The following is a 111,174-nucleotide window of genomic DNA, read 5'->3' as shown; positions in this document are numbered from 1 at the left end:
ATTAAAATGATGAGACATCTTTTCAATCATCACATTTTATTGATATAAATCAAAACCAAAAAATCCCAGGATTCTTAAGTTGATTGACAGGTCTTTTGATCCGGAGACATGAACTGTGAATTGTTGTTTTCAAAGGCTTGTTCATCTGTAAATTATGTGTGTGTATGTGTGTATACAGTATCATTTTTCTCATTCCTCCTCTCTTCTGCTCTTTTCTTTTCACTTCTCATCTACTTCTCTTCTCTTCATTTTGCTCTTTTCTTCTCATCCCTCATTTTCTCTGATCTCTTTTTCATCTCCTTTCCCCCTTGCCTGTTTTTCTTTCTTTCCTGTTTCTCCCCTTATTTTTCCTTTATCCTGCCTCATGTCTCGTTCTCTTGAGTGTTCTCAATATTCTATTAATGTCCTTCCCCCACCACATTAGCCAACCATTATTTGCTGCCTCCTCTTTTCCGCTCTCACTGTCCTCTTCCTATTTCCGGTCAAGTCTTTCTCCTTTCATCGCTCTCTTCCCTTCACCTTGTCAGCTAATTTCCTCTCCTCTCCTGTGATCTTCACTTTCTCTCTCGTATCCTGTATTCTTTCTCCTCCACTCCTCTCCTCCTCAGACCCCCCGCTGTTTGTTTGGATGGTGGATCAGTTAAGTAGAAGATGCCCCATGTGGTGGGAGACATAGAGGGAGCGCTTACAGCCTTGCAGCTCCCTGACTTGAGTATGCGGTCCGTTCATCAGCCTGCACGCTGTCGGAGGCAAGAACCCCATCATGTCAAATCAAACGATCCAGCCAGCCGCTGAAGATAATTGAGACCCTCTCCTCCATCTTCCCTTTCTTCTTGCCCCTTCATCTGCTCTTCTTCCTCACTTTCTCCTGCTGCTTATGAGCTCCAGATGCAAACAAAATCAGGAATATACCCAAACGGGACAATCAAGTTTTATCCTTTGAATTACGCCATTGGTTTCGAACCACTCCGAATCTGTATATTGTTTAGAGAGCTTAGAGGACTGTGTTGTAATTCCAAATCTATAATTATGTTAAAAGTTATTTGCATTGACTCCCAGGCTCTTGTGACTCTTTTCATTCACATGTATAAATGTCCCTGAAAGGATGTTGGTATACATTTGGTTTGAATCACGTTCTGGGAGATGGATGGGCGTGGATGGACTTCATTGAAGTATCTGTTTTGGGGTAACCTCCATTCTGTAAACACGGTTCTGTGGGTGTTACTATTATAGAAGAAGAGGAAGAAATTCTACCTCAGATCATCAATGCAAACCCATATTATGCGATGAATCACTCCTTTATGTGTTTATTTGTCCATGCATGACTTAAAGCAATAATGGTGAACATTACATTTGTTAGTTGCCTGCACAAGGACACACACACACACAGGTATACTGTATAATCAAATGTCAGTTCCAAACAGTGTCTGCTCAGTTTGCAGGGCGCACACAAACGCACCCATTTCCACATGCTGTCCAGTTAAACATTCACACAGCTGACTGTGTTTACTTTTCCGTGGAATAGACAGGGAGCCGTGTAGGTTGTGTTTTCATACACACTATCAAGCACACACGCGTGCACTGGAGTATCACAGAATGTAATTGCACAGGCTATTGATACAGAATATTATTGAAATAGAACAAAAATAGAGGAGGACCAAACAAGCAGTGGAAAAAATAAAATACTGTTGATCTCTCATGTACGACCTTTCTCTGCGCTAAAAACACATTTAAGTCATTGTCGTGAGTAAACAGTCTGTCAATCAATTCCACTTGATTCTGCATTCCAGGTGGAGTTTGCAGAAGGACCCGCCTGTTAAGTTGTACATTCGTGCACAGATCCTGTCACCGCTTCAGCAGGTTTATCATCAAAGTGATTCGTCTTGGACTTGTGCAGAGGAGAGAGTAACGCTTTGTTTTGGTCAATACACGACGAGGAGCAGCGGGCGCAGGAGCTCGAAACGGACAAAGCAGGTTGTGGCTTGTATTGTGAAGCATTCACAGGAAATGCAATGTGCTTGTCATCGAGGCTATAGCGCTGACTGTCGGTTATCAAAAATGATTGACATGACGGAAAGTATTGCTCCTAACATAGCTGCTCAAGGAGCCATAAATCACATTCCCACAAATCAATGAGGACCAACGTCTTCAGTATGCGTGTCTTGGCCCAACATTTCACCCCCTCAGGTCCACCAAGGCTCAAACCCATCGGACTGGAGCTTCAGTACGCCTACCTGGCTGCAGATATACTGTACATGAGTCATGTCACAGAAGCTTATTACATATTTTATTTACGGTTCTTCACTTTCGTATGCAATTGGAGCAAAACTTTCACAAATTGCCAAACTCTTATTAGGCTTGTAGGTCGTGGAAAAACACATGAAAACACAAGCCCGCATTATAAACACAGGCGGCATGGACACGCTCAACACACACACACACACACACACGTGCACGTGCACATTGTGTTCAGCACAGGTAAACACTATCTATCAAAACAGCAGCCCGGCGGCATCATTTCCTCCAGCTCCCTCTCCTGTTTACAGTCAGAGGGGGGTAAAAACAACAACCAGCGGAAGTCTCCACGTTCGCTTTCCCTCCGTCCCTCTGTCCCTGTGAAAGCATTGGATCATCAGAGACAGATGAAAAATTGCTTTTCGAGTCATAAATCTGTTGTCAACATTGTGTTTCGTTGAGGTGAAGGTTGATGTTGAAGTGTGAAAGGGCTTTGAACATCATGATGGAGGTATATGATGTCATGCCCATGCTCACTTATGTCTCATAAGTTGTTGCGGCAAATTTTGGGTTGACACCATTTGTTACACAGATTTGTAACCGTTTTTTGACCATTCGAAAATGTACACAAATGGTAAAAAATCCCTCAAATTGACCACATTAAGACTGCACTGCTCTCAACAATAAAATGGCTACTCTGAGAACTAACGTCAACACACATGAATACAGGTGGGCACTTTGAATATCACAAGAGTCTGCATGTCCTGCATTTCCTTCAAGCAGTCAAAAAGAACATTGAACACTGCTTTAAAAATCAACCTCATCAATGCCAGAACAAGCTGATTCATCATTATACTGCATCAGTTCAAAACTCATAAAAGGTGGAATTGTCCCTCCGAGCGCTTACAACACATATTTTGGTTTCCCGGGGCTTCAGTCTAATATACTAAATGAAACTATGGGTCATTGGATGTGCCTGAGGTTTGACATTGACCATGAGATTACTTTTGTCTCCAGGGCAGCTTGGCCTACAGAAAAAGACGATATACCAAGGCTTCCCCTCTGTGCTGTAAAAAGGAAATCAGCCCTTCCATTCATGAGCCAAATTTAGCATCATCAATCAATTTCCCTGCTCCTTATCCATCTCTCCATTTACCCTGTTCACAATAATCTATTCATCCATCCACTCATCAACCCATCCAATAATCCACCCATCCGTCCATCTGCAACCAGTTATGAAAACTGATCTGTGCTCCATCTTCTTTCTCGTCTCTTTCCCCCGTACCATTATGAGCCATGTTGGCCAGTTCATTACACAGTGTCAGACCAGTGCAATACGTCTCAATAGGGATGAGTCAAATAACGCAGGACAGGAAATTGATCAGCACAGCAAATGTATCAAGGGAAATAATGGATATCACCCTCTTGTTTATGTCGCTATAAACTGGTGCCGCTGTCGTCAGCTCCACTGAATTAGCACGGATGATGATCCTAAAACGCTTCACTATTTGGTACTGTACAACCCGTCCTCTGATTTGCCACATTGTGTTGTCCCTCCAGCTGTAATTTACACAAAGAGCTCATTTACGCCAATTAACTTACGCAAAGAACACATTGATGCCGACGTACGAGTCACTGTAACTTACAGAAATAATTGCTGACGTAATACTTACAAACAAGATGAACTGATAGTGTGTATGTGTTCGGGGGTTTCTTGTAATCCAGGAGCGTCATTGGGTTACGCATATCGAGCTTATGCTGTGTAGTAACGGACGTTGTTCTTTTAGTACAGGGGGTGGACGCACGTGCCGCAAACTCATCCTCTTTCCAGTTGGCAAGTAAACAAGCAGTCACGCGGTGGCAGCTAAATGCATTTCTTTATCTATTTTTAAGCAGCCCTCCTCTCATAACACCGTAAACAGAGAGCGAATACACAAGGAAGTCAAAGTGACAGGTGCATGGCAACTGCATCAGCAGGACAATAAAGACAAGAAAACAGTCATTTGCATAAGGAAGACATGAAACCATCCATTCAAGTCCAACTCAATAAAGAAGACACTGTCCGAAAGTGTAGGCCACGATCCCCATTTGCACCATTCTTCACATCTTGTCCCTCTTGTAGCGAGAAATGTGGCGGGACAACCTAAGACCTAATTCCACGCATACTGACGCCTTTCTTCATCATCTCTTTCCTTCACCTTCCCTCTCGTTTCTAGAAACCCTTTGCTAATTCATCACACCATTTAACTTCTCCCCCTACAGCTCTCCGAACCTCTTTCCATCTTACCCTCCGTAAGCTGGTCCCCTCTCCTCCCTCCCCCGCCATTAGTGGCAAATGAGGCGAGAAGCCATTGAGCGCTGCATGTAAACAGAGAGAGGCCCCGTCACCGTCGATGGATACAGCTGACGACTGCCGTGTGATTGTCGCAGCAGATTGATGGGGAAATGACAACAATGTAAGATCATTAACGTGATCCCAAAAAAACCAAATGCCTGCAAGCGCCAGTCGTAGGCCGTCGCTGAAAAGGCCATTTCCATCAAACATGAACAGAAAGTCAAAGTAACAGTCTTCTGCATGTTTAAGAAATCATGATTCAACCATTAATGAACTATGAATAGATTTTGGGATGCAGTTATTCTTGCTGCAGTCCTGACGCCCAAAATGACGCCAGCTTCAGTTAACGACAGTCTCACATTGAACATGTTAAACGTGACACCTTGCGGTTACACGATCGAATATATTCCCCCATTAAGACCGAATGTGACAGAAGAGGCTTCAACTTCCTCATCTTCCCCTCGCCACCATGCGTCATCTCTCTGTGGAAGGCTCTCTTCAGTCCGCCCATCGGAGGAGATTAACGTGGTTTTCTAATTTGACCACAGTCATTTTATGCGTCTGTCAACCAGAGGCCTCTGTCGCAGTGACGGAGGCTGCTCGCAAAGAGGCCTCTTATTTTGGCTGCCGGTCTGAGCATGAGTCACAGCAAGCACAGAGCGGCAGCGTTCGATCAGTTGGCCGCTCGGTGTTTGCCGGGGGAGTTAGTGCTCCATCACATTTAGTCAGTGATGGACAAACGCATAACAAAATGAACACATAAAATACCATTTCCCTCATTCCTCTATTACCCTCGCTGACGTTTCCACTCACAATTGAAGCTCTTCCTCCTGCTACCTCCCTCCTCTCTTTTTCTAGCACACGTTACAAAATACACTCACTGGCTTCCATGGACCTGCGAATGAACTAGGTCTAAAGCTACACCCCACACACACACACACACACACACACACACACACACACACACACACACATTGAACTCTTGCCCTGGATCGGGCCACTGTGACATCCACATACAAACATACACTTTGTCTCGATTATGCAAAGACATCACACAAACTGTTTGACATGCAACAACAGTGCTGATCCTCCCCGTGAAATTAGTTGGCATTGATTGGCGTGATTAGTTGCTAAAAGCAAAATGTATGATACCTACCTACGTCAGCAGTTGTTTAGTGAATATGCGTGTCCTGTGCTTATGGTGGGAATGGCAGACACACTTGTTGACCGTGGAGCCACATGTCTGGAGGGAAAAGGAGGTGTGCGGAGCTGCCGGCATGAAGAATGTATCAAGAATTCATTTAATTTACATGCAAATGATTCGATTCGTAGCGAGAGAGTGAGAGCAGAAATGGAGTTCGAAACACACTGAGCCTACTGATGAACAGTTTGAGGCAATTTGCTGGATATTTGGGTACTTTTTTGTTGTTTTTCTCAGTCAAACCACTCCGTCCGGCCACTGCTGGAATTGACTATAACTGATGTTAGAACATTTTATGCAAACTCATATAACTTACTGTATATTTACAACATTTGTATGTATTTTATCAATTTGTCTTCACATATCTTTAAATGTTTTATTGACTTACTTGTTCTTCATTTATTCTCTTTATAATATATTCAGGATGACAAATTACATGTGGCCGTACAAGAACATTTCATGCAAACTCGGTCTGGGGCCGCTAGTATGCTGTGAGATAATCGTTGGGATTTTGTCAGCAGATTCGAACAAAACAGACGTTCATCCTCAATGAAACACATCTCGTCACTGTTTCCTATATTCTTCCTAGACGTGAAGCTTTAGGCAGAGCACAATGGATAAAATGTAAAATAATTTGAGTCTCAGATGAATACAAGAAAACAATTAACAGGAACGAAAGAAAGAAAAACAAGAGAAGCCAAACGGAGGGAAAAATGCTTTTCCATCACCCATCATGTCTTGATTACTTGACAGAGGTCTGAATCACAAGGCGCAGACAAACATGACTGTCAACCTTGAAGAGAAACAGGATGGTACTCTTGCCATCGCCGGTGAGTTCTTGTTGCACAAAGCGGAGGGAATCACAGTGATGAGAACACCCACACCTGCAGGTGGATGCTCCGTCTCTGATGCTCAACAGAGTGCTGCCATTCACTGCAAAGTTCCCAAAGTACACTCAACAAGGCCGTCGCTGTCCTCAAATGCTTCCAAACGTTCATTGTTGACGATAGAGTGACGCTATTTCAATCCGGAGAGACGAGTCAATGAATGAAAGTCAATTATTTATTATATCAGATTATATCAAACTGTAATTTTAACGAAATACTAAGTCGTTAAACACATCACCATCCAGGCTGAAAGCAACACAGTTGCAGCTGCTAAATTAAAGGACAGCTTGCAAATGATTGCAGACCGTGTGAATGATTACTTAATAATAATACTATCACATCCAGGGCACAAGTACATCTGAATATAATTATATTTCTGGAAGGTAATGTGATGCTGAGATGCAATCTTTCATTATAATCGAAGAGAAGACAATTTATTCATCCCCTTGGGTAAATGATGGCGTGTTTGACAATATTTTAGCTTTATACTTTGAGATGCAACCCCGGTGGTGTGAAACACAGGAGACAAGAAATACATGAAAGAATATATTCAAAGCGGGAAGCAGGCATACTTTCACACTCAGGATTGTAGCTGAGAGAACAAGGCTGGAATAAGAATAAGTATAAGATATCCATGAGTTAATTTAACTGAACATACACATGTTATCGTCATATGTATTGAGCACGATGTGGGGCATATTCTAATTGTTCATTTTACACATTCACACAGTCTGTGTTCATGGTATTTTGCGTGAATGTACACTTTTAGTGTGGATCCAACGCACTGTATTATATTTAAGACTGCTCCAGAGCAGGTTTTATTGCAGCATTTATTCCCATAAATACCAATCTAACCCGCTAAGAAGTGAACCCCAGCGTAGGACTGTAAAACCAGGGTTAACCGTAGTGTGAGTTGTATTATTATAGTTCTATAGCCAGGTTAAAAGAGAGCCGCCTTCATAACATCAAAAACTGGCTTCAGGCTCAACACACAGCACTGCTGTTGCTTTCGAGGTGCTGGTAGGCATATTACAGAATGCTACCTCAGTCTTTCTAGGGACTGAGGTAGCATTGGTAAACTATTACTATTGTAAAAAATAAGGAACATTTTGAACACAAACACTGAACAAACAACAGGTCACAATAGGGAATACAACTCATCGCATGCATCAAACTACCACCGTGCGTTCTGCACGGGCTCGGGACGATTTCCCAAACAGATGAATGTTTTTCGGTCTTTCTCGTGTGTTTTTTGCTGCCATCATGAGTCTGACCTTACGATCACAGCAGAAGCGGCGGACATGACACGGCTCATATTTTACGTATGTCAAATGCACTGACTCCACAGTGGAAGTCTGTAGCGCCCATACAAACTATTGTACCATCTGCTTCCCTGCATTCAGTGCTGCATTTGGGCACCAAATGTTCTCATATAAAATCTCCTTATCGCTCTCCATCATTGTGGGGACCTTTGGTGCAATGACAGAACACACAGCGCTTTCAACACCTTCACTGTGTGGGTGTATTTTTGTGAATATTATATTATATGTCTGGTGTACTTTTGTGTGCGGGCAATGCAATAATACTATCTGTGATGATCTGTGTACACGTGTATTTCTATCTCTTGGCAACAGCGAGACTGTGATAGCTTGGTTTCGGACACGTGCTCACTCAGTTTGACGTCTTCGTTTTTGCATTTGAAGAGCCAAAAAAATAGATCTCTTTCTGAGCAACACTCGTCCTTTTCACTGTATAGTTTGCAGTAAATCCTGCGGAAACCCAAATATTCGTGCCTGTCGACCTGGTTATTCGTTCGTTGACCTAACCTTTCAATCACATGTCTTCAATCCATAATCCTGCTTTGTCACAAGAGCTCTTTTGTGGTGATGGCGATCCCCAGAGTGTCGATCTGAACGGACTGAGCCATAACCGGGTGAACTAAAGTACATTAAACCGACAGGAAAAGTCACATGCGTCCAATGAGGAACGGAGAGATGCAGTCAACATATAGCCTTGTCATTCTGGCATTAACGCGGGAACTCATAGCGCATGATTAGACAAGAGAAGCCTCATTTGCATGGAAGTACGTGATTGGAAAAGCATTATTCATGATTTGTCCTTGAGTGGAAAAGACACCATGATCTAGAACTGACAGTCCGGAGAAAGAAATGGTTGAGTGTTTAAAAAAAGAGAGATAATGGGCACAAAGAGAGCGAGAGATTAAGAATCAGCTGCCCTCCATCCTCCCCATCATCACCAGCCATTCTTCCCAGAGTTACAGTGTGCAGTGGAAAGAGTGAGGCAGAAAGAGAAAGTGGTCAGTGTGCACACGTTTAGTCACCACATGAATTGTAAGTCGCTCATGCTCACATTTAGTTGTCATCTTTAATGAGGTCGCACCATGCTGCTTGAACGATATGCACCCCGTTGCCATGGAAGCAATGGCAATGGTGAGGACAGCGGTGTTTGGTTTTGCTGTTTTGTCAGAGAACGCTTTTTTTTTGTTCCAACCAGTGATTGCACGGCAGTGACAGAATGTTCAGTCTGAAATAAAAGCACACATTCAAGTGATTTAATTAAAATCCTGCCTTCTTATTAATAAACAGATTTTTACCGTTCAAATCACAGTTGACAGAAACACAACTGTGTCGATGATTTGCATACACTGCTGAACACTATGTCCCGTTTGTAGAAAAATTAAACAATACAATACAATATCAATGTATTTCACTTCAATGTACCACACAACCTGGGACTTTTGCGGTGCATCCTCGCCTCTTTAGGTGGTTATCATTGGGACCTCGTCCTGACTGCCAAAGTCCGATAGGAAATTCTTTGGACGAAGAACAAACTGCTGAGAGACAAACAAAGAAAGGGCGAAGTCGTTATCATTATTACAATCAATATGCGGTGCCAAAGAGATCAATGCCCTTTACAAAGATTTTGAAAGGGTATTGTGATCAGCTCTTACAAAACTTGAAGCATGCAATTCAAAGTTTGGAGATTCCCTGGAATAAACTTAGAATTCATCATTCATAGCTAATTGGAAAACTTAAATTCTCCCGAAAGGAATCTTACTAAGTCAACTTAAGTTGGAAGTTTATTTTGATACGTTCAAAACTGACGCCAGTGTGTTGAGCGTCATAGTTGGACAAAAACAAACGAGTCCAATATTCACTCTCCTTTTTCCCACCAACCCCTGAGGGAAATATCAGGATTTAGCCGCTTCATGCTACATTATGCTGCGAATTGATATTTTTGTCTGTCTGCTGTTCGATGCTGCACCGGTAGTTTTCTATTGCTGATTTTGCCCAAAACGGGTGCTTCCTGAATGCTAGAAAAGGCATTGATGAGAGCTTGAGAGCAAACCAAAAGTTGCAGATCGTAAAATAAAAACAATGACATGAAAGGTGCCGAAAGGCTTCAACAAACCTCAGTGTTGGATGATAATTCTCTCTCATTGCATAAAGTAATTTCACCCTTTGCACACATGAACAACATTAATAAGAGCAGCTTTAACTTCTGGAAATAAGATCCTTGTGTAGTTGCAAAACAACAGACATAATATTTCATGTTGAAGTGAGAATTATTTTTGTATTTATTATTTATTAGTTTAAGGACAATCCTTTTGTTCCACATTTAAAAAAAATGTAAATCCAGTTCCCCATCAGGTAGACGTTCTTTATCTTCAAAAGTGCAGCAGATGCAGACTGACAGCAGCCAGAAACAGGTGGAGGGAAACGATCGCTTTCTTGTTCGAGTGTTCCGTACTCGGTGATCCCTCGAAACGAGACTCTCCGTCGGAAATATGGGCTGTATATTCAGCGGAGTGATGGATACATCACTGCAGTGTTGTGTTCTTGGTGAACAGGTTTACTGTGTTCTCACAGGGTAATCCCTCGCTGACTCAGCTTACTTAGAACACAGTGACATCCAGACTGTGCGTGAGTGTGTGTGTGGGGTGTGTGCTTTGTGCTCTTATCACATATAGTAAAGGGAAAGTTGGGTTTCAGGTGGGAGTTTTGACGACATAACACAAATTCATGGATGCCTTCTGTGAGTCTCTATATGCCAGACTTTATAACCTCATAACTTCAAAACCTCATAACTTCAAATAAGCATTCCAAAGTGGCATGAAAAGTTGGTATATTCTCAGGAATTCAAACCGGCAACTTTCCAACAAACTTTCAACGAAATCAGACTGGATTTGTGACGCATCTGAGCTTGTGTTGTTCATATTGATGTGGGACAACTTCCCAAAATGCACCTCTGGGAATTCATCGAAAAAGGTCATTGGTGAAATAAAAGGCCCCAGGGGACCTTTGACAAACCCAGGCTGATCTAGTCTGCATGCCGTGCATGTCTACAAACAACTAATTATTCCAGTCTGTGACTCATATTTCAACACAGTCCCGAGGCTGTCCTCATCTAACTTGAGCTGCATTGTGAGTGATGAATGCACCTAACTTGCCTGTGCACGACTGTAAGACCTTGTTCCATACTGGAGTCTTTGTCCTGGGCTAACTTTAGCTGCTTAGTCACGAGGCTGTCGGTGGTGTTTTTTGTTTTTTTTACTTTACTTTTGGAAAGCAGGTAGAGAGGGCTCTGAAGTTGTGCTACTTCCTGTTTGAAAATACTTCAAATACACAATTTGGACTGGATTCATTGAATAAATGAGCAAAACTACAGCGGTAATTATGAGAGCATGTGGTGCCAATTTAGATGCAGATCTTAGTGATTACCATGTTCACTGTCTTTGTTTGGTGTGTTAGCATGCTAACACAAAGAAAATAACACAACAGAGGATGAAAAATAGCTGATCTGGTTCATATTGACAAATGAAACGTACTGAAATGGGCGAAGACAACGAGATCAACTTTGTTCTCACCACAAAGCGATGGGGAAAAAACATGAGCACATCGATTCAGTACCTTTCTAGAGTTACAGTCATCCCAGTAGACACACCAGCAATCACTCCTCCGCCTTCTCCCTCATCAGCTTCGGACAAAGATGCATCATGACGCCACAGTCATCATGGGACCAAATCGACTTACGAATGCAGACAATGTATACGGTCCTCAGCAATCGCAGGGCTGAAAATACTGTCCATCAAAATCATGCCCCATCATCTCCCCACTTACAGAGTGCGCTTTCCCTTTTGAAATGACGGCGGGATTGAGGCCCCACGGTGGCATCATCACAGTCATGCTACCCTCCTTTTAGAGCAGCCAAGTAATTCTTCGGGGTCACTGGATGCTTGCGAACACCAACCTGATTATTTGGGGGGGGGGACTGCAATGAGACAGTTGATGCTATCGCTTGAATAAACTATCCTAACTGGTTCTGACCGGATAGCGGCGAGCTAGCAAGCTAGCTGTCCGATAGTTTCCAAAGCATGTTCCCTTGCTGGTCAGCACATTTACCAGTGTTTGTGTATATAATGTAACGAATGAAAGGTCATCATTTGTGTGCTTTGTGTTATCAGTGGCTCAGTGTCTCGTGGATAGAGGCAGAGGTTGGGAGGGAGGAACACTAACATGTTTTCCTCTTGCCTGCATGTATATCTCTCACCTTGCTCTCCATGCACGCCCTGCCCCCTCCATCGGTCCTTGCGTCCTTGTGCCCGATCCCGACTACTCCACAGGAAAGCAAACAAACCGGGCGGAGCCCGTGTGTGTAATGTGTGCGTCGCGGCGGGAGGCTCTGCTCACTGTTTGTTGACGTTCTTCGGCTGAGTGGCTGAGTGGCTTATCTTAATGGGACTGCATTGCTGGAAGGCCAGTCGTCTCCACAACAGAAATGTGGGAAACCCATGTCATACGCTGTAAAACAATGACAGAGCAAGGACTTATCATGTTCTATCCATTACATTTCACAGATCAAATTGTAACTTAACTGTTATTATATTTGTACAGCTATCTCTGTGATCTGTGTGCCCTTGTTATTCTGCGTTGGACAGTCTGTTTGTTCTCCGAATCCAGTCCACTCAGTTCCCGTCCAGTACAATCCAATCCAATCCATCCCAGACAGGTCAAATCATTTACAGTCCAATCCAGTCTGGCCTAATCCATTCTAGCCCTCTTTAGTCCTCGAATCGAACCAAACCCGATCACAGTCCTGTCAAATGTAATTCACCCAGGTCGAGACCAATCTAGTACAATTCATCCCAATCTAGTCCAAACAGTCCAGTTCAGTCCATTCCACTCGAATACAATCACGCACAGTTCATTTCCAGTGCAATGCAATCCAGCCTAATCTAATCCAGTCTAGTTCAGTGCCTTCAAGTCCAATCCAAGTTATAACATGTGACACGACCCAGTGAGGTTACGAACATGATAGATACAGCAAAAAAAGTGACACCGTAAAAGATTATATATAATGTGGAAATATGACTTAGAAATTCATCTGTAGCGCACACAATTGCATTCTATGCACTACAGACGCCCCCTGGCACATTGTGATAGGACTTAAAAGCACTGTTAGGACAATGTAGAGATAATAACAACATGACAATGAGACGGGATGCAGTGCCTTTCATTAGTTAAACATCAGACGGTAATCACGCTGCTGACTTCACTGTCTGTCATTGCAACACGGCCCAGTGACTCAGGAGGAGACACAGACAGACGTAGACACAGACCACGACAGCAACAACCCCAAAAAGAGAAGAAAAAGACCACCATCCTCCCCATTACTCATTCTCTGTTCACTGTCTCGTCCTATAAATAGCTCAGATCTTTGTCTGGTGGTGTTACATGTCGTGTTACTGCTCCAGGCTACCTCACGCAGTGTGAATTGGGATCTTTTGGGAACAGCACAGCTCGGTTGCTATGCGAGTGAGCACTTAAATGAGCTGTATTTAAGATTCTGAACATTACTATAGCATCAAACAACTTTTGTCTATGTGAAGATATCGGGGAGTAATGTCTACCTGAGCAGAGAATGAACTCTCCATCGATGTGCGCTGTTATCCTTGCTGTGTTGACTTGTAGCCGGGGAGGCCGTGCGTGCATGTTACTGGCCACCACTGGCTAGCTCACGGCCCTGCACTGCTCTCATGCAGCGCGTGACGCTGACAACGCCATCCCGACCGACAGCGTCGTGGCGAAAGCAGAGCCCCCGCCCTCCAGTGCCCCCTCCAGTGAACACTGTTCGCTCTGTCTACACTTTTGGGGTAGTGAGCAACATTTACCCGTGGCTCACCGTCGCCATGTTGAGAGCCGTCGAGAGGCAATCGAGAATGCTCCTAATCTCAGATATTGTACCTTTAAGGATTTTCTAGAAACTTAGAACACTTTTTTTGCCTTTTTAACCTGAAGCCAACAGGTGATGATTTCCTCTTGCTCACCTGTATGACATTTGTTCGTGCCGGACTGTGTTGACCGTGCTCCTCCTCCGAATCAGCATTTCTACTCACACACACACACACACACGGCTTTGTTTGGGGTTCCTGGTCCCTTTAGTGCAATAGAGTGGACTGCTTGGCAACTCATGATGGATGAGACTACAGGAGAGCCATCAGGGTTATGGTGCCCTCAGGTCAGGTTAATGGCACATGTAACAGATGGCCCTAAGTCATATGAGGGCCTCTGTTAGCAACTATGACCGTCTATTATTTACTTATTCACACCATTGCACACATTTACACATATTCGCGCTGCATGGTCACTCCAGGACTCATTCTCTATCTCCTGCCTGCCTCTCTGTTTCTGTGGATGGAAATAAAAAAATAAAAAAGTGGAGCATTTATGTTCTCACGATCAGGCTCCATATACGAATAACTCATTGGCAAGTTAACTTTTAGACAATACAAATGTACAATAAAATCACAGACCCTGAGCAGGAATAGAGCGTGGGATCTGCCGGAGTACTAGATTTGCACTTTTGAACTGAGAGACCAACCCATAGAATGGACCAACAGATATAGTCCTAAACTGGAGTAATGGTACCTGCCCCCAGGCTGCCTTTGTGTCAGTTTGATTGTGATAATGTAATTAATCACAGCATCATCTATGATTATCTATGTGAGCACAATATGAATCAAGGTAATACAACTCTCAAAACTAGATATTATGACAAGATCGGTCCGCAACGATGATCCCCGATCTTTAGGTTGTGACACGAGTCTACACGTGACCCGTCGGCATTACTTCAGCGCGACGTAACACATCAGCTGCTCGATTGTATACATTACGTGGCCACGAGAGTACGAATGGAAGATATTGTATGGTAATGGTGCAAATTATATAACTCATTTGCAATAATTAAAATGGCCGCGGCGCTAATTCTGAGCAAATTGATGTAAAGTTCCAGGCTGGAACGCATGAAAATCACCAGAGACACCAGAGGATGTATCACACTGTCGGACCCATTTAGCTGTTTCAAAAACAGTTCATCTTAAAAATGTAAAGCACAAAGTTTTCTCCTCATTTCTCACATCAGTTCAGTCTTTAGTGAACAACACAGCAGTGAGCAACAGGTGCTGCCTGTGGCCACACAGCAAATCTGTTGGTAAAAGTCTGACCCCTGTTGAGCATAGAAGGCATTGCAGCTTGACCCAGTTTGACTGCAGAGGGCCACTGTTGATCCGATCACAGCGGTGGAAGAAGTATTCTGATCCTTTACGTCAGTTAAAGTACTGATATCACACTGCATCACAATACCAAGTACAAATATTTGAAGTATTAGATGTAAGATTACTCAGTAAACACAGAAAGTGTGACATTTGAGGAGCTGGAAACGGGACATTTTATCACATGAAAGATGACTGCCTCATCATTTAGCTGCACTTGTAGGCCGATGTATTGTTGAGTGTTGTCATTTATAATTATATTTGAGGAACTCTTACATTGCAACTACAGCTGTCAGATACATGTAGTGGTGGTGGAGAAGAAGTACAATATACAGTCTGAAAGTGGCATGAAAAGAGTACCTCAAATGTGTACTTAAGTACAGTAAATGTACTTGGTTACCGACCACCACTGCCTGATCATGAGTGTGAAAACTTCATTTCTGTTTTGCATGATGGAAGATTGATATTTATGTGTGATCGCATGCGATTGTGATTCATTAAGCAACACTAGCGGTATATGTGAGGTTTATAACAGCTTGGGAAACGTGGCTGATGAAATGAATGATCAATCGGTCACACTTTAAATACTTTGTCTAGTTGCAGCGCGGTTGCCAAAGAAGATCAGGTCAGCATGCCTGCCACTCATCTCTAATTAAAGTCAGTGTTCCATGACCCAATGTGTGACAACACTAATTCAGGTCAGGCCCACCTTCTAATGAGTGCCAATGAATGTCGTAGACAGGAGGGAGAGAGGGGGGGGGGGATGTTTGTGGGCGTCATTGTCATACTGTTCCAGGCTGGGACGTTTTAAGGAAATTGGAAAAACTATTAGTCAGAGTCTGAGTGAGAGGCCTGTCGATCGCGTAGGCACGGACAAGGATTTTCCCCTCGCAGCGAGCGACACAGTAACAGAAAGAGAACACGAGATTGAGCCAAAGGACAGGACAGGACAGGACAGGAACGCTATTAAGATTAATTATGTCTTCGTCTTCACCACCAAGTTGTGGGCAAATTGGTCTAAACTGAAAGCCTGAAGAAAACCAACCTCATTCAAATTACTGTGTTAACAGTGTAGAAAACTGAGCTCAAGATAAGACTCCTCATAGTTGGCTAGTGGAGGTTCTTGGGGCATCTCAAAGCATATCGAAGGATCCTAAAATCCTAATCTGTCTTAATGAACATGGAATAAATTTGGACTCATTTGAAATGATGTGATGTTATGGCGTCATTCATCTGAGCCTGCAGATTTCTCCGAAATTAGAACTAAATTGTTCAAAATCCTGCTAAATTCACAAAATCCTGCCAACATGAGCATGAGCTGAACTGAGATTTAAGCACAGAGAAACTCCAGGTGATGTCACAAAGAGCAGGACATGTTTCGGAGTGGAGGGGACTTTTTTATTCTGCAACAAAGTGTTTTCCTAGTCAGTCTGGGCTTTCTAGAAACATATTCAAAAAATGCCAGATGAAAATGCATGTCCTGTATTGCACTACGTCACTAGAGATGATGAATTTGAGTGGCCTGCTTCGTGTATTAGAATTCATTTCTCGTCATGAGGGGGTAGTATTCGATATTATGAGGTCATATTTAGTGGGATTTAAATGAGCCGTGTCTTTAGATTGTTAGCTACAGTCGTCATTTTCTTTATTTTTTTAAATACGTGCAAAAGCTTTGGTGTGTTTTGCACGAATGTCCGAGCTGCCAGCGTGGCTGAAAGCATTGTGTGCTGAGATAGTCATGGTGGGTCTGCAGTCCCCACAGATTAAAGCTTCACGATTATTTTCAGTGCTAAAATGTGCAAAGAAATTAACAAAAAATTAAATTAAATAAAAATTTTAAATAAAAATTGATATAAATGTATCTTCACTTCCTGCAGCGGGTCATGATGTTCTCTTGCTCACCTGTATGACATTTGTTTGTGTCATACTGTGTTGACCTGCTGTTGGTCATCCTCCTCTTCCTCCTCCTCCTCCTCCTCCTCCCCTTTCTTCTGCCCTGTTACAGAACGTCATGGTGGATTAGGTATTGACCGATGAAGAGAGGCTCTCAGGTTAAAATGTTCCTGAACTTGCACTGTGTTATATTTGAGTCGAAAGAAAACGTTTATTTTATTATTTTCTTCTACTCCCAATGCTCCACACCCACACCGCTACACACCTTGCCCCGAGGTTAGTTTGGCCCGGCCTCGCAGTCTCCACGCTCCCTCCCACCTACTTGCATCATGCAGTTTAAGGTATCATAAACATTTCTATGGGCACACAGGATCTTACTGGCTGCTTCGCAGGATGAAGTGACACTTAAATCGCAGAAGACTGAACAGTGAATTACAGGGCACATCAATTACAACATTTCATCTGACACTTCATTCTGTCTCAGCAGCCTTTGAGATGTTTTATTACTGAGGTGAAAACTATCAAATCAATGAAGATATATACAACAGAGCTGCTACTTAAAGGAGTAGTGTGTAGGATTAAAGGGGATCTTCTGGCAGAAAGGGAATATCATTTTTATAACATACAATATAATATTGATTATATTCAGTTGGGTGCAATATGCAACCTCACCACTAGATGCCACTAAATCCTACAAACTCGTCCTTTAAATAAACAGCAAAAAGCCTTGAATGCACTCTGCGTCATTTAACAACGTACGTTTCTATGAGGCCTGGCTTCCACCCGTGTACACAGGCACGGGTAAGAGTTCAAGGTGTGTACACATTTCTTTCATTCTATTTCGGTGTGATTTATTTTTAATCTCAACTCTTGTTTTGCTTGTCTCTTTAAATTACGTCCAAGACATTCGCAGGCCTGAAACAAAAAAATGGAAATCTCCACATATAAATAACTAAACATGTGTGGAAATTAAAGTTTATTCGTCCAGTGTACCGTACGTACTATATCCATGAAGTCATATTTCATGCGGTATTGAAGAATCAGTCACTTCAAAGCTACCGAAGATTCAAAAGGTCAACAGAAAGCTGGATGCAGGCACGAACTACGTCATAACATTGAATGATTAATGTGGTTTGAAACTGTAAATAAAGCAAAGAGGAGACACATTTAACTTCCTCCTGTATGTTTAATACACCCACCTGTATTCAAGCCACACCATTCTTGTCCCAGTGCTGCTGGTACGGCTTGCTGACCAGTAGGAGCCACTCTTCTGGTCTCTGCTGATCCGGAGTCAGTGCAGTCGCTGTTGTGGTATGTCCAACAAAAGGGGCCTTCAATGGGTTCCAGGACAAGTCTATTCCGGACCTGAGACCATAAGCGGGTACCGGAGGTTGGACAAAAAAAGAAAAGAAGGTGAGGGGAGCAAAACGGGTCATGTGTTGAGTGTGTGTCGCCGTAAAAGCAACACAAACCGGATTAAATGTTCCAATGTAAAGAGATGGCGCTACATCAGACACATCTAAGCAGCAATGACAGGACTCTGCCACATGGCGGCGCTGTAGACCCACGCTGGCCGTCTGCAGGCAAGAACAACTCATTCACTGTTGATTTGATTCTTTATTTGTGAACACTGGAGATCGATACGATACAAATCATTTCAGTGAAGATACAGTGTACAGATAACAAGTTTACTATGATTCATACTGAAAATCTATTGTCAAATCTGGATATCAAGATGAAGTGTAAGCACTTATTGAACGCAAACTTAATTGTATTTATGGTATTTCATGGTACAATTTATATTTTCAACACGAACAGAGGGCAGAATGAAACCATCTGTGATGAAACGTTTCACAAAAAAAGAAAAAGATGCCCGTGGAATGCCACAGTTCATCAAAGAGCCAATAAGAATTGGTACGTCTCTACGCAACAGGTAAGCTGTTACAAAACCCCCGGAGGGAAAAGCAAGCGAGAAAGAGGCTTCAGTCAAACCTTCCTCTCGGTTTCACAAATTCTAAACACTTCTACAAGATTCACTTTGTTACATGTTCGGGTCATGATTGAAATGTACAAGACTGCCACTTTGCATATCGGCTGTGTTCGTGTGTATTTTATCTCGCTTTGACATTTTTAAGCATTGAAATCAAGCCTGGCGAAGTAGAGGAACAAAAAATCTAAACATCTGTTGTTTAACATTGAGATTTATACAATATTCTGTATCGTTGAAAATTCAAAAGTATACGTACAAAAAGTGGAGGATAAGAGATGTGATGTAGAACCTCAATCTCAAACCAGCACTACTCAACTAAGTCCACTCACGAGCTTCATCTGCAGCTTTCCGCCACATCTCTTGGTCGTCATCTGTTGAATATTTAAAAAGTCAATATTGCCAAGTCATGTTAAAGCTGACCGAGTCAATCCCGACTTCATCAGAAGATCGACTCCATGTGCCGATGAAGTGAGTGAGATGTGACGAAAAGCTCCATGAAAAGCCAGTGACAATATATTTATTTCCCCCAACTTCTGTTTCCAAAGTCAAGAATGAACCTTAAACGATCAATACATAAAAAAAGAATCCCAGTTAGAACCAGATTTTACATGTACCCTGTTGCTTTGTGTCACAAAAAATGATGTTATTTGTCTCCTGCACTTTTCTTTCCTTCTCTCAAGAATGACCATGCTGGGAGTGACTTCTTTGAAAGAATAGCACTCTCCTCTTGCAGCGAAGCATGTACGGAACTGATTTCACCCCAAATCTGCCAACCGCTTTGGTCTTGTGGAGGGATGGGTCAAACAAACACAGGACTTTCACCCAGGAGTGTTTGTGTCAACACATTGACTTATTTTAGGTTATTACATATGCAATATACGTAACATACTAGGTACTTATCTTATGTATATTACTTTAGTTACATCACCAAATACCTATTTTAACCCAAACCTTTCCTGAAACCTAAAGCAGTTTTGTTGCTTGAATCAAACCACATATTTCATTTCACAACATGCAGGTAGTTGCAGTTTGCCCATCTTGCCCTGTCTGAAGCGTACTATTGGTCGTGATAACAGCTGGTCAGGGCAATTCAAGGGTGAATCAAAACGAGTGAATCTGTAAAAGTCAGAGTAGAGTCCGTCTCTTTGCTGACGATCTAGTTTTTCTACATTTAACATCGTCTAAAATTACAGAGGGAGGTTCTTAATGCTAAAATACTTCACAGAACAATCTGCGTATGAAAGGTAAAGAGCTCAAAATAAATTCCACACGTCAGTATAATGACACAACGGCACACAGTGCCATTTGGCAGCTTGCATTAGGTGCAATATTGTATCTGTACAAATATGTTCATCTATTCATTTCTATTTACTTTCAGATTGATTTGATGTTCAACAGATTTGTGTCTGTATTCTTCTGTTTCAACAAGACAGGCATTTACAAACTACAAAGCTTCAGGGCACCAAATTAAACTTACATTTATAATATGTACATCCCACTCGTGAATGAAATGGATTGACCGAGCTATGAAGTACTTACGAACAGAGCCGTACACGAGTGTGTACATGCACGTGTATGTGCAAGCATGTATCGGAGTTATATTACATTCACAGTTGCGGAGGATAGGTGGGTCGAGAGAGAGAGCATACTGGCCATGTGGAATGTGCCTGTTCTCGCTCTCTCTCTGTCACACACACACACACACACACACACACACACACACACACCAGCAGGCATAAGGAAACGGTCTACGAGCGGCAGCAGCCGGCGGTCCTCATTTCTTTGTCGACGTACTGCTGCAGCTGAAACTTTGGCTCGTCGGGCTCCTTCATGGTCCTGTGCTTCAGTTCTCTGAAAGAGAGAGACAGAAACATGAGGCTGCGCTCACTCTGCTGCTGACAGGTGGCGACAGAGCACAGCCGTTTTCAAATTGCTCGTGGTTTTCCTCGGTACAGAAATATCACATTTTCCCCAAATTGGTGAACGCGGCAGTCAAATACCTCCGAACAGAACGTGACAATCCAGATTTTTCCATTAATTTCAGCTCTTGGAAACTTGATCCAGATACACACACTCCTCCAGAGCGAGATGTAATGAAACTCCCTCAAGGCGTTCCAGAGACATCGCGTCCACACACGTGCAGTAAAGATCACAAAAACATGTTTTATGTTTTTTTTCCCCCACAATTAGTTTGACATTTTAGAAAATAGAGTGATTGTCCAAAGTAAGAAAAGAAGATGTTTATGACTCTCATATCAGTCCGTCAGATATGAAGCAACAGCCAGAACTTCAAATCTACATCAGGGAAAACTCAATGTTGCTCTTAATTAGCTCATTAGCGCGAACAGAATGGTGACCTGTTGCACCTCTGTACAGAACACCTGGATTCTCTTTCACTGTAAAAAACAAACAAAATCCAAGCAACAAAAACAAGTGAGGAAGAAGAAAATTCATTTTCAAAGAACAATTAAAGCATATTAATAGATGCACGATGCTTACGTCACTGTAGTCAATTCATGTTGTTGACAAGCATCATTATCACGGTTTCCAGGTGACTGGTTTTTTTTTTTGAGGCTTTTAGTTAGCACAAAGCACTTGTGTGTTTTATGCAAATAAAGCACTCACAAAGTGAAATGGACTAAAGCACGATGGGGTAGAAGAGTGAGGGATGAGAGGGGATGGAGAAGTTTGGAGCGAGCAGGCAAAAAAAAGAGGAGGATGTAAAAAGTGAAGCGGCGTTAACATGAGCTGGAGGGCAGAGCTGGTCTCATGTTCCGTATCTGCATGGTGCCGTGTGCCAGACTGTCACGATATCCTTGGCAACACCTCACAATGCCAGCCTGTTGCCATAACGAGGCTATGAATGCAAAACAACTCCCACACGAACTGTCCGACACCACACATTTAAGTGAGACACAGAGTTAAAATAGCATCCTCGTTATAAAGAAACAGGAGATGGAAATAATGGAAGAAACTATCGGATGTCTTGCTGTCAATACTAACTTTTGGTTTGGATAGTAATCTCATTCTAACAGCTGGATTCTTCATTTCTGTCTCTTTCTATTTGAATGCTTAAGGTACCATCGCTGTAGGGAACAAATACAAATGTCTATTATGTCGAAAATAAATGACCCTCCTGTCATCCATCTATCATTACCAGAGTTTTTAAAAATGAGCATAAAAGACCTCAAATAACTTCACACAAAAGTGTGTCGCCTGTTCAGAAACCTCTGGGTTATATATATATATATATATATATATATATATATATATATATATATATATATATATATATATATATATATATATATATATATATATATATATATATATATATATATATATATATACACACACCTCAAGACAGAGGGCATTGTCCTTTCTTTAACTGTTTATGGCATTAGGCTGATGTTCTCACCAAGAGAAGTTCTAACAGTTCTAATAACTTTACTTACGTAACTTAAAATAGGGCAAGTTTGCCTTCTGGTTTCACACGGGACTCGAACAGGGTCTCCTGAGTGAAAGTCCTGTGTTTACTATCGCTCTTCATACCGTGGTCACCTGACCTCCTCCTTTACTCACAACATAACTGGGGCCACCTAGAGCATCATAGTTTGACACGTAGAGTCACTGACCGAGCTGCTATTCACGAGTTGGCGGTGGGAATGGATTATTGGAAGTTCATCATTATTATTATTAAAAAAGTACTTTTCTCCACATCATGTCTAGAGCAGCAATTCATTCTAATATCAGTTTCATGTCAGTTTAATATCAGTGTTCAAGAAAAAAGGAGAGCAGGTTCACAAAAATGCAACACATTCGTGTACCCACTTAAAACTCTTAATTCCCATCCTCCAAACGTCACGTTTTCCCATTCTAGCGCGGCACAAGTGCACAATTATAGCGATGAACACCAGAGCTATGGAACTCAAGGGCCAGTATACTGTTCTAGTTTTCATCGCTTGGGAACTTTTGAGAGTTTGTGTGCTCTGCCATTGTGTGTTCCTTCATGCTGCGGCGTTTTGTGTTTGTGTGTGACTCACTTGGCCACTGCAGTGAAGGCCAGCTCCACATTCAGTCCAGATTTAGCACTCGTCTCCATGAAGGGCACTCCAAACTCCTGCACAGAGAAACATCTGTCATCAGGGATGTGTGTGTGTGTGTGTGTGTGTGTGTGTGTGTGCGAGTTCCGTGATGTGGACTTGGCACTCTTGTGTGTCTGACGCCGAAAGAAGAATTAGGTTTAAGATTCATTTCGGTTTAGGTCGATACCAACAATTCAACAATCATTTTGATGGGTGCTGATGTTTCTGGCTTTGAAAACAAACTGTCTCCCCTCTTTGTTGTAACTTATAAGAAAGAAACTGAACAGTGTGTTGTCGATGAAAGATGCTCCCAGGTATTGCAATCTCATTATGTCTGAGTCTGTGTGTGTGTGTGTGTGTGTCTGTATAAACATGTCAATATTCCCGCTGTGTGTGTGTGTGTGTCTCCACCTTGACAGCTGCAGCGCTTTTCTCACTTCTCTTCATATTTATTCTAACACGCCTCTCAGAGCGAAACATGGCGTGGAAAATGAAGTTAGCGAGCCCCCGTCATTTATTCCAAACAATAACAACAGTCTGTGCCTCCATGAATACGCAATTGCACACACTGATCAAGACACAGCAGCTACATGGGGGGAGTTTCAGAGTTTCAGAGCACAGTATGTCTCTTATCCTTGTTACATGTGTCAAATTGAATGTGAATGTGTGTATGTGTGTGTGTGTGTGTGTGTGTGTGTGTGTGTGTGTGTGTACTAGGAAGCACCTTTGCCAGTTTCTCTCCCTCCTCTCGCTTCACCATCCTGTCATGCGTGGAGTCGACCTGGAAAACAATGGACGCACACTATCAAGTTAGACACACACACACAGACTGTTTAATGAGGGAATTCGTAGAAGTTTGTCGTCCACGTTTGACATATACATGTGTGTCATCACTTTGTGTTATTTGCTATTTTCGGTTTAGATTTTCACGACCATCTCTCCTGAAAAACAGGATTTGGAGATAAATGTCAAAGAAACAAGATGTATCAGACATTGACTGCATTAATTACTGATTTTGGTTCACTTGGATGCAGGGCAGCTCCGTAACAAGCAAAACAAATATTACAACTGATATTTTATCGCCTTACAAAATGTGCAAACAGTTGCCTTATTTACAATTTCAACAGACACAGAGAAACATCAGCATACATTTGGAAATGCAGGTTCATTTACTCTTTCTTGAGCTCGGGTTTGGTCTCCGCCAACACCTGAGAGAAACGTTTTGTACATCTCTTTCCCTCTCTCCAGACACATCCATGAATCCACTCCAGCTCCCGCCATACCCCCCTCCATGATCCTCCCGTCCCTCCCTCTATTGGGTCCATCTGTCCGTCCATATCCCAGTGTTGGCAACAGGGTCTCACCTTGTTGCCCAGCAGCATGATGACCACGTCCTGCTGACCGTACTCGTGGATCTCTGTCAGCCATGCCTGGAGACGGAGAGAGGGCACCGAGTGGTGAAGCGATCCAAAGCGGGAAGGGAAGAAAAGAGATAGAGATGAAAGGAGGGAGGGATTGGAGAACGTGTTGAGAGAGGAGATGGATGGATCCGCAGAGATGGAGAGAGGGAGAAAGACAAAAGATACATTTATTGTTCATTTATCGTCCATTTGTGCTCCTCTACTCCCTCCAGATCCCCTCTCCATCGCTCTTCTCTCCTCCTGCATCTCTAACCATCCGTCTTCTTCCAATTACAGGCCAGTAGTGTGTTGGCTCTCCATTATCTGGCTTTGTTAAAAAGCACTTCATGTCTCTGGGGGTCTTCGACGCTCCGATACTCACACGCACTCTCCTCAGAGATCTCATCGTTTAGTTCACTTTGCGTTGAGGCAAAGTGCGAACTTTGGAAGCTAAGGAACGGACTTACACAAGGTGATGAATGTAGCTAAAATAAGGAGAGCGAGACATGGCTGCAGTCCTTCCAGATCTGATTAGTATTGGACAGGTCAGTCTTAACTGCCAGCTGATATTTCATCTAATCTCGTCAAATATTCCAGGACAGTGATTACAGTTAATACAATCAAAAAGTGGAAGGGCAGGGTACATTTGCATTACAGCCGAGAAGCTTCCCTACTTTCATGTCTCTGATAAACCCAGATGATGATGGAAATCATTTCAGTGATGGTAATTACTGTCCCTTAACATTCTCTGAGCAGATACTCTATTGTGTGAGTGTACTTTTGTGTGTGTGTGTGTGTTGAAATCTAAATCCGATATCGCTTTCAACCGTTGCACGTGGAAAAACCTGAAAAGTTTTTTTTGGGGAGTGAAATCAATTTTCAGAGAGCGAAGATACTAAATAATGAGCCTCGAAGGATCACGGGTTCGTATTAACTTTTTTCAGCCTGCCTGTTTTTTTGGGGGGTTCACAGGATATCGTAGCGGACATAGATTCCGCTGCTCAGCCTGGATAAGAGTGAGAAGAAGATGAAGGTAGGCGTAATGAAATGGAGAGCTTATGCAACAGAACGGTTGTGTCAGAGCACCTCTTGCACACACATTTCCTCCTGCCTCCCTCCATCTCACTGCGAGTGTATCATCGGGCCAATAATGCTCGGATCAGCCGTAATCCCTTCTCTCGTCTGCAGGTTTGCAGTACTCTGCGCTCCCTCCCCAGGGGTTTACCTCACTTCATTAACCAGAGATGAATGTACCGGAGCCCTCACCTAGAAGCCCCGACTCCCGGCAACACGCCAACCTGCCAATGACTCACACAGGCCTTCGAAAGATCTCGGCGGCCCGTGGGTGGATTACGGGGACGTGAAAGCGGGAACGCGGCTTTCTTTTGCGCCCCAAAGTGATCAAACTTCAAAAGGCTCGCTGTCGACGCGGAGCGTTAGAAGTCACACGGTGTGTCTGAGCATCATCATAAGCACATAAGCACTTTACAAAACTGGCTACAGGTTGAATAGCTACTGTTCATATGTGAGATGTGTTTCTCATGAACCAATATCTACTTTCCCATTCTGCTCTTACTTCATGCAGTTGTGAAATCAACTGTTAATCAATCAACCTTGACTGGTGTGTGTGTGTGTGTGTGTGTGTGTGTGTGTGTGTGTGTGTGGACTTTCTTCTGGGTGTTGGTTTAAGGAAGCTGTGGTCAGATGCTGGTGGGTCCCTGGGTGGGGAAATACAGAGAGAGAGTGATATTAACAAAGAGATGTGACAAAGAAGCGAGTCCTGTTTGGATGAGAAGTAAGACCCACACAGCTCTGCAGGTAGACAATGTTTTATATTTTTATAATCATCATAATGTTCATTCCTCTGTGTTTAGGTATAATAATTTGAGGCTTCTAAAGTACTACGTTTACCGATTGTGTTCAGAGTTTATGTTCAGTTATTTGGTCAGAATGTTTATTGGTGTTTGCAACACAGTTGTATTTTAATCGAACCTCTTTATTCATCATTTTAAGCAAGGCTGTAATTGTTGCGAGGAGATAACGCAATCCCTCAAGTAAAAAGCAGAATTCATGGTTGACATTAAAATTGAATGTTAAAAAAATGCACTGCTGCAAAAGCTTGACTTGGTCTGGTATGCTGACCTCATATTGTTCCGTTTAAAGTTTAAGTTTAAAGTTAAAGTTCAGGTAAAAACTATATAAATGTCATAAATACCTTTTCATATTTTCAGTTGATCAACAACATCCTTGCATAAATCCACACTGCGGCTAGTATCTCTTGGTTGTGAAACTTAATGTGAGAAGTAGAGATGGGCGTTTCCTGTTCCTCTTTTGAGAACTGAAACATCCCGACGCCCCTCCGTCCTCTCATGTTCTACATGTTTGACTTCACAGGGTTATTAATGCTCGCCAGACCTGACCAACACGTCAAGGAAGATGAATAAACACCCCGTTGCTATTAATGGCGGCGCTAGCCCAGCATGCGCCAATGGCAGCAGCGCTCAGTGTGGCCAGCTGAGTGAAAAAGTGTCCGAAGCTAATCACGTGAGCCTCGGTGCACAGAACAGAGACCGCAAGAACAGACCAGGACCGGGACATGTCCCAACACGCAGCCAGGAGCCCAGAGAGCGCTCTTCCTCAACGGTCTCCGTCGCTAACGTGACGCCGCGTTCTCATCAGCGCCGGTGGTCACACGACTTTGGCAAGTGTGGGACCTCGCCCGTCATAACTGTGACGAAGGACAAGAAGGAACCGCAGCCTCCTCAGCACGGAGTGTCTGTCCTCCGACCCCACGCTGCACCCCACCATTCACTCAAACGTTACTCCTGCCCCCCCTTCGGGGTCTTCGGCTCATCCTCCTCTTCCTCGTCGTCCTCCACTTCTTCCTGCTCCTCTCCTCCGCCTGTCCAGACATCTGTCATCACCGGCCACGACCCTCTAGGTTGGAAGCTGCGTCCCAAGTCCAGCTCCACGTCCCCCCGGGCTCGCACCAACAGGCTGTCTCTGCAGATTCCCCTCCCAGTCGTGCTCCCTGAACCCGAACCTAGTCCCGCTATTAACTCACGATCAGTCGACGCCGCTAATCCGGACCCCCCTCGTGAAAACAAACCCCCTCTCAGACCCAAACCACCCCGTCGCCGCCACTCCGACTCCTCGGCCTTCCTCAGGTCCCTGGAGACCCCTCTGCCTGTGGTAACCCTCGAGGAGCTCCGCGACGCGCACCTCCGCCCGCTCACCCTTTTGGACGAGTCCGACGATGTCTTTGGCGGGGGGGACGAAGAGGGGGCCGGGGTGACCGCTCGGCCGCGCAAAATTCCACCACCGGTTGCAGAAAAAACGTCCATGGCGAGACAAATAGCAAAACTGATGACTCATTCGCACCAACGCCGTGGGCCTTTTGCAGCTCATGAGGAAATCATTCACAGCAGTGTAATAAAGCCAAAAGCGAAACGTTCACACCAGACTGAGGACCACAGCGGCCTGAATGCTGGAATCACTGGTAAGCACTGCAATCTCCAAATCCACTGCTACATGGAGAAGAATGCTACATGGAGAAGAATGCTATGCTGAACATGCAAACTGTGTCCATGGGTGATTTTAAAAGTTAGGATCCAACGGTGTTGAGCACGGGAATCCTCCTTGGAAGCAATATTTATTTTTAACACCAACATGGAGAATAACTGAACCGGTTGTAAAATATCAGCAATGATAAAAGTACAAGACATATGAATGAATGAATGAATGAATGAATGCAATTTATTTATAGAGCGCTTTTCACAGACATAACGTCACAAAGTGCTTAACAGAGCAGAAATTTAAAAGCATAAAAAACACAATGTGACCCGAGGGTCAATAAATTACATACACAGAGAAAAATTTAAAATAATAAAAAATAAGATAAAAATGTAAAACATATTTAAAACATATGCTGCAGGGATGGTGATAAACTGATGGGATCAACTGGAATAATAAACATACTTGAACGTAGCGGCTTGCTCTTCTTTTGTTCAATATTAATCAAGCATTCATTTTCAATGATTTGAATCATTTAGGTTCAGCCACAGGATTAGAGAAGAAGAGAAGGAACACGGAATGTAAAAGAATAAATAAAGATCGTCCTCCAATGAGGAAAAAAATCACATCTTTCAAAGTGCTTTCCATTAAAACGGTTTTCTTCAAGCTCCAGCTAAGATACCCCTGATGACACCACCAGCTGTTCTTTAGAAAGTTCGGGTCATGGATGACATAATACAGCGACTAGTAGTACGAGTAGTACTCCTCATGCTGGTGCAGATACCGCTATGTGTTTCTGAGAAATACGTTGTACTGTACCATGAAGGTGATGCACAACACTGTCTTCAAAGTTTGCAGAAGATCTAATTGTCGATGCCCGGGTGCCTTTCGCCCTGATTTACTTTCGATTGATTTCCTTTCTTGTGTGCTGAGAGGAGAAGAGGGGCGTTACACTGCCGATCAATAGTAACAGCATTGTCTGTGTTTCAGCAGGACTGCGTGTGGATACCAGCTGTGACAGGGAGAGGTCAACGCCACGCTTCCCCGGCTGAGGAGACAGAGAGAGGAGACTTCTTAAACCTCCACCACCGCGAACTACCAGGAGCAGTTGTACAGATTACAGTCCATGCGCTGTATGTCCCGGGGAGTGAGAGACACTTCTGAAGGTTATGTTTGGTAAAATATTTAGTTAAAGTAAGTCGATTTTGACTTTTGGTCTCACAGTTTTTCGTTATTGTTAGTTGAATACAATATTATCAATCGAGCTTTTTAGCACATTACTTTGGTCTCTGGTAAGGTCTGAATGTTATTTGATGTTATTTGTGATATTTTACAGATGATTTAACCTGTTAAACGATGATCACAGCCCTAAAATGATTGGCGCCATGTGAGTGTAGAAATAGGATTACTGTTGTTTATAAAATGTGTGAAGGATTCATGCTTCTTTTGCTTGTTTTTATCAGCAATTCCCACGGTCTGATGTCTCTGACACTCGGCCTCCAGATGAATTTCTTCTGCTATGCTCCAGTTCAGGCTTGGCAGGCCCTTGCATACAATGACGGATGCAAAAACACACACTCACAATGTGCAGCAGCAACATCTAACTTGCTTGTGGCTGCAATGTGACTGGACTAGTCAGCGGACTACACACAGGTGCAAAGTGCTGACAATCTTGCTGCTTATCTGCACAGTCAAATAAACAGAAAAATGGGCTCACGACGGCAAAATGCTTAAAGTTTACACAGACCGTCAAATCACAAAGGAACAGCTGCTTACTGGGAAATCTCTGGGATAATTGCAAAAAAAACAACACGTCTATGTTATCACTGTGAAACTACTGGTGACAACTACAAACAACAGTCTTATGAATGCCAAGTAAAGCCCTTCAGACACATGGTGTTTTTACAGCAACAGTAACAATTGCAATTAAAACCATTGAGAGGACCCAAAGACAATATAAAAACACAACACGTTGGCCTGAATCCAAGAAGTAGCAGCCAAAGGCCAACACTTGTTTTTTACCTCTTGTTTCCTCTGCCCAGGTGTGCAGACTTTTAGTTTGCGCTGTTAGCGCTGGCAGCACCGTTAGCTGCGAGCCGCCGGCTCAGCCGTTGCGAGGCAATAGAAATGCTCCCAATCTCGTATATTGCACCTTATAAAAAAAAAAACTTTATACACATGCAAACATAAAATCTGACTTTTTGTGGTAAAGGTAATACAAGTTTATAATTAAACAAATATGGAAATAAACATAACTCTAAACTCATTGCAATAAGACAAACACAATGAAGAGGAGGCTGGTCACATGAGGGTCATTACAGAATCCCTCTGGCAAAACACACCTACAGTTAGTTGCCTTTGCTTCAAATTCAAGAGGGAAAACCGAACTGACTGCGTCGTCGCATTTGCTTTGTATCCGACCGTTAGTTTCACTATTCATTTCTCCTTCTGTGGTGACGTCTAACGGGACTTATTAACCTGATCCGCCATATGGCTCGTTACACAGAACCATCTGAGAGGCCGTGATTGGAAACTGTTTGGGAAAGGGCAGGCGCTTTCAAAAAATACTTGGCAGGTGATTATATGAACCATCTGTCAACCAAACTCTTGCCCAGGCCCAGAAATGCTCTCCAGTTCTGAAATAACTGATGCAGCATCTACGCTAATCTCTTCAGGAGCCGCCATTGCTGTTCAGAGCGGTCACCTCTCCGTCCTGTGATATTTACATTTAACGACGGAAGTCAGATGTGACTCCCGAGGTGCATTGCTGTAGGAATCGTCCAATCACTGATTCTAAAATTATTTTTGTGTGCACGTGATGTGCGGAGAAGTTGGTAGTTGAGCTTTGCACAACTTTGTGAATAATTTCATCAGTTGGATGATGATAGATTGGGCATTCTATCCCCATTGCAATGATGAATGCAACACACACACACACACACACGCTGCATCGAGCAGCATTACATCATTCGATGCCCTTCGTCAAGCTCCAGTAGCTGGGATGTGCCAATCCAACGAGTGACGGTGACAAAAGCGCTGCTATTGTGATGTAGTGACGCATGTCAAAACTGGGAAAGTAGGACGGTGGTTGACGCTGCCAGCTTGTGGCCATACAGACGAAACAAAAGGCCTGTCGCCTTTTGTTTTGATTGTGGACGTATTCAGAGAACTGGATGAAGCGTTACAAGATGGAGCTCCATTCATTCCAATGTAAGACGCTCACTGGATGCATTTGGCAAAGAAAAAGAAAAAAGAATGAGGGTTAATGTAACGAGAAGACTCTAGTTGTTTTGCTTCAGGGAATGTTGAGGATGCACTTCCTGGAAGTCCAAACTAACTAAAGACCGGATATACTGGAGCGGTACCAGCGCCAATACTGACCTCGTTAACTGGATCAGGTATCGGCCAGATGCGATTGATCAACTGGAAATATGGTTTCCTAGTGACGGTCATTACAGAATTTTATAACCTTGTACAACAACACATTTGAACCAGCACGAAAAGAAACGTTGGTGAATAAATGTTTACTGAGGTAATAAATCAAGAGAGAAGTAGAGTCATTTTCTCATAGACTTCGATACAATCAGACTTTATTTTGCAACCAGAGGATTCGCCCCCTGCTGGTCAGTAGAGAGAATAAAGTTGCCACTGGGGAAAGACATAGCGGGTTTGGTAAACACCTTTATTCTCACTTGGTGGGAATAAACCTCAGATATACAGCAAGCGTTCCCTCAAACCGAGAGATTAATAACTAAAGCTTGAACTGTAAAAAAAGTGACATTATTCTCAAGTGGGATGCACTCCGCCTCTGAGGAGGAACAAGGAGAGGAAGATGAAAAGGCAGAGAAGAAGAGCTCGTTCCCTACTTCAGAGCGAGGCAGAACAGTCTGACACTGATTAGCCTGCTGCACTCTCAGTCTCGGTGTGTGTGTGGTTTGCGTGTGTGTGTGTGGGTGTGTGTGTGTTTGGGATACCATCAGGTTTTGTGTTCGTGGAACGTGTGCGTTAGAGAATTTACATGCATGTGTTCCGGGTCGCGGTTAACGCAAGCTACATTTCGCTTCCTTACATGAAACCAGACTCCTAAACACTCTGCAGAATCTCAATCATCTTCAGTATGAAACTCTCAGGCCACAACTACAATATTAACATTTCCCTTAAACAAGTACGTCTTTTGTTTTAGGGGATGGAGCTAAATGTACGTCTCATTTAGCTCCATCCCCAGTTCGAACGCGTTTTCTGATTTAAAACCATCAACACTCCTTCTGTTCCTGTGTTCTCTGATTGCTCCAACAATACCCGGCAGTGTGATAGGAGATGCTCCTGTGGGTTTTTAGGAACACTTACACGCAGAGACCCATGACCTGGTTGTGCCATTTGTGGCTGTGGGACAAAGCGAGTCGCCCTCTTTTAGACTCATCCCATACAGAGACGCAGCCAGCTCAAAATACTGGAAAACAATACAGTTTAGTGCATCCAGGACAAGGACCCATTTATGAAATGATATATATTTAAAGAGGTCATCGGACAATTTGGTGTTCCTCCCAGTACCGTGACAGACTGTCTTAAACCATGAGACGTATTTGTTCTATTGTAAGGCTGTTATTTTATACATATTTTAACAAACAAAATCATGCATCCGTTTCTAAGGTGGGAGGCTAAACGTTAAGGTTGATCCATAAATAATACCAGATGGACGATAATTACTGAAACAATATGAGTTCTAAAAAAGTAAGTTGAAAAAATCCAGACTTTGTTGCTTTGCTTTGGAACAATTAAGATTCATCTTTTTCACCCGTTGATGGTTTAAGATGAAAGGTTGGACTCGGTAGAGCACATCTTAAAAGGTTGGTGGTAACACGATATGTTCTGGATTTATGGTCATTTTTTCTTGTCTTGTGCGTTGTCTTCATCCTGAAAGTAATTTAATACGCCGCTGACTGAAAACAACCCTAGACACCAACTTGATGAGGGTAAAACAGCGTAATATGTTTGGTGTAATGGGGAAGAGTTGTGCAACACAAACACACACACACACACAGTCTCCAGATATGGAGCCATTCCTCTTCTTTATGGATGAGAAACACACTCTTGTAATGGCCATATTCTGCCTTTAACTTCACTCTGCGTTCATCAAAGGAGAGTAATGCGCAGACATAGGAGCAGAGACATGCTGCGACTACAAAGAGATGGCTCCATTTGAGGAAAAAGTGAGCTCCAATCTACAATCATCATCGTTCATCATCCGAACCCTGCTGCGAGTACGAGCACAGGGGGAGCTCTACGCATCACTTTGAGAACTTTTGTATTCAACTGCACGCTCAGTGGAAGAAAGACTTTCAGTGTGAGCGCTATCCTAACTTGTGCAAAATAATTTATGTTTCTGCTTTGTTTACATGAGGGGGAATCAGTCAACTTCATACAGCGTAGGATTGATGGTCTTGTTGTCCAAAGAATTATACTAACCTACAATTTGTGTCAGACAACATGAATCCACAGAGCTCTCAAACAGGCAGCACCAATCACCTGCACCGTCATCTACATATTAGAGGGGCAATGAATGAGTATGTAGCACTAGGTACCATTGCATTTGTTCTTTCAGTGATTGCAAGCACCCATGAATCATTGCACCCTCTCAATTCAGGCAAACAGACAAGGTATTGCTGGTATAAAGGGTAAAAATAGTCCTGAACATTGTTAATATACAAAATAGCCAATATATTCAATTTCCCACCTCTTATCTGGATAGTCCAGACAAGAGATGCACGGACACTGACCCAAACAGCCGGATCGGGTATCAGTGTAATGGGCCGCTCTGGTATTGGATTGCTAAAAAATGATCCCAGGCAAAGAGCTTATTCATTTAACACTGGTATCAGACTGGTGCTCTGTATTGGCCGATACCCAAAGCCCAGGTATCAGGACTGAAAGAGCTGACTCGGTGCATCCCCAGCCAAGACATCCCTCTCCCCAGCAACGTCTTCCAGCTCTTCCTCGGGGATGCCAAGGCTTACCCAAACCAGATGATACATATAATCCCTCCAGCGCACCCTTATCGCATGTGCGGACCACCTCAACTTGCTCCTTTCAATGCAAAGGGAGAAGCGGATCTATTCCAAGCTCCTTACCCATCTTTTGGGTCGAGCCAAGACACACTAGGGAGGAAACTCATTTTGGCCGCTCGGTCAGTATGCCCGAAAGGGGGGATGAGTGGTGAACAGACAAGTCCGAGTGTGGTTGTTCTTACCCGGATGTTGTCGAAGGATGCTTTGTTGGTGACGTCATAGAGGAGGAGGAGAGCTGAGGAAAGAGAGAAGTCAAATCATGAGCATTGTTCCTGTAGCTGACTGTTCCAACCACAATCAGTGATCTGATTTAGAGAGTCATTAGCAACCGATGATAGAATGCACATGGGGAACATGCTGGCGATTATCAATCCATACTCCACATATTCCCGAATAGCCACAGTGACTCATTTATCAAACACTGATCATGACCAGTGTCAGTGGCACGCTGCTGTGGGAATATCATGAAGCTTGACGAAGAGAGAGAAGAGCGCGAGGACCTAAGAATGAAATGGAAAACATGTACGTGAACATGGTCAAGGTTGTGATGAATCACGGTATCACACAACATGTCAAGATGAGTCTTCCTGTATCCTCATTCCAATTATCTTCCACAGCATCGTTTGCTTTTCATCCTTAGCCTGTGAAATAAAATGATCTGTAATTCTGCCAGAGTTTGTCACAAGCAGCAAACCTGTGAAGCCATTTCTATTCAGTCTCCTTGTAGTTATATGAAAAGCTTTTGATCCAGCAACAGAGTTACTGTATCTATTAGCAATGACAAACAGAAATTAGCATTGATAGCTGATGTTATTTCACGCCTACAGCATCAATGTCGCCTACACAGTAAAGACAGCAGCATGACAAGACAATAATCAACAAAATTAAAGAAGCCTCTTCAGGACGGCTTTCTGTAACATGATGTTCAAAAAGTCGCTAAATCGAGTGAGAAAGCGGCCAAGTAGGAAACACCCATCACTTCCGGCCTCCCTCCAAAGCCACACCCCCAATATCATCATTAAAAACGGAAACATATCAATGTGAACGTAAACAACAAACATGACTATTGTTAGTACTCACAGATGTCAGGCTAGCCTCTTCTGGTGATGTGCAATGACTGCACAGGCAGAATAAGAGCAGGCAGTCCGTCCAATCAGGCATCCAATCATGTCATTCGGCCCAAACGATTGGCCGTTGTGTTTACATGCGTGTTTTGTTTACTTCGAATGTTTTTACATTTCTTTCACATTCAAATGTCTCAAGAATTAAAAGTGTATTACCCTTTGAAAGGTTGTACTTGTATTATTCTATTATTTATTATATCAGATGCAACAAATGGTATTAAAATTACAGTAACAATTAACACAAGTAGTTGGCATGGGCAGTGAAAAAATTGAATTCATATTTTTGTTTGATACTGTGTTTTATGCTCCGTGTTCCTGGGAAACGGAACAACAAAACTGTCAACCCACATGTTGCACACCAACACCACACACATTGACGCCTCCAGGATTTGACTTTGTGAGCCACGACTCTCTTGACGGTCAAAGCAGCTGCAGGAGGCTCTGAGCAGGAAGGGTTGCAGTTTGATGGAGTGAAGTGATCCATAAAGAGCACTGCCATCCATCATCTTTAAGATGATAATCTGTAAATAATCACTGGCTGACCTTGGCTGCTCTGCTTCCCATCAATGTACGTCACATAAATAACATGGCAGGCAGGCATACACATAAACATATATAAAAAGGACATGCTCTAATTGTATGGCGGCTTATGAGAGACCCTATTTCTTGGACGGGCGCAGTGACTGTCTGGAGTCTCGTCATCACCTTGACGTTGTCGGGTCACCAGCACTGGAGACTCTAAGACGCTGGCCCAGCCAGGAGCAACCTTAAAAAAGGTTTTTAGAATTTTTCACAGTAAACACTGACTTCGGGAAATTATTTTTCGGGGATGGTGGTGAAGAAAGTCTGGAGGCCATTACAAATATAGTTCTTAAAATCAAAACCGGAGGGTCAAAATTGCAATCGCTGCGTCTCTTATGCCATCATGAAACTCCCTGTAAAAAAGACAAAGCTTGCAGTTTTTACAGAGGCATTTTTGAAACCAGAGCCGGGGTAGCCGTTTCACCCTGCTTCTATTATTTGTGCCACTCAATGCCAATCACAGTTTGGGAGAAGTTCCCTATTGTGACAAACAGAGTTGGGGTTCAGAGGTGACTTTTGCAGATCGACTCACATGGGCATTAAAACTGCTGCCAGAATACTTCCATCAACTTGCAAACAGCAGCTAAGTACCAAAAGTCCCTCGTCTGCTCCATTAGTACCTTGAAAATGAAAAACACACCTTGCTCCACAGTACATCTCCGAATGAAAAGCCAGTGTTTGGGTGTGTGTGATATCTGACTGATGAGTTTCACTTTCTCCCCTCAGGCAAGTTACTGCCCCCGCATCGATGTCGCTGTGTGACAAAACGAGAGTGAGCATCTGAAATTGCTACCGGCGTCCCCCTCCTTCCATCACCTTCATTATTCCCGTGACAGCTCCAGCAGCAGTTGTCATTTCTACAGCAGTTTCCATTTTCTGTTTTGTTTCCAGTCCCTCTTCTCCATCCATCTCCCTCCTTCCCTCCATCTCTGCCCTCCATCTCTTCCCTCACCCCTCCGCTCAGCTCTCCTCTGCCGCTGTCCATCCTCCCGCCTCAGATTGGACAGGCTTCGCCCCCGCAATCCGCCGCCGCCGCCGATTAAAGGCCTCCAGTCGCTCATTAGTGATGAAAGTACTGACCCGAGAAGATGGAACAATGAATGATGATACAGGCAGCATGGGATGAGGCAGAGCAGAGCGGCGACATAATGAGGTTATGACACCGATTCGATCTGCAGTTGATGTCGTCACCGTGAGACCCACAGTCGCCATTTGTCACGACTTTTCTATCTTCTCGTGTCCTTTGCTCATCTCCGCCACGGCGGTGGCTTTGTGGCGCTCAGAGTCGACAACAGGTCGAAGCAAGAGGTGAGTAGCTATTATTAGCAGAGCGCTGCCCATTACGTGTGAAGTACCTGGACACAACACCACCGCCTGGTTTTACCAGCCCCCTGTGATCGGTGTGAAATAGACGAGGAGTCTAACTAGGTTCAGCTCCCATAATGCTTTGCGGAACGTTATCAGGATGATGAATTGCCATGGATTCTGTTAGCTGTGGGCTACATGTGACCGATATTAATTTGTATTGTGTCAATCTACATACAATGTATTCTGCCACAGCGGTTCAGCAAACGTTATACGACACCCAGGAGTCTTAGCCACCGCACACCAGCGGAGCGGGCGGGGAGCTGTAGTTGTAGAATCGTTATTGATTGCTGTTTTGTCTCGGTCTAGAATAATCAACAACTTAATTATCAGGTCGGGTGACTATGCACCTGCCTGACTTGAAAAAGAACATAGTGAACGTTTCACTTCGATGAAATGAATGAGCGGTTCAAATCCCCACTTGGCTGAGCATATAGACAGCAAACCTCAAGGAATACCTCCCCTTTCTTTTCAAAACAGGATAAAAGAAACCCCCTGTGAGGATATCCGCTGAGTTACAGACGCTGGTGGGACTGAAGCTATCTCGGGGAGAGGGAGTCGGACGCCGACTCCGATGGAGGCCGTTAATAGGGAAGCAAAGCAGCCAAAGCTCCTCGTTCTGAGCAACTGGACTTTTTCTGGTTCTGGACTTTCGTGGCACCCTGTACACCAGATGGGCCAACAACAACCAGCTCATTTGCATTCACTGTCTGGATCGTCTTGCTTTCTTATTAAGGGTTTGAAGACAGCATTGGGGCCAGAGCGGAATAAAATAACAGCTGCAATCGCTGGTTGAGGGCAAAGTATCAATTTGGGATATCATTAAATGCTTTTTACATTAACTGTAACATTTGAACGCTTCCGAGGTTGTCACATTCTCACTCCCGACTCCTCGAACACCAACGCTTGGTCAGCTGCAGTTTCCACTCATGCATAGTGTCTTTTCAAAAATAAAATTCCCACATCTGAGCGATTAACAGGTCGTGTTCAGTGGCAATATTATTAATATTAATAACAAGATAAAGATTTGAGGGAGCTGGAATTGCCAAGAAACTTCTCAAACATGTATCTTTGCTGCCAGACTTTCTGCACTGCGGTGTTTTTATCATACTTGCTCTCCGCATCAGATGATTCATGCCAGGTATGACTTCTGAAATATGCTGCGATGCTGGGTTCACATCCGCCTCCAACCGAGAGAAACAGCCCGCTAAGCAGACGTGTATTCATAAGAAAGGACGATGAGTTATGACTCATTTGAAGAATATGCTTTTTTAGCTTGAGTCGTGACATCACCGGAAGTCTGGAGACGTTTCCTGTTGCTGGCAGGCTGCTCACTTGACATCGTCATTGAGACTTGTGGACACTTTTTCGGGTTAGCACTAACTACGGACTTTAACCTCCTTGCAAGTATTTAAAAGATGAATTTGTGTCCAAAATGGATGTGTCATGCTTTGGAATATAGATTTAATGTCGAGGCACAGCAATCGCTTCGTCTTTTTTTCAAGACATCGGACTCGCTCACTTCTTTCTACCTGTCGATGCTGAGAAACGCGCCAGAGCCCTCTGACTGTCGGATCTTTATACTTCAATGCATCAGTTCACAGGAATTGACTGCTTTCGTGACAGCTGCTTCTCCTCCCCTGGTCCCGCCCGTCAGCCCGAATGGGCTTCATTTAAAAGTCAGGAACAGACGGACAAATCGAAGGAGCTGGTTCGGGGCTCCCTGGGTGCCTTGTTAAAGATCACCGAGGGTAAACTGTTGACAGAACGGAATAACACCGGGCAACTGGCCAGCTACACACACTCACCCCCCCACCCCACACACACACACACACACTGCAGTTACAGATAACGTGGAAACACATGCAATTCTATACATGTGCATACCCATTTAAACACAAACCTGTACACACACACGCTCATACATAAAGATAAATCCACCCGTTACGATGCTATTTCGTATGCAGCCGAATGGTTTTCGTGTTTGAGATAATACATGTAGCTACAGCAGCGTGTGTGTGTGTGTGTGTGTGTGTGTGTGTGTTCCACAACACCTGCTCATTGAGGTTGGCCCTGAGGCACACTGCTATCTGTACTCAGCGGGGTTGTTTCGTGATATTGCTGCTGCACACACACACACACACACACACACACACACACACACACACACACACACACACACACACACACACACACACGCTCATTTTCCCACCCAGTGGTTAGCCTTTCTCGCTTAAGTGAACCTGCACTTTACAGGAACTTGTTTACAGGTCTCTGTAAAAAGTCTGTCAGAAAGCTGCAGCTCGAGTCCTCACTAAGACCAGGAGGGTGGATCACATCAACCCAGTTCTAATGTCTTTGCACTGGCTTCCTGTCCAACAAAGAATTGACTTTAAAATCCTGCTGTTGGTTTACAAAGCACTGAATGGTTTAGGGCCAAAATACATCTCTGATCTGCTGCTACCTTATGAACCATCCCGACCCCTCAGGTCGTCTGGGACCGGTCTACTTTCTGTTCCCAGAGTCAGAACTAAACATGGAGAAGCAGCGTTCAGTTCTTCTGCTCCACATATCTGGAACAAAGTCCCAGAAAGCTGCAGGTCTGCTGAGACCCTCAGCTCATTTACATCAAGACTGAAGACCTTTCTGTTTGCTGCTGCCTTTAATTGAACCACGTTCAATTCATATATTAATCAATTTCCTGCATTTCTGCATTTTACTACTGTATTTTATTTCTTACACTGTTCTTAATTGCTGTTAAATCTCCTTTTCTTTTGCCTTATGTTTTGATGCTTTTAATGGTTTTATGTGAAGCACTTTGAATTACCTTGTTGTTGAAATGTGCTTTACAAATAAACTTGCCTGCCTGCACACACACACACACACACACGTCCATCAAATCAGTTGCAACTTGTGCGTTTATTTTGCAACAGTGAGACTGTCGATGTCAATCACACGTTTGAAGTAAACAAGAGAGACATAAGTCGAAGCAGCTTGGCCGTGTCAGGAGGGAATCGAGAGCAGAGGATGTCAGTCACAATCAAAGAGGCTCATAGAAACCAACACAGAGGAATCCTACCGTTAGCATCGCGGTAGTACGCGTGTGTGACACTCCGGAAACGCTCCTGTCCAGCAGTGTCCCAAATCTAAAAAGGAAAAACAAGAGGACATCTTTATCATCATCATCATCACCATCAGTCACCATGACATTGAGCATGTCTCTGTGAACCAGCTATTATTTGATTGGCTACATTGGCATTGTCGAGCAATTAGCAACGGTAACGACTCATTTCTAGACATGCTGAAGCACCTTTCTCACTTCCAACTCGTCAAATACAGCAGTCCTGTCCTGTTAGTGATTATCTGGTGAACATAGTGGAGCATTTAGCAATGAAAGAAACAAATATATCCCATAGGAGACCAAAAGCAGAGCTGGAAGAGGGAATATGAGACTTTGAGACGTCACGTGGCCAGAAACACACATTTGAATAAAGGCTAATGTTTATTAGCCGTGATGACCTGCAAACATGTTGTGTAATGTGTAAAAAATGATTCATATAAAATCACGGGTACAGGCACAGGTAAATATGTACAGTATTATATGAATGCTGGCAGAGGTTGAGAACATAAATATGTTTTTGGGAGGGTGCGGGTTTGCAAAACTGGACCTGTGCAGGACTCTGCTGTCATGTTTTAATTTAATTTGTGTTTCACAATTTCTAATCAGTAAAAATATGTGCCTGCAACTTTCATGAAACTCATTCCTGGGAAATCAGCTGAAATATCACATTCGACAGATATGACTGATGGAGGAACACAGATCCATTAAAGGTGAGGAAGATGCAGCGAGCGAGAGCACGAGCATTGAGGTGAAAAACTCATCAGACAGCATCTAATGCTGTTTGTGAACGACGAGGATTCACCGGCATCGCTCTCTGTCTCTTGCTGATCACTTCCAGGCCTGGTAATCTGATGGAAAGTCTGTTATTCCCCCTCGTGTCTTCAGTCAGGCAGCGCAGCGGGCTAATTGACTGATAGAGATTAACTCGGGCCTCATTAAGTCATCGTTTCCTTCGTCTCCGCCCTCCCGCGGCAGGCAGTGAAGCTGTATGGGAGGTATGTGTGCCTTGGGAAACAGTCGCTGGTGATTTGTTTAAAAAAAAAAAAGAACGCACAAGCATCCTAACTTTGACTAAATGAAAGCCGATGAAGACAAAAGGATTCAAAGAGATATATTGTTCTTACCTGCAGCTTGACCTTCACGGCATCAATGCTCATCACTTTATTCTGAAAGACAAAAGAAAACATAAACTTTAGAAAGCAAGGGAACAGGAACAGAAAAAGGGATAAAGACACTTGACAAACAGCTATTCAAAACATTACAGAGGCATCAGAACCAGATAGAATGACGATGCTTTCAATGGCTGCCGATGGGGAAGACTTTTCTAAAGGAAATAGAGTTTGGAAAGGATGTAGAGTCTAGGGTGTCGAGGGTGCTATGCAAATGAAGACACACACACACACACACACACACACCTTTTGTTTTGATGAAGACCTTGGTTTCAGGGAGTTGCATCATTTCCCCAACACCGTAGCTGCCAAGCAGTTAAGCATAGTGTGCGCGCGCACACACACACACACACTTTCCTCCACAATACCTCTGTGATATCTTTTCATGGGGGAAATAATTGGTCGTATGGACCTTTTCAAAATGACACCAACTTGACGGTCACCAGTTGAAGCAGCTCGTCTATTTGACCAAATAGAGGGCAGATCTAACTTTGCCGTCTATCATTACACGGCATGTGATGCGATTGGCAAACAAGATTGATGAGCAGAACGCCTCGGTCAGGACCCGGTGGGAATATCAACAGCTCAGTGTTTTCACAGAGAGACCGGTTTAAACTGCTGCAAGCGTGAAACACGCGTGTCTCTGCATTTTAAACGCGTCTTGTTCTCCTGTTGTGAAATCCGACGCACATCGCTGTCCGTTACTGGGATGCTATTGCTGCCTGCGTCTGTGCCTTGATGAGGATGATGATCCCTGGACGCATTATAGATTTGCTTTATCCTGACAGTCATCCCATATCTGCCTCTCAGGATGAAGCAGATCAGGACGGCAGAATTTCTGCATGCAGATGCGAAGGCTGCATACACTGTTCCTTGGAGGATTAGACCAGAGATTTGCAAATCAGTCACATGCTCTGAGGTCTCTGTTGGGCAGAGGATGAAGATCTCGGGGGAACTACGTAAGCAGAATCAAGTTCAAGTTAGAGTGATACTCGCCATCTTAACAGTTTGGAGGTTGCTTTCTTTTCTGGTCCTAAAATGAACATGCACAACTATAAAGACACATTTAAAAAATCTAAAGTACATGGTATCCCGCAGACTGTATAAGAAGGATGTATTCACAGTGACGACAACCAATGGTCTGTAGACCGTTGTTTTGAGGTCTCTAGTTTGGCCTTTTGGCCGTCGCCATCTTAGTTTTTGGCTGTCACCAATCTTCGCTTTTTGCAACTAGAAGTGATACAAGAAGAACTTCGTACAATCGAACGCTGAATGAAGACATTCCTAGGCAATCAACATGTTACTATCATCAACTGAAAACACACTGTGAAAGGGTTAAAGTTGTGAGACGAAAACAACGACAACTCTGACCCGTCAATCACAAGGTAGCCCCGTCCTAAAGCATACCCTGCTGCTCCAGTGCCGAGGACACAGTATGCACATCTTGGGAACAGAAACTATGGTAAAAAGGTTCAACATCCCATGTCTGACCGTCTCGCAAAGAGGGAATATGTGTCCGATAGAAGTGTCTGAGGAGAGCACAGGTCAAGAAAAAGACCCGCTTCACACTTAAACCCTGAACTACCACCAAGGAAGCAATACTCACAGCCAGCACATTGGGCAACAACTATTTCCTGGGTTTAACCGCGCTAATTCTTCATCGGGGAACTTATCGGGATCTGATACAATAATTTCATTTTTTTCATATAACTAGAAATAATAACCACGTTGTGTACCCATATGTGTAATGAGAAAAGAGGAAGCTGAAGTTGAAACATAAATGAAACACTGGGTGAGATTTACAGGTGCAGCCATTCCAAAACCCATTTGCTATTCAGCTGCTAGGAGCGGATATGTCAGGGCCATTATAAGTAACCAGAAATGGTTATTCGGACTCACTGGTAGTTTGTTGAATTATGCAGGTTTTTGCGGGTTCTTTTTATGTAGGAGTCAACTGAGATGTCTGTGTTAATGTCTGATGGAAGCAGGGCTAACAGGGGTCGATGATGGAGTGCTACAGCGACACAAAAGTGCTGCTGGTGTTGTACTTTACACCGGAGTAAAGATGCTAGCGGCTGTGTGGAGGCTGGGTGTTTATATAACACAACACCATCCGGCAGAATGTTTCAGCTTTGATGTGAAATCTGTCATCTCTCTGTGAGGAGCAGCTGAAGATAGGAGAAGGCTTTGTGTAGAAATTAAAACATTACAGGAAATAATGGTCCATGTGTTGTAGTTCTCTCGTTATACTTGAGGAGATCAGAGACCTAAGCGATCAAGCCTCCTCGTATGATTTGTGTTGTCTTCAAATATTTTTTTTAATCCCCGTTTGATATCGGCAACCTGTAAATACAGTTTGATTTGAGTTACAACAACATAAAACGAATGGTGATCTCCAGCTTAACGTGGCATTTACACTGAACCTAAAGGCTCATACCGACTGTGTTGCTGACCTGGAAAAACAAACAAGAGGCTGGGCATTTGTTTTACATACAAGGACACATGTGAACCAACACACCTGTACTCATGTAGACATAACCCCCCCCCCCGCCACCCCACACACACACACACACACACACACACACACACACACACACAAAACAAAGATGTGGGCGTCTCAGAGCAGGAATCCAGTCCTGAATAGCCCTAAATTGTAAGAAATATTCACTTTATTAGCCCAGCAAATGACTCTTATTGTACTTCTGCTGATATAAAAACTAGTCCTAACCTGTTAGAAGTCACCAAGACATGGTGTTTCTGTTGCAGTATTGTCGATTGTGTGTCAATACCAACAATTTGGCGAGTGAGAGTCAATCTTTGATAATTCTTAATGCACCTCAGATAACACAGATCTATCAATTTCCACAAGTTGCCATGATATAAATCATAGTTTAAATATGTATCCATTGCTGTAAGTACTGATGGCAGAGTGAAAGTAGTTGACAGATATATTGTTAGGTCGTGAGTGGCAATCTGGTGAAGGCAGGATAGCGAGCCGACAGACACAGGGACGATTGGACAGCTCACGTCTCGCGTTGTGAAGTAGCCTCATGGCAGTTCATGTACAGTGTAGGTTACAGTTTGTCCACGAATAAACACTGCAGCTCCTCAGCACCAAAGTGTTACAGCTGAAGACCAGCATAATTGAATGCAGCAGAGTCAAGCTTATTTTTTTAGGCCAATTGAGTTGCCAGTTTTAAGTTGTTGTAAATGTCTGCTCTGCGGCTTTGAGTGTCTTAAAACAGTGATGTCACCCTCTTTCCAAGGACTAGTCCTGAGCCATGACAGTAAGTGTAAAGGTCTTCATGAATAACTCTCATGTCAAACTCTGAAATATGAGTATTTTAAGCCCAAGTTGAAGTTTCAGCACAAATACTGAGATGTTGGATAAATCCGGGCCCAGGTCCCGCCATCAAACGGTGGAATTCCATCTTTGCATAAACAAACGACTCACACGCTTGTCATCAGCAGGAACTTCAAAGTTAAAATTCTCACTTTTATGTTGACAAATCATCCTCATTGTGAAGACTCATACCTCCAGCTGGATCCACCACACAGACATCCCCACCCTCGTACTATTGCCCTCTCACATAAGCAGCAGCCTGCATTGCTGCTCGATAATGCTTTTTCAATCACCCGACGCTCCAATTCCATCTCATGTTCTCTCTTATCCCCACTCTTTTTCTCATTGTACCCTCCACCTCTTCACTTACTTCGTCTGTTTTTACTCTCCCTCTCGTCTCGATCCCCTGATATCAATGACGAGGTCGGCCAGAGCTGCTCAATACCCAAAGTAATAAAAGTAGAGACCAGCGGAGAGAAGGACGTCCGAGTTTAAAAAAGAAGAAGAAATTCAAACACATTAAAAGGTTGAAAATAAAGAGATTACTGTGTGTGATTTTGAGAGCTTCTCTCTCTTTCTCTCCCCATCTACAATATCAACAGACATCTGTCACACCAGAAAACTACAGTCTTCTAGGGTCATTTTTGGAAGAACATCCACGTAACTCAGATAATAAGCTGACAAAAACACAGAGCGTTAAGTGTGAGCTCAAGGATAACTGCGGTCCAGCCTACACACCTTGAACCACATCCACACTAATGTGGGTCAAAGCAAGCCAGCTCATTACAATGAAATGGATTCATTGAGGATTGTAGCTCGTTGAGTTGTCGCCTCAATTTCAGCCTTTCAGAGGTGCTTGTACTGTACTTGATTATGCCTATTTTACACGAAACGTTCAAATGTCAGCCGGGAGCCGTGCTGATCACAGCAAGCATGAAACAGCCCTGCAAACTTCAAACCGGTTTTGTAGGGCCCAAAGCCGCCATGCAGACACTCCATCATGCAGTGTTTGGTTTAAAGGTCTTCTGAATGCTGCGCGCATTTCCCTTTGGCACTTCGTCCCAAAAATAAAAGAAGAAGCTTCAATCGGGAGCTGAGAGAATCAATGCTGAAAGCTGACAGCAAAAGGTCTTAAGTCATAATTCGGCGAGAGCCACACACACTGAACAATGAATAAAACAAAGACAAAAGCACTTGATAGTTACAGGGACAAGATGACAACACACACAGATATACGGGCTGAGAATAAACACACATGCCACATCACCGCAACCTCCACATTGCCACGCTGTCCTCTGTTAAATAAAGGTTAACAAGCAACAAAACTACACACAATGTTGAGCTATTGACAAAAGACCATCAACATTCATCAGCAGCCTTAAGCATCAGACAGCTCTCAGCGAACTGTCAATCAAGCTGCCTGAACAGCACTTACTTTGAATACATATGGAGAATCAGGACCAATAAGAAGTCATCCACATTTTAAAAAAAGGAAAAAATGACCTGAAACTCTTGATAATGTCATACATATACACGTTTTACCATATGATGTTGTTATCATGTCCATAACATGCTTTGTACAACAGTAAAGGGAAACATTGGAACAGCTGCTGCTACAGTGTAACATGTATTCAGCCTTTGACATGCGGTCTCTATTGAAAGTATATGAACCCATGTCAGAACAATGACACCAGCAAAAACTACCGTGACTGTAGCATGGCTTTCCCACTCAGCCATTTGTTTGCCCCGGCATTAAAAGAACTGCTGTGAAGTTTCATTCATTCATTTTGAGAACCACAGACGGAGTAGGCTCGTATCAGTTGACTCGCTGGTATCGATCGATCCATTACAAATGCTGCACTAATGCTGTGGCGTCGTGCGCGTCGGCCTCTCTGACACATCAGATGTGCCACAACCAAGTGCGCTAAAGTGTTACAACAACAGAGACCAACACGAGGAGCGACGACGGTGAAACATCTTGAGGTCAGGAGCAGTGTGGCAGATTCAACGACACCTTGTCCACACCGGCTCCATCGTGAAACGGCTCATCGGCACCCGGAGTCTTGCCGTTACAGTGAGGTTGCCAGGCAACTGGAGGAAACTCCAAAAAGCGGCTGTGCCAGGCCGAGAACTAGTCCCGCACACAAACCCCTGTTAAACTACAGCGTATCATTTTACACATCGGTGTTTGAACAGATGGAATAAAATGAGATGTTGATCGGTGAGCTTTAGAGGTGCTCGTATGTGGATTTGATTACGCTGCATGCTAAGCTAAGCTAACCAGCTGCTGGCTCCAGCTTTATATTTACCTTACAAACATGATACTAGTATTTTCTCATCATCAACGATCGGCAAATGTGAACAAGAGTAATTCCCAAAATGTTGAACCATTCTTTTCACTCAAAATAATGGTAAACTCTCATGAGCGAAGCCAGAGGGTTAGCACTTCAACGTTGAGCTGTCAAATAAATATACAGCATAGAAAAACAACCAGGTGCCTTTCTGGCAAAGCAGCAGATCTGACAAACTTTACAGACACAAAAAGAAAAGTGTCAGCATTTGGCTTCTAGTTGCTGTTGATGTTCTCCCTTCATGGCTTCTACTTCACTACCGGGAGGGAAACAGTGAAACTGCCAGCAAACTCTATCAAACAGCTTTTAAGACACACAAACACCTGCACATTACCCATGCATATCTCAACAGTCTAATTCGTGCTGACTTCATGAGAGTTCATCATTTAGGCATGCTGGCTCTTCAAGTTTTGGGGAAGGAAATGAGGGCTCAGGCAAAGACTAATTAAGAGAAAACCTTGAGTGGTTTAACGAGAGACGAATACAGAAACTACTGTAGGAACGTGTGTGACAAAGACGTCCTCTATAGGGGTTACTGAAATCAAAAGTTTAGAAATAAAAGAAAGTAATTTCCTCTCGCTGGCCTTGGGTTCAAATAAAGCACTGTAGCGTGAACACCCACTTTTCCCGTCTGGCCCTGCACCGAAATACAGTTCATGAAGGACCTCTTTAACTGTCGAGAGCAAAATGAAATCAATGAATCTCTGGTTTCTTACACTGTAAAATAAGCATAATACACCCTGCTGATTTTGATTGGGATCTTTGTTCTCTTAACTGCTTTATTATCGTAACAAAGCTCATAAAATTATAACATTACCTTATCGTTAAGTGCCACCAGTTCTTTGCCGATTCAAACACAAATGGCAAAACTTTCACTCAGAAGTTACGACTGCAATCTGAGGTGTAAGACTACACACCTGAGGTGCAACTCAGTGTGGCAAGCAGCAAAGTATTCCTACAAAAGTATTAGAGAAGCCTTTAAATACTCAAAAAACAGCTTTCATTTACTTTTTTTATGCCGTAAACAAAACAATAGACACAACCAAAACAGGCTTTTTGATATAATTTAGAGTTGAAAAGTGAGATGGAAGATAATTGGCAAGTGCAGAAAAGGACGCTAATGTAACGCCTACATGTCCACAGTGGAACGGAATACCAATGGTTTGCATGTTTCAGCAAAACCTTCTACGTACCATCTTCTGCCCTTAGAATAACATTCAGAGAACGATATCACCTGAAAGACACACGTATAAATGGATTTGTCTTCTGGTTTATCATTAACTGGAAGACTGTGTATAGCAGTGCAGCAAATTAGTTCTGTATGCAGCTGAAAGGCCTTGCTGTTGAGATGTTCTTGAATCACACTCAGAGATCATCTGTTGGCAAATATTACTGGAAGGTATTCGAATGTTTTTTAAGGGTAACTTTAAATAAAAGCTCTGGCAGCCAAGGGAGTGGTAGATTTGTATAATTCCTGTAGATTAAACAGCATTTATAAACTGTCTGTTGTCCAAATTGACAGACAAAAGGCTGGTCCAATAGGCTGCAACGCACGAGCCATTAACACAGTAAAACAACACACCTGCCCCATGCACACACACGTTGAGCCTCCTCTCCTCCTCTCCACTCATGTTACAGTGGTTTGGCAGAGAATGGCTCACACCCTGCATCTGGCAATAAGACCAGCTAATCCTGGATTTGTTACCCTGTGTGGCTCTTTCTTTCCCACTTGTTCTCTTTCTCCATCTACTTCTTTCCCGTTTGTCTTTTCATAACCTCCAGCTTCTCCCTCCTTCTCCCCATCCCTTGATTCGTGTTACCTCATGCTGTGCTTTGGCCTGACCTGTGATATATCTCTGTGACATCTTTCGTCTTGTGTTCCTGTTCGCACATCAAACTCATGAGACACGACCCTCAGCTTACCGTCTTCTTCATCCTTCACTTCCCACTTAACAACCCAAGTCTTACCCCTCCTTACGCGGACTATTCCCTCTGTGGACTAGCTTCCTAATATGAGACACTTCTGGCTGTCTCCGAGAAGTCTGGCTTACGGGTTGGATAGCTACAGACCTATGGGGGTTCTCTCCTTCTCTTTCCCTCTTTGTCTCACTGTCAAAACTCTCAGCAAAGATTTGAAGATCGGGGGCAGCCAACCAAGCGGAGTTTGACTTGTCCACTTTAAGGCTTGGTCCGTCCTGCTTGTCTTCTCTTTCTATCTCTGTAGAGAGCGTTAACATTGCCCGAACCTCTGCTTTCACACAGGTTCCCAGTGGAAATCACTCCCTGCTGCAGCGACAAATCTGAATTAAATCATGATATTCCATCCATGCTAATTTTATTAGCAAGCACTATTTTATGGGCCTTCATTACAACAATTATGGAAATAGCAAAGTCAATTCAAAGACAAAGAGCAATACGTTTTTTTTGGGGGGGGGGGGGGGGGCTGCTCCCCTGAGAGAGACTTGAGCTCCCCAGAAAAGCCTCTTTTGAGAAATTAAAGGCGAGCTCTCAAATATTGTTGCTTTTTATGCATCCTAGGTCTGGTCTGTTCGACAAAGTAATGCAAAAATATAGATTGTCCACCGTGCATAGTCATTCTCATCGTTTCTTGGCAGAGAGCGTTTTAAAAATAACATTGCAATGGTGAATGATATTTGTTTCTTTGTTGGTATTCTCCTTATAAATTACAATATATTGAAATTTTTTAAAATTTAAGGCCATCGTTAAGGTGTCAATTATCTCGGGCGTCTTTACCACAGACAACACCTTTCACATTACACTGTCATTTTTCCCTGTTATTATTAACATTTGTGCATCTTTAAAATGACAATGTATGCTTGAACCATATAGTGTGCCAAGCTCTTCCCCAAAGAATATATCTGTGGATATTATTTTCTCCAAGGTGCCCTAAGATGCTTGGCTCTCAGTCCGGGCACTAGAATAGACTCAATAGAACCCCTTATTTTAGTGTACAGCATGTAATGCTCTTGTAAACCACTTAAACCTTGCCAAGACATGATAATATAATCCGAACAACAGGCTGGGAATCCTGTTCGGGCATGTCGCACTCTGCCAAGAAGTCTTTCTGGGTTTTAAAACTTCTTCTGAAGGCCGAGCGTTATCTCTCCGTATTTAAAGGACGCAATGTGAAAGCTCTTTTAGCGTTCTAGGAGCACTGTGTGATATTACAGCGAAAGCGTCGCCGCTTTGACATTGTTAAGTAAAGTGGGTAGGGGCTGACAGCTTGATGAACAGTCACTGTGCATCTCTGCGTTCTGACGAAGATGAGGGAGTTTTCTAACGGCTGCTGTTTTCTAGATGCAGTCCTGCTTGCTTGTATGTGTAGGAGGCAAAGTGTTTGCGCCAGATCATCAAAAGCTGGAGCGTAAATGAGATTTTACCAAGTCGTACATCTTGGCAGTTGAGAGAGAGACTGAAAGTGTATATAGAGAGGAAAATGTGCTGAAGGAAGCGAAGATATGAAAGGACAGAGGATGGAAACGGTGTCTTGGGCATCAGGAAATCTTTATTCTGTATGTGCAGTCGTGCAGTTCATTGCTTTCTCGAGGACAGTATGTGCCGCTGCCCCCCCCCCCGCTCTGCAGTTCATCCCTCACGCTCCAGGGTCAGTGATAGGCAGTGTTGCGCTGTGATAAAGGAGTTGCCAGAATAGCATCACACAGTCAACACACACACTTTGAGTTGAGCTTGAAATGCGTTTATTTTTTAAATAGCACTTCAATGTTTTTTAAAACACAACAAGGGTTTCTGAAGTCTTGATTAAGGAGTTCACCAAGGAACCTCCCGAGGTCCTTCAACAATAGTTCAAACATATATAACTTATATTTCAGACCGTCTGTTCTGTCCTTAATCACTAATCCAGCATGACCTCACTGTGTGAATGTGGTTTGATTCGATTTGTGTTAATATCGATCGGGTAAGGACAGGCGGATAGTTCAAGGAAAAGTGAGATGTTTTTTGAAGAGAAATTTGTCAAATCGCTATTTGCTGGAAGGTTCTGTGCCAGAAGGTTTCTTGGTCCGGATTAGATTAGATGCCTGGCAACTAGCCAGAAGTCCAGGGAGTTACTGGACCCGACTATAGCACAGCACATTCTACAGGTCACTGCAGACGTTTGCACACTAATTTCAGTCAGCATATAAACAAAAAAAAGCAAATGCAACCTAAATCATTTAATACTCAAAATGATATTTCATGTGATGAACTGTGTCTCAGACAAATCAGACAAGCTCAAACTTTCAATCAAATGTTCTCCTTTAGTTCGTTTGTAATTAAATTGTGCTCAAAATCACAACTGTGGATTACATACTTTTGTAAAATGATGACACAAAATCATCTCAATGGGATTCTACTAAAAGTCAAGAAATCATAATTAGGGCTGCAATTTTACAATTATTTTCTTGATCATAATTTCATTACGTGAGTTGGATAAGTGTTCAAAGGTCCGAAGAATATGGTAATGTCTTCAAATAGCTTGCTTTGTCCAATTAATACGCCAAAACTCAAATACCAGTACAATTTGAAGTGATTGTCAAATATAGATTGGGATGAACTTTCCGACAAACCAAATAATCAAGTATTTGTTTCCCCACCTGCGCCAACATCAAATTGTGGCCCAGACTTACTTTTTAAGGATATTTTGGCTGAAATAATGCTGCAGAAGGTGCTCAAACTAAATTCAAGGTGAAATAAAACAAACGCCATCGTGCCATGGTGACAAGAACTGCTGAAGTTCTGGTTGTGGTTCATCCGCGTATATTTGGACAGTACTCATCATATCTTCACTGAGGCACAGTGCTACTTCCACTCTACCATAAAAGAAAAAAAAGAAAAAAGATGTTTCCCGTGTAACATCAATTGAAGGGTAAATATGACGCTGCTGTCACCGAAACAGAGATCTGCAGAGCGCACTGACACGAGTTCTGTTGGATTAGCCTTGAAATAACAGAGCTGAACTATTTTCGGCAGCATGTTGATGAGCTTGTCAGAGCTTTGAGCTCCAGTCCTCATTGTTCAGTCAAAAATACCTTTTCCTCTTCCTCCTGAGCGCTTTAGTTCCACTCATCCACAGCCGTGAAGGCGTACCTGCATGTGTTACCACGTGAGGTCTGTACCGTTGAGTTTACGAGACCATGTTAGAATTCAAGTTTACAATGCTGATTTTTTTCTCCATGACAAAACGGTCGTTGATTTCTGTGCTGGGAGACTTTGATCCTATTACGACGAAGAGGATACTGTTCTATAATGCCCAACCCAGCATTACATAGACTATAAGACAATGTCTTATTCGTGATAAGAGTCAGAGGCAATAAAGCCTCGTCATCCTTCCAACATGCTGTTCTCATCCTTTTAGTCAATGTCAACTCCTCCTCAAATATTCCGTGAGAGGCTACTTCCTGCTTTCATCTTCGGATCATAACCCTTAAGAACGTCATATCCTGACGTGGAGCGCCTGGTTATGAGAAATGAATTAGCTTGGTGGACAACAGTTTACAATTCAATTAGAAAGTGAACTTGCAATAAAGCCATAAATTCCCAGAATGCTACAACAACATCGATTCGACATGCCGTTGACTCAGCTTATGAAAACTGAGACATAAGCTGTCGCGAACACATCGTGTGTGTTAGAGCTTTCATTACGTGAATATTAATGATAACGTCAACAAAAAGGAAAGGGAGCCTACAATACATAATATCCTGACAAAGGCAGTTAGAACACACATGCAGTAATTATTGTTGTTCAATACAAAAACTGCTTTGACAAAAAAAAACGCATTTTAATTATGTTAAGGCTGTTAAGTTTACTTTAAGTTGACTGTCTTTCTTATTTACAGGAGTGCAGTCAGGATTAATGTCGGCTGCTAATCATCCTCTGCTGTTATAATAAGCATCGTTTTATCATCGCTTTAACTGCTCAAAACAAACAAGCATGCAGGCTCGCATGCTACAGTGTTTCCCTTTCATGACCTAGATTGTGGCCATACTCTAATTTGTCCCGAAGTATTTCTGTCTTTTATTAAAGTAAAAGCAATACCACGGTGTACAAGTACTCTGTTACAAGTAAAAGTCCGGCAATCAAAATATTATTGAATAAAAAAGTACAAAAGTATTAGCATCAAAATATACTGAAAGTACCAAGTTATTTAGAGACATTAGCTTCCTACAAATGACCCCTTTTGAACTTTGTGTGTGTGTGTGTGTGTGTGTGTGTGAGAGAGAGAAGGTACACGCTGTGCTCTCCTATTGTGGAAGAGTGAAATTAAAATGAAAGCTGAGCCAGCTTCAGAATCGAAATAGAAACACAACTCCACCGCCGTCTTCAGCCGTGATTTGTGAGTGGCACTGTAGTGGGATTAGAGTTGATTCATTCGGGCTGGCTGAGCGTTGAATACATTATTTCCACAGGAGACGCCTCGCAGGAGCATGAATTGATCACCTCGGTACCCCCTCACCCTCATCAAATTGTGTCCATTCACCATTATAAGTCTTTACATCTATGTTTTGCATATTTTGACCTACAAATACTACAACATCATCATTTTATTATATTTTTGGCGGAAATATTTAAATTTTTTTTACGAACATCTAATTCTAAGCAGCTCACTATGTGCAATTCATGTTGTTCACGAACTATCCCAGCATGTTTAGTCATGTGACCTCTTTAGTGGCGCACTGGTCAACACTTTCACCCCTGACTTGCTCCTGTGGAGATGTTCTGGAGGCCTTCAGCGGAGGACTGTGATTGAACTGGAATGCTCCCAAATCCTGGGCGCACCGAACTGAGAGAGTGCGAAGCAAAGCGATGAATGAGCCCAAACCTGCCCTGAACGAACACCGGCACAAAAACCCATCTGTAAATTCGTCGCCAAATGCAGATTTCGGTCACGGCGCACGCTGTGTTCTGCAACGCCAAACAAAGCTCCCCCCCGACCCCCCCCCCCCCCCGACCCCGGCTGAGGACGTCAGCCAACCCTGAAGCTTCGAGAAAAGCCTGAAGGCCATCTGCCAGGCCGAACCAGCGGAATCTGGTAGAAGCCGTTTCCACACAGTCGTTGCTTTGCATCGTTGTCATGGCTACTGCTCCATAACAACCATCTCCTGGGAACCCAACAAGCACTTGAGGAGTCGTGTGACGAAAAAAGGGAAAAACGGTAAAAAAACCGAGCAGACAAACGCCTGCCTCTGTCTGTGCTTTTTGTCTGTCGCCCGGTCTTCTTCACGACATCATATTACATGACAAGCAGATTTTACCAAGCAATGTAAATGAAAACCCCGCAGCAAAGATGATCAAGAATGAAGGGAGAGGGAAGTGGACTGATGGCTGATGTAAGAGTAGAGAAACATGTGGCTTTGACTTTGAACTGTTGTTTTTCCCGTGGCGGCCTATTAGCATGTGTGCGTTTCATCATTTTGCTTATTCATGAATACTGAAGTGCATCTGCATACGGCTGATTTTCAGCCGACGCCACAAGAGTGGAGCGAGCAGTGTGGTGCAGACCGGCGGGAGGCTTCCCGACAGCCGTGATGCTGACGATCCATTCTGTGCTTTTATTCTTCGTTTGGTGGTTTTTAAGTGACGCTTGACGTCCCAATTTAGAGCAAGTTCAATTGGAGGTAAATGATGGATTCAAAACTCAACCTCCACCAACACTGAACACTTCTCCAACTTCCAATGCAACTTTTGAACGTCGTGATTACATTTCATTGTTATTAGGTGAGAGTGTCGTGCATAACTGAACGTGCTCGTGTTGTTAGTGAGAGGTGAACTGAATGTATCCGTCTGCAGATAATGGACGTGAGCGCCGACAGCTCTCGGGACGGCCGACGACGTGACGTCAACGAGCTCGGTGCTGCGTGAGTAGATCCTGGTCAGAGACACAAAGACCAAAGATACAGGTACGTATAACATGGATGTACAGCGAGGCCCTGAAGAGGTCAATGATTCATCACACACTGACCAATAAACCGACTGAACGATATGGAGCTGATGACAGAAGAGCATTTCCACTGTGTGTGTGTGTGAATTACAGATCCAGTCTGTGTCTGTTTGAGTTGCAGTGCTTGCTAACTTCCATCTGGTGGGCAGGAAAAAAAATGTGCCTTTGGGGAGTACCTGTGCATCGTTACCATGGCAATCACTGTTGTCCAGTGAGGTCAGCGGTAAATTACAAAGCGGAGAGTCGAGCGGACAGACGTTTTGAAAGAAATCATTCGATTTGCCTGCAATCTGACTGCAGAGCTACAGTCATTACCGGGACAGTTAAGATCCACAGCCACAATGAATAAAATAAAAGGCGTTCCAGGATCGATGGACGACATCTGGGAGCCTGAAGAGCCACGGAGGGACTGCAATCATCATCATCATCATCATCATCATCAGTCCTCTGCTTATTTCTAAACATCGGAATAACGGATTTAATTGTTAAGACCATGGCTTGCACCAGTAGGATTGCCAGCTCTGAAATGAACACGTTTCCCATGAACACACTGTTGCTTCATGTTCTTTGCAACGTTTTAACAGTAAGAATGCAACACGGGAACGATTTAGGGCAACTAAATGCAACGCCTTTCAAAATCAATCAGCTACTAAACTAAACTTGGAGACCTCAAATGAATCGTCGTCTTGTGAGAAATGTGACGTTTTCTGATCATTCCCAGAGCAGCTTGTCACTGCTGGCTCTTCCTCTTTGTCTTTACCGAAGACGATAAACATGTTGAGAAGAGATTTCTTTATTATCCGCTCGCTCCATCCGCCATCTGGCATCGCACTAAAAAGTTGAGCTCCATTTGCTCTGGAGGAATAACTCGTTTTGTGCCATAAAGCAAAACAGCATATTTTTCTCCAAATCTAAATTGCACCATAAAGGCTGACTGTGCAATGTGTGCATATTTACTGATGTTTAAAACCAACATGCTGAACCTTTAACTCATTCCGCTGACGCTAATGGGCCACGTTATTGCAGGAATTTCAAACAACAAAACCCTAAATATTCTGAGTGAGGATGTTTCCCCAAAGCTGTTACTGCTGACAGGGTAGGTCGCAAGTTTTACCACACACACACACACACACACACACACACACACACACACACAAAAATAACATCCTTAAATCCACATGGCAATTAGTTCCCAACGTTCCCAACGTTGGAAAAGATGCAGGTTCTCAATGCCGCGGCAAAATCAACTTATAGCTAAAGAGCAGCATATTGCTGCAGAAAGAAAATGCAACATCAGCACCCTACGGACGCAACAGCTCCGGCAATTTCGTGTGACACCATATCCACACTGTGAGAAATGAGGCTGGAGGTGCGTTTGTTTCCTACAAAGCAGAAGAGTTGGGGTAATCTGGTCGATGTGTGAACGGATAACAAGCTTGTTTTGTTCCACAACTGATAGGATTTTGTACTTTCGTACAATTTGTAGGTTTTAGTCAGAACTTTGCAGCTTTAGCTTCTCACGCAGTCAGACAAAAGTACCAATAAAAACTACTGACAAAGTCATTTACCAACACAGAGAAGAGTAAGCGGAGACTGTCCATACTTAACTTTGAACAACAAAAGTTATACATATGTCCTGATGTTCTCTACAACCCTGCCCGACGGCTTCAAGCAACAAATAAGCCTTTTCTATATGAACATTGCACTTCAGATAAAAGTGTTTTTTTTCTCCTCCATTTTAATTAAGATTAAAGACACACTGTGTGGGCTGCAGGCTGAATATTCACTGCCAAAAAAATGAATTGCATCTCCTCAAATATCCCTGAACAGAACGAATAACAGAAAGTTACTCTCGGGTTTGTTGCCCTCTGGTCAAGCACCCATCACACGCCGTCTCTCTCAAGGTGGGAAACATAAAACATATTTTATAAAAAATACAAACTATTCTTACAAAAACAAAGCCGCTACTGAAGCGTTCACCGTGCATGATGTCCTGATCGTATGTTCAGTAAGCTGACGAAGCAGACCGATTTCAAAAGACTGCGACAGCGTTCTGCAGTCCCAGTGGCCCAAGAGTTTCTAAAAATAAAACTCTTTCAACCAACAGATCTGTTGCACAGTGCTCCAGACATTAAAGAGGATATGTGCAAAAGCAGCAGATTAAAGAGAAGCCAGCTTGAGGAAGCACAGTGTGCCTGTGTGCGTGTGTGTGTGTGTGTGTGTGTGTGCTCGTATATCTATCTTTTAGAAAAAACCTTGTTATATTTTAAACCTTTTAGATCTGCAGGCTGAATATGAAGCTAAAAGCAGGAGATGGTTTGCTTCAGTATAAAGACTGGAAACAGAAGTTCACTAATTGACACTCTATGGGCCCTATTGAGACGATCGATAGAGCTTGGCCTGAAGTGCATTGATCGTGTCCAACTCCACTGCTGCTCGTTAAACGCTGTGTAATCCGGGCACAAAGGCCCGAGGGGCAAAGGAGTTGGATTTAGGCTCTGAAAAAAATCACAAGTGTGTTTTTGGCGTAACATGAATAAAACCAGAGATTAAAACACGTTGGAGATTTTGGAAATGATTACATCTAATTTTATTTTCGATATATATTTTGACTTTACAACATTTTAGGTCTTAAAAATCTTTGGATTAAAAAAAGAAAGAAAAGTTGTTCAGCATTTGAATGTTGATTTAGAACATGTGAGCGTTATGAATGAAGGGGGGGGGGCAGACCCAGTTCAGCCTTTTTTATGCTAAGCTAAATATACAGTATAATGCTCTAGTTTCATATCTATCATACAGACAGGAAAGGGGCATGAATCATCTCATACGAGTCTGAACAAGAGAGCGAAACACCCAAAAGTGTCTGACGCTAAATATTAAGGGACTGCATTGACTCAAAAAGGGTCCTGACAAGTATAGAAGACATCCCACGGACCATTTCTCTCTCTCTGAGCCTTCCTGCAGTTCGTGAGGTAACACAGCTCGTATGTGACATTTTGAAATTCCATATCAGAATGTCCTGCTCTTGTCTGAAGGAGGTCTGCTGCCATTTGAAGTGAAATTCTTCTCTGGACATCTTTGTCATTAAGTTGGACAACTATTCCCACAATTTTTCCTCCATTTTCTATTCTCTCTGAAATACAGTTTGCAGGCAGTATTTTTTTGTTGAATTATCCATGTGTATCCATGTGTGTGTGTGTGTGTGTGTGTGTCCTTACCCTGAAGTCAATGCCCACAGTGGAGATGAAGCTCCCGGCTAGAAAGGCTCCATCTTTGAAGCGCACCAGCAGACAGGTCTTCCCAACACCTGAATCCCCCACCAGCATCACCTGAGACACAGACAGACGGAGAGGAAGAGAATGGCTCGGATGTTACAAGTCAAAGTCCTATGCGTGTGTGTGTGTGTGTGTGTGCGTGTGTGTGTGGTATTTGACGTAGGGGGAAGGACACAGCTCAGGTGAGAACTTATCTACAAATACACAGGACTGTTAAGGAAACTCAACACACACACACACACACACACACACACACACACTCCCATCCACAGCAGAGCGTGACACTCAGTGCAGTGGGAGAGCAGATTGTACAGACCAATGGGACAGAGCGGTGGGACCCGGAGTTTGTTTGCTTTCCATTTTTATGCCATCAGACGACACAAGACTCTGTTCTCTTTTGTGCCAGTCGATCCGTCGGCAGTATCTATTGCATCAATGTACTCTGGTGTGGAGGTTTAACAGTTTAACAGCCGTGAGCAGAGGTGGTACCTGTGACACGGAGCAGTGATTTTGGCAGGCTCGTCATGCCGGAGCAGTTGTTAATCAGGGTGCAGAATTAATACCAGCTGCTACCCACATGATGAAAGTTTTGATTTGCATATGCTCGATGCAGATTAGCATTAGTCTTCATCATGTCCATCTGACACTTTCTTTGGGGGGGGGGGGCTATACTCTTTGTGTCGCTGTTATGCAGCCAATAGGGCTGCAACAAATGATTATTTTTATTATCAGTTCATTTGTTGATTATTTGTTCGATTTCAATCCTGTTGTCTGGACAAAAGGCGGAAAAAAGTGAAAATGCAATCAAATATTAGGCAGTTTTGGATCATTAAAAGACCGGTTTTATTGGTAGTCACAGTATGATTTTATAAAATCCCTGCAGAGAAATAAAGTGTGTATTTTTTTGCATTCTACCAAGTAAAGGATTACCTTTTTTATATATATTTATATATATATATATATATATATATATATATATATATATATATATATATATATATATATATATATATATATTTTTTTTTTTTTTAAAACCTGAAAATGTATTTGTTTGGTAAAAAGTAAAGAAGCTGAAATTGGCTGGTGCATTTTGGGAGAGTGGAGAATCAGCCAGATGTTTTGTCCCCATGTCCACTGCTACAAAACCAAAAAGCACAAAACAGCCCACCTCCTGTGCTGCTGGTAACAGATCTCATACATAACAGAAAACACTCTGCACCATCTCATTGTGTTATTGCCCTGGATTATAGCTGTGGAGCACGTAATGTTCCTGTTGGACAATACAGCTGCGGGTCCTAAACTTGTGCATCTGCAGGGACCAGAGTAGAGGCACAGTGGATACACCTTACTGTATTCTACAGTTTTGAGACTGAACATGGGACAAAACAATGTGCTATATCATTCATTTTGGGACTGTGCCATCGGTGGGAAATCATGGTTAAAGTATAGAGTGCTGCACAGGCACATTTATGGAAGTGAAAGCAGAAAGCTATGCACAATAAAGAATACAAATCATGCATATTAAGTCCCATTACATACATAAAGTCACAATATAAGACACAATTATGAAATCATGTGTCCAATTTGAATTCAGTTCAACACAACTATAACATTATAAGATACTTAAGTCCAAATTTGAACTTTCTCAGTCAAAATCATGACACTTGCTCAAAATGTTGACGTACATGAGCACGTTTATGTTATGACCACATCAAACTTTTTATGGAGCTGTCGGCATTTTCTTTTCTTTTGGTCTCACACATCCCTGAAAACGTTCACAACTTGTTTACAAAAGAGGACAACTAATTATGAAACCTAACGCACCTTGCTTTAATCATTGACTTCGAATTCAGCTCCACACGCACACGCACGCACGCACGCGCGCAGACACACACACACACACACTTAAAATCATGGAACCGACGCTGCAAAATAAGTAGAATTTCAACTTCGAACGTGTACCAACTGGGATTCGACTTGGTTATAAAGGCGTGAATTGGCCGCTTCTAACGTATCACCCGCGGTTCATTTGCTAATTGATTACTTGATTGAACGCACCCTCGCAGCACCTCTCACTTAAGCCCGAGCTGTCCGCTCACCTTGAAGGCGACGTCGTAAAACTCGCCGCTGTTGCTGATGGACGGTCTGCTGGGATAAACCAGTCCGGAAGACGGAGCGGCGGCGGCGGCCAGACCTTTCCCCGTCCTCCCGCTGCCCGGCGACGCCTTGGGGCTCCTGGAGCTCCCTTTGCCTTTCACTGCCTTCTTCCTGGACATGGCTCCGACGACCTGTTCGGCTCCGATTGGAGAGTGAGGAGGAGAGTTCGAAACACACGAGACGTTCTCAAAACACCTTTCCTTTTCGGAGTTGTGGTCGAGGCGAAATAAGTTCACCTGTGCGTCAAAATCATGGCTGTGCGTAAAGCGTAAATTGGAGACTGTTAAATGGACAAATACCGGCTATAACTCGAAACAGCTGTTGTCCCGGTGGTGCAGCTGGATGACTATAAATCTAGTTCACAATGTAAACAGCTCTCACTCCTCCCTCTCTCGTATTGTGATGTTGGGAGCGCATGCAGGCATGGCTGTTTCAGTGCGTTTATAGGGAAATCCACCCTAAAACGGAAATAATGTACTTTTTACAATCCGTTAATACCCCCCAAAAAATACTGTCTATGTAAACTGGAGATAAGAACTCAACTGACTGACATTTCTGATGCCACAGTTTTGATGATAATCAACGATTGGTAGACAGTAAATATGTATCTTAATTATTCTAAATCCAAATAAATATCTGCTGACTATCCATGTTTCAAAATGTAGTGTCTGGCGGCTGGTATGTAGATCCAATCACTGCCCAATCTATTATGTAAAAACTCAGTTGTACAATGGAATACAATTTAATTTCTAGTGTTTGGGTGTATTTTTCTTTTAAAGGCGCAGGTCTGTGTGTCAGCTTGCAATGGGAAGCTTCACATTTTCTCCAGACATTTTGAAATGCAATGCTGCATTCCTCTAGTCCTCAATATCCAGACTGCTCCCTCTGCCTTCTGGGTAACGGCGCACAAGTGCAGCAGACGTTCAGCAGGCGGGCGTGCTGTAAAATGAGGCCCTTCAAGATCAATGGAGTGTTTTCACAGTGTGGCCAACAGGTGCACGCTTTACACAGTAAATTCAGCTCATTCTAAAGTAAAGAAACCACAAAGATTCAGCCTTTCCGGTGATAATACAAAACATGCATTAATATGATTCCATTTCTGCCAATATATCCCGACTAAATGTTACACGTGGCTCCTTTAAGCCAGCAAGCACCCATTGGTCGAGCAACAATATCAAGTCAGACACACACGAGTCAGAGGAGGGTTAAATTAGGAAGACAAATATTCAAAATATGTTTCGGTTTATTTGCAGGCACATTATTATTTGGGCCATTTGTTGTCAGGGACAAAGATATGTGGTTTTGCTGGGAAAACGATGTTATTGGCCTAACGGACAGAAGGGACGTACACAACACCGGTGCAGGTCGGTTAACTTTGAGGACCAGTGATGAATGCGTGAATGAGCTGGAGAACGGCACCATCCAGTGTCCTCCTGCCGTCACTAGGACTCCATGTTCATGAAAACACATTCTTTTCCTTTTATTTTTAATTTCAGATTGTTTTTTCTTCATAATCTACTCAAACCTTCTCATTTAAATGAGCTTTATTGTCAAATATACTCCTGATTCCAGACACATCTGCCTCGGACTGATTATATTTCATCTAAATACCATCACTTGTGGTGGTGATTAGAGATTGGTTGGTATAAATTGTGCTGATGAGACAAATTCCCTCTGTAAAGCCATTTCAGAGACAATTGATAAATATCTGGATGTCAACAGCCTGTCAGGCATCAAAAACCTCAAAGACATGGAATTATTATTTTTTTTTTGCATTTGAGTATACTAGTGTCTACCTGTGAAGTCAGTTTCACCTTTGATTTAAATGATCCCTTTATGATCCAGTTTGAGTTGCGAGAAAACAGAAGAGGGAAGGAATCATGAAAAGGCAGGCACACAAGAGTAGAGGCAGGATGCTGCAGCGGCACAACGGACAATGTGTGAAGAGAGGCCAGTGTATGAACACAGCGGGGCTGATGACGGACAGGTGCGGAAAAGGCGGAACACACTGAGTGCACCTGGTCGTCAGGTGAAAAAAGACATCTGGAGAGTTCCATCAAAAGAGTATTCCTCCACTGCGTTAGTCAAGTCACATTCAATACTCACATTGTTTTTGTGAGATACACGGGGCAGTCATTTATTTGTGATTCATGGATTCATTCCTTTAAACCCCCCCCCCCTTGATGCTGTAGTCAGGCGTCCTGGCTCGAGCTCCTGCCTGGCGCTACGTGCGGGTGGGGCCAGCTCCGGGACTGGAAGTAGCCTCTCAGTCCTTCCAGGTCCACGGGAGGGAAGTAGGCGCCGATGTGTTTTCTCAGCCACCACTTCCCCTCAGCCGCGCTGGTGCTGCCCGGCTGGCTGAACTTGTACCTGAAATGTTCCCCTCGAACCCACCTGAGGAGGAGGAGGAGGAGGAGGAGGAGACGGTAAGGAGGGTCGTCCCATGAAACAAAAAGGCATTGCAACCATCATCATCTGGTCTCATTGAAGCCAGTTGTTTTTCTCCCTCAGGACAAATGATGCCACTATTATTAATATTTGTAACCATAGGTAGACAGTATATTGTCCTAACTAATTCAGCTACATATTTCATATTTCAGTTTTTGTATTTGAGCAAAAGAAGGACCATGTGCTCATTGCTTCACCAGAGGGCGCTATAGCACAGAGAATAACTCGACCAGTATGGGTTTGTCATTTGATTGCTGCCAACATTTAACAACAGGTAGCAAACCAGAGCTTGGTCATAAATAGGACAAATGTTTGCTGAGGTGAGGTTGATGTGGACATGAAGTGCTTCGTGCTCTGCAGAAAGGTCTTTTCCCTGCGACTGCGCGCTCTGGCTTTACCTGGGAGTGTCTCTGCCTTGGAAGGGGTTGCGGTCGAGCAGCGAGAGGACCGCGCTGTCGTTGGACAGCAGACGTCCCGCCATGTGGATCACCCACTCACTCTGCTCGTAGGTCTGCACGGAAACACGGAGACGAGGTGTTGAAGGAAAGGAATAGGAAGTGAGCCACAGAGAAGGAGACACAGGGTGTGAAAGATGTGGATTTAAGGAGGCAGGGAGAGACGGAGGGTGTGGTAAGAGTCTCTGAGGATAAATAATGAAGAATAAGACTGACAGAAGATGAGAAACAGACTGACGATACCAAAAGTCTCCTTATTTTTAGTACGTGACACTACTGCCCCCTAGTGGCTTGACACGCTTAATGCTACATAGGACGATAGACCAGCTAAACTCATTCCTCTATTTGTGTTTTTTCCGAGTTAACTTCATATTATCAGAGGCAACAGGGTGATTTTTGAAATGGAAATCTTACACCTAAAAAGGCACTGACTAATGGCATCAGTTTTGGCACTAATATCAGCCAAATCCTATATCCACATACAAAAACACAGCCAAGTGCTTTTGACTTCCGCAGTGTCTCACCTGGAAGGCAGCAAACCACATGAGCCAGTCCAGCCGGTAGTGGTACGGCGATATGACGCACGGCCGCCGGTAAACGTCCCCCGGCTTACACAGGAACTGGTACTCCTCCCACAGCGCCTCAGGGTCCTTGGGGTCCCGGCTCAGAGTGCCCTGGAAAATCACCTCGGTCCGCTCCTTGGTGATGCTGGACAGAGGTTTGGGGAGGAATTGGGTTAAAGTTCGTACGCCGATTCGTAAAACAACACGAAACGCTTCATAAAGCGAGGGGAAGAGGGTAGAAGGCTGCAGAGCGGATGTGTACGTATGCAAGACTGCAGACATGGAGGACAGCATTTAAAAGTGCAGATGCCTTTACGTGCACGCATTTTCAAATCATGTGTAAAAGGACGTGTGTAACGGCAGCAGGAATGTGGCATAATGGTCCGATCTCCATCCTCAGGGCTGCAGCTTGTTGCATCAAACGCTAATTGTTCTTAGCGTTGGGTGGGGAGGGGTTCTTCCATGAAAACCTCTCTTAGAATAATGAGATAATAATCTCGCTAATCCAGAAAAATAATGTAGAACATTCATTTCAAGCCGATCCACAGATACCGAGCGTGAAGCCGAGCGTCCCGTACCTGCCAAAGGCCCCGTAGGTGTTGACGATGCGCAGCGGGTCGAAGGACGTGTTCATCACCTGCCTGGAGCTCAACAGGTTCATCACCACCGGAATGCTCAGGCAGCCAATCAGAACGCCCAAAGAGATGTTCACCACCCGGCGTATCAACATACCTGCAATGCATTATGTACGTACACACAAATACAAAGAGTGGAACAGCATGAATCAATGGAAGAACTGCAACATTAGTCATCACACTCTGTCTAGACACTGCTCTTAGACAAATTGAACACAATTGCAGGTCTTGTTTTGCCTGAAGAAGGTACGACAGCATTTTGTTGACTGTTAGAGAAATATTGCATCTCACGTTTCCAGTCCACCATTTCAACATGAGACCGAGGGGCTCGGGGGGGAAAACAGCAATTACGGCTTACATCAAGGCGACATATGTGTGTCAGTGTCTGGCTGGTTTGTGTGCATGTGAACAGAATTAGTGCTCCTAAGCGTGTAAGTCTGTGCGTACATGTATAAGTGATGACTTCAACACTTCCTCGGTGGAAGAGGTGTGAGCTGTTGGATCACGGGACGGCTGGCATTGATAAACGCTGGCTGAGTCCACGAGTTCCTTCCCACCTGTGTCTTGCCTGCTTATGCCACGCGTGTTAAAAGACATCAGCATAATCACACTGAAACCTTTCGCAAAATGGTCAAACGATTAAAACATCGTCTGTGCTCTCTTCAAAAGCCACCAGGCTCCTTTAACAGAAACAGTCATTTTTACCTCACAGAACATGGAAGTTGCTGGTCTACCGCTGCCTCGATCGGTGAGTTATGTCGTGTTATTTTGGGACTTTGGTGAATCTGAACTGACCCTTTAAAACACCAAAGTCAAACAATAACACGAACTCACCGTTCGAGGCAAAAATTCTGTTTTTGTCAAAGGAGTCCGGTGGCTTTGAACAGAGCAAAGGGCCGTCTGATGGTAAAGCAGTGATTCTAAATACAGCGTACACTTCAACAGGTTTTTTTTAGGTGGCTGAAATATGGTTTGCTTGGAACAGCACATTGCTCAGATACAATCCCACTTCAAAACAAGCTGAACAATCCCTTTAAATGGCCTCTTTGCTTTGTGAATTACTCTCACACTAATACCATCTCGGAGTCCTAAAGCCAGGACAGACGTGCGTTATTTCGAGGAGTCGTCTCCTTACTTTTGGCCTCAGGTTGTTTCGCGAGTACCTTTCGTGGGTTTGGCGGCGCGTCCAGCTGAAGCCTCGTTCTGCATCTCGAGCACTGCCCTCTTGGCTCCACCTCGAGCGTGAAACAAGAAGCCCAGCGATGCGTCATCAAAACAGGCCAGACTGGGAACAATGGTCAGCCAGTTCAGGAAACTCAGGTTCCCACTCACGATCAGAACCACCTGTAGCACAAGAGACAAGGCCGAGTGGAAAGACACACAGGTGGTACAGAAAACATCACAACAAAATAACTCTGGCTTCATTACATTGCATCACTTCAGCAGTATGAGGCAAGTCAGGTACCGACTGATTTTGAGCCATGCAAAATCAACTACAGCAACATGAGCTCTGACACCCACTGCACATGATGCGCACGTTAAATGTGAGTGCACAGCGACACGTAATTCAATTTTAAAAATGGTTAAATGTAATAAAACATCTCTTTTAATCAGCCAGTAAACATGTTTAATGTATTAACATGTAATGCTATGACTGGTCCTAAAGGCAGAGGAGTAAAACTCTCAATCCAATGTCTGGCTCTGTAGAAACGCAGGCTTTCTGAATGGGCTGTGTGAATGGGTGAAAAGTGCGAGTTACCTGGAACAGGATCTGGACCGCTCCGTTGAACAAGCGCATCCGCCTGCCCAAGAAGGTGAAGAGCGGGAAGATGATCTCGATGAGGTGGTTGGACAGCGTCTCGAAACGGTGAAACCACCACGGGGAGCGATGCAGGTAGTAGGACATGGGGTTGGGAACTGGCTGGGTCTGGGAGACGGAGGGAAAGAGAATGAACAAGGAGGAGAGAAATGCAAAACCCAGACTATCTTTAAGCTTCTGCTGGTGCCAGAGATGGCACTTTGTAGCAGCAAGTGTCAGAAAATGAGGGGTTTGTTAATATTATGTCCTTCAATCCGTGGGTTTTAGTTCCATGCATATATGCATAAAACCTGTTCCAAACATTTTATTAAACGTGGACTTCTTCTTCTGCTTAAAAATGCACGTTTTCTCAGCTTTACTTTGGCGATAAAATCATGCCTGAGCCCAGGATGGAGAGAGGAAACATTTCCATGTCTAAATGTAGGTGGAACTTTATGTAAATGAAGGCAACCTCACCTACACACACACAGACACACATACAAAAAGCCTCGCACAGAGCTGTGCAGTGTACGTATGATTACGTGTGTGTGTGTGTGTGTGTGTGAGAGGTGGTCGCACGCAAACCGTGTAATAGCTGGACATGCAAATAGTGTCCGGTGAGGTGTTGAAAAATAAATACGGCACAGAAATAGCTGGTGTGGAAAAGAAAACAAGACACTGGCACACTCGTCTGTACTCTAATTGTTTTTTATGGAATGGAAGAAAAAGAAATGGCGAGGCGGGGGGGGGGGGGGGGGGGGAGGGCAAGGAGCCTGCAACCAAACAACCCCCACCTGGCCCGCGAGCTCGCTGCGCTACAACAAACAAACCCAAGCAAACAAAACGCCGCCTGAGCCGAAACACACCCAACGCAGGAGGGGGTCTGAAAGAGAGCAGTGTGTCAGAAGGGGGTTAATACCGCCTCACCTGGCGCCAGAGGCTTCCGGCTCTCCGTATATATGTGTGTGTGTGTGTGCGCCTGTAAATCTGCATTGCCCCCAATGCCGTTGACAGTTGAGGTCGGAGAAACTGACCCGGCATGGAATAAGGTCCATCATGAAATACGATTTGTCAGGCGACAACATCTTCTAAACGCACAACATCTCTTTGCATTTTAAACACCTGTCAGCGTGCAGTTAAAAAGAATCGTAGTTGAGCTGAAGCCACGTTATGTAGCTGTTGGAAGTAAACGTGGCCACGCACGGGAATTCGAGGATGAGGGTAAATGTTGAAATGTAAAGTGGACATGCTAATCTGCTGAATGTGTAATAAAGGGAAAACCCTGTAGACACCTACTGCTGTACAGCTGGATTACAAGTAGAACAGACGTGCACAAGGACACATTAAAGCACAGCACGAAAAATGAATTGATTTAAAGCGTAAAGGGCACACACACACACACCACAGTAGAGTACATTGAAAGCCACACTATACTGATTTACATGTGAAAATATCCAGCTTACGTTTTGATGTTACACATGATTCTCCTCATTATATTACACCAAGTACACATGCTGACCACTAACCACTGCTGCTCCATTTTAAACATGAACATCATAGACAACACCATGAGGTCTTTGGTTCCTTTTAGCCATTGGAATTTGGAATGACTGCATCAGTGACGTTTTATTGAGTAAACCTTCACTGAAAGACTCGATGTGCCCCAGAGATTCCTTCACCACCGCATAATTACAGTGCCTTTTGAGAGTTACAGTCATTTAGACTTTTAATGTCCTCAGGAATTCATGGTCCCCAGAGGATGAACCCCACTGACTTCGGTGATCACTTTATTTTCTAGCGACAGCATGAGGTTGACATTTTTCTGTTTTAATGTCTCGACGAGTACAGGATGCGTGAAATTTGCGACAGATATTAAAGTTAATGAAACGCTAGAGGATAAATTGTCACGACTTTGGTGACCCTCTGAAATATCTCAACATCTATTACATGGGTTGGCATCACTTACGCCCCCCTTACAATGAATGTTCCTGACTTTGATGATCCCGACTCTTCCTCCAGCACCACCAGGAGGCGTTTCTTTTTGATAGACATCTCTCAACAACAACTGGATGGATTGCTTTGTGACTCACGATCATAATCTACACAATGCACAGTGGTGAATCTGCATATACACAGAGCAACCAAAGAATGAATTTGCCTGTTCAGTCCGTACAAGTCCAGTACAAGAAACAGAGATCATGAATTAGAGCAGAGGATAAAATATCCCACCACATATTTCACTTTACAAACCCCCCGGGGTTGACAATCATTTAGTGATTTCCATGGAATTAGCAACGCTAAAACTGTTTCAATTGGAGGGGGGGGGGGGGGGGGTGAAACCCTGACTGCAACAGTTCATATCGGAGGCATGTCTTTCCCGATTCCCTTCTTTAAGTAATCCAAGTTTCCATAATCTCCAGCGGCACCAGATATCCAGACCCACAGGAGCTATTGTATTGCAGTCCATCCTCCAGGCCCATAGCATTTCAGACTGTGCGAGTATCTACATTGTAGAGCGTAGACAGCGTATTCCTGCCTGCCTCTGCGGCTTCGGTCACAGTGGGATTTGCACAACCTCGCGGTCCGCATACGAGGCCGTTTTATTGAAACCCACGACAGCGTGGTGACTGTAATGCGTTGCCCTGGTGTGGTTAGTCTGACTGAGGAGACTCAGCTGTGGCACGATGTGTTTTGAATAGCTGGATCAGTCTTAAGACGTTCTGATCGTCAATGAAAACAGGGCTTTTGGGAAATTTAGAGAGTCATCTTCCAAGTTATTTCTGAATCTTTGGTATTTACTGCACTGCATTTCCCAAAAGTCAACAAGCAGCCGTGATATTCTACCTTCAGTAAAGTTCAGCTGCTCTTACGATCACCACCCTGCTCAGGAAATGTTAAAGCTTCGTTGGACTAAGGACATCTTAGCGCAGCTCTAATCAATACTCTTACGTCAATATTTGGCCAGATGACAAAGTCTATTGTGAAAGGTGTCACTTGCAGTGATGAACTCAAAGAAAAGGAGAATGATTACTCTGCAGTTCGAGAACGGTCATCTGCTTCACGTGCTGCATTTGGCTGGCTAACTGGATGGCATGAAACAGTGCACGCACCTCGTAGTGGTAGTCCATGCAGGTCAGGTCTCTCCAGCATTTGTCGCCTCGGATTTTGATGAGACCCTGAAGAAAACAGAAGACATACAAACAGTTTATGGTTCACGAAGGTCAGGACCTAATCATGCGCAACGTCAACAATTTTCCAGTCAACATTCTTGCATTTAGAAATGAAATACAATCTAATAGCCGACAATGGGATTCTGCAAATGAAAGACGTCTGCTCGTTCTCACTTCTCCACCAACGGCTGTTCTCTCCATGCGTTCTTCCTCGGAGTTCTAGACGATCAAATATAGAGCCAAAACGTTGTCTCACGTCACTGAAACAATTTAATGACAATAAGTGCCATAAATCTAGCAGCTCTTATCAGTGAGAAGGGATAATCCTGCGGTCACATAGGAAAGAATCTTTTCTTTGTCGTTGAGGGAAGACTATTCTGACACTCTGATCACCTGCACGCTACAAAGTGGACAGTCTGCCTTAAAGACCAAATCTGCAAGAACAAATTGAATCAGCTTGCTGTCTGAACACATCATGAGGTGCTCTGGCCTTCAGCACTCAGGAGTACTCTGTCCCACTGACATAGAGGTAGAAGTACGAAATACTATACAGGGTGTTGGGATCTGAACACTCCTTCTAAAAATCTGAAGAGAAATGCTTCTGCAGCTCCAGGATTGTCTTCATTTTGGAGACTTGAATGAAATCACTAACTGAGGTAGATGACGCAGGTAATTACCCCCCTTATTATCACATCATTTATTGGGAAACACTGAATGTGTCCTCGTCTCCCAGCCTGTTTTTCACCAACTGAACTAAATAAAGCTATCCAGGACACGAGATCGTCAATATTGACACATCAGCCGACGGAATGCAGAATAAATCATCCGCGAACTCCTCTAACCAGATTTACAAAAAACATTTCACCCTGATTACAAGCTTGGCTGTTGACTGCAGCTGATGATCCAATTCAGTCATGAGACCCTGAAATGTCAACAATTACAAGCCGACAGACCTCCGACACGAACAGAGCCCAGAGCTCTGGGGAAAAGGATTACTGACGGCGATTTAGCAAATTTCCAGGAAAACCGCTGAGATTTATATTAAGGGAGTAACAAATACTTGTCCACACTAATTTGATACTGATAAAATATCTACAAACCGGTTGCTAGAAGAAAAAAAGAAAAAGAAAAGGTAAATTCGCAATGTTCATCACTGAAAGAGGCCATGACACATTCTGTCAGCATGACATAACAATAAGTCACGGTGAGAAGTGATTCGACTTCCAAAACAAGTGAGGTAGGTAAATATATATATATATATATATATATATATATATATATATATATATATATATATATATATATATATATATATATATATATATATATATATATATATATATATAAACAGAAACATACGTTAATATGTATACGTGTAAAGTTCCGTTCCAAAATCTGCTGAATATTTCTGGGAAGAAAAGTATTACGTTATGGGCCAAGAACTCTTTCAGTTCATCACCTTTATAACATAAATGCAGTCCAGCATACCACAGACGAGGTGGCTATGGGGGCTTTCTAACTTTACAACTAAACTCTCACTGACTTTGCATCTTGCTGACTGGTCTCTCCAGTCAAACAGGGCTGAGGTGGTTCCGCTCGTGTTTTCAGCTCTCCTCCTCGTGGTCCTTGTCGGAAAAACCCTGCTGGATTTGTGGCGACTGCAGTGATTGGCAGATCAAACCGAGTCGGTGGTCTAAAATTCACCATGGAGACTGTCAAACAACCAGACATGTTGTTTAGCCGACCATATATTTGGGTTGGATTTCTAAATACTGGCAGTGTTTTGTAGCAAAGCACTGCTCCAACAGAAACGATCTGAAGTCAGGAGGACAAACACTGAAATGCCCAAGGGAATTAAACTGCTGCAAACTGGATTTATTGCTCCGTGTTGGCTTGCTGGATGTATTCAGGTATGTGTTTGTGTGTGTGTGTGTGTGTGTGTGTGTGTGTGTGTGTGTGTGTGTAAAGTACATGCCTTTCTGTTTAGACTGGACTATTATTAATGTCTGTGCAGGGTCTCCCCACAGGAAGCGTGTCAGTCGAGGTGCTGGTGGCAGTGAATGGGTTTTAGGAATAAGACATGTTCTGAGTCAACTCCAATCAATTTTGAGTTGTTGTGTTTGACAAGTTAAACGGCTGCTTTGAGAAGTTCTACGCAAAAAAAAAAAAAAAAAATCACCCAAAAATGATATCATTGCATCAAATCAGTGTCTTGTTCCAGTCAGAGAGATGCAGCGTACCTGTGTACGTAACTGTAAAGGGCTTTACTCACAGCTCCCAGCATGATGCGAACGATGAGCCATCTGAAGGTCCAGATGCAGATGAGGGAGGGGGGGCAGCGGCGGGGGACCTGGGACAGAGTCCACACCGGACACAGGAAAATGGCCAGAAATCCCGTCTCCAACAGCTGGCTCTCCCAGCCTGCACAAATAATCAGAGCATCATTTGTAAAAGTTCCTCTCGACTAAGGGACAATCTGTCACAGAGTAAATGATGCTTCATGCCATTAGCGGCACACCGAACACTCAAGCTAAACCACAGAAAATGCTTTTTTTTTTTTGGCTACGAGTTGTTCATAACTCAAAGCAGAATACGATATACTGGAAGTAAACAGGTTGATTCTAAGGTAAACAGTGGTGGACGGGGCTTTTTATTTACACAGCATACTTTGCTTGGAGCTGCTTAAAACTGTTAATCATTACAAACGTGGCACCAGCGTATGTTAACATTGTTGCCTCGATCTAAATGCTCATGTCCGTTGGATAATGTGGATAAATATTTCCGCCTGGTCCAAAAGTGTTGGACCAATGGAGCAACGTTGCCATTCCCACAGCCATGCTGCTAGCTTGGCAGGAAGTCACACTGGAAGTGAGGAGCAGAATGGAAAGTTTGAAATCTGCAGTTCGATTACAACCGAGCAAACTTCATCTGCTGATGACGAGCATGTTATACGGTCAAAGGCCCCAGAAGACATTATGGGTACCTCGTGTAAAGATTATTTAACTTGCACAATTTCTGTCAAGCGTGCTATTCCAGAGACTAATGTCCCTAACAGCAAAACAAACATGTCCTCTGGTTTTTAGTCGAGACTTGGAAACAATTGTTGGAGCTTTAAGTCTGCAGACTTAAAGCTGCACTGTCAGCTACAGGGTGATAATAGGTCCAAAAGAAAACCGGGAGTGAGGGTGGAAGACAGTGAAGTTTAAAAAAAAGAGAAACAGAAGCCACAATCCCCAACCACAGACATCGGCCCGGCGTCTCTGACTACAAAGTGTCATTAACCAATCACAGAGCCGCCACTGACCTCGCCACTTATCTGGGCCCCCCCTCTCTTTATTATTGCGTTCATGAGAGTTTATTGGGTTCACTGTGTAAATAGGCACTGGCCTGCACATCAGTAGAGCAGCATTCTGTCAGCGACTGCGTTTTAACCAAAGAACTGTCAGTGAACTATTTGGGGAACAGTCATGAGAAAGCTGAGTGTCAGAAGCAGAAGTATAAAGCAGATTCATGCTGTGATTGTGCCTTTTTTATTTTTAATCTTTGAGGTTAATTCCCAATAAAAATCATACAATCCTACTTGAATTAAATAAGAGGATAGATTTGTTTTATACATATATAGGTTTCTGTAAACACACTCAAATTGTATCGAAACCTGAGTGTCTCACGTAAATGCTTTCACGACTTATATTTAATGTGGAGGAAGGAAGCGGTCCTGTATTTTGTGTTACGGTTGAAAGCTTTGAGGCACTTGGTGTCGACCGTGTTGTTCACTTACCGAAGGAGTACCTAGAAAGAGAAGAAAACAAAAGGACACGGCAATATTAAATAAATAATAATCTGGCATTTTATAACCTAATAAAGTTATTATGGTGAACCAATCCTCCCAAGAATATTCTCATTTATTCATGGAAATTAAAGCAACTTTGCGTGTTCATCTTTTCTAGTATGTTCAACGTGGGCAGGAGACTGACTAAAGGGTGTGTCTGGCATAAATGAACACTTTGATGCACTCCATGCAACAAAAGAAAAAAATAATTTATGTGCAACATTTAAAGACTTTAAATAGGTTTTTAAAAGCTGAATCTGGCCATTTTATTTTGCAAAATTGTATACATAGAGTTCTTGATCCACAGTTTGTCATCCACATATAATCCCAGTTGTGGACGTCCCAGACTCACCACAGCTGTCCCACGCTGACCAGGGAGTGGTAAAGCACCCACAGCGTGACCATGACCACCATATTGGCCATTCCCGTCACGAGGACGAACGCAGACAGCGCCATCCCCCCCAGGGCGATGCCATCCAGGTTGGCATCCATGTCGCTCCAGTCTAAGAGCCAGAGGACGGAGGGCGTGTAGGCGAAGGCGGCCGGGCCTATCCTTCCTCCCACGTAGCGCTTCACGCTGTTCAGGTAGCTCTTGCAGGGCATTAGGCCGCGCTCGCCTATCAGCTGCTTGTTCTGGTTGTACGCGACGCTGAACGCCACCACTGCAGAGAAGAGAGGAGACAGGGGGGTGGGGGTTTATCCATGCAAAACATAACTCGTCTGTCTCGGTCATGGAAACAGGGGGCTGCTGGGATTCCAGAACAGGAAGTTCATTTGCACCGAGCGTTGAGGTGGTTTGCCCACAAACGTAAGACCCCAGGTGGCATATCGTTCAGGGGCCCCCGGGCATTATTGATTGGGAGGAGACTGCAGGACAAACCTTGGAAACCGTGGAGGGATTTGCATCTTCCAGCAGGCCAGGGAGCACAGGAACACCCCAAACGAGGTGGAGGAATGCTAACATCCTTAGACTATTTAATGTGAATGCAGGACTTCTGCACTGGGGTTTAACTACTTCACCTAAATAAAAATGTTAAAAGTCTATTTAATTGGTCATGAAAAGCAACACTTCCATCACTACATGACCACTGGTAATTAACACTGGTGCTACAGACCGAATGGTGCACTTTTAACATTGCAGAACGGACAGGTGACAGCTTCAAATGAAGATAAGCCACCATTTCTAAAAGGAGAATACGAGCAAAGAGCTAACTTGTTAACGAGCTAGCTATAACTAAAACAACGACTCCGAATCTCTGGTGGACTTTAGCTGAAATGACCCACTGCCAATGAGCGCCCCACCAGTAACGTTAAACGTTGACGTGCTTACGGTAAATAAAGGCGACGGAGCGCAGCAGCACGATACGAGTGAGCCAGAAAGTCCCAGTCTGTAACGACCGGGGTCCCTTTTCTTCCTCCGTGTCCTCGCTGCTGTCCGCTCCATGCTCCTCGCTGCTGTCGGCAGACTTTGACTCCGTCTTTCTGCCGTCAACACGTCTCTTCCTCACGGAGCTCTCGCAAGTGCCACCGGTGGCCGCCATGTTTGCGGGGCTCCACGGTCACGTGTGTACCACAACGCGGAAGTGCGTTATAATTATAATTATTATTATTATTAATTTAAATTTAAATTTAAATTTATTTGAATAAATGAGATGAAGAATGAAGACAAATGGGATTATTGAAAAACTCTTACTTTCGGGGTCTGTTGTAACAATATAAATAAATAATATAATGATAATAATAATAGGCATTGACAGGATTTTAATGTTAGACTTGCTCAAGATGGAGCTAATTTAATGTAGCCTACTTATGTATGCTGTTGCAGTGTCAATTAGATCATCTTTTGTATATAATAAATACAACAAATAAAGAAATAAATATATACTAACGATATAGGCCTACGTATATTTAGAATAATCATGTATAGTATTTGTCTCTTACGTGTAGTGAGGTAGGCCTATCAGTGTTTATCATAAAATAACATCAAATTGAAATACTTAAGCAAAATACACATTTTCTATCTCTGAACGTGCACGGAGAACACATAACCCAGGTCTAATCCGAACCACCATGCAATTTTGTTTTAAATTTTCAATTGAATATCGACTCTCAACTAAATCTGCCTCCTCCTGCTCCGTTATGGCAAACTAGGAGGAACTGTGGTTGTAAACTTTTGCAAAAGCCAATGAGACACGAGGGGTGGAGAGATGCACGTGGGCTAGAAAAGAAAGTACTAAAGGGAAAGGGAGACTGGTCAAACTGTGCCCGGCTGTGGCAGAGGACGCAGAGGGGAATGGTTCAAGACGAGAGATTTGGGATATATCGTGATTTCGGGGTGAAACAGTCTTCCTGCGGAGCCGTGCGCATATACGCACTTGGAGAGTTCCTCGGGAATCGAACCACCAAGCAACGTTTTACCCGCCAATAATGACGGAAGAGAGCAGGTCCTTCACAGACCATCCCTGCAGTCCAGCAGGCAGCGACAGCTCCGTGTCCCGGCATGAAGCGGATTCAGAGTCGCCGACCTCTCCTGCGGGGTCCGACGCGCGGGAGGCAGCGCGCCCGCCCGGGATTACGCCCAAAACGGAGAGCGGCGCGGAGGCTGAGCGCTTCCCCCTCTGTATCCGCGACGCCGTGTCGCAAGTGCTGAAGGGTTACGACTGGTCGCTCTTACCGGTGCCCTCTCATGGGGAGAGAGGGCTGAAGAGCAAACCCCGCGTGAAACGGCCGATGAACGCGTTCATGGTTTGGGCGCAGGCGGCGCGGAGGAAGCTGGCGGACCAGTATCCTCACCTGCACAACGCGGAGCTCAGCAAGACGCTGGGCAAACTGTGGCGGTGGGTCCTGAATCTACACCGTCTCAACTTCAACTGAAGAGCACTTAGTATTTCATGCATCTAACTGTGTTTATGAAGATATTAAGCATTGAAACGATCCCACTAATTGGCCGAAATTTTGCACAAAAAAAAAGTATGAGAATATACTTGTAAAAAGTGATGCAGAATTCGAACCCATACAGAGTGTTTTTTTTAAACGAAAATAAAAATGAAAAAACATAGTTTGCACTGAAAACGTTACTGAAGTAACTTGAGTATAATTAGCTAAGTGCCCTTTAAGTATCAAAAGTAACAGCACTGATAATACAGAAATAAGACCATGTGATGTACTATATCCTATTTTTGGATTAGTATTACTGGTGCATTGATGTTTAGCGTTTTTCTGTTGTTGCATAAGACTAATTCCAACAAATTGTATAATCTGTTTGATCTGTAACAATCCATCAAACTTTATTTGCTCATCATATTGTGTGTTAAGTCTCGATCTGTTAGACGGTGGAGTAAAGAGTACATGTGCACAAAATGTCACAAAGTCATAAGAATGATTCTTATTTCTCATTTCCGGTCTGGTATTCAAGAGAATCCAACAGTGAGCACGGAACACATGGGGACGTGTGCTGTATCGCATATGGCCTCTGCACTTGCTGGTGTTTAAAAGGACCGTTTAATAATCCGATGACTCTCTTCCTCAGACTCCTCTCTGAAACAGAGAAGCGTCCCTTCGTTGAGGAGGCCGAGAGGCTGAGGATGCAGCACAAGAAAGACTATCCGGACTATAAGTACCAGCCTCGGAGACGCAAGACCCCCAAACCCGGGCAGGGGGACTGTAAGCCCGGACTGGTCCAGCAGCAGCAGCAGCAGCAGCAGCAGCAGCGGGGCCTGTTTAAAACAGAACCAGGGGGGGGCGGGCTGGCTGGCATGGGGGAAGTGCACCATCATTACCAACCAGACAGGACAGGTTGGATGACTACCCTTTTTTTAAAGCGCATGTGTTGCCACTTATTACATTTTTTGAATACTTTTATTGCTTCAGTATGGAAATATTGATTGATGCTTTCTTTGGTTGTGGTTTCCAGGTCAATCTCATGGACCTCCAACACCTCCCACGACCCCTAAAACCGACCTCCACATGGGGAACAAGCAGCTCGAGCTGCTGCCCGTGGACAGCAGCTCCGGCTCCGCCCCCCCCACCGGCCGCCAGAACATTGACTTCAGCAACGTGGACATGTCGGAGCTCAGCACCGACGTCATCAGCACCATCGGTGGATTCGACGTGCACGAGTTCGACCAGTACCTCCCTCCCAACAGCCACGGCTCCGCTCTGCTGACCCCACCAGACGGCGCCCACGGACACGGCAACCCTCCGCCGGGCTCCTTCATCCCGCCCGGCATCCATTCCCACTCCCACAGCATCCCCACTTGGACACCCAAGAGTGGGACTTCCACTGGGACGCCGCCATCGTCCTCGTCCGGCCAAAAACTTCAGATTAAAACCGAGCAGATGAGCCCGGGTCACTACAGCAGCTCCTCCTCCTCCACCACTCCGCCACCGCCGCCACAACCCGAGTACCCATCCCTCGGCTCCTCCGCTTCCCCCTCCTCATCCTCCGCCAACCAATCCGACTACACCGACCTCCAGAGCTCCAGCATCTACAGCGCCTTCTCCGGGTACCCTGCCAGTCTGTATCAGTACCCGTACTTTCACTCCTCTCGCAGGCCTTATTCCGCACCGCTTATCAACAGCTTGGCCTTGGCGCCGCCTCCACACAGTCCTGCCTCTGGCTGGGAGCAGCCTATCTACACAACACTCAGCCGACCTTGAAGAGGAGGAACCCCCCCCTCCCCCCAAGTGTTTGGTTATATGGACAAAAACTTTAATGACTACTCAGATCGGGGCAGAACAGCAGCCCGCTTTCATGACTTTGAAGAGATTTGATGACTTGAAATAGTTGATTTCTGAAAGACAGCGCTGGTATCTGGGCCAAAGCTTCATATTGTGCGTCAATATATTTGTTACATTTGTTCATTTCCATGGAAAGCAATTCATGAGATTCTCGTTTCTGAGGCGTGATGTTTAAAACCTGCACTGGACACGAAAAGGTTCCATCTGAACTCCACACGAATGAGATTTTGGTATGTGAGCAGCACCTATTTAAGACGGGGCGTCTCAGGTTTAGGAGCAGTTTTTTCCACCGAAAGAGCACAAAGTGTTTCTTTACCCTCACCTTCACATCGATGGGGTTCAAAGCCAACCGTGTTGCATTTTTTGACTGAATCTGAATGTGTTCCTTTTCTTTTATTGGGCAGAATTATGTAAAGGGCTGTGCATTATTCTGTGAGGAGTTCTCAGACAGCGGGAAGGTTTATTGAACCGTATCGAGGCCGAGGCATTGTGTCTTCTTCTAAGCAATGTAGGGTATCTCATCATTTTTTTTTTTAAAGATTGCAATTGTTTGACATTTTGGGAAACTTATTTACGCTTTTCGTGCCAATACTTAGATGGGAAGCTTGATACCACTCAGGCAGCATGTGATAATTCTCTGTGGGTTCATCACACGAGCGACCCCTTTCGCTTTGTTTTCACATTGTCATTTGATTCATTATTAAAGAAAATACAAATTATAGCCGCTTTAAGCTCTCTTATTAATCCATAAAATGTAGTTTAACCTAAACCCAAGTCTAGGTCCTCTTTGGGGGTGAAATGGAACTCATGTTCAATCTCTCAAACACTTTGTCTTGCTGGTATTATGAGATCATGTATATGGGTTACCCAGCCCGGTTATATATCAGAAAAGCATAGCTCTCAACATTACAGGGGCGCTAAAATAAAGGAATGCAAGGGTCAAGAGTCCCACCACTCGGCAGACAGTACACATTTCAAATCGGACGTTCTTGCTCCTGTCCCTCTCTCCTGCATCACCAGTTGGTTTCCAATCCAGCAGCTGCTCCTGCTGGGTTTCCTGTGCGGAGATTAAGCTAATTTCACAGTCGCAGCTCCGGTCGGGGGTGTCGGCTGCGTGGGCCCTGACAGGACGGGACAGCTGGATTTGGGGTTTCCACGCACCATGACAAGAAATGCTCCGTTGATTTATGACACGGAAAGAAGAAGAAGAAGAAAAAGCATTGACTCGTTGGCATGAATCCAGTCGGACTGTTTTTAAATTGATCGAAAGGGTTAACACTCTAATAACTTATAATAGCGTGTAATCCCCAAATGGTTTGAACATAGATCCCCCCCCCCCCTCCAAAAAAAATAACTAACCTGAGGCAGCAGCTTTGCTATTCATGAATGTTTGCTCCACGTGCCGGCACCTCACCGACCACAAGATCTTCAGGACAAACAAGGTGGCTGCTGTCCCAACCGCTTTTAAAACACTTCCGGTGTGGGTCCCCCACCTGCCTCAGCTCAGTGCCTCACTGTCTGGGCAGTTTACCGCAACAACCTGGTTGCCAACGTCAACAAGGAGGGCCAGACAGAGGCAACATTGACTTTCCGCGCAATTCCGTGAGGCTCCCGGAGCCAGCCGGGTGGAAGTTTGTGTAAGAGTGGCGAGATCGTCAGGTGACATTTTACACCAGCAGGCCAGTTCACACTCTCCACACGTGGTGATCTCGTTGAGCGGGTGACTGATGAGCGCCATCTGCTGGGACATAGAAGATGTGACCGCAGCTGGGCCTTTACAGACAAAACACAGGAGTGCTGCACCTGACGCAGTTTTGCATTGTGGACTTTTATTATTTATTCACGTCTTTTTTTCTTAAAATAATAAGAAGAAAATAGTTTAACATGTTGGGAACTTCACCTATATCCTTCCCTTTTCTGAGTTACAGGGAAGAAGAATGTGTGGAAAGACTCTGATCCTGCTGTGTCTATTATAATACTCCAAATATAATAATGATTGTCCATTGTAAGTCTGACAACGTTGTAGGAGCCCTTTTTAATGCAGACATGATGGTGAGTTTACTCCTCATCTAACCACAATGCCTAACTAATCCTGTCACCTGTCTGTGTCAGTGTTGTCCGGTGAGGGAACTCCCATTTGGAAGTAACACAAGAGCTCCACCTGCTGGATAAATGCACGTAACTGCACTTTCAGTACAGGGTTTTTAAAGGATCACTTATAATTATGTCAACTTTGGTGTTGAACCAAATTAATTGCTGTTTGGTTAAAATGAACTAAAGGGCCGAAATTATGGAAATTAGACCCAAATTGTAATACACGCGAATAATCAACCTACCCGGAGTTAAAAAGTATCACATTTGTACAAAGATGACACCGATATGCAGAAAAATCAGACTCCACATGCCGCTTGATTTCAGGTTCATCTGTATTCATGTTACGATGTTCATGATGAAACAAACCGCCACTGTGATTCGAGGGTCAACACAACAATGTGTCTTTGAAAAACAAGATGCACGATGTAAATAAAAACAGTTGGAGAGTAGAAAGTGCTGTATAAATTACAATCCTGTCACATTACAATCCTTTTGAAGCAGCGATAACTGTCGACGGTACAAATAAATAAGAGAACAGCTGTCGAGATTGAGGTCGTTAAAGAACCCTGCCCGGATGCAGATCAGCCACCTCCAGCTACGTTAACAGCTACGGTGATCACTGAGAGTTTGTGTGTGTGTGTGTGTGTGTGTCTGTGTGTGTTTTTGTTTATGCATATTTGTTGTTAACAGCACTTTGTAGGTTTCAGGTTATAACAGGGTCTCAGTGCCAGAGGTTCAAACCTCACAGCGTCCTCAACGAAAAACATCACGATTCCACACACGTACACACACACACGCACCCACACACACGCACCCACACACACACGGTAAGCCACTGTCATCAAAACTGTACATTCAATAAATTAACAATGCATCGTCTTTGTTAAGCGACCAGTGAAATGACTCTAGAATGCATAATTACATTAGATTACAGGGAGAATGAACCATTCACAAGACAAAATCTATCTGAGGGGGGGGGGGGGGTTGCAGGGAAAGGGTCCACATCGCAGAGGTAAAGGTATGATGATAATGTATAGCACAAAGGTTAGGTAGGCGCAATAGTGATGACATCATCTGCCCTTTCGCCGACGTCTCAACCCCACGATGGGCCCTCGGTCCCGTTAAGAGTTCAAGTTCTCCACACATAGATAGGCTCCAGTCCCTCTGTCTTTTCCTCTTCATCATCTTTTCTCACCCCCCCACACCCCCTCCAGCCATGGTGTCTGCTCACACACTGGCGTTGTTGTCTCGGATCTGAATGAGACTGGGCCGGTCCAGCTGAGTTGTGGTCGTCCTGCTGTGTTCAAGGCTTGTGTTTGAAATGGGCCTCCACTGCAAAGACACACAAAATAAATGTTTTGGTGTACAGAGCAACAGACACATGTGTTGTTAGAGGAGCAACGCTGGAGTCAAAGTTGTCTTAAAGTGGGGAAAGCGCTTCTAATTACCTCCATCATGAATTGACAAACGTTACATTTTCACAACTTATCAGTTATCATAACTTCTGTTGGTTTTTTTGGAGATGAAAAGCTTCTTACTGTAATGCTGGGTTTGTACCGTGGGCTTTACAAGATTCAAACCAAGCGAGACCCACTCTTAAAAACATCGCTCTACAGAGCCAGAAAGCCAAAGCTCCACAGGATACCTTTAAACAAACAAAAACAGTGAAAATGAAAAAAGGATCGGAATCGCAAAAACGTTCCGCACCTGCGTATTCCTGCGGCCTCATTGGTCGATTGATGACCCTCTGGAAGGCAGCTATCCAATCCCGTTGCTCGGCCTCGGTCTCGCAGGCGAACAGGAACTTCCTGTCCGGCGTGACGATGGTGATGCCGTTGTTCCAGTGGTGGCCCTGTGTGGAGGAGGGCAGGCCGGACAGGACGGTGTAGCTGTTCTCCTTGCTGCCGATGAACACCTCGCCCCGGGCGAAGGCGTCCTGGGAGACAGACAGAGAGGGTGAACGGGACGTCCTGTGGACAGACCAGGTGATCAGTCGGAACTAAAACAGGACGGACGGTGAGGTCTCGTCTTACCAGAGGGTCTTTGAAATACATGAGTCTCCTGTCGTCCATAGTGAACCACCTCTTCTTGAAGCCCTCTGTGTGCTGCGGTAGAGCAACAGAGACAATCAGGGAGTCACTTGTCGTAAGAGGTGTGACCAAAATGAAGCCCCACTTGAATGGCTTAGCTTTTAACAGCTCCAATAAATGTATCCACAGTCATTGAAAGTGTTGAGGGGTTGCAGGCAGCACAAACCTTTGGTCCTGTTTTCTCCATGAACCCTTCCTTCATGAAGTTTCGGGTCAGTTTGGGCACCAGCTGGAGGAGAAAAGACAGAAGACATGAAGTAAAAGCATGCACCTCATATGAAACACAATGAGGCGTCGTGATCACCTTTAAACAATTACTCTCTTTCACAACATATCCTCACCTCCTCGTCGCTCGCTCCAGGGAAGGCCACCTGTAGGTAGTGGAACCTGGCCGCTCTGATAGCGTTGAACCAGTCGATCATCTCCTGCACAAAACAAACACACCCCTCAGTGGCAACGTGTCCTGCTTGAAAGCACAGAGTTTCTTTCCACGGTAGGCGCTTTGGGCTCAGAAAAAGTCATGCCGATGGTTCTTTTTTTTTCACTCTCTCCCGATGCCAGTGAAGGCAGCAGCGAGATGTAGACAAAGGCATCTGTGCTGTGTGGATGCTGCAGAGCTGTCAATAACTCCACCACAGAAGAAGAGTCACAGTGACACTGAACGAACTCAGTGAACTCTCTCTCTCCGTCACAGCCTGCAGTAACGCCACTCCGCCAGCAGGAGGAGCAGCGCGGTTTCTGTCTCATTAACTCTCTTTCTTTCTCTCTAAATATACATATGATTTATATATGTTTAAACTGTTTATAAAATATATTCAAAAACCGAAATAAACGAGTGGGTAGTTTGTGTAAAGGCTCAGAACATCTGTCTCTATCTCCATCATGAGCACTAAATGATCCTTTCCAGGAAACTTTCCAGGAAATGATATGGCAATTATGGGTGATACAAGTGTTGCAATAGTGTTTGCAAATAATTCAAAGGTTTGCTGCTGACCCCCCCACACTAGAAAAGGTAAAATACTTTGGCTGTATTTCAGTCAGCTCATGTACTGCGCTGACATTTGGCTTCATCATCCCCCACGTGGAGGGACCAAGCTGAGCACAGCGGGGAGAGGGAAGGTCCACTCGAGCCCTACAGGGGGGGTGTGGGGCTTTTCTCATGATTAAATTCAAATCTATTGAAGGAAACGAAAGCCAAAAATAATGCAACGAAACTTGCAAAAACAAGATATTTCACCTGAGACGATACGGTGCGGTCTGAATGAAGCAGGACTGCGACACACATTCTGTTGTGTTCTGCTTTGATCTTAAAATGAAACGGTGCCAATGAAGGTTAAAGTGCTGAGTCTCAGCTTTAAGGCTGTTTGAGGTCACTCGCGTCCATACTGGTGTACACTGCAGCCTCTTTTTGTTTCCTCCCCAAAGCCCTCCAATTTGTGAACAGCACATCAATTCTCACCCTCCTCCCTGAATGTGGATGTGGACGCATCTGAATTAAAGCTGAATATCAGCAGTTCACCCCGGTAGTCATTGTCTCGGAGCCAAAACAACAGAAACTCTGTCACTACCCAAACACTTTGTGACATTTCCAAGTCCGAGTGTGAGGAGCAAAAGCATGCATGTTGTACTACTCACCCTGTATTAGAGTACAGTACTAAAATGAAGAAGTAGCGTTGTAGTTGTTGTGCTTGAACGGTGTACCTTAGCATCACTGTGGTAGACGAAGATGTTCCTTGTGCTGTTGTCTTTCAGGTAGGTGATCTGCAGGCCGCAGGGGTTGCCAATCTTGGCCGGTTGGAAGGTGGCGTTGAGGGTCTCGATCTTCATCAGCGCCTTGGGATCCCTGGCCTATAGGTGGAGGGAGACAACAAGCGGGACTCGTTACCCTGTGCCTGGATGGTTTTTCAAACAACCCTTTTGAAATCAGCGGCATCGTCTCGCTCACGTCCTGCTTGTTGAAGTATTTCAGCGCCCCCTCCCTCTCCGACAGGATGAACTTTCGGCTGAGGAACTGACCGTTGTCTCTTCCTCGTTTCCATAGAAACCCCTCTCTGTACCCTGGGCAGAGAGTGAGGGAAGAGAAAAAAGAAAGTTGTTTGAGGTTTCGGAGGAGAGATTAAACGGAGGAAGGGCGTCTGTAGCGGTAACGGTGAGGTGTTGTGACTGGCTTGTGGTAAGATGAAACAAAGCACAAATCAAATATCGTTTGAAATTGCATTTAGAAGACGGGGGAGAAAAAGAGGAGACGGGGGAGACAGAAAACACACAAACAGAGAAAAGAGGGACGACTTTAGCAGGGGATGCAGCATGAGACAGCAAACAGAGGGATGCTATTTGTGTCCAAAGACCAAAGAACATCCTTTTCCATGTTAATGATGCGCCGTTCTATTCATAGCCTGTGATGCCGTCTATTTTTGGGAACAAGCTCGGCCCACGCTGCCTCCTTTCTGTCTTCTCCCTTCTATTTCTGACGTGTTGTCTTTCTAATCCGGATCTATTTTGGGGGCTTAATGGGCGGAAGATGACTCAGCATAATGAGGTGACTGATATACATTTCAGCCAACTGAGCCAACATGAGTGTGAGATGAGCAAGGAGTTCATTTTCCCCCCGAATGATTGCGTTGAAAACCCCAGAGTAAAAATCTGGGTATCACAATACTTTCTTTCCTCCACTGCAACATTCTTCAAATTAAATGCCCGCTGCCATTGATTACCTCTTGCATTCCGCTCCATCCATGTCTACGTGTGTGTGTGTGTGTGTGTGTGTGTGTGTGTGTGTCTTTGCGGCTGTGACTTTCTGACATGAAACGTTCACTTACACAGGCATTACCTCATCGATCAATAGCCCTCCTTGTCCCCACCCTCATCTCCTTCCCCGACACTCTTTTTTTCTTCCTCCTATCCTTTGCATACCGGATCAACATTAAGATTGGTCGCGGTGGAGGCCGTGTAACTGCCAACAGTCAATCTCAGCCACACACACACACACGCACACACACACACACACACACATAGATGCCATGGACCCCATAATGAGTAATGAAGAAAGGATGAATGCAGAAATAGAGATGACAGAATGACTCATGCTATTGCACTCTGTCTGCATGTGTGTGTGTGTGTGTGTGTGTGTGCACGGTTCTCCACCGTAACAATAAACGAATGAGGTCACTGCGAGCCAATCACAAAGCTCCGTCTTTAACATCGTGAAATGTATACTACAGAGACACACACATCCACCCTACACAAAAATACTGCAAACCCATCCACACAGACACACACACACAGACACACACATGACCAACCAAACACACACACCTCTCTTCTCTGGCAGTGATAATTAGTGTCATGAATTCCAGCGAGTGGCATCCACTGGGAAATGTTTGTCCGAGGTGTTTTCAAGGTTCTGCTTATCGAACGGTAAAATACGCAAGATTGGCACGACAACAGACCCTCCAATTTGTATCCTTTTAAAAAAAAACACTCTGTCTACTAGTGTGCTTGTGCAGGCGTGAAACCGAGCAAACTATTCCTTCAACCGTGCTTTTACATAGAGGAAGACCATTAATTCTTATTCCAGTAGTGTGGCTGTGTCGTATTTCCATCAGAGTGGACCCTGATGAGGGTCTTCACTAGGTGGAGTAATGTGACACATGTCGCTATGCGGGTACCTGCAGAGTAAGGCTCCTGTTTTTCGATGAACTCAAACTCATTCCTCTCGTACTTGGCTCTGATCCACTGCTCCCTCAGCATCCTGGAGACACAGAAAAAGAGCTTTCACTTCACACTCACTAACTGCTCTGTCCTACACACACGTGAATCCTGTCCTACACAGTATTACGTTTTGCTACACAGAAATGACACAGCAGAAGTGTTACCCGAGCTTTAAGTCAATAAACGTTTGTATTTTCACCTACAGTGAGTACCGTGATGTGTCATTGCAAAGCCTTATAAGGAGATGACTAGATGATTGGTTTTAATTGATTTTAAGGAAGAAAAAAATAAATACAAATGTAGCAATCATTATTTTAGTTTTAAATGGTTCATTTTGTGTTCAGTCCAATATGTTAAATACAAATATTTTCAAAATAATTTCCTTTCATTATAATTTTTTTTATTCAACAAGCAGTTGAATAAATATGGTCCACCATATCTAACCTCACATCTCGAGTTTAGCGGCTGCTAGCTATAGCTTAATATCACACACACACACATATAAATGAGTGGTATTGATTAATACAATGACGGAGCATTTCATCCATTTTTCTCTGTTGTTACTTTAAGTCGCGATTGTAAGCGAATCATGGAATAGTCCTGGAGCTTATGGTCTTCAACACTCTGTTTCCACAGTTTATACCAAAGCTGCATGTAAAGGATCTCAGTTGTAGACGGTCTTCTTCCTCTTCAGTTCAGCGTGAGGAGAAACAAATGGCAACACTCGGCACATCACCATGCCAACAAGCTCTCTCATCCTGTTTCTTTCTCTACCTCCCCCTACCATTCAGTCTCCAAAACCACCGGCCCATCAACATGAGGAGGTAAAGAGCCGAGCTCTTTGCGGATATTTCTTTGAGTGACACCTTCTGGTGACACCTAAACCCCCCCCCCCCCCCATGGTAGACTACTCAGGGGAGTCGAGTGAGTGAACGCGAACAGACAACCATGGCACAGACTCTGAGGGAGAAGACACAGCTGTCTCTCACTCTACCCGTCTTAGTTCTGTTTGTGTCTCTTTCAGATTCTGTTGAAGGGAAGGCGGACACATGCGAGAGATGGATGGACGTGCCCAAAATGTCCAAGACAATCTGTGTCACTACCTCAGCTTACACAACCAAAGTGTAGGAAAAGTTGGAAAAAAAAGTATATCATGTTTTGTTGGTTCAGGAAAAAGTCTGTACTATTCAGCGGAACTGTGATTCAAAGTTGCAAAGCAATAAAACATGCAAAACGGGGGAGTGAGAATACTTTTTATCGGCGTTTTAGAGGAAGGGGAAGTTTTTTAAGTGATATACACAGTGAGAGGTGTAACTGTTTAATACAGCTTCATTTACAGTAACAACCCACTGCACAACATGGTGTACATCGCTTTAGCACTAATCAGCATGCAGTGTAGCCGCCTCTGCATTCAGCATTTTCTTTTCACATATGACCGTGGAGCTCAACAAGGGCCAATTATATGAAGAAATGAGACTTTAAATCTGTACTTATTAAGATCTCTGTATAATAAATCAAATGACTGTGTGACGCATGAAAGGGGTTGCTCCAAGTAAAGTGCCCACGGTTAATTGGCACCCGACTGTTGAAGGAAAGTTTCTTTCAGGTCCAATTCTGTGGCTGGTTTCAGATGAGTTTTATTCACTGCACAGTGGAGACAGAAGTTCACAACAAAGCTGTAGAATTCTCTCTGAACCAGTAACAGGATTGGACCTGTAAGAAACTTTTCTTCAACAGATGTTATCTAGTAAGAACTGGATACTGGACTCAAAGATGGCGGCTGGTGAACTGAATGAAAAAAGCCCATAGACTTCACATTGAGACGTCACATAAATAGCTTTTCTGACCTCTGGGGAGAGTTTTACTCATATAAAACCGCCATAACTTTAAAATTCATAACACAAAAATGAATAATGCACCTTATTTTTTACAGCGTTACAGACATCTCTTTTATAGTGGTGATCTATGGGGAAAATGTTTGGGGATTTTTTCGTTGACTGCACCGTATCGGGCTCTCTCTATACATTTGACTTGTCATTGACCAAGAGCACAGGTGTTACTAATAACATTAACGACGGCTCCATTCTCTTCAGCCATCATTCATTTTATTGTTTGCACCTGTGCTTTTCATACCATGAAGCAAATGTCAAGATGTCTTTCGTTAAAAAAGGCACTCATGCGGGTTAGCTTAAGCCAGCTAGCTCCTGTTAGCAATACCAACCTAAACCTCTCTCTCTGTCTCTTTACTATTTACAGAAGAAACATCTGTCAAAATATAAGTCAACTTACAAGTCAACTTTGATATTTTGTCCAATAAAGGTTGTATTACACATTGACACACAACCTTTCGTGTACACTGGCGCCATTATGGAAGCTCAGTAGAGAACTGACGGTACTATATTGTCTTTAACACTGGTTAAGCTAGGCAGTTAGCCTAGCAAAGTGCTATCTGTTCGCTAACTAGCAAGTAGGCTGATTCAGCTAGCACATATTTTCTCCTTTCAGACAACAGCTTGTACAGAGTTCATACTGGCTGCACCTCAAGTGTTTGAAAGTCACTACTGAGAGAACTAGCACGTACTTGCAGTCCGTGTGTGTTGGTCTGTAGTAGAAAGCAGGAACCTTCTGCTCGTACTTGGCCTTGGCTGCATTGTTTCCGGTAGTAGCCATCAACTGAAAAGGAGACAGAACACAACACAACCGTGTCATTTAACACTAAATACTGTTTAAAGTGGATTATTTACTTCAATAGAATATACAGTAGTTTCCACAATGCTTCATTTATCATGTCCAGGGTGACCAATTTTATCTAACCATGTTGTTAACCAGCACACAGTTTAAAGGTATGCTATTTTGAAAAACCGTCTACCATACTGCTGGCCATCACAGTTTTTCGTGGATCTACACTACAAAGATATAATAGTTATAATAAGAGCTTATATGTTTCCAATTTTACAGAGAGTGTGCGATTTAAATAACACAGAATACGTCTCCTTTACTTGTCAATTGGATTCCAAAATAAAATCAGATCAAATGAAAGGAACACCAACATCTTTGCTGCCTTAGGACGTTACGGAAATGTCAAAATGTCATGCATCTGACACCTCTTATGTGACATTTAGAACATGATAGCAACGTCATCAAAGCAAAATATCCATTTCATATTCACCTCCGCTTTATACGGTATGCTTTCCCTTTGTGCAAAGTGCTCACTATTCCAGCCTGAGAGATGCTTGCAACAGAGCATTACGTTCCGTTACCGCTCAACAAAATAATCAAATATTCATGATGACTTTTTAATTTGCATGGCAACAAACAAATGGGACCACGAAAGTCAAGATTTTCCCTCCCTCATATAAAACCAAAGAGCCGGGGCCTCATTAATCAAAACTTGCCCACCTTCACGCAGTAACAATGATAAATCTCATTATGCTCTTCGGCCATACGCTTGTCCACACGTACATGAGGAAACGGCCACAGAAGAATAATAATGAAGTGAATACGACTGTGGCTGTTTGAGTAAAGCGTCTCCTCTGATTGTGGATGTTCAGCTCCGGTAGCCTGAACAATGAAATCCTACCCAGGACTACAATTACAGCAAGGGCGATGTAACACAAAGCCTTCCCTGTCCTTTTTATTTTTTTTTCCTATACTGCAATCAAATCCAGTCGTCCAATCAACTAATACTCTTGTGTTTTGGTTTTATATTTAAACACCCACCACTCCACCGTGTTGCTCTTACATTTTAACCACATACCTCGCTCTCCCCTGACATCAAATCCCCCTTTTACGTCCCAATTATTGTCCTCCCACATCTCCAACCTCCTGATTTACCTCACGACTCACGCCAGCATCGCCTCCCCCAAAGTCCTTTTTGTGGCGCTAAACCGCTGACATGATCCACTCGAGGGACAACTTCGCCTCTTCCGCAGCAAAGCACGAGCAACAGTTTGGACTCTAGTCTTACAAACGACAACCTCAGAGTATTTGTTTGTGCGGCTTTACCCACACAGGTCGTATTTCTTGCTGACGTATTTGTGAAGGGGGCATATTTTGCTATAGGCACACAACAGCTCAGCTTCTTTTTTACACACACAAGGAAAGTGTAAACAGTCTCATGGAATGGTTCTTCACCCTGCCTTTAAATGAGCGACATGTTCCCCATCCTGCTTTATTTTCTGTCACATTGTTACGAAAAGGTCCCCTGACTAGCACAAATGATGCTCCAGTTTAAAGACTCTGTTACCATGCACTCGTTTGAGGAACTGTCTAACTGCTCAGGCAGCAGCACTGTGTTTCAATGCCATGATCGTGTCACGCGAGTCCCATTGTCTGACTCGCTGGGCACAAAGCCTCCTGTACGACACTCAAACCTGTGCAGTGAGTAAACCAGAAGGCTCTTACAGTTTTTCTCAATTGCTAAGACACATTTCTTGAAATCAAGCAGTCAGTAAACAATACACCAATAAATAGAAAGCACATTGTTCAAATCATATAGTTCTCAGGGAGAAGTAGATTTTTAATCTCAAAACAAATTTCATATGAACGAAAACATGTTCTATTACAGTCGCTCAAAATTTATCAGAAATGACTACTGTGCTTTGCTCTTTGCAATTTCTTTTGTTCTTCCTCCTCCTTGTACCCCTTATATTGGTTGTGTCACATCATTTGATACAAGTGAAATCCATTTTGAGTGATTGTGTTGAATCAATGACATGTGTTCTCTATTTGTATTTGATTGTTGCCACTTGTGTTTACCAGTATGGATGACATGTGCATTGGAGTGCAGAATGTGTTTTGAGACTGAGAATGTGTTTAGAGTTTTGCTGAAAAGTCTAAGTGAGATCTGCAAATTGTGTTTGACCATGTGACACAGTTTAAGGTATTGACAACAGACTGCACAATGAGCTAAATGAGTTCAGGCAACTGAGAACTTTGTTCAGCCAATGGGTTTTAGTGTTTTAGCAATTGAGAAAAACTGGTAAGAGATTCTTGGAGTCGACACTGGTTGCCTGGCAACTGGTCTCATCAACGGTACACAGTCTATGGTCCTCAACCAAGAAACGGTTTGGCACAAAAACTTTAGTTTGGGTTAAAAAAACAACGTATAATGCGTAATCTGGGGAAAGACACTTGTTTAACTTGAGATTTATAATGCCTTCAGCTTCATGAATTTGGACAAAGAGAAAGAGGAAGTGGTGTTTTATTTCGGATGTGTACGTGTTTTTGGATAGATACCTCTAATTGCGGAATTTGGGGGATTTTTGTTTTTGCTATCACTGCCCTACCTCCACATCGCTGGCGTCCCACGTGTCCTGGACAGACTTGACCCTGCTGATGTGGGGGATGCTCCGGTGAAGGAGCGAGCAGGCCTGGCAAACAAACACACCCAAAGTCAGCGACGCCCAGTCCGGCTCTGCAGGAGAGAGAGAGGGGGAGAGAGCGAGAGAGAGAGAGAGAGAGAGAGAGAGAGAGAGAGAGAGAGAGAGAGAGAGAGAGAGAGAGAGAGCAGGCATGGAGGTGAAGGGAGGGGAAGTGAGGTTGGGGAGCGAGAGAGAGAGAGAGAGAGAGAGAGGGGAGGAAATGAAATCGGGCAAAGCGGTACAGAAGGACAACAGAGAGGGTGGCGGTGGGGTTGGGGAGAGATAAAGGAGGAGGAGTGAGGAAATCTTGTCATAAAAGCGCCGCAACAAAGACAACACCAGCTCAAGGTTCAGGCTGTAAATACTGAAAGTGCTGATGCCGGCACTGTTAAGGGGCAATAGCAATGAAGCAAATATTACAAGAGTATCCCTCATAAAGGAGAGCTTTGTAGGAGACAACAGCTTTATTGGAGACAACAGAAAAGAACAAACACATCCTGAAGAGCACGCACACAAACACACCGTATGCTTTATGCTAGCTTGAGACTAAACGCACCCTCCGACTACAGCGCTACAGGCTCATCAGCAGTCAGAGAGAGCATGTGCAAAAAAAAAAAAAAAAAGGATGAAAAGAAAAAAGGAGTTTTAAAAGGATTTTCTGTGGCACAGCAGCAGCAGCACCCGTGGGCGTTCAACAAAGGTACATTTGAGTCACCGTATCGCACGTAGACTGATTCTGTCTGTGCAAGTGAAGCTGGCAAAGCCAGGGATGCAGAGTGTCAGAGAGGGTGACGGAGAGACAAAGACAGGGTGTAGTGAGAGATAAGTGTCGGGAAATGAGGGGGAGGGAGAGAGAGAGAGGGATTGAGAAAAAGAGAGAGAGAGATATGCAGATTTGGAATTTTCTACTGAAAAAATAAATCTGATTGGTGGAAATGAAAGCTCAGTGGGTAAATATAAGTAAGCATTTTAAGGGCGCACATTAGTAAATGTAATATCTACTGGCTTTTGGACACTTGGTTGAATGTAAAATTGCACTCTGGGAAGTTGTGACAATCCTTTTTCACCATTCTGTGACATTTTATGAACTGAAAACTTAAATCAGTTCAATAAACAAATAATTAACGGATTTATCCATCACATGCAACCTGATTAATAACCATATAAATGAGTTATTCTCGTTCACAATATGGCATTTATGATGTTGGAAAGTACAAGGCAAGAGGTCGATCCAGGGCAGCGTAACACAAGGCTGTTCAAAAGGGCTTCCTATTAAGTCATATGTCGGATCAGATGATATTTTTGCTGCCACTTATGCATTTGCACTGCCAGTTCATCTGTTGGTAAGAGTTCCAGAGTCCGGGGAGACATCTTTACATTTTAGTTTTGTCTGATTAAACATCAAAACCCAAAGATCATTCATTGAATTTCACGTAAAATAGAGAAACACAGTAAATCCTCACATTTAAGGACGTTGACGCAGACCTACTGACTGCAGTGATCTCCTGACTTTGCATCTATGTGCCACTAGCAATTCAAAGTTTTCACTCATCCAGTGAAATATCTCAACATCCAACAAGAAAGACCACTGTGTGGAAGCAAAGCCTCGCGGAGCTGCTAAGCGTCACTACTAACAAGCCCTTAGGCTAGTTAGTGAATAAATCCCAAAACCATCATCAAAACCGTTGCTGTTGAAATTTCTGTGGATCTCCTTATCAGTGAATTGCTTCAGCACACATAGAAACGCCAATGTCTTCTTTAGTTTTTTGGTTCACAAGCTTGACATTCATTTGAGCCTTGTCAATGCTGCATAGAGGGCTGCAAGGATGACATCGCAAAAAAAGCTAAGGTTAGGCTAGAGACAAACTACACTAAGGGTCTACACAACGTATCCTCATACGGTTCGTATGATATCTTACAGAAAATTTGCACTTCATTTTTTATGCATTTTCCTACGAAGGTCCAGTTACAAGTGTCAATCGTTACATGCATACAGTCTTTTCAAAATAAACTTCCATCCACACAGGAAACAACTTAGTTAGGTTTAGGCAACAAAACGACTAAGTTAGGTTTAGGCAACAAAACAACTTAGTTAGGTTTAGGAAACAAAACAACTTAGTTAGGTTTTGGCAACAAAACAACTAAGTTAGGTTTAGGCAACAAAACAACTTAGTTAGGTTTAGGAAACAAAACAACTTAGTTAGGTTTTGGCAACAACACAACTTAGTTAGGTTTAGGCAACAACACAACTTAGTTAGGTTGAGGCAACAAAACAACTTAGTTAGGTTTAGGCAACAACACAACTTAGTTAGGTTGAGGAAAAGGTTTTTGTTTGCCTGATGTTATGCCAACCGATAGCTATACTCATATATTTTTGTATCAAGAGCTTAGATAAACATGTTTGATAAGAATCCCTTTTAAATGCAGATATGTATGAGTTGTGACAAGGGCAGATTTTACAGTTTACATTTAACTTTGCGAAGCTAAAATCTGGGCTTGGCCATAACAATGTATCGGGCGGGCTCCATCCAGGACGTTGGCAAATGTGCGCGTATATTTGCGCGTGTTAGCATGCATAGTGTATGCGTGGCTCAAGCGGCTGAGAGCAGCGTGTCGTCAACGGGCAGCACTCAGAAGTCACCACATTCTCTCTCTGCAGTTGCCATTTCTCAAGGAGGCCCTCTTCAGCGCGGTGAATACATGTGCATGCACGGCGAGAGTGTGTGATACTCATGGGAATCATTTCAGAGCCAAAGGAGGGGGGGGGGGATACAACTCTTGCATTTCTCTGGAGGCTGGAGAAAAGCTTAGATGGAGATGGAGAGCAGCAAGGGGAGAGGAGATGAGGAGGTGATGGAGGAGGAGAGGTAGGAGGCACGGAGGAAGGGAAGGGAGGGCTCTTTATTGTGCGGTGAGATGATGTGAGCGCACACAATCCCCCGGGGGCGTTGCTGGCATGCACGATAATCTTCCTCCGATTCATCTCCCTTAACCCATGACACCTCTTCAAATGTTTCTTTCTTTTATAAATATCAACTCATCCTTTAATCATCCCGGCTTGCGATCGAGCACAAAGCGCGGGAGATGGCGCTTTGATGCGAACGAATCCAACCACTTGCTGTTTTTTATTCGTTACAGCTCATTATTTTATTTTTTTGCCAGCGACACAAACACACACACACCTGCAAATACGCACCTACACACCACCCTGCTGACACGAAAACACACAACCAGCCATTTAGCGGTGAGGTCATCGCTGTCTGAGTCAGGCCCTTACGGAGAAGCAGACAGCACTGATGGAGATTACTGTGGCCGCTTGACTGACCACACACACACACACAAGCACACACAGGGTTCCCTCTACATGTTCATAGGAGATTGCTGGGAACAACAGATGCACAGTCGTCGTAGTGAACAGGAGGTGCAGAACTCCTGATGTCGTGTGACTCCGGTGTTTTGTTTCGCAGTGTATATGCTGTTTGGTAAAGCGCTGCTGCTGCTGCGTCTCCGAGGAACTGTTGAGGGGAAACAGATAATTCAAAAAAGTCCAGTTTCGCGGCCCCGAGGGCACGACCGCAGGCTATTGTTTTCTGCAGCAGTGCACCGATATATTACTCAACTTTTGTTTAACCGGCTGTGTTAAAAAAAACGGAGAAAATGCTCAAAGGCTTTTGTGAGAAAATCATCGAGGTCTTCCTCATGACACAGAGGATTCCACTTGAACCTGTTGAATTGTGTCTGTGTGTATAGCTTCAGTTGGTGTTATGTCACTTGCTACCATGGAGAGATAGGTGAGAATTGTTTCTCACGGTGTTTTCCTAATTGATTTCCTGTGTTGCTAGCGTGGCGTGTGCATGCTTTCCTCCCGATTCCCGTTCACACAGCTGTACTACATCTGTGTTATGCTTCAAGTGTCTTGCATTTTCATGTTACACCCTGACACAGACCCACTGTAATGAGAACACAGATTTCCTTTTCCTTCATTTGCATATCATGCCTGCAATCCTCGACTCTCAACAGCCTGTTTTGTATGTTAAGCACAATTTAAAAAGAAAACAAATCCTTTATTTCACCCTCGGGGGGGGTCTCCGTTGTACCTTCCTTCAAACTCTGGCCACTACCGCAGCTCCTTCCATCTCGTCGGGTTGTACGGTTCGTTATGCTGGTGTGAAACAAGACAAAACATCTATGTACAGACAGGACCCTCAGAAAAGAAGTCTCAATTTGCGTGAGACAAACACAATACCAACGCTACAAATGACAAGGGCTATTGTTTACAATGGGAAAAGGCAGCATTTCTTCTGCTTTCTCATACTTTCCTCTAAAAACAACATTGAAAAACAGTTTGGAAAGCCGTGAACAGGCTGCCATAGGAGCCTATACCTCCTCTTATCTCATCATAGTTCCTTCTGTTTCTGCTGTTCGACAAACACCTTCTTCACACCTCAGAGGACATGCTGAGGCTTCTCTCCGGAGGGAATCGCTCGTTCGCGTGTCCTTAGCGAAGGGCAGAACTACAACGCTGCTGAGCTATACGGAGAAAACCCTGACGTGTAAGCTCCCGGCTCTCATCGAGCGGTCAGAAATGAAAAAACACACAAGCTGTGTTGCCACTTTGTGTGTTTTCAGACCGATTACAGCAGGGTTTCTGTCCGGTTAATGTTGTGTCTGTGATGGGAAGATTGGACAAGGGTGAGGGAGGACAGCCAGGTCAGCGTTGATGATGTGACAGTCTGTCTCTGCTCTGGAAGCCTGCAGATTCACATGCAACAGTCTCAAATGCAATGTGTCGGAGTTGTGACAAAGTGGTTTTTTTTTACTTTTCAGATGGTGTCATCTAAATATTTTAGAGGCAAAAACAATAAAATCCTTTAGAGTATTAAACATGAAATCATATTACAAACAACGGTAGCTTTCATTAACCCGAAGTATCCTTCGCTCACACCTACTCCAGCACACTGCATGTTTGTCAATTTACTTTTCTGGAATGAAACTGTGATGTTTTTCTGAAAAAGTCACCGAGATACGGTCCTGTCCCCGGAGCCGCCGAGCCAGCATCACTAATTCATATCTGGACCGTCATGACGATATCTCGTCATTTAGAATTATGAGCCTGGGACGGCCTGATCTGGTAGCAGAGGGCTGGAGGAAGGTTGCGTTCGGCTGATGAATCGCCTGTCCTGACACTTTTCCTCTGTGCAGCCAGCATTCAAATGCAAATATGGGCGAAAGCAGCTGTTGGATTCAACCAAAGTTATGCTGTAACTGTTGGCCACCAAGCACATGTTGAGGGATAAGAGATCGCATGTATGAATGCTGTGAATATTGTGTAGAGAAGCTTTAATTGGCAGTAAACACAAAGTACAGCTGAGGTTGATGGGAGTGTCATCGGTTTGCAGCTTTTGGGTCATAAACGTATTGGTTTATTTTGACCTGAAAAATTAAGGGATCAACAAAGGATTCGTAGGATTCATCCTCTGGGAACCATGACTGTCGAACAAGTTTCATGGCAATTTATGACGCAATCGTTCTGGAGATATTTTAGACCACGTGTGAATGAACTGGCTAAAGAATGAACTGCGTTATGTAAATTGATGTGCCGACAACCAAAAGGCCATATGAAAATGTCAGATATTAAAGCTACTTGTCAACATACACACACACACACACACACAGCACCCACCATGATGAACGCCATTTCTCTCTGCTCATTTCACAACGAGATAACATCCTCTGTACAAAATGAAATCCCTCTTCAAGTGTCCTCCGCTCAGAACAATGCTATCTAATTCCGCGAGGGCGCCTTCGGCTCCAGAAGCTGCTCCCAACCAGCCAGTCCTCAGAGGAGCCGTAACCAGGGCCAAGGAACAGGCACCCTGGGCGGGCTCGGCTCCAAGCGCCGGGCGCACGGCCCGGACTGGAGCCTCTGTGGCCACTCACTGGTTTATTGCCATTTTTCAGTGAGAAGAAAAAGGAGGGGACAGAGGAGAGGCGCACAGGGGGGAGGATAAAGAGAGAGAGAGAGAAAGGATGGAGAGATGAAGAAAAGGATGAAGCTGCTTAATGGAGAATAACATAGCCCTGGTTGAAAAATGTAATAAAATAGGGCCATTTAAATGAAAAACAAACATGCACACACCAATAATTAGTGAGCAGGCTGTGTGGTGTTGCTGACAGTGTAGAACATGATGACAACAGACCACAACACCAGCAAACACACACTGAACACACACACACACACAGCAATAGCTGTGGAGGGGAAAGTTGACATGTCTGTGCACACACACACACACACACACACACACACACACACACACACACACACACACACACACACACACACACACACACACACACACACACAACAGGAGTGTTTTATGTGGTTATGGCTCTGACTAAGTCCAGAGTCTCTTTAGGCCTTATTATACCTGCAAAAAAATGGGTGTAGATGTGTCCTGCCAGGCCTTAGAAATAATTTCTGTTCCAAATTTCACTGAGACATATTTGGGTTTTTGGAGCACCGCCCCCCCCCCCCCCTTGAACACAGCATCTTACACGCATTAGAGCAACTGCAGCTGCATGCACCGGCTTACATCGACTCGGCTCGGCACTGAACGGCGGGGGTTGCCTACCTGGATTGCCGCAGTCCGCGCACGTTCCGTTGCCCGGTCTCGCCAGCACGTCTTGCAGGAGCCGGTTGTTCCCCTCCGGTTCCAGCGACATGGTCGGTGTTTATCCGTCCAGCCTCGCCGCGGTGAGAAGAAGCCCGACCAAGAACATCCGCTGCTGGAGTCCGACGGACGGACAGACAGACCGTCACCTGTCACCTCCAATCTGAAGTGGAGAGGGAACACAGGACAGGACTGGAGGATCCGAGCCGGTGAGCGCGCGCGCGCTCTCTCTCTCTCTCGCTCTCTCGCGCTCTCTCTCTCTCTCTCTCTCTCTCTCTCTCTCACTGAGTCTCACTGACTGCATTATAATCAAGCCCTTACGTTTCCATCACCTCCTCCCTCCCTCCCTGCCTCCCCGTCTCGTCTTCCCTCCTCTCCGCCCCTCATATCTTATGAAAGTGAGGCATCCAGCGGTGGACTACCAGAACACAATTAATTGCGCACCCAAAAAAAATCTTTTAAAAAGCCATCTCTAACAATACAATGTTTAAAATCCACTTTGATTATCGTATACATAATTTGGAGATGATGCAGAACATAAACAAATATATGAGAGGTATTAGATATAAAGTGAAAAAAATGTAAGTGCAATTAAAAAACAACAATAAAGCAGAATAAAGCATTATAGTGAATATTGTACTTTATTTGACTTACTGTAGAACTATTGTTTTATTTTATAGTTTTCAATTCATGGTAAGCCGTTTCACATTCCCAGAGTACCATATTATTATATTATATGTTGTATTATAGAAGAATATATTGTGCAGGATTGTCCTTTCTATACATTCCAGGATCATTTTTAGTTCACAAAAACAACATTATTACGATTAGTAATAATAATAATAATGTTCCTATTTCATTTTTATGAACCACTGGGCCATGTTATATAGTGTATTTTCAGCAGGCTTTCCCTTAATTTACACAGGGTTATTATTTCTTTTTCTGGGCTTTGTGGTTCTCTCTCATCAGGTGTTGTCAAATCAATTGTCAGCCCAATCTCACAGATTTTAATGATTAGTTTATAAATAAGAAAAATAAACCCAATTTAGTTAATATAGTGTTCATATTAATTTGTGTTCGATCGATGGTCGATGCGATTGAATCGACTGCTGATGTCTGAGGCGAACCGCAACGTCATATTTACGCGACAACAGGGTCGCGCAGCCGTGTCGCTGCGGACTTCGTATTTTGAGTCCTTTACAGCAGACGAGCAGCTTCTATTTTATTTGAAAAGAAAAACAAACAACAACAAAAACAACATGTCTACCGCCATGAACTTTGGGTCGAAGAGTTTCAAACCTCGGGCTCCCGATAAAGGCGCGTTCCCTCTGGATCATTTCGGTAAGCTAGGACACCGACTGTCCTGTTTGTGTTGGCTGAATAACGCTTGTTTAGGTTCCTTTTGCTTCTGTCTTCCTTCTTCCCAGAGCTCTTTGATATACATTAGCTGGTAGTCGTTTTTTTATATTTTAATCTAGAGATATCTTGGCCATATTTTGCTCAATGTGCTGACGCCATGGCCCGCTGCTGTGCCTTATTTCAGGAGAGTGTAAGGCCTTAAAGGAGACGTTTATGAAATGCCTGAGAAACAACAACTTCGACAACTCCCTGTGCCGCCTGCAGTCCAAAGACTACCTGGAATGCCGCATGGACAAGTGAGAAGCTCCATGCCCCTCCTCATCATCCCCATGTCTGGTGACTCCATACAGTTAAACACGCTAATGTCGTTGCTGTCTTGTGTGTTTTCTTCCAGTCAACTGATGGCCAAGGAGCCTCTGACCAAACTGGGTTTCAAAGACATGATGGATCCTCCTCCCAGCCAAGCAGACACAGACCCTAAACCCTGACCTGCTCCTCCACCACAGCCGTTGTTTGGGGGGGAAACAAATAAGGAAGGATGGTGTTGCTGTGAACTGAACGTACCGAAGCCTTCGTTGTCAATAAGATGGCAACACGAGTCCTACAAAAGCAGATTAAGGGCCAAGACTGAGATGAGTGAAGCTGGGAGGAATGGCTCCAGAGACTTTGAGAATGTGGGCTAACAGGAGGACTTTGTGGTTTTGATATTGGGCTCTTAGTTTGTTGCAGAGAACAAACTAATTGTATCAGTCCTCCGTGTGTGTGTATATAAGATATATAATATGTGGAGATGCTATTTGGGCATGTCAATAAATATTTTGTATTTGAACTAAAGTGACTCTTATCATGTGATACAGTCAGAATGGGGACACCTGCTGGCAGATTTATTCCATGATGATCAGTTCGTTGGGATACAAGTGGTCTTATTTTAATGTCTTCATTAAAGACATCCATAAAAATAAAACACTTTTTTTTTAATGTCAGAATCTCTTTAATTGATTAAGCTGTGAGCAAGAAAGTATCAAATCAAATGTAATACAGAGTGAGTATTTAACCAGCCCATCCGTTATAAACCACACAACAGATTTAAATCTATCGTAACATGCCACACTATAGAAGCTAAATATGTCCTAACGGCCATTTCACTAAAACGTTAAGGATTATACAATTAAACTGGACACTGAAACAGAGTCTACAACTTTAAAAAAGACAGTACTTGTCTTTTAAAATCTGTAATCTTAAAAGTAACTCATGCTGTCAGACAAATGTCGCGGAGTAAAAAGAACAATACTTTATCAGGGTTGGCCACACAGGAAATACTTGTTAGTAGGATCAACTCACTGTTGGTCTTTTCATGGCAATCACTCATAAGAAAAATATAGAAAAACCGCCAGACTTGTCCTTAAAGGCACAATACGGTTAAAAAAAGGCCTCTTATTGTAGTGACCATGTTAAAACTGCTGCAAAGTCATAGTTATAGTCCAGTAAATGCGAGGCTTTATGAGTAGACGTCGTGATGCAACATCTTCATTGTGACTGGCAACATATCCCTCTCTGTGGAGAAAACAGGTCAACATCAGGTTAACACGTGGAAAATGTGTTTCTTCCATTCATGACACATTTGATTCTCCTGCAAATGTTTAGAGTATTATGCTATTGTGAGAATATGGAGTACGGGACAAATTATAATGGTATTAAAAACAAAAGATACACAAAAAAAGAAAAGATCAAGATTTGCTCATCATTACTTATTTTGAAACTTACTTTTTGTAACCTTTTGAATCTCCTGCTGAGCCACTTGGCTTCTGCAGCCACACAGTAGTGTGTTCTGTCCACTGAGGTAAAACTGTGGAGTAGCAAAGACAAATGGGACACAGAAACACTTCAATATTTGTTTGAAAATACTTGCTCCTGGTCACAGACACCTCTGTCCCGTTGTCTGTTTGGGAAGGTAACGTACAGAAGGCCTATCGGATATTTTCTCCAAAAACGGGTCGAGCGAAACAGTCGACCAGCCACACCCCGTAACGCGGACACGAAATGAGGCCTGTGTTAGAATGAGTACTCTTCCTTACATGAATGCGTGTCGTCTACAGTGAGAATAAGTGTTTTCTTTCTGTTCAAAGCAGGAAACAAAAGCTTTGTCAACGTAGGCCGTTGAGACGATCGAACAGCAGGGGGGACTGATAAATCCTGCACTTCTGGGCCGAGGGCTGTAACACTGAGGACGGCCTAAAAAAACACACAAACACAGAAAATAACATCAGTGACATTAAGACTGCGTGAGGGAAAATATTGAAGTGTATTGACGGCATGAGGGCGTGGATTCAATCTCTTCCCCTTTGACTCTTCGTCTCTGTGGTCCTCAGTTTGAGTCATGCCAAGAACAGACAAGCTGAATAACAAGTCCAACAGCCGTGTTGCAGCTGTGAAGTCATGGACTTCCATTGGATTTTGGAGTATTGCAGAAAATAAACTCCGTGGCCAAACAAAAGTGTGTGATACTAGGACGCTTCGCTCGGCAAGATAATCTTCACAAGAGTAAACGCAATCGCCAGAGCTAACAAGCTAATGCTACGACTACAACGCTAAAGGCGGACTAGTGTTTGGCTTGATGACGTTTCGGCCTTTTGTTATCAACCGCCATGTTTAAGACACATCTTCAAAATTCATGGGTGTGGTATTTACTGATGCTTTTTTATGTTTCAGAAAGTTAAAATGTCTATAACTTGTACAAACAATACTTCTAATCCCAAGATAGTTTGAGATTCGCAAAATAGCTGAAGTTAAGCAGCAAGCTAGCTAGCCCGGGATTAGCTCCCCCCTGTAAAAGTTGAAACATTTCCAATACACACATACATTTGTGTCTTTTCATAAACTTTGCATGCCTCTAAAACAAATATATCATTCTGTTTGAACACACAGCTTGCTCCACGATTGAACTTTCTTGTTTTCCCTCCAGCTACATGAGATTTTCTCAGAATCAGAAAACAAAAAGGCCCTTTTCATGTTGTCTGTATATCTTATCTTATGTTGAGTGTGGACACATTCACACTGTGTTAAAGTCCTGTGCAGGCCTGAATCTGCATCTGTTTTTTTAATTTGCCTCAAAATTTGGTGGATAACAAACCAAAAATCCATTCAGCAAAGAAATCCTAACATTTAGTGTTACCAGTGCTTTCTTTTTGTTTCTTGCTATTCTCAGCTGCCATGAAAAGACTCTATTAGCAGTCACAAGCCACACTCACCTTGTTCGGGGAGAATCAGCAACACAGTTAAATACACAAGACACACTTTGTAAAAAGCCATCCTGGGTTCCTGGTGTCACTCTGTAGGGAGACGTAGTAGTAGTGGTGGTGGTGGTGAATAATGGAGACTGATTCATGAAACTCACTGAACAAACATCTGTTGAATCATGTGCATGAGGAGGCGGAGTGTTTGTCCTAGAGGGTATGTGTGCTCAGGGACAGCTGCAGGGACGGGTGGCCAAAACATCTGGATTGGCTGTTGGAGGGCCGACCTGCTGTTTTCCCTGAACCGGCTGACGTGTTTATCTCCTCCTGCCACAGAGCAGCAGAGACCAGCAAAAGAGAGCCAGCACAGAGATCTCTGTACCCAAAGCCTCCAGCTGCAGGACTTGCCTTCACGCCTCCAGTTTCATTTCCCCCACAAGCCCCGTCTTCTGTCTGTGGTTCCAACAGTTCCCAACGCACTTCCCCTCTCTCCATTCCTGTTTCAATTTTTAATGTAAAACAGATGTTGAGATATTAACATTCTGTTCCATATTACTTCAATGAATTCAAGGCTGCCACTTTGGGACATATTCCACTCGAGTCACTGACTGATAAACTCCAAGACGACTAACTTTAACAAAATGTGGAAACCGTCCCATTGGTGCGTCTACGATGATGTCCATTTCATTCGTTTTGAATGTATTTGTTATTCGTCAAATTGGACAAATTGAAATTGAACCTGATAAAAAAAAAGTGAGAGAATTGTCAAAGTGATTACAATTCATCCCGAGCCTGATCACCTGATCACAATGAGCACCAGAGGTTGATTGACAGGCTCGTATCATCCGGAATAAACTGCATTATGAAGAAATAAACAAAAGCCCGCCTTAACAGCTACATAGAATATATTAAAACTTAAATATTAGAGTTGGAAACATGGTCCGACAGCTGTTTTGTAATAACATTTGTCGACACACTAGAAGTTCACAGAAAGAGGAACATGTCTTATGAAAGACGCACTGTTTTCACTTCCAACCTGGAAAAATCTGTTTGTGTCCCAAAATGTTGTTACGTTATTGTGACGTTGTGCGTCTTTCCTGGTGAGTATAAAGATAATGTTTTCTTCATGCGTTTTTTTTCCGCCGTGAATTTCAAAGTAAGAGCGTGTTCTCCAGACTTCTTCCGGTCTTCTTGGGTCCCCACCACAGCATTGGTTCTCTGATGGAACTACATGGTTCTCTGATGGAACTACATGGTTGAATAGACAAGAGGCCAACAAGGTTGTTTTATGAATAACTAATGTACCCTAACCCATGAAAACAGCAATAAAAGAACAGTGAGACATTTAAGGAATCCACTTATTGTCTTTCATGCCAAAAGATAAATGAGACGATGTTTACAACACAAATGACGGAACATAACTTCCTCTAAAACCTCAACTGGCTGTTTCAACGTTTAGAGTTTTGTATGGATTGAACAAATCAGATATGACGGTAAACAGCGAGCATTAGAGGCGCTGGCAGGCCTATTCTCCAACTTTGGACACGTGGGGATAAACACGCTTGCTGTTCTTTATGCTAAGCTACGCTAAGCAGCTCCAATCCCATAATTCACACAGACACGAGAGTGGGATCGATCATCTCGTCTGTCGGCAAGTGAGTGAAGACGGTTAGATCCGTCAGCACTTTAACGTAGTTTGCACTGTTAGCTGCAAGCCGCCGGCTTAAACATCACCAGGAAATAGAAATGTGTTTAAATATATATATATTTTTGTAAAATATGTCTGATCAGGATTAGCTGATTTCTACTGCATTCGAATTGCTGGGAATGAGTATTCCTACATTCTGGGGTAGAGGTGTGGCACACTGACGTTTCCCTGCAATGCAAAACACACTCATGCTCCTTCCTAATGATGGTGAAATGTATTCGAGTCAGACAGGTTTTTTTTACAGTCCAAAACATGATTTTTATTGTCACTCTATAAGCCAGCTATACAAAACAAGATTCAAGGGAAAAACTAAAACCACAAATGTCTAAATCAGGTCACAGTGTGACACATAAAAAATTAGATGGAAAAAGAATAACCGGAATCCTGATGTGCCAGTAATAACACAACTACCCTCTGACCTCATGTTACTGACAATGAAATAATGACCAGTGTGTTATTTTCATATTTCTATTGAAGCAGACGCATGGTGCTAACTGGTACGTCACTCGTGTAGCTGCCCGTGTAGTCGACTATGAGAGGCAATGCTGGAGAATCACTCAAATAAACAGGAGGGTTAGAGAAGGGGCGGTTCTAAAAGCACAGTACTGATTTAAACCAAAATTATGACCAGTAGCACCATTTAACATCTGTAATGTAGTAATAGTTTTTTAATACACTGGACAGCACTGAGTGTGAGGTGGATTTCAGAGAATACTGATTTCCATAAATGTCCTGCAGGATGTTTTTAAGACGGGTTCAGCGATGACAACACAGACACGTCCATAATCCGAGCGCGGTGGAGGATTTCCTCCATGCTGACATGAGGTCAATATGATGGTGGGCTACCATCCAATGGTTGTGCTGTGAATGCTGTCATCATGAAATGGTTCATGATTCACCACGTTTCACACTGAGGACACAGCGGAGGAGCGGATCCGGGGACGGGGGAGGGGGAGGAGGGAGTTCTCTAGTTCACTAGCGAGAGGAGTTGGAACTAGAGCGTGAGCGGTGCCGGCGGCGGCCGGGCGAACGAGACCTGCGACGAACCGGAGAGCGACGCCGTGGAGACCGAGATCTGGGACGGAGAGAGAGAAGACAGGCAGAGTGACGGTGAAATACAGAGAATGATCGGAAAGAACACGAAGGAAAAATAAAAAATAAAAACACACATTTGACAAATATTACAGTTTGAATGTCAAACAGCAGTAAGCGTAGCGTGTTACAAAACACAGCGGCAGTTCAGGGTTAATCTGCGTCATTAGCTTCCATAACCAAGCGCTGCTGCCGCATCACATGGCGCTCACCTCCTCCTCATACGAGGGGGCGTGCGTCGCCACATTGGCGGCGGCGGGGGCATCCTGCGTGGGGGCGACAGCCTGCGGGGGGCGGGGCGCACCGTGGGAGTCAGCACAGCTGTGACTGTGATCTCCTGACCGTCGATCTGGCCTGGAAGAGAGAAACATTATTTTGAGACATTGAGGAAAAGAGTCTCATCTACATTGCATCACACAACCAGTCATGCTGTGGCCGCCTCCACATCCTCCTACCTCCGTCCATGTGTTTCAGGGCCTTCTCCGCCTCCTCGGAGGTCTCGAACTCCACGTAGGCGTAGCCTTTGGACAGGTGGGTGTAGATGCGGTTCATGGGCATGTCGATCATCTTGATCTTGCCGTACGTGGAGAAGATCTCCTGGATGTGTTCCTGTGGAAAGAAAACGTACAATGCTCATGTACATACAAGGTGATGGAGACAGCAGACCTCACACAATGGAGTCCATCCACCTACTCTTATACTCTGTCACTAATTGTTTCCCTGTTGGCTCCCTTCCACAACACTAACTTAATGCTCCAGCTCCTGGAAACTTAAAAAGTTAATGAGGAACTGAAGTCACTGCAAGCTCATGGAGCTAATTATTGAAAAAGTGACTTCGATTTCTTTTTATAATGCGTGAGGAAAAACACAGTTTCCGAACACGAGACATTTATTCAGGGCTTTGTTGTTGACTTTTGCCCAAAAAAAGATTTCCAAAAGGTCTCAAAGATTTCACCTTGATGACGTTTCTGGTCAGCCGGCCGAGGAAGACCTTGGTGGATTTGGGTATGGGACTCCTGCGCCGGCGGTCCCTGTCATCCTTCTTCGCTGATTTTGACCTAGAGGGACATTTATATTTCAGCTGCTACTGTCGTCATGAATGAAATAACATTAGTGTTCCCCGACTGCAGAGGGTGAGAGATTCATACAGTCATCAGTTATACATAAACAAAAAAAATACAAGATTCACAAATAGATGATGACTTATTCCTTACTTTGAGCGGGAGCGCCGCCTGTTGTTGTGGCGCTGGCGGCTGGGGCTCGGTGAGGAGGACGAGGAGGAGGAAGAGGAGCGGGAGCTGGATGAGCCAGAGTGGCTGGAGGCCGACGAGCTGGAGCCACTGGAGGAGCCTGAGCTGGAGCCTGAGCTGCTGCTGGAGCTGGAGGTTAGCGAGAGCAGATTTTAGGTTAGGACGGTTGAAACAATTTATGACTTATTATAACTTGAGCTGTTTAAGCTCCTCTGTCCCGAAAGTAAACAACGACAAACACTCGCTTGAGCTTCTGTCAAAGTCAAAACCAAATACAGAGCAGCTGGACACTGACAAAAAGCCACGACGATTGTTGAAATTAAAAATTCACTTTCACCCGACATGTAAACTGTCAGGATATCTAGTGTTCTGTTGAACAGGGTGGATGTGTTGCGAAGTCGTGATGCCTCTACACGGCCATGTCCTGGTTATCCGGAGTTAAAACAAGTCTCGTATAAGACGGAGGCGCCGCCATGCCGGCCGGAGATGAAAGAGCACAGACTGCCCTCACAAATCATCATGTATCGTCTGCCCTGGTTGCCGGTAGCAGAGGCTTCTCTAGAAGAGACTTCAAAGACAAAGTCACTAGACCGAGTCGGCAGTCGTAGGAATACCCGGGCGGTAAGGTCATTGATTAGTCCGACGGGTACATATATCAAAGTATACCCGGGTTTTAAGGTCACGTTGGAGAACGGGCGATTCATGTGTCATCAATCAAGTTATGTGTGAAGTGTTCGGGGTCCTGAGCCCCAGAAGAGTATAAATAGTGACAGTTTTAAACCAAAGGCAGTCGTGTGAGGAGTCTCGAACCGAGTCTCGAACCGAGTCTGGAACGGACACTCGAAGGAGGACTTCTTCTTTAGCTGGAGCTGAGTTGAGGAGAGCTTAGCGAGGGAGAACCCCGTGCAGGCCTCTGCCTGCACGGGGGTAGAACTTTAAACTTCTTGCAGACCTCCGGACTTTGAGAGTCAGAGTTTTTAAAAATACTTAGAAGATTTTTTGAAGTTGAGTCAGGAGAGAAGCTCACTCGGTCTATTCCTGCGCTGGGTTAATCATTAATTTGAATCTCATTTGAATATCACCTTCGGCCCCTGAGGGAGGCAAAACAGGGACTGAGAATTCGGGAAAAATTTAAATTGTATTAATTCATTTTTCAAATTTTTTTTATTATCAAATAAAATAATTAAAAATCGTGAGGAGTCACCCCCCAGATTCACGTAACAGTTCCATGAGGAGAGCCTCTGACCTGCTGCTCCCACTGGAAGCACTGCGCCGTGTGCGGTTCTTGTCTCGGCCCCGGTCTTTGTCGGCTCCTTCTTTTGGGGCTCCTGACTTGTCCTTCCCTCGCTGCTTACTCTTGTCGTCCTCCTTCCTCTTGGTTGGGGATGGCGCCCTGTTGGAGAAGAAAGCAAGACAAAAAAAAGTCAGGAATTAATGCTTTGGCAGGAGACAGGACGTCTGACAACATGCGACACTGTTGTGTTGTATCTGGTGGTTTTATTAGTTTGTTATTTTGTCATCTCATATTTCAGTGCATAGGTGTCGGTGTGCAACAGTAATACCGCAAAAACATATGCACTTTGAAACATTGGGAAATTAAATCTCAGAATTTCTACATGTGTGCTTGCTCATACAACGTGGGTTCTAGTCTAAAAAAAGAAAGAAAAGATATGTCGGAAGACGTTGCAGAGGAAATGTACGGTATTTAAGTCCCGGCTATTAATGTCAGTGTCCATTGCAGCTTTAATCTGCTAAATACAATTAAAAATGTCATTACACTCGGTGCAACCCGCCGTTTGAGTTAATTCAGCTCAATATTTGACCGCTCATTTTACTCATGCCATGTCCCATGAATAAATCCATAAGGGAGATGAAACGTAAGTGCATCACAGTAGTGGCATGACTCATTTCTAAAATACAGCTGTGAATTTTCTTCTTGTGGTTCCTCTAAAGACAAATGCTGCTGGATTACAATTAATCCACTCGGAGAGGAAAAATAACGTTACGTTTTATCGGCGATTAACGTAAACTCACCAAACACTTGCCCACGTTAGCATTAGCTAGTGAGCTAATGTTGCCTAATTATATGGCGCTGCTATTCAAACACACATGTTAAAAACACACACATTTGACTGAGAACGACTTGTCGATATTATTGCGTTGCTATTTATTAGCAATGCATGCTATATTTTACGAGGAAGCATCGTGAACCAGTTGCGTTTACTCACATATTTTAGCCTACCCGCCACTCGCGTTAGTAATAGTCGCATAGAGATGACGTAGGAAGCTACGGTCAATGTAAACCAATGAAAACACAGTCCAACTTTCTGTCCTATGCCCTCAATACGGACTGACAGGGTAATATGTGCTATTTCGGCAAATTGTGTCGACCTTGTTATCTATATTTAACACTTTAATGCAATAGTGAACGCGGTAACACAACTTTAATATTACCATTCGAACTTTTTCTTCGGTTAGGTGTCGCAGTGTGCTTGGCTGTTGCTGGGGAGGTTGGCAGGTTATTGCCTGACAGGTAAGTTGAGGTGTGGAAATGCATACAGCTGAACCGGCTTTTACAGGACAATGAGAGTGCCGCTATCAGCGCTTCTAACCGCACTGCTATCAACGCTTCTAACCGCACTGCAGCAATAACGTTAACTTATTAACAAAACAACCAAGACGCCTTCTACATCCTGTAAAGTATTAAGCGCTAACTGCAGTGATTAAATGCCGCAAGGACACGGAGAGAAAAGGGCACGCGCTTTTCCGTCTCCTCCAGTACGGCGAGTCTTCAGATGAACTCCTCGTGCGAAACCCGCAAACTCTCCGGGGAGCCAGAGGAAACCCGCGAACTCTCCGGGGAGCCAGAGGAAACCCGCAAACCCTCTGGCTTTACCAGAACCCTCGCTTTGACCGTCTGCTCCGCCGCCATCGGAGGCACCTTCCAGTATGGCTACAACATCTCAATCATCAACGCTCCCACCAACTACATCCAGAGTTTCATCAACGAGACATACGCGGAGCGCTGGGGCACCGTCCTGGAGACCCCTCAGGTGACCCTGGTGTGGACCCTCATCGTGTCGGCCTTCTCGCTGGGCGGCTGGCTCGGGGCCCTGCTGGCGGGGCCCCTGTCGGTCCGCTTCGGCAGGAAGAACTCGCTGCTTCTCAACAATTCATTCCTGTTCGTTGGCGCCGTGCTCGTGCTGACGTCCAGGGCGGCGAGGTCGTTTGAGATGATCCTCGTGGCTCGCTTCCTGGTCGGGGTGAACTCGGGGGTCAGCATGAACGTCCAGCCGATGTACTTCGGGGAGAGCGCCCCCACACACCAGCGGGGTGCCGTGGCTTTTTCCTCCGCCGTGTTCACCGCGTTCGGGATCTTCTTGGGTCAGGTGGTGGGACTCACCGGGCTCCTGGGCGCCGAGCCTCTTTGGCCCTACCTGCTGGCGAGCAACGCGTTGCCGGGGTTGATCCAGCTGCTGACCTTGCCCTGGTTCCCTGAAAGCCCCAGGTACCTTCTCATCGACCGGGGAGACAGGGAGGCGTGTGTCCGGGCCCTCGCAAGGCTTCGCGGTGGCGAGGCCCCCGCCTTGGAGATGGAGGAGATGCTGCAGGAGCAGGAGCAGCAAAAATCAAAGTCTGGATCCGCGGCCTCCGCCAAGACGCCCTGCTCTCTGTTCAAGGATCCTGACCTGCGATCCCAGCTCAGAACCGTCATGGCTGCCAGCAGTGCCATGATGCTGTGCGGCAACGACTCCATCTACTTCTACGCTTACTACATCTTCCTCGCGGCAGGGATCCCTCCGGAGAAAATCCAATACATCACCATCGGCACTGGGGCGTCCGAGCTGACCGCTTCGATACTGAGTAACCTGCTGATCGAGCGGGTGGGCCGCAGGTACCTTCTCGTGGGAGGGTACGGCCTGATGTCTTGCTGGTCCATGGTCTTCACCGTGGCTCTCATCCTCCAGAGCCGCGGGGTGGCCGGGATGTCCTACGTCAGCATGGCGTGCGTGTTCGCCTACATCCTCAGCTTTGGTTTGGGCCCCGCCGGCGTGACGGGGATCTTGCCGGCGGAGATCTTCGACCAGACGGCCCGGCCGGCGGCGTACATGGTGGCCGGCTCGTGCATGTGGATCAGCCTGTTCCTGGTGGGGATGCTGTTCCCCTTTATCGTCAAGTACCTGGGGAGCTTCTGCTTCCTGCCGTTCCTGGCCGTGTGTCTGGTGTCCGCCGTGTTTCTGGGGCTCACGCTGCCGGAGACGAAGGGCAAGACGCTGGCCGAGATCACAGCGGAGTTCGACAGGAAGAACGGAGTGAAGGAGGAGGAGGAGGAGGAGAGGCCAT

The 111,174-nt window shown here is 44.1% G+C and overlaps 7 protein-coding genes and 1 long non-coding RNA gene across 8 annotated transcripts in view; 3 read left to right on the top strand and 5 right to left on the bottom strand.

Moving 5' to 3' along the window:
• Positions 1 to 18,784: 18,784 nt before the first annotated feature.
• Positions 18,785 to 60,740, bottom strand: rab26 (RAB26, member RAS oncogene family; the record flags this gene model as incomplete). The annotated part of the gene is made up of 9 exons (XM_079293876.1): positions 18,785 to 20,964; positions 23,157 to 23,233; positions 23,923 to 23,979; positions 24,563 to 24,628; positions 34,359 to 34,411; positions 40,327 to 40,393; positions 41,493 to 41,534; positions 58,408 to 58,518; positions 60,564 to 60,740. The coding sequence occupies 9 exons, from the start codon at positions 60,738 to 60,740 to the stop codon at positions 20,862 to 20,864; spliced, it is 753 nt and encodes a 250-aa protein (XP_079150002.1). The 3' UTR covers positions 18,785 to 20,861.
• Positions 60,741 to 61,878: 1,138 nt separating this feature from the next.
• On the bottom strand, positions 61,879 to 75,062 carry lmf1 (lipase maturation factor 1). The gene is made up of 11 exons (XM_079292738.1): positions 74,850 to 75,062; positions 73,872 to 74,181; positions 73,469 to 73,479; positions 71,963 to 72,111; positions 69,631 to 69,696; positions 66,482 to 66,649; positions 65,886 to 66,066; positions 64,666 to 64,819; positions 64,049 to 64,232; positions 63,468 to 63,580; positions 61,879 to 63,015 (listed from the first exon to the last, which is right to left on the bottom strand). Exons 1-11 carry the CDS (start codon positions 75,058 to 75,060, stop codon positions 62,814 to 62,816), a joined length of 1,749 nt encoding a protein of 582 aa, XP_079148864.1. The 5' UTR covers positions 75,061 to 75,062; the 3' UTR covers positions 61,879 to 62,813.
• Positions 75,063 to 75,793: 731 nt separating this feature from the next.
• Positions 75,794 to 78,854, top strand: sox8a (SRY-box transcription factor 8a). The gene is made up of 3 exons (XM_079293210.1): positions 75,794 to 76,356; positions 77,049 to 77,314; positions 77,433 to 78,854. Exons 1-3 carry the CDS (start codon positions 75,947 to 75,949, stop codon positions 78,176 to 78,178), a joined length of 1,422 nt encoding a protein of 473 aa, XP_079149336.1. The 5' UTR covers positions 75,794 to 75,946; the 3' UTR covers positions 78,179 to 78,854.
• A 2,715-nt stretch (positions 78,855 to 81,569) lies between these two features.
• Positions 81,570 to 88,827, bottom strand: LOC306795151 (arf-GAP with dual PH domain-containing protein 1-like). The gene is made up of 9 exons (XM_079293553.1): positions 88,736 to 88,827; positions 86,112 to 86,194; positions 84,389 to 84,501; positions 84,145 to 84,291; positions 82,785 to 82,868; positions 82,610 to 82,672; positions 82,387 to 82,458; positions 82,061 to 82,289; positions 81,570 to 81,685 (listed from the first exon to the last, which is right to left on the bottom strand). The coding sequence occupies exons 1-9, from the start codon at positions 88,822 to 88,824 to the stop codon at positions 81,657 to 81,659; spliced, it is 909 nt and encodes a 302-aa protein (XP_079149679.1). The 5' UTR covers positions 88,825 to 88,827; the 3' UTR covers positions 81,570 to 81,656.
• Positions 88,828 to 99,343: 10,516 nt separating this feature from the next.
• On the top strand, positions 99,344 to 100,670 carry cox19 (cytochrome c oxidase assembly factor COX19). The gene is made up of 3 exons (XM_079293138.1): positions 99,344 to 99,529; positions 99,732 to 99,843; positions 99,942 to 100,670. Exons 1-3 carry the CDS (start codon positions 99,448 to 99,450, stop codon positions 100,033 to 100,035), a joined length of 288 nt encoding a protein of 95 aa, XP_079149264.1. The 5' UTR covers positions 99,344 to 99,447; the 3' UTR covers positions 100,036 to 100,670.
• Positions 100,671 to 100,815: 145 nt separating this feature from the next.
• LOC306794898 lies at positions 100,816 to 103,093 on the bottom strand. The gene is made up of 4 exons (XR_013772951.1): positions 102,796 to 103,093; positions 101,623 to 101,779; positions 101,312 to 101,393; positions 100,816 to 101,101 (listed from the first exon to the last, which is right to left on the bottom strand). It is a non-coding gene; the product is annotated as an uncharacterized lncRNA (long non-coding RNA).
• A 1,635-nt stretch (positions 103,094 to 104,728) lies between these two features.
• On the bottom strand, positions 104,729 to 109,105 carry LOC306795269 (RNA-binding protein with serine-rich domain 1-like). The gene is made up of 7 exons (XM_079293733.1): positions 109,059 to 109,105; positions 108,077 to 108,223; positions 106,795 to 106,959; positions 106,536 to 106,638; positions 106,036 to 106,189; positions 105,793 to 105,934; positions 104,729 to 105,563 (listed from the first exon to the last, which is right to left on the bottom strand). Coding segments are annotated over exons 1-7 (813 nt in total). The 5' UTR covers positions 109,061 to 109,105; the 3' UTR covers positions 104,729 to 105,463.
• Positions 109,106 to 109,488: 383 nt separating this feature from the next.
• Positions 109,489 to 111,174, top strand: part of LOC306795030 (solute carrier family 2, facilitated glucose transporter member 11-like) — a 3,106-nt gene continuing 1,420 nt past the window's right edge. The window contains exon 1 of the mRNA XM_079293358.1: positions 109,489 to 111,174. This exon is cut by the window's right edge and continues 1,420 nt beyond it. Within this exon, the coding sequence (XP_079149484.1) occupies positions 109,626 to 111,174 (1,549 nt within the window). The 5' untranslated portion in view covers positions 109,489 to 109,625.

Source organism: Melanostigma gelatinosum (assembly GCF_949748355.1).
Source record: "Melanostigma gelatinosum genome assembly, chromosome: 21".
Lineage (NCBI taxonomy): Eukaryota > Metazoa > Chordata > Actinopteri > Perciformes > Zoarcidae > Melanostigma > Melanostigma gelatinosum.
This window is presented reverse-complemented; position numbering and strand designations above follow the sequence as displayed.

Coding starts and splice junctions, on each gene's coding strand:
- lmf1 (XM_079292738.1), bottom strand. CDS start 75,060: ATGGCGGCCACCGGTGGCACTTGCGAGAGCTCCGTGAGGAAGAGACGT. Junction 66,650..69,630: donor GCATGGACTACCACTACGAG/GTGCGTGCACTG, acceptor TCCGTCTCCCAG/ACCCAGCCAGTTCCCAACCC. Junction 66,067..66,481: donor CGGTCCAGATCCTGTTCCAG/GTAACTCGCACT, acceptor CTTGTGCTACAG/GTGGTTCTGATCGTGAGTGG.
- sox8a (XM_079293210.1), top strand. CDS start 75,947: ATGACGGAAGAGAGCAGGTCCTTCACAGACCATCCCTGCAGTCCAGCA. Junction 76,357..77,048: donor ACGCTGGGCAAACTGTGGCG/GTGGGTCCTGAA, acceptor TCTCTTCCTCAG/ACTCCTCTCTGAAACAGAGA. Junction 77,315..77,432: donor TTACCAACCAGACAGGACAG/GTTGGATGACTA, acceptor TGTGGTTTCCAG/GTCAATCTCATGGACCTCCA.
- LOC306795151 (XM_079293553.1), bottom strand. CDS start 88,824: ATGGCTACTACCGGAAACAATGCAGCCAAGGCCAAGTACGAGCAGAAG. Junction 84,502..86,111: donor ACAGGAGCCTTACTCTGCAG/GTACCCGCATAG, acceptor CTCTCTGCCCAG/GGTACAGAGAGGGGTTTCTA. Junction 82,459..82,609: donor TGGAGAAAACAGGACCAAAG/GTTTGTGCTGCC, acceptor GCTCTACCGCAG/CACACAGAGGGCTTCAAGAA.
- cox19 (XM_079293138.1), top strand. CDS start 99,448: ATGTCTACCGCCATGAACTTTGGGTCGAAGAGTTTCAAACCTCGGGCT. Junction 99,530..99,731: donor GTTCCCTCTGGATCATTTCG/GTAAGCTAGGAC, acceptor GCCTTATTTCAG/GAGAGTGTAAGGCCTTAAAG. Junction 99,844..99,941: donor CTGGAATGCCGCATGGACAA/GTGAGAAGCTCC, acceptor GTTTTCTTCCAG/TCAACTGATGGCCAAGGAGC.
- LOC306795269 (XM_079293733.1), bottom strand. Junction 106,639..106,794: donor AGGCGGCGCTCCCGCTCAAA/GTAAGGAATAAG, acceptor ATGTCCCTCTAG/GTCAAAATCAGCGAAGAAGG. Junction 105,935..106,035: donor CCTGAAACACATGGACGGAG/GTAGGAGGATGT, acceptor TCTCTCTTCCAG/GCCAGATCGACGGTCAGGAG.